The sequence below is a fragment of the Camellia sinensis genome, chromosome 13 (genome assembly GCF_055761805.1).
Source record: "Camellia sinensis isolate YWXY chromosome 13, ASM5576180v1, whole genome shotgun sequence".
NCBI lineage: Eukaryota > Viridiplantae > Streptophyta > Magnoliopsida > Ericales > Theaceae > Camellia > Camellia sinensis.
In genome coordinates, this window is record NC_138973.1 from 141,221,919 (window position 1) to 141,366,097 (window position 144,179).

The 144,179-nt window shown below is 42.2% G+C and overlaps 3 protein-coding genes and 1 pseudogene across 37 annotated transcripts; 1 reads left to right on the forward strand and 3 right to left on the reverse strand.

Annotated features, from left to right (window-relative positions):
• Nucleotides 1-10,480: 10,480 nt before the first annotated feature.
• LOC145805744 (uncharacterized) lies at nt 10,481-11,840 on the reverse strand. The gene is made up of 4 exons (XM_082900937.1): nt 11,599-11,840; nt 10,851-10,955; nt 10,702-10,768; nt 10,481-10,585 (listed from the first exon to the last, which is right to left on the reverse strand). Exons 1-4 carry the CDS (start codon nt 11,736-11,738, stop codon nt 10,481-10,483), a joined length of 417 nt encoding a protein of 138 aa, XP_082757063.1. The 5' UTR covers nt 11,739-11,840.
• Nucleotides 11,841-13,881: 2,041 nt separating this feature from the next.
• Nucleotides 13,882-17,271, reverse strand: LOC145805745 (uncharacterized; annotated as a pseudogene).
• Nucleotides 17,272-27,691: 10,420 nt separating this feature from the next.
• Nucleotides 27,692-77,309, forward strand: LOC114306956 (proteinaceous RNase P 1, chloroplastic/mitochondrial). 25 transcript variants are annotated; one of them, XM_082903655.1, is made up of 12 exons: nt 28,163-28,301; nt 29,375-29,466; nt 29,564-29,648; nt 30,328-30,406; nt 31,773-31,864; nt 71,317-71,453; nt 72,066-72,359; nt 72,680-72,722; nt 72,933-72,988; nt 73,088-73,269; nt 76,404-76,477; nt 77,096-77,309. In XM_082903655.1, the coding sequence occupies exons 6-11, from the start codon at nt 71,346-71,348 to the stop codon at nt 76,459-76,461; spliced, it is 741 nt and encodes a 246-aa protein (XP_082759781.1). In that variant the 5' UTR covers nt 28,163-28,301; nt 29,375-29,466; nt 29,564-29,648; nt 30,328-30,406; nt 31,773-31,864; nt 71,317-71,345; the 3' UTR covers nt 76,462-76,477; nt 77,096-77,309. The 25 variants fall into 25 exon arrangements, 24 of the variants coding, with proteins under 24 accessions (XP_082759777.1, XP_082759789.1, XP_082759795.1 ...); XR_014349719.1 differs by lacking the exon at nt 31,773-31,864 and having other exon boundaries at nt 76,368-76,477; XM_082903658.1 differs by lacking the exon at nt 71,317-71,453.
• Nucleotides 77,310-79,041: 1,732 nt separating this feature from the next.
• Nucleotides 79,042-143,195, reverse strand: LOC114296076 (MOB kinase activator-like 1A). 11 transcript variants are annotated; one of them, XM_082903678.1, is made up of 11 exons: nt 142,686-143,154; nt 140,750-140,828; nt 139,915-140,080; nt 135,852-135,955; nt 135,144-135,291; nt 85,446-85,494; nt 85,165-85,273; nt 84,030-84,123; nt 83,146-83,279; nt 82,883-83,049; nt 79,042-79,437 (listed from the first exon to the last, which is right to left on the reverse strand). In XM_082903678.1, the coding sequence occupies exons 8-11, from the start codon at nt 84,044-84,046 to the stop codon at nt 79,354-79,356; spliced, it is 402 nt and encodes a 133-aa protein (XP_082759804.1). In that variant the 5' UTR covers nt 84,047-84,123; nt 85,165-85,273; nt 85,446-85,494; nt 135,144-135,291; nt 135,852-135,955; nt 139,915-140,080; nt 140,750-140,828; nt 142,686-143,154; the 3' UTR covers nt 79,042-79,353. The 11 variants fall into 11 exon arrangements, with proteins under 11 accessions (XP_082759804.1, XP_082759808.1, XP_082759803.1 ...); XM_082903672.1 differs by lacking the exon at nt 79,042-79,437 and adding an exon at nt 80,899-81,196; XM_082903682.1 differs by lacking the exons at nt 135,852-135,955; nt 140,750-140,828 and adding an exon at nt 134,843-134,949.
• Between the last annotated feature and the right edge of the window lie 984 nt (nt 143,196-144,179).

Below are 144,179 nucleotides of genomic sequence, written 5' to 3' on the forward strand. Positions count from 1 at the left end.
ACTTTAAAGGGGCTAGAGGTCTTAGGCAAGGAGATCCTATGTATCCTTATCTATTTGTTTTGGCTATGGAGGGCCTTTCTAGGATCTTGGATGAAAAATCTAAGCATCCTCTCTTCAGATTTCACTGGAGATGTGAAAAAACTAGAATTGTTAATCTTTGTTTTGCCGATGATCTTATGATCTCAGTAAAGACGATGTTAACACTGTTCGGTTGATTATGGAAGGTTTGGATGAGTTCAGCTCACTATCTGGCCTCACTCCTAATCCTAGCAAGAGCAATATCTATTTCTCTGGGTGTAATAAGGTGTTGAGAGAGGGTATCCTTCAAATTGCCACTTTTACTGAGGGGACACTTCCTGTCAAATACCTTGGAGTGCCCCTTATCACTACCAAGTTGAAAGCCTTGGATTGTAATCAACTTGTTGACAAAATCACCAAGAGGATTGGTAGTTGGACCAACAAATTTCTCTCATATGCTGGTAGGGCACAACTTATCCAGACCATCTTGTTCTCCATGCAAGTGTATTGGTCTTCCTTGTTTATTCTGCCTAAGAAAGTTATTAAGGAGATTGAGTATCTTTTTAGAGCCTTTCTTTGGTCTGGCACGGATCTTAGGAAGCATAGTGCGAAGATTGCTTGGGATATAGTTTGCACTCATAAGAAAGAGGGTGGCCTTGGCTTTAAATCTATAGAGATTTGGAATAAGGCTGCCATTGCCAAACATGTTTGGTTCCTCTTTTTAGGAGGAGAAAAATCTATGTGGTGCCAATGGGTCAAATCCTATCTCATCAAGGGGAGGTGTTTTTGGAAGATCAAAATACCTAATGACCCTTCGTGGGTCTGGAGGAAAATCCTCTCGCTTAGGCCTATTATCTACCCTCTTATTAGACATAGGATTGGTGATGATCAGGATACATTTTTGTGGTATGACAACTAGCATCATCTGGGCCCTCTTTGGGATAGGTATGGTGACAGAATCATGTATGACTCTGGTTTAAATGGGAATTCCAAAGTTAGTCAAATTATTGTAGGGGGTTCCTGGAAATGGCCTTTTCCTAACTCTTGGGATCTTAGGGAATTAACCTTCCAAACCCCTAACAGTAGTTTTCCTAAACCTTTGGAGTTAGATAAAGCTATCTGGTCCTTAAACCCAGATGATGAATTCATTATCAAATCTTCTTGGGAGTTGTGGAGAAATAAGCAGGATACTGTTCCTTGGTACAATTTGGTTGGGGCCATTCTAGTATTCCCAAAGTCAGTTTTGTGGTTTGGATGGCTATCTATGGTAGGTTGAATACAAGTGATAGACTCCAACTGTTTGGTATATCTTGTAGACCAACTTGTCCATTCTGCCTTGATCATGATGAAAGTCATTCACATCTTTTCTTTGACTGCACTTTCACATACAGAATTTGGCTTGCAATGCAAGGTAAATGCAATGTTCAATGGAATAATGTGCCTTGGCCTGAAATTGTTACGATTGTCCATAGTGAGAGTAAAGGGATGTCTTTGAAATCTATCATTACTAGACTCTCATTTCTCTACACTGTGTACTATGTTTGGATTGAAAGGAATAACATAATTTTTAATAAAGAATGCAAGCCGGTTGAGGTTACTATTACCTCTATTGTGCTGATGGTGAGGAGTAGAATGTTGTCTATTAGCAATATTCCTATGGCAGCAGGTGATAATTAGTTCCTGATGCATTGGAATCTTCCTACTTCCATCCTGAAGCCCCATCTTTGCAGTGGTGGGAGCGCTGCTGAGTGATGTGAGTTCAGTATAGGGAGAGTCGAGTGATTGTGAGCATGATATTGAGTGTTAATCTAATTATCTGTTACATGTGTAGGTGTATTCTTATGGAGCTTGATTTTATATGTGGGTTGAGTGTGGTGAGACAAATAGTTATTATTTCCTCAAACTTCTATGGGTTGAGTGAAACTAGTCTCTATATGTTTTATAAGCTTACCATTATGTGCAGGTTAAGGAAGCTTTTCCGAGTGTGGTGAGGTCTTATATTGTGGGTTGAGTGTTGTGAGCCCACATAATGTGAATTTAGCAAACATTGTCTTGGGTCTTCTTTATCTCACTGATAATGTTTTCTATATATCTCTGCTGTCCTGGCAGGTCATTCTACATTGTCTAGGACAAACAATCCATCGTTGCTCAACTAAGGCCTGTCATCTCAAGTTGCAATTATAGTCTTTGAAGTTGGCTAGAGTGAGGAATGGGTCTATGGGAGTGGCTACTGCATGCGCCGTCCGAAAAACTCAGATTGTTTATAAGCTATCTGTTATTTTCTTTTTGTTTTATACCTACTATAGCTACATTCGTATTTTGTCTGCTCTAGTGGGATGTACTAGAGACGTTTTGTTACTTGTTACTAAGCTGCTGGATGCATGCATTAGTTGCTGGTTTCTTCTCCAGCTCCTTTTGGGATTCCTGTTACATCCCGTGGGGAGTTTGTTTCAAGGCTATGCTGGTTCAGGGTTGTGTGATACCTGGATGGGATATTTTGATTGCTACTGTTTTGATGATGTGGATGACTGGATCTTAGCTGTTATTTGCTTCTTTATTAGTTTTTGTTAGTTTCTTCGCTTTTGTTCAATTGTTATTTCTCTCAGATATAGTGCTTGAACATTTTGCGTCTGGTTTTTATTTATGTTTGCTTTTCTTGGTTTTGCTTTCTCTTGTATAGTGCGTGTAGGGCCTGGGGCATACCCCTTGTAAATCTTGTTCATTCTCATGTTTTATTTTATGACTTATTTACCCAAAAAAAAAAAAAATTTCACTTGTACTCAGGAATGTTTACCTCCTCGTGCCAAACAACTGCAGCAACATGATTATTGAAACTCCGCAGCATTAATGGATCAGTCGGTCCACCTAGAAAAGCATGAGTAAGGTTCTCTTCCTGGACAGTAGGAGAATCGGGTAAAGAGGCATCCTCCATAGCAATGTCAGGCATATCATAACCTTGAACTCGTCTTTGGCTTCGGCTCCGACTTTGACTGGCACTGGGGATATCATATTCTACCGAAACTGGATCACGACCTCGACCACGACCTTGACCTCGTCCTCGGCCACGCTCTCGTCCCCGTTCATGGTCAACATCTAATTCACGACGTCGTCTATTTGAAGCAATAGGTGGGTGTCACGCCCCACTTTTTATTACTCGAAGTATTACCAATTTCACTTACTTAATTCAATTTCAGAGATAACATGCGAAAATAAACTCGTATATTCAACTTGTAGAAGTGAATAACATTGCTCTCATTCGTATGCAAGTAAATATAACATGAGAACACTAAATAAATTGCCCTTGGGCTTACATCATTAAAAGTCAAGAAGAAGGGTATAACCCTTTTTCATAAATGGCATTCCGCCAACACAAAAGAGGCCCCGTGGCCAACAAATAAGAAGATCCAAAACCTTGTAGCACATCCTGGCTATCACTTGAAAAAGATTCAACAACGTGGGATGAACATATAGTCTAGTAGAGATCTCAACATGATCCTCAACAATAACAACTTACAGATAGCTATGATCATGAATGTTCAATCTCATACTAGAATAGTAATGTGGCGGTTTATACAAAATATACATAAGTATGAACTTTTCTCGAAAACAGCCATTTCATTCAACGCTATAAGCGGTTCACCCTCTTTCCTTTTAATTACCCATTTTTCCAAACTTTCATGACTATAACAGTTTTAGAAAAAAAACAATTTCACCAAGCCCATTACTCTTTCCCCATTTTCCGTACTTACAACAAAATGGCCTTTTTTGAGAACATGTTCACAAATACCCCATTTTCCTTCACACTTTCCAAAATCTCAAAATGGCATTTTGGTTTGTTCCTAATACATTCATATCAATACATGCATGCCTTAAATAAAAGGGAAATAACAAATCATCAACATGTATATAATCCACAAATGAGGCAGCTCAGCCTTTCAAAACTATAACCATCGCAACCCATAACATACTCAGATACAATGACGATAACAATTAAAACTCTGCTCTACCGGCTATATGCACAGTAGCTAAGGATATGCCAAAGCGATAAGCAAGATAATAACTCATTTTAAACATTTCATACCTCATAATAGACACACATTTTAGTCCTGTATCAATCTCAGACAAAAACACTTCCATACTTCACAAATGATACACATTTTGGTGTTGTATCAATATCAAACAAAAACACTTCTATACTTCACAAATGATATACATTGTAGTGCTGTATCAATGTCAATCAGTTTCTGGTTTAGAGGTCCATCCCCTATCTTCCCCTAAACCGTGGAGTACATCCCCTATCTCCTCCCACACAACACAATGTATATAAACAATTATCATATACAAATTCCTCAATACAACAAAGCATCAATAACAAGTGTAATACATACACATAAACTATTCAATATTGTTTAACCAACATAAGTGTAACGCATACATCACAATTCAACGCAACAATGTCATCCTCCACCGATGACCAAGGACAAAACCTCTAGATGCATGTATTCAGTAGACCTAATAAAAGAGACTCGACTCTCAAGCAAACCTTAAACCCAACAACGACACTAGTACGATAGGTAAGGATAAAACCCCCAAATGTGTGTATTCGACACTCATGATACAATAGTTCAATTCTCAAATTTATTTTCCGAGACTCACATAGAGTTAACATTTCATTTACAATTTTCAAGATCAACTTCATAATTTTCTTAAGTCAACATGTTCCATCACTTATTCCAAAAACACTTTTCCCTTTTCACAAAACCAATTACATTCTCTTCATTTTACAAAATCAATTCCATGGATAATAAGCCATAACCCAACTTGATTTAATACGTTCATTTCAAAATAACCCCAATACCATAATTAATCCCTTAACTGTTAACACCTTCTACACAACTCATATTAACAATAGAAATTTACCAACATTGTTCAACCGTAAATCCTTTTTATTTTACCAAATCAAAATATAATTTAGGGCTTTCTCTTCTTTCAACAATAACATGTTAATTTTACTCTCTAATTAGTCCAAACCACAGTCAGTGATAACAAAACCATTCTCAAACAACCAACCCTAGGTTCCCCTCATGATTTTCAAACAAATCCAACACGGATATGATTTTCATGCAATACAAAACTACCACATGTCTATCTATAGACGGAGTATTGAAAAGGAACAAAGAAATCCCTACCTCAAATGGAGAGACCAAATGGAGAAGATGAAGGCCAAAAACCAAAGTGCTCCAAATCGCCAAACTTTCAGATTAAAAATGAAGCCCTCAACCCACTCTACCTTTCTTACAAAGGACTTAGTATAGATTTACACTAGAGGGAGATGAAAACCTAGAGAGAAGGTGTGTAGGGAGAGAGAGAAGATGGGTTCTAGGGTTTTGAAATCAAAAGGAAGATGAACAAGTGACATTGAAAGGTTGTTATTAAAGCCCATTAATTGGAAAATGAAAGGACAAGTTAGAATTAAATGAACACTAACTAGCATTAAATGAACACTAACTAGAATTAAATGAACACTAGTTAGAAATATGAATGGACAAGTTTGTCATAAAATCCCACTAATGGAATATGAATGGATCACTAATTCGAATTGAATGAACCATTATGAAAATTTAATAGACACTAGTTGGAATTAAATGGACATCAACCCTTGGTTTCCAAACACAACAAACCTGTTTTAAACCTACCCAACACGACCAAAGACTCATATACAAAGAGTAAAGGATGGAAACAGGAAAAAGACAACAATACATCCACGGAACCGAGTCTGAAATACAATTAAACAATGAAGGGAAAACCGGGATCGCTATAGTGGGACACGTTGTTGACATTCAGAATCCATATTATCTGCAAAAAAGAATATGTTTAATGACTATACAATTGAAACAAGAATATACAAAAGAATGGGGGGGGGAAACTGTTCGGAAGTTGAAAACCGAAACTACATATTCTGTTCGGAAGTTGAGTGTTGTCCAAATTCAAAATATTTGGAAGTTGATTGTCGAAACAATGAAAAAATTTCAAAAATCTACTGTTGAAATTAATGATTATTTTCAGATTTCTACGTCCGAACAAATTGTTTACTTTCGGAAAACCAGTTCCGAACAACTTGTTCATTTTGAAAATGGTTTAATACAAAACTCTACATTACAAATTCAAATAGGAATGAGGATTGAAAAGTAAACTAACCTAACTACGAATGAGGATTGAAAATGTGTTGGAATTCAATGCTTCTTGATGGATGCAGCTTTGGGGATGAAAGCTGTGTGAAGCAGGGAGCTACGGGGAGAGATGGGTAATGTGTGAAAAAGAGTAATGTGAGAGATGCAGCACAGCTTGAATGGGTGTATTTGCACTGTTGGGAGAGCAATAGGAGAGATGCAGCTTTAATGGGTGCATTTGCACCGTTGGGAGAGCTGGGTTTGAGGGTTTGGGGGAGTGTGTGTGTGTGTGTGTAAGGGTAGATGTGGAATGATTAGGAATTAGTTTTTTTGGTGTGTGTAGTGAGAAAGATGTGCAAAGAGGGGATTTGGTGTGTGCAAATAGAAGCTCTCCCTACGAAACTACCACGTAAAAGAAACTAGATAAATACAAACTGTATCCCAATTAATTACTGCTTGTTTAAATAATAAAATTCATCATTTTTATTTTAATGGTAAAACCGAATAAGGCATGTGTCACTATAAATGTCATAGAATTACTCAAAGATCATTAAATAACTTCTCACCAAGTAAAGTTTCAACGTGAAGGAAAGTTTTTAAATGCTATGTTATATTTTTTAATGATTTGGACAATTCAGTTTATAGAATACTTTGTATTTGTCATTTATATATATATATATATATATAAAATAATAAATAAGTTAATCTAATATTCCTCATGTGTGTGTATAATTTTCGTCTTATCTATATAGCAAGGTTCTCAAGCTGAGGTACCACGTAGCAAAGTGTCGTTAGCCGAGATGTTGGGATGATCCACATCAGGGTCAAGATAAATGGTGAAGGACAAGAGTCTTGGCAGATGTTGACCCCTAGATTGGATAACATGAAACTGTTTTGAGAGGTTAATCTTAATTTAACTAGGGCAGAGGGAATCCTAGGTGATTTGTTATTCCTTAAGGGTATAAGAGTTTAACATGAGCATGATCACTATGAGAGATAGGACACTCTATATATCAGAGGCACCCCCATGGGTTTGTTTAAGTATTATAGTTACTTTGTTGAATTATCTTGAGAGATTTGTTTACTGACTTTATTATCGGAGAGTCCTCCCGGTTGATGAGCAATTGGATTAGTCATTCTACTCACTTTTTCATACTTGGATCTAGACTGAGTGCTCTACGGCTTTGTTCTCAAAATTCCCGTTTGACAAGCAAATGAGTTAGTTATTCTGCTCACTTTTTTCAAGCATGGATCTGGACTGTATGCTCTACGGCTTTGTTCCCATAATTCTAGGAGGAAGATCAGAATTTTGTTGTGGTAAGATTTTAGCACGCACACATCACTTATTCAATTTATTGCACTTGTTATAAACAAAAATAATAATAATTGATAATTTCGTTTTAAAAACACATTAATCATTCAATTTTTAGAAAACAAATGTAATAAATTGAATAAATTGCGATTGTTGGATTGACTATTTTTTATTTATTAATGATGATATATACGATGGTCTCGACAAAATAAAGGCCATGTTTGATTTGGTTTTCAAAATTTGTTTTAGAAATTTTTCTGAAAAAAATTAAAAATTAATTTGGTTAAATAAATCAAAATTAAAAAAACATTTGTCATTTTTACATTATTTTATATTTTCGAAGACTAGAAATAAATTGTTTCTTGATATTTACTTTCATGAAATTAATTTTTATTTTTTCATAAAAATTTCAAAAACCAAACAAGGCCAAACAATTTACATCATTAAAATAAGATCTGTAATGAACTCATGAACATGAATACCACTGCCCAATCCATGATATGTGCTCTACAAAAATTAGATCCTATAAATAATATCACATATTACTCTGAAAATACTAAATTATTACCAAACATGGAAAACAAACAGTTACCTTCTCATCCCAACACGATCCTGCACCGACATGTTTGCACAGGTGTCCCAACGTCCACCAAGGTTACCTCATGCGACTCCACGTGTCTAGTTTTGGTGCCACGTGGTAAGCCTGCACTAAATCATCTGGGTCTATTGAAAGTTGGTCCACCAATGTCTTTGCCATTGATCGAAAGTGTGGTGATTTTTAAGAATTAAGATTTGAAATTACAGAGAAAGAGAAAGAGAGACTGAAAATGCAGGCAACAAAGAATGCAGCAGCGTCCGCGAAGGAGACGGCGGCCAATAATGTTGTCACCTCTGCCAAGGCTGGCTTGGACAAGACCAAGGCCACCATGCAAGAAAAGGTTTTTTTTTCTTTTTTTTCCCTTTAAATGTGCTCATGGCATGCTTTTATTAAAATAAAAATAAATATTAAATGATCTATATGCCAAGCTACTACCATATCAAGTCCGATGTATTTTAGGTTTCGTTTATTTCACCAAAAATATTTTACAAAACCTTATTGTCAAATTGTCCTTTACATTCAAGTGACAAACTAAAATTTCTATAGATTATGGGTTAGTTTTCATGAGCGTCACAGATTAACCATGGTATGGGTGCGCATGCAATATGCTGTGGAGTGCACGTTTTATTGAATTAATTTGTGTAAGTTGAATGCATGATCAGTTTATGGTAACAATATATGGTGATTTCACCATATCTATTTAAAAAATTAGGATTGAATTTCAGAGAACTTGACAGATCCATAATATCTACTACGGATCTGTCAAGTTCTCTAAAATTCAACCTTAATTTTTTATATTACTGATCAAATCATATATTGTTCACCCCTCAAAAAAAAAAATTAATAATAAAATAAGATGATTTGATAATCATAATTTTTTATTTTCTTATGTTTTGTTAGTGAATATTGTATATATATTATTTTCACTATATATATATATATATACTAGCATATACCTGTGCTTGAAGACACTGTGTAAATAATGTTAGGATTATAATGTAATTGTAATCCCAATATTATTTAAATTTATTTTTTAATTATACAAATTCACAAATTTATTATAAAATTTTAGAGTCCTCACAAAGCTCCTCACAAAAATTCACTTTTACTTATATAATATATAGCTAGCACTATTACAAAAACAGATAAAGATCACACTTTTTTTGTGTGATGTTTGTTATTTAATCACACATTTTTAGTTTTATTAAAGTGTGATATTTGGGAGTGTGGGGTCATTTTTAATCACACCTTTTAAGTGTGATTCAAAACATTTAGATCACACCTTTTAAGTGTGATTAAAAATATTTAGATCACACCTTTTAAGTGTGATTGATAACATTTAGATCATACCTTTTAAGTGTGATTGATAACATTTAGATCACACCTTTTAAGTGTGATTCATAATATTTAGATCACACATTTTAAGTGTGATTAAAAATATTTAGATCACATCTTTTAAGTGTGATTAATAACATTTAGATCACATCTTTTAAGTGTGATTAATAACTAATAAAACCTGTGATAATAAACATTTATATCACAGATTTTAAGTGTGATTAATATCTAATAAAACACGTGATTAATAATCAGATAAAATCACATGTTACATGCATTTGAAGAATGTAATACACACTATATACTATATTTTGAATCACAATCATATATTGAATGGAATAACATCATATATTTCATAAATGAAAGTTAAATGTTCGAAAAGTGTATACAAAGGAATTAGAAAAAAGTTTTTAACTATGCTTACATATATTAAAAAATAAAAAAAACTTGAAAAAACTAAGTTGTTGAATTCTTTGACCATATTTTGCATTTCTCTAAAAAATTTCTGACCTGAAAAATAAAAACACAAATTAATTCAATATTTTTGTAGAGACTTACAAAAGACAAAATCGAACATTTTCTCATCACACTGACTCTTCATCTCCTGCATCAATAGAAAATGAATAACAACTTTGACTGTTACTAATATAAAATGTTTGGATTACCAAATATAAATATGACATATACATAGAATCAATAAATCCAAAATGAAAATCTTCAAGGTATGAGCAGATATTTTAAAGTCATAAAGCCAAATATACATAAAATCAACAAATCTAAAATGAAATATTAAAGTGATTATATATTCTTTACCAACTAAAGAAATTGTTGATTAGTAATTTAAAGAACGAAAGTTATATCATACTTACATTGGATTTCAACTCATATTCTTTAGTACGAAATTAATCCATTCAACTCGCACTTCATCAAGTTCGGTTTCCATGTAAGTCTTTTTTCCATTGAATTGCAAGAGCTTATTTACAAACAATTAGATAATGAAGAAGATGTACAAGTATCATGAATATAATAGTAATAAAAGTTTAGAATTTATCTCACATTTTGTTTTCTTAAGATGCTTTGATCTCTAATGAGGTCTTTCATATACCGCATTACATAAAACCCACATTCCACGTTTGTAGGTTGTTGCGGGGACTACATAAAAGCATTTTCATTATTATTAGAAACTATATATAAAGTGTTACGATCAAGCTGAACAATCATTAGCATAATATAAGTATAATAAAATTAGAGAAAATGATATTCATTACCTGAACTACTTTCCAAACTGGATTGGTCCTCCTCTTCTTTTGGGTAGTTTCATAAATTTTCAAAGCACTTTACAAAAGAAATTTCAAATGTCAAAATATTTTTAGAGTAACTCAAATTGCTTAAAAATGTACGAACTAGCCAAACTTACGTGTTTATTACAATTTCAAAGCTTGTGTTTATTTTAGAATTAATCGGATCAAGTAAGTACACAATCATCAATGTTAGATCAATGACTAACAATATCCAATGGTACCTACAATTAAACAAGTCACAAGTATAAGCTTAATAAGTTTATTATCATTTGAACACATAAAATAAATAGTTTTAGATAATTACCCAATATTGTAAGGAATTAAAACCGATTGTTCTAGCATAGCCTCCTCTAATCTTCTTGCAAGCAACACTGATTTTGATTTTTCCCCAGCCATAGTTTTTCCATTAACGACACAAGGGTTAACAAATACAAATTGTTTCCTCCAATTGGAAGCCTTCAACACTTGATGGAGATGACTAATAAAATAAACAAATTTTAATTAAATTCGTAATTCATAAAATCTGCAGAAATAACTATTGATGTAGCAAATTTTCCTTACCTTATGTATAACATGATACATGTAACAGATAATTCTTTTACATGACATATGTACTCCATGTCTACTCTTTGAAGTTGGATATTGATCTCCTCCCCAAATATGTCTTTCTCTAGTGGAATGTCTATGGCTTCATCGTACTTGATATGCTCAACTAATGAAACAAAAGATTGAATGGACTCTTGATATTTTCCACATTCAACATTAATTAAAGCTCCCTAAGTTTAAAATTTTCAAAATAAACAAATATAAGTCAACTTTAACTTTAATAAATTGTAATAAAGTTTCTAAGTTTGAATATTTTACCTCATCACCGACCAATACAAGATTTTTGGGCCAAGCAACAAAAAATCCCACTGCTTCTCCAACAATAAGCATCTCATCTGGGATAGGTATAGGAAGAGGGGCATCTTTTTGAATAACAATTTCAACAGACACACGTACATTGGATTCTCCTAATGGCACCGTATGAATGGCTTCATTGTGTTCAATTCTCTCATACACTGCACCATAAGCAACAATATTTTCAATGGAACCTATCGCGAGTTTACATGGTTTGCCCTACAACACAAAGTTAAAAATGTAACTTCTACTAATAGCACTAACGATATTAGAAATTATAACATCAATAGATAAAAACTACACACCTTTCTCTTATTTTGTTTAGAAACTTGAGGTGGAATGTCGTCCTTAGTTCTCACCATATTTTCTGCTAATAAAGAATCATGCTGAAAATTGCCTCTACCACCACTTTTCAATGTGCTTGAACATTTGCTCTATAACAAACACACAGATAACAACAAAAGCACTAATAAAATTACTAACAGTATTAGAAAATATAACAACTTTAGGTGTTCTAAATGCTACACACCTTTATAATCTTTTGGGTAAGAGCTTGGGGTGGAATGTCATCCTTAGTTCTCACTCTGTTTTCTGTTAAGAGAAAATCAGGCTGAAAATTTCCTTCATAACCACTTCCCAAGATGTTTGAACTAACATGTTTAGATTCTGGTGTATATGGTATTTGTTGTTCCACTGCACTAAGCCTAGCTTGCAATTTTACCACCACTGCCTCAAGATCATTACACTTTTTTTCCCAATGTGACTGATTCCCACGTCTAGGCAAGTGAAAGTAGGTGCTAGGTGTGACAGAATTTCCCACACCCCTTACTCGACTAGAAGATTCAGGAGGACCCAATGCCATAGTAAGAATGTCATTGCATCCTTCAATCTTTAAACTCCCATCACTTTTTTGTTTGGTCAACTCATCCTACAATATTACATTACTATATAAGAAAGATGAACAGTTAAGATAAATATAAAGTAAATGCAATCAGTACACACAAATATCTTACAATTCTCGCAGCTTGTTCCATAATTGTCTTGTCATCATATTCTCCATTTTTATTTTGACGAGCCTTTTTCCATAGAACGCTTCTATCCAAATCTTCAGTAGATCCGATCATACGTTTCTGTCAATTAAACATACATCAATTTTTCAAAATAATGATATCAAAATTGTTATTAAATAATAAAATTTATAACTACTTACATAGTCTTCTTGAAAGCGAGCATAGCCCTTTCGACTAATTCTATGGTTATACTTATTTTGACTTCGTCTCCATTTCTGAACCTGGCTCAAAATCTTTGAAAATGTAACACACAAAATTAATCCAAATGTATAGCATTTAATATTTTTTTTTTGGTGAATAAGTCATAAAATAAAACATAAAATTTACAAGATTACAAGGGGCATGCCACTGTTATTACAGAACTATACGAAGTTTGATGGGTCTAGCATTTAATACTGACATTTTAAATAACTAAAGTTTGATTATTTTTACCTTAAACTCTTCTGATAGTCGCCTTACAAGAAATGAGTCCCAATGTCTTTGTTCAATGAATCCATAAATTGCTGGTGGGTTTGATATGATCTTAGGATTGGACTTGTTTTCACATATGTACTTGGTAAGTTCTTTCTTGAATGTCCTCCATTTTGAACAAATTGAAGATAACACATTTTTCTTACTTCTTTCATCCACTTTGTATGTTAACTGAGTAGTTAAAAAATATAACGTTATAAAATTCTAATTTTGATTGCACTTAAATACATGTTTAAGTGTCTTACTTACCTCCACACAACTCCAAAATTTTTCTTTCAGTTCAGCTAGCACCTCAAACCAGTCTTTATAGCATATCAGAATCATTGTGCGAGCCAACACCCCAAGATAGCTTGAACATTTGATTGAATTGTTTCCAATCAATTGACCATTCTCGTTATAGTCAATGGCTTTTCGTACACCAAAACTCCTATCCTTTATGACATCCGGTAATGTTGTCGAACCTCTGTCTTTTCTTTTATTAGATGTTGGTTCTATTGCTGGTAACCATGCATCCTCTCCATCAGTAGGCAGGACATGAGAAGTATCCATCCTGTGAATAAAATAAAATAAAAATTTAAGGAAAAAATGTCAAATAGTTAGACAATTAAATATAAAGACATGAAGAAAATGAATATAAGTCAAACATTTTAACATGAAAATACAATACTTAGACATACATTCTTACAAAGACATTTTTTTTTTTTCATCATGGATTATCGAGCAAAGTTCCCTCACAATTTCCTCGCATGTAAGATGACATAGAATCATCAACCACATCTAATGATTCAACTTTTGGCAAAACTTTTGTAAAGCCATGATGCTCTATACAAAAATCATTGAACTCATCATCCTTTTCACAAGAATATTGTTTTTGAGGAGGTTCTAGCACAACTGACCATCTCGGATCAAGTTGATCTTGTATATAAAAAACTTGCTTAACTTGGGAAGCCAAAATGAAGGGATCGTCTTTATGGCCTATCCTCCCTAACTCAACTAATGTGAAACCCAACTCATCCACTCTAATTCCGTTTGTGTTGTCAACCCAATCATACTTAAATACCGAAATCTTGAACATATTGTAGTCAAGTTGCCATATCTCAATAATAACTCCATAGTAACTCATATCAGTAAACACTGGGTTCTTATCCTTGTAACTTGTCACATGCATTGTTGGTGCCACTAAACTAACTCCACTGTTTTGGCTAACTCGTGAGTTATCCTGATCTTTTGTGTGATAACGACAACCATTGATGATATAGCCAGGGAATTTTATAACATCCAATCGAGGTCCTTGTGCTATCCACTTCAGGTTATTTGAGATATTATTTTGGCCACTTAATTCCGTTGAGACCTGTATATGGTTGAATAGTTAGGTAACTTTTTCTTAATAATATTTGCTATTAGAAAAGGATATATGTTGAATTACCCCAATACCTTTTCACGAAGCCAATACATAAATGTTTTATTATGCTCAATTTGTAGCCATTTTTGACTTTGTGATTGACGATGATATTTTAGCTTCAACCAAGCCATATGCTCCCTATCAAATCATCAATAAAGCAATATATTATGAGATAAATCTCTAACTTGTGAGAATGCAATTATACAAAAATGTACATGAAATATTCTTACTCAATGTATGGTTGAATGTCACTTGTATTTTCTAACACATAGCGATGTGCTTGCTCCCATTCATTACGATCAACAGTAACAACATAACCACTTGATAAAGGCCTTCCAATTTCTATATCATCATCAAGTGTCATGTTCCTATTCGAAGGAATCCCGATTGCATCCACTCCAGATAAGTACCCTGCACAAAACTCAACAGCTTTTTCCACAATGTAACTTTCAGCAATGCAACCTTCAGGACAATTATGATTACGAACATAACCCTTTAAGATCTTCATGAACCTCTCAAATTGGTACATCCAGCTAAAGTGAACTGGTCCACAAAGTCGAACTTCTCTAACAAGATGCACTGTCAAATGCACCATGATATCAAAGAACGAAGGTGGCAAGTACTTTTCAAGCAAACACAATGTGACCACAAGCTCTTTTTGAATCTCATCTAATTTTCCCACATCCACCACTTTGCTACAAATAGCATTAAAAAAGAAACATAGCCTGATAATGGAATGTCTCACATGCTTAGGTAACACAGATCGTATTGCCACAGGTAGTAACTGTTGCATCAATACATGATAATCATGTGATTTTAGACCATAAAGTTTCAAATCTTGCATTGATACACGACTTCCCAAATTTGAAGAGTATCCTTCTGGAACCTTCAATTCCAATAATGTTGTACATACTCTTCTTTTCTCCTCCTTAGACAATGTGTAACATGCTGGAGACAAGTATGTTCGCTTCTCCCCAATTTGTGGTGCCAATTTTTCACGCAAACCCATTTCTACAAGATCAATGCGGGAATTAATTCCATCCTTTGTTTTTCCTGGAATATTAAGTAACATTCTTCTCAATATGCATAACATCCAAATTATGTCGAACATGTAAGTACTTCCAATATTCAAGATCAAAGAATAATGATTTCTTCTTCCAACATTTTGTACCACCAACATGTAATGCTTTTTTATTTTTCTTTCCCCATATGGTTACAAGCCCTTCAACCTTATTTAATATCTCCTCCCCAGTTAATGGTATTGGGGCTAATCCAAACCCTTGCTCACCATTAAAAGCCTTTTTTTGCCTCCGATATGGATGATAGCGTGGAAGAAATTTTATGTGGCCAACATATGTGTTCTTCTTACCATATTTTAATCTGTGAGAACATGTTCCTTCACTGCAAATTGGACATGCATAATATCCCTTTACAGTACAACCGCTTAAATTACCTAATGCTGGAAAGTCGTTAATTGTCCACAACAATATAGCCTTCAGCCTGAAGTGTTCTTATTTATAAGCGTCATAAGCTTCAACACCTACCTCCCACAACATTTTCAAATCATCAATTAGTGGTGCCAAGTAAACATCAATGTCATTACCAGGTTGTTGTGGACCTGATATTAACAATGATAACATCATAAATTTCCTCTTCATACATAACCACGGTGAAAGATTGTAGGTAATCATTATAACTGGCCAATAACTATACCTACTGCTAAGGGAACTGTGTGGATTTATTCCATCTGCAAAATAGCTAATCGAAGGTTTCTTGGCTCTGCAACGAAATCTGGCCACTTGTGGTCTACTAACTTCCATGATGGAGAATCCGCTGGGTGACACATTGTGTCATTATAATCTCTTTTGTGAGCATGCCATGTCAAATCCTTCGCTATTTTTGCTGATTGGAACATCCTTCGAAACCTTGGGATAGGTGGAAAATACCATAAAACTTTTGCAGGCACATCCTTTCTTATTTCAGTGGAATTCTTCTTCAACTTCCATCTGGATGTACCACATGTAGGACATGAAGTTGCATCTTTGTACTCCTTTCTATAGAGTATGCAATCATATGGACATGCATGTATTTTCTCATATCTCATTCCCAATGCAGCAAACATCTTCCCAGCCTCATACATAGATGATGGTATTTCATTGTTCAATGGCAGCATATCACCCAACAACGTCAGTAGGTCTGAAAACCCAATGTGAGATAGGCTATTCGTAGTTTTGAAGTTATACAGTTTAACCAATGCAAATAACTTGGTAAAGTTTGTGCAACCTGGATACAATGGTTTTCGGCATCTTCAAGTAATTTCTTAAACACTTCAGGATCAGCCGTGCAATGATCGTATGCATCTTGAACCATTTCTATTATTTCAGCTACAATGTCTGTGGGAGACAGGTCAAATTGTTGTTGGGAAAAATCTTGTTCATTTAAACATGGTAATGTCCCACTAGTGACTGCTTCTCCATGCCATATCCATGTGGTATAACTTTGGTCAACACCATTGAAAAAGAGATGATATCTAATCTCTCGAATAGGTTGGCTTCTCAAGTTTCCACAGACTCTACAAGGACAACGTATGGATTGAAGATCACTTGCACAGATCATAGCAAAATTAAGAAATTGTTCAACTCCATTCTCAGAGTCTTTTGATCTTCTATCCTTGAACATCCAAGATTTGTCCATTTTAAATGTATTTTTGAATACCTATACCAACAAAGAAATTAGAATATAAAATAATAAACTAGAGGCTACACAGTTGATAACATCAAAGGAATGTCATTGAGAAGGCTCAATTTCTTTGATAGAAAATTAAATGCCTCAAGTAAACTTGCAACAAATAAATAAATAAATAAAATACAAGATCTTATAACAAATAATTTATCTGATCTATGAATAATTGCAAAGTCAAAAAAAGAAAAAATAATAATTTCATAAAGTCTAAACAATGGTGGGATAGGGTGAAGCTCAAGATGAAGGAGAGAAAATTTTGGAATATGGTGCCACTAGTGATGCTGTTCAGTTCATGATTTTGTGATCAATTTGAATCAGGTGCTGCAGCTGCTGAGGTAAAGGGTGCTGCAACTGGTGTGGTTTGTTTACTGGGTGTAATTGCTGAGGTTAGAAGGTGTCTGGGTTAGTAGCTGCAGCATTTTTCTGGAGAGCAGCAGGAGCAGTGTGCTTGGTTCTGGAGAACAGCAGCAGCAGTGTGCTTGGTTCTGGACAGCAGTAGCAGCAACAACAGTGTGCTTGGTTCTGGACAACAGCAGCAACTACTGGCGGAACTTCTTACAATTCAAGTACTGGTATTTTTTATGTACGAAAATTTGGTGCTATGGGGGATGGAATAACAGATGACACAGAGGCATTCAAAACAGCGTGGGACATGGCCTGCTTATTTGAGTCAATGGTCCTCCTTGTTCCCTACAGTTATTCCCTCATGATTCAATCCACAATTTTCACTGGTCCTTGTCAAAGTGGTTTTGTGTTCCAAGTAATTAATGTTGTCATTCTATTCCTCTTGAAACTTTCTTCAAGACTCCAATGGTAAAAAAGACCTATGTCTTTTGGTACTTACATTCTTTTATAGGTTGATGGCACTCTTATGCCACCAGATGGACCTGATTTGTGGCCAGATAGTAACAGTAAGCACCAATGGCTTATCTTCTACAGAATCAATGAAATATCACTGCACGGAGGCGGTCTAATAGATAGGAGGGAAAAGAAATGGTAGGATCTTCCTTGCAAACCCCACAAGGTATTACTGTTCGGTTTATTAACGAATGATTTCGTTGTTAAAAGCACTTCACTAATCCGCTATATGTGCACACAGGGAGCTAACAGAACCACATTGTCAGGACCATGTTATAGTCCAATTGTAAATAAGTCACTTTGCTTAATATCTCTACCTGATTCTCATTCTAACCACTAAAAAAAATGCTCATAATGTGGAGAGCAAAAGGATTTTTTTCCCTACTTGGGGGTTATCATTTCTGATAGAATTATGGTTGAGTTTTTACAATGCACAACAATGCACAATGTATTAGGCTATGAGACATTATAGACCTTTAATAACAGGTCAAGGGAACTGGAGAAGAGAAACTAGTATATCAACAAGACAAACTATGCATGAGCAATAGGACAAAATATGCATTATTGGGCAAAATATGCATGAGCAACAGGTCAAACTAGTATATCAAGTAATAGGGACAACATTAACTATGAACTACAAGTAAAAATGACAACATGTTATTGACAGTCCAATTATTATTATTATTATTATTATTTTAAAGTTGAATCTGCTAGTAAGGCAAAACTACAGTGCAAAATGTTGAAATTTTTGGATTCTTACATTTGAAGAAATGCTCTCTTTCAAAGCCCTTTCAAATCTTTGATAAAGATGTGCTGAATAGTTAGAAGGATGATACTGAATATACATGAAATAAACACAGCTACACAGAGAGTGTAGGATGTACTTTCCATTGAAATCAATTGGCATCGAATATTCACATAGATTAACAGAAACAAGAGGGGGAAAATAAATATATATAATATAAAATAAAATAAAAAGAGCTAAGAACTAGATTCAATTCAATAAAAAATTCAAATTGATTAGAGTGTTTTATTGTTGTTCCTTTAAATCTTGTCATGGTCAGCTTGTTTTCTCTATTTAAATTGGGTGGGTTTCGTTAAGTTTCACCAACTTCATAATGCTCTTCTAATGCTCCTTTTATAACCATGTTTTGATCCTAATAATATATAAGTATTGTATTGTTCAATAACTATATACCAATTTTCTGTTAGATCAAAAATTATAATATTCTGGGTAGGGATTTAGCAAGATGAATAAAACAAGCTAATAGTGACGGACCCATTTGAATAGAGCATTAAGGCATTAATAAGATCAATCCTTTTTTTGATACAAGGATGGAAAATAGAAAGGAATGAAGGAGTTGAAAATGTAACTACAGGATAAGGACATAATATCTTCTTAGGCTGTTTTGTCAAGCCAGTTGCCATAAGAAAAGAAGTACAAGTGTGTTGCTTGATTTTAGGACAAGAAGCAAGGGGGTTTACTTACCATTGTACCTTATAGTTCCCTTACTAGCTTTTAGGAAAATTACAATTTATAGCCACATCAGTTGGTGAGGTTTTACTGAAATTTTACAAAACTAAAATTGCAAATTTTAGTCTAGTTCCCTGCTTAAAGATTGGAATCAAAACCTTCAAAAGTCCCCTTCAAACTTCCATAAATTTAAAACCAAAAAATATATATATATATATGACTAGTGAATTTAGGCACTCAACAGAACGGTGGATTTTAATTAGCTAAAAGATCCATAAAGCCTGCCTCTCCCCAGTCCACTGTTTTATATAGGAACTATAGTAGATTATGCAGAAACGAGCTGAAACAAAGACAGGAATTGCCAAAAAAGCTTACCTTTCATGTATTATATATTATCATAAGAACATAAAATTATATCTGGTTATCATCAACAAATTATTGTATGATAGTTCATACCCCTGTTTTTTTTTGCCTTTGATTTTGTTTCCTAATGATAATGCAAGTTTGGAATACATCTAGAACTTAGCCAATATGCTTACATAATGCAACAATATTTTCATGCCCGTTGAGTAATTCTAACTTTCATTAATTCTATTTGTATTAGTAGGTCCTTAGACTAAGAGCATCTTTAGTGCAGATGTTAAAATTGTTGTTTGAAGTGTACATCTAAGTGCAAGTGACATAAGAGAGAGCTTTTAAAACTGAATAATTATAGCACGTTACTAGGGAGAGACTTTAAACAACTAATTCCCAAGAACTTTCAAAATAAGGCATAACCTACCAAATAAGCAACACCTTGACAGCAAATCCAAAATTCAAGACACATCTATAAATCTAAATCCATATCCATGTCAACCAAAATAAAATGCATATATATATTAGTAAATAAAAGAGCAAAGAGAAACAAATCTGGAGAGTAAATAAGAGAGCAAAGAGAAAGAGAAACTTATCAGTTACCAAAAAGAAAAAGAAAAAATCAGTAAGAATAACCCAATCATGTAGACTCCTCCACCCTCTGTTAAACTTATCAAATACATATCCATACATATGCAGGATGAAGGGTACACACTGTATATATTATACTGAGAAATTCTGAAAATCAGTAAGAACTATTAACTATCACTAGTCACCTTTCTTTAATATTTTCATTGAAATGAGGTTCTGTGATCTTGTCTCAGCTCTCTAATATCATTTGTTTTACTGTTGAATGGCAGATTAAAAAGCTTGCGTTGATGATACAGAAGGTTAAGGACTTCTAAAATCTAAAACTAATTAATCACATTGTCTCTTACATCTTCAAAAACATCTCTTCTAGATTAATTATTATTTAACCGTTTTGAATTTCTTCTTCTGTACTTGTAGAGTAAGCACCTAGTAGTATTTACAGGTGCAGGAATATCAACATCTTATGGGATACCGGGGGGAAGACTGTAATACCCCTGTTCCGTAATATGTTAATTGGTCCTTAACATAATGTGATTATGTATTTTGATATGATTTGGTGTTCTACTATGTGAAAATATGTGGTTTGAAATTTTATCTGTTCATCGTAGGAATATCTGTTTGAGTAGTCTGCTTTGGAAAATCAATTGAGGGCCTTATCGGCCACGGAAACCGAAATTGATTACGCCATTGTGGTTGGCATAATTTTTAGAGCCTACGGTGAAATTTAATTGGAATTTGATTCTGGTCAATTTAAACTGATTAAATTGATAAATTAAGTACCCCATTATTTTATATTAAAATATTTGTTAGTGGGGCTTGTTGTGTATTTGTATTGCACTCTCCTTTAGCCCTCTTAAAACTCAAAATCTGAGTTAGACAATTGAGAGTGAGAGAGAGGCCGGCCATGGAGAGAAAAAGGGAGAGATTTGTGTAATTTGGGCTCAAGACTTGGGAATTTGAAGATCTAGCTCAAGATTTGGCTAGAGCTTGAGTGTTGAAGCTCTTAGGTAAGTGAATTCCTGGACTCTTACTTGTAATTTGTAAGTTCAAAGGTTATTTGTGATCAAGAACATGTAATGAGTTGATTTTTGTTGAGTTTGAAGTCTTAGAACTCATGCATGTAAGAAATTACTTTGAATTTGCATGTTTGAGCTTGAAGCACATGATTCATGTAGAGTTTTGGTTAAAGCTCACGTTGTAATCACCATTTGTACCATCTAAGTTGAGAATGATGAGCATCTCCCACATGCATGTACAAATCATGGGAGTATGAGTCTTGAATGTTTGAATTTGAGCATGTTGATGATGGGTTTGAGATATTTTGGGACATGCATGTAATCCATGTAATTGAGCTTTCCTAATGTTGTAATCTTGCATTAGTAGCATGTTAGCATGTGTAAATGTGTAATTTGAACCATTGCATGCAAGAAATGTGGATGGAAAACCGATTTGGAGCTCAAGAACACGATCTGGGAAACCCAGATTTTTGAGGTCCGCTCGAGCGGGGTAATGGCCGCTCGAGCGGGAAAATCGTGCTCCCAGCATTTTTGCAGAGTTGGATGTCCGCTCGAGCGGGGACACTCCACGCTCGAGCGTGGATTTTCGTAGACAGGCCTTCAGCTTGAGCGCTCTATCCCACGCTCGAGCTCATCTTTCATGCAACCAGTACCTCTGCAGGCCTTAAGGGTCCGCTCGAGCGGAGAAGTTTACGCTCGAGCGGGGACCCTGTTTCTTGGAATTTTGTTCATGCATTCTGTAATTCGTTTTCCGTTCCCTTTCACTTGTAAGCACTCTTAGGCATATGTTAAGCATTGTAAATGAGTTAATGAGATAAGAACAAAGCCTAAAGAGGTATATGTGAATTAAAGAACGGATTGAACTGTTAGTGACCCTTTTGTATTCATGAAATGTGTAGGGTCAAGCTCCAGGGCGCATCCACAAGCCGATCACTGTGAGTAATATCAATATTTGAAAACTTGTCAATGTCCAATTGTTATTCCCCTATAAATATTATGAGTTGTTAATCGGGATTGTGGACAAAAGTCTGACAAGAATAAATGAATGAATGGGCCAAAGGCCGTTTTGACATGAATGAATGGGCCGAAGGCCGTTTTGATAAGAATGAATGGGCCAAAGGCCGTTTTGACATGAATGAATGGGCCGAAGGCCGTTTTGATAAGAATGAATGGGCCAAAGGCCGTTTTGACATGAATGAATGGGCCAAAGGCCGCTTTGACATGAATGAATGGGCCAAAGGCCGTTTTGACATGAATGAATGGGCTGAAGGCCGTTTTGATAAGAATGAATGGGCCGAAGGCAGTTTTGATAAGAATGAATGGGCCGAAGGCCGTTTTGATAAGAATGAATGGGCCGAAGGCCGTTTCGACATGAATGAATGGGCCGAAGGCCGTTTTGACATGAATGGAAATCTGAATGGGCCAAAGGCCAGAATGTTTGGAACTACAGTTACTTGACTTGCATTTCGTATAGTTATATATATATATATATTTTGTTGTTAAACAGAAGTACGAATTGGGCCCAAGGCCGTTTGGAGCATGTTGTTCTACATATTGTTATGTAACTGTTATATTTGATATTATTCACTGGGCTATCGCTCACGCTCATTCATGTATTTGTAGGTGAGCCAAGGGAAGTCCAAACCCAGCCCCAGTGAAGTCTGCTAGAAACAACAGGAGTTTTGGGAGAGTCAGCCTTGTGCCTCGTGCATGAGACCATCCTTGCCCTTTTACTATGTACCTATGTTTTGTCTTGTTGGCAAGGACTTAGTGCATGTCTGTACATAGTCTATTATAGGTTGACTTGTTTTGGACGATCCTGTCTGTAATGAAATTTGTGGAACCGTACTTTTAATGTGAGTTATTAACGTATCTGAGTATGGTTTGTTTGATGTGCATATAAGCACGGCTCTATGGACAAAGTTTTTAATTTTGCTTCCGTTTGGCCCCCATTAACTCTGTTAAAATACGTTTAGAACAGTCTGAGGCCGTAGGTAATCTCATGATTACTGGCCGGTTACGTCCTTAACCCACGGGGGCGGGTTCGGGTCGTGACAACTAGCCCCTGAGGGGGAAGCCAGCAGTGTCCAGCCCCCATTGACCGACCATGGCGACAACATTCCCCTTTGGGACGCAGAACTCCGAGCCATGAAACTCCAACTACAAGGGGTCATGCAGAACATCCAGCACAAGCCCTCAGCCACCGCCAACTTGCCTTTTGTTGCCTCCATCCGCGACAAACTGTTGCCTGCCAAGTTCAAAATGTCTACCATTGACTCCTTCGATGGCACGACGGACCCAGTCGACCATCTGGAAACCTACCGCACCCTCATGATCCTCCATGCTTTCCCTGACGAGATCATGTGCCGAGCTTTTCCAGTGACACTAAAGGGATCAGCTCGATTGTGGTTTAGCCAGTTACTGGCGGACTCCGTCTCCACCTTCCAACACCTCAGTGACTCTTTCCTGAGCCACTTCATCGGGGCTCAGCATCAGAGACGCCCAGCCACCCAACTCCTAAACATTCGTCAGACCGATGGGGAGTCGCTCCGCAGCTTCGTCACCCGCTTCAACACCGAGGCCCTTCAAGTAGTGGAGAATGACGATAAGGTCATCCTCACCGCTTTCATGGCCGGCCTGCGGTCGTCGGATTTCCTTTTCTCCCTCTCCAAAAACCCTCCAACCACCATGGCAGCCCTACTATCCAAAGCCCAGAAATACATGAATGCTGAAGATTCCCTGGCCACTCGGCAAGAGCCCACCCCTAAAAATCCGATCCCTAGAGACAAGAGGAAAGACTCCGAACCCAGAGCCGCCCAGTATAATAGCCAAACACCCCACTATAATGACCGACCCCCTCGTGCCGACCGGTCGACTCCGACCCGATCGCCCGGTCAGTTTGAGCGATACACACCTCTCAACTCCCCCATGGAGCACGTCCTCAATCAGATCCAGCGGGACTACCCCCTCAAGTGGCCCCTACCTTCACGAAACCCTTCCACTAGAAAAGATCAGTCCAAATACTGCCGTTTCCACCAAGACCATGGTCATACCACCGACGAGTGTATTAACCTCAATGATCAGATCGAGACCTTCATACGCCAGGCCCGCCTCAGCCGATTCATAGACACCTGCTCTCCACAGAGGCAAAGAACCGACCTCACCAGGAACAATCGCCGACAAACACCACCCCGCAATCAAGCTCCACCTAACCAAGGCCACGATTGCCCACCACCACAGCCTCGGCCTCCTGGTAATCCCCCTCCACCAGTCGGAGAAATCCGAGTTATTTCAAGCGGCCTTGCTTGCGGGGGACCATCCCGCTCGGCTTAGAAGGTAGAACTCAAAAAAATCAGGCATGGCTCAGACAAAGCAGTGGTGACGGTGGACCGACCTCCCAAACAGTCAAAACAATGGATCGAACCCATCACCTTCACCGACACTGACTATGCAGGAGTCCGTTACCCACATGATGACCCTCTTGTCATTTCCGCCATCCTCTCCAACTACAAAGTCAGACGAGTCCTCATAGACAACGGCAGCTCTTCAGACATTATCTTCCTCAATTGCTTCCGCTAGCTCAAGATTGGGGAAGAAAGCTTGTCTCCTCTCCAAACCCCTCTGGTCGGCTTCACCGGCGACCGTGTGACCTCCATCGGCTCCATCGATCTACCTATCACCATTGGTGAGCACCCGCGGCAGACCACTAAGTTGCTCACCTTTCTTGTGGTTGACTGCCCCTCTACTTACAACATCACCCAAAATCGCCTTTTCAAAACCCCCCTCGTGACCTATCGTTTCATTTCTGCTCCAACGCTTCACTTCCCCCACGATATTACCACGTGTATGGCCACGATGCACTGCCCCCTCCCCTTCCCCTGTCCTTTCCATTTCAAATCATCACATGGCCTCACCCTACCCCCTCTCTTTTTGAGCCCCGCGCCGTCCTGGTCGGCACGCCTCTCGGTCGACCCCTCCTGCTCGGCCACCCTCGCGGTCGGTACGCCTCACGGTCGACTCCTCTCACTCGGCCACCCTCACGGTCAGCTTCTCCCGCTCAGTCACCCTTGCGATCGGCACGACTTCCAGTAGACCTCTCCACTCGGTTCGAACTTCCCTTCCTTATTACTATTCCCTTCGTTGGACTAAAGCTGCACTCGGAAACAGGGGACTACTGACATGGATAGGCCCACGAGGCATACGGCCCACAGCAAACCACCCCGAACCCATCGCTTAGGACCAATAGCATAACTCGGTTGGCAAAGCCCAGGACAGCTGGAGGCCATCTAGACATAGGGGGCCAATGGCATTCGGGCATATGGCAGGTGGAACACGGGCCACATCAGCAGACAAAGATCTGCAGAGTTATTACCACAACACATCACCATTAATGCATCCCATCACAGCATTTATTACGACAACACCTCCCCGTCGGAACAGAGCCCCCTCACCCTGAACAAGGTAAGTTACGGCACAGGCTTTCGGCGGAAGGGGGCACGTCACAAGGGACAGTGAAATGATTACCAAAGGATATAAGCAAGAATAGATAGACAAGAGGAAGGTTAAGCTTTTGATCTCTCCATCTCTCTCTCTACATTTCCTTCTTCCTCTACTAATTCTCACGTCGGAGGGTTCACTGGGGGACTTCCCCGTTCCCCTTTGGACTTGCATGCAGGTCATTTGATGGAATCATCACCCTAAACCGAAACTTGAAAAGCCTGGACCAGCCCGACCCATCCACCCGGGACAGACAGCATCATCAACTTTTCTCAAAGTCCACGATTGAGTAATTCTCCCTTATTTTATTGGGTTGTAGTCAGCATTGTTGCCAGCGAGTACAAATATGTGGGAGGCGCCTAATTGTCTATCAGGATCCTCTAGAGTGGGATTCTCTGAAGTGAGTGATCCAAAAGTTCAAAATAAAACTAACTAAAACGACGTCGTTTTGGTTAGTAATTTCAAAAAAAAAAAAAAAAAAAACAACAACAACAACAAATAGAAATCAACTTTCTAGGTTCGCTTTCACTAGTTCGTGAGAGAGTTTGAGAGAGAGAGAAGGGACCGGAGCAAGAGAAGGGACAGAGCTTTGATTTTGAGTTGAGACTCTACTTCATTTTAGAAATCTTTTGATTCAAGTGGATAGTGAGTGGTTCTTGTTCTTGATCTATACACTAGTGCTTCACAAATCAGCCCTCGGTGATGATGATGATGATGAACATCCCTTGTTCAAGTCAGCCATGGAAGACCTTCTGTCGCCGATTTCCTCCGCCGATCTCCATGTCCGTTGATCGGATCTGCTGATTTTGTTGTTCACTTTGATTTTGATGATGATGATGATGATGATACAGATCTGAATCAATCTTTGGTGCTCGGACTATGGGGTCTATAAATATACATATATGCATATAGAAATACATATTTGAATCAATCTTTTGATGATGATGATGATAAAGATCTGAATCAATTTTATTATCGAATCGATTTAATCTTCTTTGTAGGGTCTGTAAATATATATATATATATATGCATATAGAAATACATATCTAGATCAATCTTTTGATGATGATGATGATGATGATGATGATACAAATCTGAATCAATTTTATTATCAACAAATTGATTTAATCTTTTGAAGCCTCTTTCTCATTTTTTTCACTGGTTTTCTTCAATCTTTTGATGATGATGATGATACATATCTGAATCAATTTTATTGTTGAATCGATTTAATCTTATTTTTTATATATTTAGATTTCACAAATCAAAATTCATGATAATGATACAGTTTGAAACCTCTTTCTCATTCTGTTCACATTTCTTCTTCAATCTTTTTGATGATGATAATGATGATACAGATTTGAAACAATCTTATTATCGAATCGATTTAATCTTCTTTTTTATTTATTTAAATCTTACAGATCAAAATTCATGATGATGATACAGTTTGAAGCTTCTTTCTCATTTTATTCATATTTTTTCTTTTTTCTTCATTATTATTATTTTTTTTTATAGTTTTTCCTCACCAAAACGAATTAATTACAACCTTTCGTTCTATTAATGGGACACATGTCCGATCCATCTCATTCATTCTAGGGGATCTCTCTAACCCTAACGCCGCCCTAATTGTTATCGTTTTGTATCCTCCCAACAACGGCTATATTCACCACCGCCCCCGCCCCCCAACGGTACATTTCTCTCACAAAATTGTTTCAAGTGTTCCCGTTACATCTTTCTATCCTCCTCTCTCCTCATTACGATTAAGCTCTCACATCCGTTTTCTGCCTATCGCTCTCTGAAAAGTTCTGGTTAGGGTTTCTCTCTCTCTCTAGAATGAACAGTGGGAGCGAAGGCTTCATCAGATGAACTGCTAAGGAAATTTGCGGAAGTGGGTTCGGGATCCAAAGACAAGGCCACCGCGAAGAAAGAGCTTTCGCAGTTGGCAAAACCACGCCGCTACCACCGGGAAAAAATCACCGGAGAAAATGACGATGATGATGGGCAGTACTGTGAGAGCCCCTCCACCTCCTCCTTAAGCCGCCGGGCCAGTTTGGTTGAGAGGAAATCGCTTCTTCCTGCTGTGGCGGCATCCACCCCACCCTGCGCTGATTCAGCGGCTGGGGATTGGGATTGGGAGGTCACGGCTCAGGTCGAGGGATTTCAAGAACAAGTCCATTTACGCCACAATTGACAAGGTTAGTAATTTTACATACATAATATGTGCTATATATTTACATATATACATATTAATTGTGCCAAATTTAGTTGTTTGAATTCTCAACTTATATCTGTAGAATTTGATTCTCTTTGTGTTATATATTCATTTTTGTGTTCAATTTGGCTTCTAAATTAGACTATTCCAAGGATGAGAATGTTCGAGATGGGTTAGTCGGTCGAATGTGAATTCTTAAGTTTTTGCCCTGGAAATTGAATACACGTCCCGAGAGTGCCCTAATTTTCCCTTCCTCCCTTTTTATGCTCAATGATTTTCCTATCTCCTCTAACTTTGCCGAGTCAGAGAATTGGGCATCATTTTTTTCGAACTCTTCGGTCGCACTGTCCTGCCCCTGTTCTTGCTCTGTTTTGTCTCTGATACACTCTTCATCTGTACCGGAAAAAGTTCAACATAAGAAGATATATATTCCAAGGCTGCATAAAAAAAATCATCTACTTTGAATACTACCAAATTTTTTATTCTTCTGATAAAAATAATATTAACTTCCATCCAAAGAAGTTTGATTCTGATGCCATTGTTATTGTTGTTTTGCAAGGTATTAGTATAACTTACTTTCATAAGGCAATTACATCAAATTTGAAACTTATCGCATAAATAGATGCATGTATGTATGTGTGACAACATAATGTGATTGATCAAAATAATAATAAAAAATAAAAAATAAAAAAAACCCCACAAATTAATTAATTTGAAGTTCATTTTATTTTAATATTTGAAACACGGGAAATGGGCTATACTGCAGGAAATGGGCTATACGCGGGAAATGGACTATTTAATCTTGGATTAGAAAACTTAGGCTGTCATTGATTTACTAGTACTGGAGGGCCAGCATCAATCATTATATTCTCCTATGTGTTGGAGGGCTAACAAGAATTTGAATCAAATGGAAATTGATTGGATGGGATTTTGGTGTGCTGAGAAGTTGATGTACAAATGCCTAGGACTAGCTCTAACATCAAAATCACAATTGAAGAAATAATACTTATTGGGAGCAAATATTAATCATTTTATTCCTCATTTGCGTCTGCTTAGCAAAATCATAGAAGAAATAATAATACATATTGGGAGCAACTAGAATGGAAAGAACCCTCCTTGTGTGACTGCTTAGCAAATTGGGAGCAACTGTGAGTATCTTCCTTCTTATTGGTAATGCTTTTCTTGATATTGTTATGAACTGAAAAGTTTATTTAACCTCTAAAATGATGACATCTGTTTGGGTAGTTTGTCATAAGAGACAACAAATCAAGTTTGGGGAACCTGGAGCGGATGCTTGCCGGAATTGATTGGAACTTTAATAGCTATGGAGGTTAGGCTGTAGAATATGTATTTATAATTTCTACTATGTTAAATTATTTAATATTCCCTTAGAACTTTCTGAAAGTGCCACAGTTGGGTCTTTGGCAAGAACTAATGAATCGTATAACTTGTAACTACTCTTTTTTAGCAATCCATTTATTCAGCAATTTATCGAGTGTATGCAAACATGATTTAACCATTGCTTCCTTGCTGGAATATTGATAACTGATGCATATTTGTAAATAATGATGCTTTTGAACAATAATCAATTGTAAGATTCCAAAGCTTTTTCTTGTCCATTAGTTGGGTTACCCTTGCGCTGGAACCACAAAATACTGCTAATCATTGTCCTGATTAAGTGTTGCTTGATACTTGATATCATCGCCTATACTTTGGTGCAGTTACTAACAAATAGCATCAGTTTCCATCTATTATTGCTGTATAGTTTTTTGCTTTGAGAAAAGTAAAATTCTATTCTATTGATCTATCTAAATAAAAGTAATTGCACTTTGATTGGTTTGAAATTTCTAGGCATCAATTATTCATGCGGCAAGGAAGGTTAGAAAGTTGTTTGTTTCAATTTTTTACATGTTTTTTTTGTGTGCGCGCGCGCGCGTGTGTGCATGTGTGTGTGTGTGGAGAGTACACTCCTTTTTATATTCTCTCAAACTTTTTTCTTTAACTGTTAGATTTTGGAAGTCGAGAGAGTTCCTAGGTTTCCTCACTCTATGATTCTTGAAGGTGGAGCCATTCACGTAGATGGAGAAGGTATCGTGTTTTACATTACAAGGAAATTATACATGGCCATGTTTGGCCTTTTTTAATTGATACATTTATATTTGAAGAACATTTGGTTGTTTCTCTCGCCAATTCATTCATTCGTACATATATGATAACATGCACATGTATAGCTGGCGAAGAGATTGCTTAAATTTTTTATACTGGAGGCTAGTACAAAGTTGATCCCCCTTTCTTTATTCAAGATATTCAAGATGTTAAAAGTGCATAAAGTAGTTTTTAACAAATTCCATTTCTAACCACCTCAGCTGTAATTTGTTAAGTGTTCATAAGCCACTTTAAACAAAATGATACGTATACAGAGAAATAGAAGAAGATAATTACCTGCCTTTTGGTTGCTTAGAATTGCACCAGAATTGTGTAATATAGCTGCTCCTTTGTTTTAATAGGTCTTGGTCTTAAAATTCATTTCTTATGAATGAAAAGCTAAGAATCTGTTGTAGTAGCATTATTGGACAAACAATTGACGTTGGGCAGGGAGGGATGGAGCAGGAAGGGGTTACATTAGCCGAGTAATGTAGTGCCTTATTCCAGCTGCTTCTTAAAATCACTTTCATTTTCTATGAAGAAATGATATCTCTGTCACTACCGCCATGGGTGAATCTGATTTGGAAAAAACACCATGGATAGTTCTTGATACCCTTGGAATTCCCTCAATGTAAGTTGTACTGACACTTCGTGTTAGTACAGTCTAGATGTTGGGATTATAGGGCAACATTGAACTAAAAAAAGGGATTATTTGGTGATTCATAGATCAGGCTTGAACTTTTTTGGAAACCAATTTTGATTACAATTTTTCTCATTATATTTATGTGAAAAAATACATTTTATTTTTTTTTTAAAAAAAAGTTTAGGAATAAATACATTTTATGGATCACTTTAGATCATTAAATTTTATGTTTTGGAATGAAGTGTGACATATTTCAAAGCACATGTTCCCAATCTCCAAACCAAAATCTCTAGAATAGTAATATATTATAATCTAATAACACAAGGAATATAAAATCTATTAGGGTGATGCTTGATGATAGCTCACTATTTTTATTATTAAAGGGGCCATAGGAGTTCCTTTCCTTCTTCTCTTCCAATAATGAACCTTCATCAATCCTCTGCTTATTGTTCTTCTTTCTGTAATGATTCTTTAGGTCATATTCTATTTGTCTCATCAACTAATGCATCACTGTATAGTTTGTTTACACAAAACACATTTCAAAACTAGATTTCTAGCTATACTCTTATGGTTTCGAATATTGCATATTTCATATTTGTTCATAAATTGTTTCCTTCCTTCAAGGACTTGTCTTACTACCGAGGAGTGCCTCTTGAATAAAAACAGGAACCCTCATTTGACTAAAGAGCTAGTTGAGGATGAACTTAAAGCATATCTTGGAGTCAAGAAGATTATTTGGTTGCCTCATGGATTATTTGGTACCCATATTCACCTTGAATATTAAGCACACATGTATAAATATTTTGCACTAAAATTTGAGATGCCCTTCCTGTATATTTCATCCATATTTTTTGGTCCACCTGGCAATCTAGATATTTCTTTAATTTGGTTGGTCTATGTGGCTATTTTTCTCATCAGGATGATGATGAAGCATTCTCATTCTTAAAAATGATGCGTTGGTGTGCAATTATGCATACGAACATGAAATTAATGTTGTATAGAGAGTTTCTGCTGAAACTGTAGTTCTAGGATTTGAACTTCAAATAAGAGTTTAACTCTGCAATTTTTGCATTCTTTGGGTAGGTGTTGTGATGATCAGTAACTTGAATTGCAACCTAGTCCCTTCGAGCAATGGGCTCATGCCAAGTGCTTGACTTTTTGCATATCGAGAAAGATATAAATCATAGGGCTTTATTTTTTTGAAAATTTCAAGCCCAGGCTGCTGCTTATGTTATATGGTATGAAAAGTTGTGTGTTCTGATGTTGATACCTAGAACTTAGAAGGGATACAAAATTCTGAAGTTAAATATAGACAAACCTGATATTTTCGTTTCCCTTGTAAGTTGTCTAAACTTACGGAACTAGCACGGGACTCCTAGTTTGAAAACTAAGTCCAAAAATGCACTTTTTTCCCACTTAAGGTTGAATATAGGCCACCGGGGGCCAAAATCGTGTAACAGTCACGAGAAGGCCCGGGGAACAGCTCAGACACCTCGGGAGGGACCAATGTAAGTTGTGAAAACTTACGGAACTAGAACGGGACTACCGCTTTGAATACTAAGTCGAAAAAGACATTTTTTTCACAATTAAGCTCGAAAATAGGCCATCGGTTGCCAAAACTGTGTGTAACAGTCACGAGAAGGACCGTGGAATAGCTCAAACACCTTGGGAGGGACCAATCTAAGTTGTGGAAACTTCCGGAACAAGCACGGGACTCGCGGTTTGAAAACTAAGTAAAAAAATACACTTTTCTAGCACTTAAGCCTGAAAAGAGGCCATCGGGCACCAAAATCGTGTAACAGTCACGAGAAGACCCTAGGAAAACCTCAAACACCTCGGGCGGGACCAACGTGAGTTGCGAAAACTTACGGTACTAGCACAGGACTTCCGATTTGAAAACTAAGTCGAAAGAGACACTTTTTTTCACACTTAAGCTTAAAAATAGTCCATCGGGTGCCAAAATCGTGTAACAGTCACGAGAAGGATCGAGAATGCCTGAAACACCGCAGGAGTGGCCAATGTACGTTGTGCAAACTTTCAGAACTGGCACGGGACTCACGGTTTGAAAACTAACTGAAAAAATGCACTTTTTCACACTTAAGCTTGAAAATAGGCCTTCACGGACCAAAATCGTGTAACAGTCACGAGAAGGCCTGGGGAACGCCTCGAAACACCTCGGGAGGGACCAATGTAAGTTGTGGAAACTTACGGAAGTAGCACGGGACTCCTGGTTCGAAAACTAAGTCAAAAATTGCACTTTTTTTACACTTAAGCATGAAAATTAGCCATCGGGGTGCCAATGTCGTGTAACAGTCACGAGATGGCCGGGGGAACCCCTCAAACACCTTAGAAGGGACCAATTTAAGTTGCGAAAACTTACAGAATTATCAAGGGATTCCGAGTTTGAAAACTAAGTCCAAAAAGACACTTTTCTCACACTTAAGAATGGAAATAGGCCAAAATTGGGGGTGAAAATCGGGTAACTGTCTCGAGAAGGCCTGGGCAACACACATCAACCACCTCGGGAGGGTCCAATGTAAGTTGTCTAAACTTACGGAACTAGCACGGGACTCCTAGTTTGAAAACTAAGTCCAAAAATGCACTTTTTTCACACTTAAGGTTGAATATAGGCCACCGGGGGCCAAAATCGTGTAACAGTCACGAGAAGGCCCGGGGAACAGCTCAGACACCTCGGGAGGGACCAATGTAAGTTGTGAAAACTTACGGAACTAGAACGGGACTACCGCTTTGAATACTAAGTCGAAAAAGACATTTTTTTCACAATTAAGCTCGAAAATAGGCCATCGGTTGCCAAAACTGTGTGTAACAGTCACGAGAAGGACCGTGGAATAGCTCAAACACCTTGGGAGGGACCAATCTAAGTTGTGGAAACTTCCGGAACAAGCACGGGACTCGCGGTTTGAAAACTAAGTAAAAAAATACACTTTTCTAGCACTTAAGCCTGAAAAGAGGCCATCGGGCACCAAAATCGTGTAACAGTCACGAGAAGACCCTAGGAAAACCTCAAACACCTCGGGCGGGACCAACGTGAGTTGCGAAAACTTACGGTACTAGCACAGGACTTCCGATTTGAAAACTAAGTCGAAAGAGACACTTTTTTTCACACTTAAGCTTAAAAATAGTCCATCGGGTGCCAAAATCGTGTAACAGTCACGAGAAGGATCGGGAATGCCTGAAACACCGCAGGCGTGGCCAATGTACGTTGTGCAAACTTTCAGAACTGGCACGGGACTCACGGTTTGAAACCTAACTGAAAAAATGCACTTTTTCACACTTAAGCTTGAAAATAGGCCTTCACGGACCAAAATCGTGTAACAGTCACGAGAAGGCCTGGGGAACGCCTCGAAACACCTCGGGAGGGACCAATGTAAGTTGTGGAAACTTACGGAAGTAGCACGGGACTCCTGGTTCGAAAACTAAGTCAAAAATTGCACTTTTTTTTACACTTAAGCATGAAAATTAGCCATCGGGGTGCCAATGTCATGTAACAGTCACGAGATGGCCGGGGGAACCCCTCAAACACCTTAGAAGGGACCAATTTAAGTTGCGAAAACTTACAGAATTATCAAGGGATTCCTAGTTTGAAAACTAAGTCCAAAAAGACACTTTTCTCACACTTAAGAATGAAAATAGGCCAAAATTGGGGGTGAAAATCGGGTAACTGTCTCGAGAAGGCCTGGGCAACACACATCAACCACCTCGGGAGGGTCCAATGTAAGTTGTCTAAACTTACGGAACTAGCACGGGACTCCTAGTTTGAAAACTAAGTCCAAAAATGCACTTTTTTCCCACTTAAGGTTGAATATAGGCCACTGGGGGCCAAAATCGTGTAACAGTCACGAGAAGGCCCGGGGAACAGCTCAGACACCTCGGGAGGGACCAATGTAAGTTGTGAAAACTTACGGAACTAGAACGGGACTACCGCTTTGAATACTAAGTCGAAAAAGACATTTTTTTAACAATTAAGCTCGAAAATAGGCCATCGGTTGCCAAAACTGTGTGTAACAGTCACGAGAAGGACCGTGGAATAGCTCAAACACCTTGGGAGGGACCAATCTAAGTTGTGGAAACTTCCGGAACAAGCACGGGACTCGCGGTTTGAAAACTAAGTAAAAAAATACACTTTTCTAGCACTTAAGCCTGAAAAGAGGCCATCGGGCACCAAAATCGTGTAACAGTCACGAGAAGACCCTAGGAAAACCTCAAACACCTCGGGCGGGACCAACGTGAGTTGCGAAAACTTACGGTACTAGCACAGGACTTCCGATTTGAAAACTAAGTCGAAAGAGACACTTTTTTTCACACTTAAGCTTAAAAATAGTCCATCGGGTGCCAAAATCGTGTAACAGTCACGAGAAGGATCGGGAATGCCTGAAACACCGTAGGCGTGGCCAATGTACGTTGTGCAAACTTTCAGAACTGGCACGGGACTCACGGTTTGAAAACTAACTGAAAAAATGCACTTTTTCACACTTAAGCTTGAAAATAGGCCTTCACGGACCAAAATCGTGTAACAGTCACGAGAAGGCCTGGGGAACGCCTCGAAACACCTCGGGAGGGACCAATGTAAGTTGTGGAAACTTACGGAAGTAGCACGGGACTCCTGGTTCGAAAACTAAGTCAAAAATTGCACTTTTTTTACACTTAAGCATGAAAATTAGCCATCGGGGTGCCAATGTCGTGTAACAGTCACGAGATGGCCGGGGGAACCGCTCAAACACCTTAGAAGGGACCAATTTAAGTTGCGAAAACTTACAGAATTATCAATGGATTCCTAGTTTGAAAACTAAGTCCAAAAAGACACTTTTCTCACACTTAAGAATGAAAATAGGCCAAAATTGGGGGTGAAAATCGGGTAACTGTCTCGAGAAGGCCTGGGCAACACACATCAACCACCTCGGGAGGGTCCAATGGATTCCTAGTTTGAAAACTAAGTCCAAAAATGCACTTTTTTCACACTTAAGGTTGAATATAGGCCATCGGGGGCCAAAATCGTGTAACAGTCACGAGAAGGCCCGGGGAACAGCTCAGACACCTCGGGACGGACCAATGTAAGTTGTGAAAACTTACGGAACTAGAACGGGACTACCGCTTTGAATACTAAGTCGAAAAAGACATTTTTTTCACAATTAAGCTCGAAAATAGGCCATCGGTTGCCAAAACTGTGTGTAACAGTCACGAGAAGGACCGTGGAATAGCTCAAACACCTTGGGAGGGACCAATCTAAGTTGTGGAAACTTCCGGAACAAGCACGGGACTCGCGGTTTGAAAACTAAGTAAAAAAATACACTTTTCTAGCACTTAAGCCTGAAAAGAGGCCATCGGGCACCAAAATCGTGTAACAGTCACGAGAAGACCCTAGGAAAACCTCAAACACCTCGGGCGGGACCAACGTGAGTTGCGAAAACTTACGGTACTAGCACAGGACTTCCGATTTGAAAACTAAGTCGAAAGAGACACTTTTTTTCACACTTAAGCTTAAAAATAGTCCATCGGGTGCCAAAATCGTGTAACAGTCACGAGAAGGATCGGGAATGCCTGAAACACCGCAGGCGTGGCCAATGTACGTTGTGCAAACTTTCAGAACTGGCACGGGACTCACGGTTTGAAACCTAACTGAAAAAATGCACTTTTTCACACTTAAGCTTGAAAATAGGCCTTCACGGACCAAAATCGTGTAACAGTCACGAGAAGGCCTGGGGAACGCCTCGAAACACCTCGGGAGGGACCAATGTAAGTTGTGGAAACTTACGGAAGTAGCACGGGACTCCTGGTTCGAAAACTAAGTCAAAAATTGCACTTTTTTTTACACTTAAGCATGAAAATTAGCCATCGGGGTGCCAATGTCGTGTAACAGTCACGAGATGGCCGGGGGAACCCCTCAAACACATTAGAAGGGACCAATTTAAGTTCCGAAAACTTACAGAATTATCAAGGGATTCCTAGTTTGAAAACTAAGTCCAAAAAGACACTTTTCTCACACTTAAGAATGAAAATAGGCCAAAATTGGGGGTGAAAATCGGGTAACTGTCTCGAGAAGGCCTGGGCAACACACATCAACCACCTCGGGAGGGTCCAATGTAAGTTGTCTAAACTTACGGAACTAGCACGGGACTCCTAGTTTGAAAACTAAGTCCAAAAATGCACTTTTTTCCCACTTAAGGTTGAATATAGGCCACTGGGGGCCAAAATCGTGTAACAGTCACGAGAAGGCCCGGGGAACAGCTCAGACACCTCGGGAGGGACCAATGTAAGTTGTGAAAACTTACGGAACTAGAACGGGACTACCGCTTTGAATACTAAGTCGAAAAAGACATTTTTTTCACAATTAAGCTCGAAAATAGGCCATCGGTTGCCAAAACTGTGTGTAACAGTCACGAGAAGGACCGTGGAATAGCTCAAACACCTTGGGAGGGACCAATCTAAGTTGTGGAAACTTCCGGAACAAGCACGGGACTCGCGGTTTGAAAACTAAGTAAAAAAATACACTTTTCTAGCACTTAAGCCTGAAAAGAGGCCATCGGGCACCAAAATCGTGTAACAGTCACGAGAAGACCCTAGGAAAACCTCAAACACCTCGGGCGGGACCAACGTGAGTTGCGAAAACTTACGGTACTAGCACAGGACTTCCGATTTGAAAACTAAGTCGAAAGAGACACTTTTTTTCACACTTAAGCTTAAAAATAGTCCATCGGGTGCCAAAATCGTGTAACAGTCACGAGAAGGATCGGGAATGCCTGAAACACCGTAGGCGTGGCCAATGTACGTTGTGCAAACTTTCAGAACTGGCACGGGACTCACGGTTTGAAAACTAACTGAAAAAATGCACTTTTTCACACTTAAGCTTGAAAATAGGCCTTCACGGACCAAAATCGTGTAACAGTCACGAGAAGGCCTGGGGAACGCCTCGAAACACCTCGGGAGGGACCAATGTAAGTTGTGGAAACTTACGGAAGTAGCACGGGACTCCTGGTTCGAAAACTAAGTCAAAAATTGCACTTTTTTTACACTTAAGCATGAAAATTAGCCATCGGGGTGCCAATGTCGTGTAACAGTCACGAGATGGCCGGGGGAACCGCTCAAACACCTTAGAAGGGACCAATTTAAGTTGCGAAAACTTACAGAATTATCAATGGATTCCTAGTTTGAAAACTAAGTCCAAAAAGACACTTTTCTCACACTTAAGAATGAAAATAGGCCAAAATTGGGGGTGAAAATCGGGTAACTGTCTCGAGAAGGCCTGGGCAACACACATCAACCACCTCGGGAGGGTCCAATGGATTCCTAGTTTGAAAACTAAGTCCAAAAATGCACTTTTTTCACACTTAAGGTTGAATATAGGCCATCGGGGGCCAAAATCGTGTAACAGTCACGAGAAGGCCCGGGGAACAGCTCAGACACCTCGGGAGGGACCAATGTAAGTTGTGAAAACTTACGGAACTAGAACGGGACTACCGCTTTGAATACTAAGTCGAAAAAGACATTTTTTTCACAATTAAGCTCGAAAATAGGCCATCGGTTGCCAAAACTGTGTGTAACAGTCACGAGAAGGACCGTGGAATAGCTCAAACACCTTGGGAGGGACCAATCTAAGTTGTGGAAACTTCCGGAACAAGCACGGGACTCGCGGTTTGAAAACTAAGTAAAAAAATACACTTTTCTAGCACTTAAGCCTGAAAAGAGGCCATCGGGCACCAAAATCGTGTAACAGTCACGAGAAGACCCTAGGAAAACCTCAAACACCTCGGGCGGGACCAACGTGAGTTGCGAAAACTTACGGTACTAGCACAGGACTTCCGATTTGAAAACTAAGTCGAAAGAGACACTTTTTTTCACACTTAAGCTTAAAAATAGTCCATCGGGTGCCAAAATCGTGTAACAGTCACGAGAAGGATCGGGAATGCCTGAAACACCGCAGGCGTGGCCAATGTACGTTGTGCAAACTTTCAGAACTGGCACGGGACTCACGGTTTGAAACCTAACTGAAAAAATGCACTTTTTCACACTTAAGCTTGAAAATAGGCCTTCACGGACCAAAATCGTGTAACAGTCACGAGAAGGCCTGGGGAACGCCTCGAAACACCTCGGGAGGGACCAATGTAAGTTGTGGAAACTTACGGAAGTAGCACGGGACTCCTGGTTCGAAAACTAAGTCAAAAATTGCACTTTTTTTTACACTTAAGCATGAAAATTAGCCATCGGGGTGCCAATGTCGTGTAACAGTCACGAGATGGCCGGGGGAACCCCTCAAACACCTTAGAAGGGACCAATTTAAGTTGCGAAAACTTACAGAATTATCAAGGGATTCCTAGTTTGAAAACTAAGTCCAAAAAGACACTTTTCTCACACTTAAGAATGAAAATAGGCCAAAATTGGGGGTGAAAATCGGGTAACTGTCTCGAGAAGGCCTGGGCAACACACATCAACCACCTCGGGAGGGTCCAATGTAAGTTGTCTAAACTTACGGAACTAGCACGGGACTCCTAGTTTGAAAACTAAGTCCAAAAATGCACTTTTTTCCCACTTAAGGTTGAATATAGGCCACTGGGGGCCAAAATCGTGTAACAGTCACGAGAAGGCCCGGGGAACAGCTCAGACACCTCGGGAGGGACCAATGTAAGTTGTGAAAACTTACGGAACTAGAACGGGACTACCGCTTTGAATACTAAGTCGAAAAAGACATTTTTTTCACAATTAAGCTCGAAAATAGGCCATCGGTTGCCAAAACTGTGTGTAACAGTCACGAGAAGGACCGTGGAATAGCTCAAACACCTTGGGAGGGACCAATCTAAGTTGTGGAAACTTCCGGAACAAGCACGGGACTCGCGGTTTGAAAACTAAGTAAAAAAATACACTTTTCTAGCACTTAAGCCTGAAAAGAGGCCATCGGGCACCAAAATCGTGTAACAGTCACGAGAAGACCCTAGGAAAACCTCAAACACCTCGGGCGGGACCAACGTGAGTTGCGAAAACTTACGGTACTAGCACAGGACTTCCGATTTGAAAACTAAGTCGAAAGAGACACTTTTTTTCACACTTAAGCTTAAAAATAGTCCATCGGGTGCCAAAATCGTGTAACAGTCACGAGAAGGATCGGGAATGCCTGAAACACCGTAGGCGTGGCCAATGTACGTTGTGCAAACTTTCAGAACTGGCACGGGACTCACGGTTTGAAAACTAACTGAAAAAATGCACTTTTTCACACTTAAGCTTGAAAATAGGCCTTCACGGACCAAAATCGTGTAACAGTCACGAGAAGGCCTGGGGAACGCCTCGAAACACCTCGGGAGGGACCAATGTAAGTTGTGGAAACTTACGGAAGTAGCACGGGACTCCTGGTTCGAAAACTAAGTCAAAAATTGCACTTTTTTTACACTTAAGCATGAAAATTAGCCATCGGGGTGCCAATGTCGTGTAACAGTCACGAGATGGCCGGGGGAACCGCTCAAACACCTTAGAAGGGACCAATTTAAGTTGCGAAAACTTACAGAATTATCAATGGATTCCTAGTTTGAAAACTAAGTCCAAAAAGACACTTTTCTCACACTTAAGAATGAAAATAGGCCAAAATTGGGGGTGAAAATCGGGTAACTGTCTCGAGAAGGCCTGGGCAACACACATCAACCACCTCGGGAGGGTCCAATGGATTCCTAGTTTGAAAACTAAGTCCAAAAATGCACTTTTTTCACACTTAAGGTTGAATATAGGCCATCGGGGGCCAAAATCGTGTAACAGTCACGAGAAGGCCCGGGGAACAGCTCAGACACCTCGGGAGGGACCAATGTAAGTTGTGAAAACTTACGGAACTAGAACGGGACTACCGCTTTGAATACTAAGTCGAAAAAGACATTTTTTTCACAATTAAGCTCGAAAATAGGCCATCGGTTGCCAAAACTGTGTGTAACAGTCACGAGAAGGACCGTGGAATAGCTCAAACACCTTGGGAGGGACCAATCTAAGTTGTGGAAACTTCCGGAACAAGCACGGGACTCGCGGTTTGAAAACTAAGTAAAAAAATACACTTTTCTAGCACTTAAGCCTGAAAAGAGGCCATCGGGCACCAAAATCGTGTAACAGTCACGAGAAGACCCTAGGAAAACCTCAAACACCTCGGGCGGGACCAACGTGAGTTGCGAAAACTTACGGTACTAGCACAGGACTTCCGATTTGAAAACTAAGTCGAAAGAGACACTTTTTTTCACACTTAAGCTTAAAAATAGTCCATCGGGTGCCAAAATCGTGTAACAGTCACGAGAATGATCGAGAATGCCTGAAACACCGCAGGAGTGGCCAATGTACGTTGTGCAAACTTTCAGAACTGGCACGGGACTCACGGTTTGAAAACTAACTGAAAAAATGCACTTTTTCACACTTAAGCTTGAAAATAGGCCTTCACGGACCAAAATCGTGTAACAGTCACGAGAAGGCCTGGGGAACGCCTCGAAACACCTCGGGAGGGACCAATGTAAGTTGTGGAAACTTACGGAAGTAGCACGGGACTCCTGGTTCGAAAACTAAGTCAAAAATTGCACTTTTTTTACACTTAAGCATGAAAATTAGCCATCGGGGTGCCAATGTCGTGTAACAGTCACGAGATGGCCGGGGGAACCGCTCAAACACCTTAGAAGGGACCAATTTAAGTTGCGAAAACTTACAGAATTATCAAGGGATTCCGAGTTTGAAAACTAAGTCCAAAAAGACACTTTTCTCACACTTAAGAATGAAAATAGGCCAAAATTGGGGGTGAAAATCGGGTAACTGTCTCGAGAAGGCCTGGGCAACACACATCAACCACCTCGGGAGGGTCCAATGTAAGTTGTCTAAACTTACGGAACTAGCACGGGACTCCTAGTTTGAAAACTAAGTCCAAAAATGCACTTTTTTCACACTTAAGGTTGAATATAGGCCACCGGGGGCCAAAATCGTGTAACAGTCACGAGAAGGCCCGGGGAACAGCTCAGACACCTCGGGAGGGACCAATGTAAGTTGTGAAAACTTACGGAACTAGAACGGGACTACCGCTTTGAATACTAAGTCGAAAAAGACATTTTTTTCACAATTAAGCTCGAAAATAGGCCATCGGTTGCCAAAACTGTGTAATAGTCACGAGAAGGACCGTGGAATAGCTCAAACACCTTGGGAGGGACCAATCTAAGTTGTGGAAACTTCCGGAACAAGCACGGGACTCGCGGTTTGAAAACTAAGTAAAAAAATACACTTTTCTAGCACTTAAGCCTGAAAAGAGGCCATCGGGCACCAAAATCGTGTAACAGTCACGAGAAGACCCTAGGAAAACCTCAAACACCTCGGGCGGGACCAACGTGAGTTGCGAAAACTTACGGTACTAGCACAAGACTTCCGATTTGAAAACTAAGTCGAAAGAGACTTTTTTTCACACTTAAGCTTAAAAATAGTCCATCGGGTGCCAAAATCGTGTAACAGTCACGAGAAGGATCGGGAATGCCTGAAACACCGCAGGAGTGGCCAATGTACGTTGTGCAAACTTTCAGAACTGGCACGGGACTCACGGTTTGAAAACTAACTGAAAAAATGCACTTTTTCACACTTAAGCTTGAAAATAGGCCTTCGCGGACCAAAATCGTGTAACAGTCACGAGAAGGCCTGGGGAACGCCTCGAAACACCTCGGGAGGGACCAATGTAAGTTGTGGAAACTTACGGAAGTAGCACGGGACTCCTGGTTCGAAAACTAAGTCAAAAATTGCACTTTTTTTACACTTAAGCATGAAAATTAGCCATCGGGGTGCCAATGTCGTGTAACAGTCACGAGATGGCCGGGGGAACCGCTCAAACACCTTAGCAGGGACCAATTTAAGTTGCGAAAACTTACAGAATTATCAAGGGATTCCTAGTTTGAAAACTAAGTCCAAAAAGACACTTTTCTCACACTTAAGAATGAAAATAGGCCAAAATTGGGGGTGAAAATCGGGTAACTGTCTCGAGAAGGCCTGGGCAACACACATCAACCACCTCGGGAGGGTCCAATGTAAGTTGTCTAAACTTACGGAACTAGCACGGGACTCCTAGTTTGAAAACTAAGTCCAAAAATGCACTTTTTTCCCACTTAAGGTTGAATATAGGCCACCGGGGGCCAAAATCGTGTAACAGTCACGAGAAGGCCCGGGGAACAGCTCAGACACCTCGGGAGGGACCAATGTAAGTTGTGAAAACTTACGGAACTAGAACGGGACTACCGCTTTGAATACTAAGTCGAAAAAGACATTTTTTTCACAATTAAGCTCGAAAATAGGCCATCGGTTGCCAAAACTGTGTGTAACAGTCACGAGAAGGACCGTGGAATAGCTCAAACACCTTGGGAGGGACCAATCTAAGTTGTGGAAACTTCCGGAACAAGCACGGGACTCGCGGTTTGAAAACTAAGTAAAAAAATACACTTTTCTAGCACTTAAGCCTAAAAAGAGGCCATCGGGCACCAAAATCGTGTAACAGTCACGAGAAGACCCTAGGAAAACCTCAAACACCTCGGGCGGGACCAACGTGAGTTGCGAAAACTTACGGTACTAGCACAGGACTTCCGATTTGAAAACTAAGTCGAAAGAGACACTTTTTTTCACATTTAAGCTTAAAAATAGTCCATCGGGTGCCAAAATCGTGTAACAGTCACGAGAAGGATCGGGAATGCCTGAAACACCGCAGGCGTGGCCAATGTACGTTGTGCAAACTTTCAGAACTGGCACGGGACTCACGGTTTGAAAACTAACAGAAAAAATGCACTTTTTCACACTTAAGCTTGAAAATAGGCCTTCACGGACCAAAATCGTGTAACAGTCACGAGAAGGCCTGGGGAACGCCTCGAAACACCTCGGGAGGGACCAATGTAAGTTGTGGTAACTTACGGAAGTAGCACGGGACTCCTGGTTCGAAAACTAAGTCAAAAATTGCACTTTTTTTACACTTAAGCATGAAAATTAGCCATCGGGGTGCCAATGTGGTGTAACAGTCACGAGATGGCCGGGGGAACCCCTCAAACACCTTAGAAGGGACCAATTTAAGTTGCGAAACTTACAGAATTATCAAGGGATTCCTAGTTTGAAAACTAAGTCCAAAAAGACACTTTTCTCACACTTAAGAATGAAAATAGGCCAAAATTGGGGGTGAAAATCGGGTAACTGTCTCGAGAAGGCCTGGGCAACACACATCAACCACCTCGGGAGGGTCCAATGTAAGTTGTCTAAACTTACGGAACTAGCACGGGACTCCTAGTTTGAAAACTAAGTCCAAAAATGCACTTTTTTCCCACTTAAGGTTGAATATAGGCCACCGGGGGCCAAAATCGTGTAACAGTCACGAGAAGGCCCGGGGAACAGCTCAGACACCTCGGGAGGGACCAATGTAAGTTGTGAAAACTTACGGAACTAGAACGGGACTACCGCTTTGAATACTAAGTCGAAAAAGACATTTTTTTCACAATTAAGCTCGAAAATAGGCCATCGGTTGCCAAAACTGTGTGTAACAGTCACGAGAAGGACCGTGGAATAGCTCAAACACCTTGGGAGGGACCAATCTAAGTTGTGGAAACTTCCGGAACAAGCACGGGACTCGCGGTTTGAAAACTAAGTAAAAAAATACACTTTTCTAGCACTTAAGCCTGAAAAGAGGCCATCGGGCACCAAAATCGTGTAACAGTCACGAGAAGACCCTAGGAAAACCTCAAACACCTCGGGCGGGACCAACGTGAGTTGCGAAAACTTACGGTACTAGCACAGGACTTCCGATTTGAAAACTAAGTCGAAAGAGACACTTTTTTTCACACTTAAGCTTAAAAATAGTCCATCGGGTGCCAAAATCGTGTAACAGTCACGAGAAGGATCGGGAATGCCTGAAACACCGCAGGAGTGGCCAATGTACGTTGTGCAAACTTTCAGAACTGGCACGGGACTCACGGTTTGAAAACTAACTGAAAAAATGCACTTTTTCACACTTAAGCTTGAAAATAGGCCTTCACGGACCAAAATCGTGTAACAGTCACGAGAAGGCCTGGGGAACGCCTCGAAACACCTCGGGAGGGACCAATGTAAGTTGTGGAAACTTACGAAAGTAGCACGGGACTTCTGGTTCGAAAACTAAGTCAAAAATTGCACTTTTTTTACACTTAAGCATGAAAATTAGCCATCGGGGTGCCAATGTCGTGTAACAGTCACGAGATGGCCGGGGGAACCGCTGAAACACCTTAGAAGGGACCAATTTAAGTTGCGAAAACTTACAGAATTATCAAGGGATTCCGAGTTTGAAAACTAAGTCCAAAAAGACACTTTTCTCACACTTAAGAATGAAAATAGGCCAAAATTGGGGGTGAAAATCGGGTAACTGTCTCGAGAAGGCCTGGGCAACACACATCAACCACCTCGGGAGGGTCCAATGTAAGTTGTCTAAACTTACGGAACTAGCACGGGACTCCTAGTTTGAAAACTAAGTCCAAAAATGCACTTTTTTCACACTTAAGGTTGAATATAGGCCATCGGGGGCCAAAATCGTGTAACAGTCACGAGAAGGCCCGGGGAACAGCTCAGACACCTCGGGAGGGACCAATGTAAGTTGTGAAAACTTACGGAACTAGAACGGGACTACCGCTTTGAATACTAAGTCGAAAAAGACATTTTTTTCACAATTAAGCTCGAAAATAGGCCATCGGTTGCCAAAACTGTGTGTAACAGTCACGAGAAGGACCGTGGAATAGCTCAAACACCTTGGGAGGGACCAATCTAAGTTGTGGAAACTTCCGGAACAAGCACGGGACTCGCGGTTTGAAAACTAAGTAAAAAAAATACACTTTTCTAGCACTTAAGCCTGAAAAGAGGCCATCGGGCACCAAAATCGTGTAACAGTCACGAGAAGACCCTAGGAAAACCTCAAACACCTCGGGCGGGACCAACGTGAGTTGCGAAAACTTACGGTACTAGCACAGGACTTCCGATTTGAAAACTAAGTCGAAAGAGACACTTTTTTTCACACTTAAGCTTAAAAATAGTCCATCGGGTGCCAAAATCGTGTAACAGTCACGAGAATGATCGAGAATGCCTGAAACACCGCAGGAGTGGCCAATGTACGTTGTGCAAACTTTCAGAACTGGCACGGGACTCACGGTTTGAAAACTAACTGAAAAAATGCACTTTTTCACACTTAAGCTTGAAAATAGGCCTTCACGGACCAAAATCGTGTAACAGTCACGAGAAGGCCTGGGGAACGCCTCGAAACACCTCGGGAGGGACCAATGTAAGTTGTGGAAACTTACGGAAGTAGCACGGGACTCCTGGTTCGAAAACTAAGTCAAAAATTGCACTTTTTTTACACTTAAGCATGAAAATTAGCCATCGGGGTGCCAATGTCGTGTAACAGTCACGAGATGGCCGGGGGAACCGCTCAAACACCTTAGAAGGGACCAATTTAAGTTGCGAAAACTTACAGAATTATCAAGGGATTCCGAGTTTGAAAACTAAGTCCAAAAAGACACTTTTCTCACACTTAAGAATGAAAATAGGCCAAAATTGGGGGTGAAAATCGGGTAACTGTCTCGAGAAGGCCTGGGCAACACACATCAACCACCTCGGGAGGGTCCAATGTAAGTTGTCTAAACTTACGGAACTAGCACGGGACTCCTAGTTTGAAAACTAAGTCCAAAAATGCACTTTCTTCACACTTAAGCTTGAATATAGGCCACCGGGGGCCAAAATCGTGTAACAGTCACGAGAAGGCCCGGGGAACAGCTCAGACACCTCGGGAGGGACCAATGTAAGTTGTGAAAACTTACGGAACTAGAACGGGACTACCGCTTTGAATACTAAGTCGAAAAAGACATTTTTTTCACAATTAAGCTCGAAAATAGGCCATCGGTTGCCAAAACTGTGTAACAGTCACGAGAAGGACCGTGGAATAGCTCAAACACCTTGGGAGGGACCAATCTAAGTTGTGGAAACTTCCGGAACAAGCACGGGACTCGCGGTTTGAAAACTAAGTAAAAAAATACACTTTTCTAGCACTTAAGCCTGAAAAGAGGCCATCGGGCACCAAAATCGTGTAACAGTCACGAGAAGACCCTAGGAAAACCTCAAACACCTCGGGCGGGACCAACGTGAGTTGCGAAAACTTACGGTACTAGCACAGGACTTCCGATTTGAAAACTAAGTCGAAAGAGACACTTTTTTTCACACTTAAGCTTAAAAATAGTCCATCGGGTGCCAAAATCGTGTAACAGTCACGAGAAGGATCGGGAATGCCTGAAACACCGCAGGAGTGGCCAATGTACGTTGTGCAAACTTTCAGAACTGGCACGGGACTCACGGTTTGAAAACTTTGAAAATAGGCCTTCACGGACCAAAATCGTGTAACAGTCACGAGAAGGCCTGGGGAACGCCTCGAAACACCTCGGGAGGGACCAATGTAAGTTGTGGAAACTTACGGAAGTAGCACGGGACTCCTGGTTCGAAAACTAAGTCAAAAATTGCACTTTTTTTACACTTAAGCATGAAAATTAGCCATCGGGGTGCCAATGTCGTGTAACAGTCACGAGATGGCCGGGGGAACCCCTCAAACACCTTAGAAGGGACCAATTTAAGTTGCGAAAACTTACAGAATTATCAAGGGATTCCGAGTTTGAAAACTAAGTCCAAAAAGACACTTTTCTCACACTTAAGAATGGAAATAGGCCAAAATTGGGGGTGAAAATCGGGTAACTGTCTCGAGAAGGCCTGGGCAACACACATCAACCACCTCGGGAGGGTCCAATGTAAGTTGTCTAAACTTACGGAACTAGCACGGGACTCCTAGTTTGAAAACTAAGTCCAAAAATGCACTTTTTTCACACTTAAGGTTGAATATAGGCCACCGGGGGCCAAAATCGTGTAACAGTCACGAGAAGGCCCGGGGAACAGCTCAGACACCTCGGGAGGGACCAATGTAAGTTGTGAAAACTTACGGAACTAGAACGGGACTACCGCTTTGAATACTAAGTCGAAAAAGACATTTTTTTCACAATTAAGCTCGAAAATAGGCCATCGGTTGCCAAAACTGTGTGTAACAGTCACGAGAAGGACCGTGGAATAGCTCAAACACCTTGGGAGGGACCAATCTAAGTTGTGGAAACTTCCGGAACAAGCACGGGACTCGCGGTTTGAAAACTAAGTAAAAAAATACACTTTTCTAGCACTTAAGCCTGAAAAGAGGCCATCGGGCACCAAAATCGTGTAACAGTCACGAGAAGACCCTAGGAAAACCTCAAACACCTCGGGCGGGACCAACGTGAGTTGCGAAAACTTACGGTACTAGCACAGGACTTCCGATTTGAAAACTAAGTCGAAAGAGACACTTTTTTTCACACTTAAGCTTAAAAATAGTCCATCGGGTGCCAAAATCGTGTAACAGTCACGAGAAGGATCGGGAATGCCTGAAACACCGCAGGCGTGGCCAATGTACGTTGTGCAAACTTTCAGAACTGGCACGGGACTCACGGTTTGAAACCTAACTGAAAAAATGCACTTTTTCACACTTAAGCTTGAAAATAGGCCTTCACGGACCAAAATCGTGTAACAGTCACGAGAAGGCCTGGGGAACGCCTCGAAACACCTCGGGAGGGACCAATGTAAGTTGTGGAAACTTACGGAAGTAGCACGGGACTCCTGGTTCGAAAACTAAGTCAAAAATTGCACTTTTTTTTACACTTAAGCATGAAAATTAGCCATCGGGGTGCCAATGTCGTGTAACAGTCACGAGATGGCCGGGGGAACCCCTCAAACACCTTAGAAGGGACCAATTTAAGTTGCGAAAACTTACAGAATTATCAAGGGATTCCTAGTTTGAAAACTAAGTCCAAAAAGACACTTTTCTCACACTTAAGAATGAAAATAGGCCAAAATTGGGGGTGAAAATCGGGTAACTGTCTCGAGAAGGCCTGGGCAACACACATCAACCACCTCGGGAGGGTCCAATGTAAGTTGTCTAAACTTACGGAACTAGCACGGGACTCCTAGTTTGAAAACTAAGTCCAAAAATGCACTTTTTTCCCACTTAAGGTTGAATATAGGCCACTGGGGGCCAAAATCGTGTAACAGTCACGAGAAGGCCCGGGGAACAGCTCAGACACCTCGGGAGGGACCAATGTAAGTTGTGAAAACTTACGGAACTAGAACGGGACTACCGCTTTGAATACTAAGTCGAAAAAGACATTTTTTTCACAATTAAGCTCGAAAATAGGCCATCGGTTGCCAAAACTGTGTGTAACAGTCACGAGAAGGACCGTGGAATAGCTCAAACACCTTGGGAGGGACCAATCTAAGTTGTGGAAACTTCCGGAACAAGCACGGGACTCGCGGTTTGAAAACTAAGTAAAAAAATACACTTTTCTAGCACTTAAGCCTGAAAAGAGGCCATCGGGCACCAAAATCGTGTAACAGTCACGAGAAGACCCTAGGAAAACCTCAAACACCTCGGGCGGGACCAACGTGAGTTGCGAAAACTTACGGTACTAGCACAGGACTTCCGATTTGAAAACTAAGTCGAAAGAGACACTTTTTTTCACACTTAAGCTTAAAAATAGTCCATCGGGTGCCAAAATCGTGTAACAGTCACGAGAAGGATCGGGAATGCCTGAAACACCGTAGGCGTGGCCAATGTACGTTGTGCAAACTTTCAGAACTGGCACGGGACTCACGGTTTGAAAACTAACTGAAAAAATGCACTTTTTCACACTTAAGCTTGAAAATAGGCCTTCACGGACCAAAATCGTGTAACAGTCACGAGAAGGCCTGGGGAACGCCTCGAAACACCTCGGGAGGGACCAATGTAAGTTGTGGAAACTTACGGAAGTAGCACGGGACTCCTGGTTCGAAAACTAAGTCAAAAATTGCACTTTTTTTACACTTAAGCATGAAAATTAGCCATCGGGGTGCCAATGTCGTGTAACAGTCACGAGATGGCCGGGGGAACCGCTCAAACACCTTAGAAGGGACCAATTTAAGTTGCGAAAACTTACAGAATTATCAATGGATTCCTAGTTTGAAAACTAAGTCCAAAAAGACACTTTTCTCACACTCAAGAATGAAAATAGGCCAAAATTGGGGGTGAAAATCGGGTAACTGTCTCGAGAAGGCCTGGGCAACACACATCAACCACCTCGGGAGGGTCCAATGGATTCCTAGTTTGAAAACTAAGTCCAAAAATACACTTTTTTCACACTTAAGGTTGAATATAGGCCATCGGGGGCCAAAATCGTGTAACAGTCACGAGAAGGCCCGGGGAACAGCTCAGACACCTCGGGAGGGACCAATGTAAGTTGTGAAAACTTACGGAACTAGAACGGGACTACCGCTTTGAATACTAAGTCGAAAAAGACATTTTTTTCACAATTAAGCTCGAAAATAGGCCATCGGTTGCCAAAACTGTGTGTAACAGTCACGAGAAGGACCGTGGAATAGCTCAAACACCTTGGGAGGGACCAATCTAAGTTGTGGAAACTTCCGGAACAAGCACGGGACTCGCGGTTTGAAAACTAAGTAAAAAAATACACTTTTCTAGCACTTAAGCCTGAAAAGAGGCCATCGGGCACCAAAATCGTGTAACAGTCACGAGAAGACCCTAGGAAAACCTCAAACACCTCGGGCGGGACCAACGTGAGTTGCGAAAACTTACGGTACTAGCACAGGACTTCCGATTTGAAAACTAAGTCGAAAGAGACACTTTTTTTCACACTTAAGCTTAAAAATAGTCCATCGGGTGCCAAAATCGTGTAACAGTCACGAGAAGGATCGGCAATGCCTGAAACACCGCAGGCGTGGCCAATGTACGTTGTGCAAACTTTCAGAACTGGCACGGGACTCACGGTTTGAAAACTAACTGAAAAAGTGCACTTTTTCACACTTAAGCTTGAAAATAGGCCTTCACGGACCAAAATCGTGTAACAGTCACGAGAAGGCCTGGGGAACGCCTCGAAACACCTCGGGAGGGACCAATGTAAGTTGTGGAAACTTACGGAAGTAGCACGGGACTCCTGGTTCGAAAACTAAGTCAAAAATTGCACTTTTTTTACACTTAAGCATGAAAATTAGCCATCGGGGTGCCAATGTCGTGTAACAGTCACGAGATGGCCGGGGGAACCCCTCAAACACCTTAGAAGGGACCAATTTAAGTTGCGAAAACTTACAGAATTATCAAGGGATTCCTAGTTTGAAAACTAAGTCCAAAAAGACACTTTTCTCACACTTAAGAATGAAAATAGGCCAAAATTGGGGGTCAAAATCGGGTAACTGTCTCGAGAAGGCCTGGGCAACACACATCAACCACCTCGGGAGGGTCCAATGTAAGTTGTCTAAACTTACGGAACTAGCACGGGACTCCTAGTTTGAAAACTAAGTCCAAAAATGCACTTTTTTCCCACTTAAGGTTGAATATAGGCCACTGGGGGCCAAAATCGTGTAACAGTCACGAGAAGGCCCGGGGAACAGCTCAGACACCTCGGGAGGGACCAATGTAAGTTGTGAAAACTTACGGAACTAGAACGGGACTACCGCTTTGAATACTAAGTCGAAAAAGACATTTTTTTCACAATTAAGCTCGAAAATAGGCCATCGGTTGCCAAAACTTTGTGTAACAGTCACGAGAAGGACCGTGGAATAGCTCAAACACCTTGGGAGGGACCAATCTAAGTTGTGGAAACTTCCGGAACAAGCACGGGACTCGCGGTTTGAAAACTAAGTAAAAAAATACACTTTTCTAGCACTTAAGCCTGAAAAGAGGCCATCGGGCACCAAAATCGTGTAACAGTCACGAGAAGACCCTAGGAAAACCTCAAACACCTCGGGCGGGACCAACGTGAGTTGCGAAAACTTACGGTACTAGCACAGGACTTCCGATTTGAAAACTAAGTCGAAAGAGACACTTTTTTTCACACTTAAGCTTAAAAATAGTCCATCGGGTGCCAAAATCGTGTAACAGTCACGAGAAGGATCGGGAATGCCTGAAACACCGTAGGCGTGGCCAATGTACGTTGTGCAAACTTTCAGAACTGGCACGGGACTCACGGTTTGAAAACTAACTGAAAAAAATGCACTTTTTCACACTTAAGCTTGAAAATAGGCCTTCACGGACCAAAATCGTGTAACAGTCACGAGAAGGCCTGGGGAACGCCTCGAAACACCTCGGGAGGGACCATTGTAAGTTGTGGAAACTTACGGAAGTAGCACGGGACTCCTGGTTCGAAAACTAAGTCAAAAATTGCACTTTTTTTACACTTAAGCATGAAAATTAGCCATCGGGGTGCCAATGTCGTGTAACAGTCACGAGATGGCCGGGGGAACCGCTCAAACACCTTAGAAGGGACCAATTTAAGTTGCGAAAACTTACAGAATTATCAATGGATTCCTAGTTTGAAAACTAAGTCCAAAAAGACACTTTTCTCACACTTAAGAATGAAAATAGGCCAAAATTGGGGGTGAAAATCGGGTAACTGTCTCGAGAAGGCCTGGGCAACACACATCAACCACCTCGGGAGGGTCCAATGGATTCCTAGTTTGAAAACTAAGTCCAAAAATGCACTTTTTTCACACTTAAGGTTGAATATAGGCCATCGGGGGCCAAAATCGTGTAACAGTCACGAGAAGGCCCGGGGAACAGCTCAGACACCTCGGGAGGGACCAATGTAAGTTGTGAAAACTTACGGAACTAGAACGGGACTACCGCTTTGAATACTAAGTCGAAAAAGACATTTTTTTCACAATTAAGCTCGAAAATAGGCCATCGGTTGCCAAAACTGTGTGTAACAGTCACGAGAAGGACCGTGGAATAGCTCAAACACCTTGGGAGGGACCAATCTAAGTTGTGGAAACTTCCGGAACAAGCACGGGACTCGCGGTTTGAAAACTAAGTAAAAAAATACACTTTTCTAGCACTTAAGCCTGAAAAGAGGCCATCGGGCACCAAAATCGTGTAACAGTCACGAGAAGACCCTAGGAAAACCTCAAACACCTCGGGCGGGACCAACGTGAGTTGCGAAAACTTACGGTACTAGCACAGGACTTCCGATTTGAAAACTAAGTCGAAAGAGACACTTTTTTTCACACTTAAGCTTAAAAATAGTCCATCGGGTGCCAAAATCGTGTAACAGTCACGAGAATGATCGAGAATGCCTGAAACACCGCAGGAGTGGCCAATGTACGTTGTGCAAACTTTCAGAACTGGCACGGGACTCACGGTTTGAAAACTAACTGAAAAAATGCACTTTTTCACACTTAAGCTTGAAAATAGGCCTTCACGGACCAAAATCGTGTAACAGTCACGAGAAGGCCTGGGGAACGCCTCGAAACACCTCGGGAGGGACCAATGTAAGTTGTGGAAACTTACGGAAGTAGCACGGGACTCCTGGTTCGAAAACTAAGTCAAAAATTGCACTTTTTTTACACTTAAGCATGAAAATTAGCCATCGGGGTGCCAATGTCGTGTAACAGTCACGAGATGGCCGGGGGAACCGCTCAAACACCTTAGAAGGGACCAATTTAAGTTGCGAAAACTTACAGAATTATCAAGGGATTCCGAGTTTGAAAACTAAGTCCAAAAAGACACTTTTCTCACACTTAAGAATGAAAATAGGCCAAAATTGGGGGTGAAAATCGGGTAACTGTCTCGAGAAGGCCTGGGCAACACACATCAACCACCTCGGGAGGGTCCAATGTAAGTTGTCTAAACTTACGGAACTAGCACGGGACTCCTAGTTTGAAAACTAAGTCCAAAAATGCACTTTTTTCACACTTAAGGTTGAATATAGGCCACCGGGGGCCAAAATCGTGTAACAGTCACGAGAAGGCCCGGGGAACAGCTCAGACACCTCGGGAGGGACCAATGTAAGTTGTGAAAACTTACGGAACTAGAACGGGACTACCGCTTTGAATACTAAGTCGAAAAAGACATTTTTTTCACAATTAAGCTCGAAAATAGGCCATCGGTTGCCAAAACTGTGTAATAGTCACGAGAAGGACCGTGGAATAGCTCAAACACCTTGGGAGGGACCAATCTAAGTTGTGGAAACTTCCGGAACAAGCACGGGACTCGCGGTTTGAAAACTAAGTAAAAAAATACACTTTTCTAGCACTTAAGCCTGAAAAGAGGCCATCGGGCACCAAAATCGTGTAACAGTCACGAGAAGACCCTAGGAAAACCTCAAACACCTCGGGCGGGACCAACGTGAGTTGCGAAAACTTACGGTACTAGCACAGGACTTCCGATTTGAAAACTAAGTCGAAAGAGACACTTTTTTTCACACTTAAGCTTAAAAATAGTCCATCGGGTGCCAAAATCGTGTAACAGTCACGAGAAGGATCGGGAATGCCTGAAACACCGCAGGAGTGGCCAATGTACGTTGTGCAAACTTTCAGAACTGGCACGGGACTCACGGTTTGAAAACTAACTGAAAAAATGCACTTTTTCACACTTAAGCTTGAAAATAGGCCTTCACGGACCAAAATCGTGTAACAGTCACGAGAAGGCCTGGGGAACGCCTCGAAACACCTCGGGAGGGACCAATGTAAGTTGTGGAAACTTACGGAAGTAGCACGGGACTCCTGGTTCGAAAACTAAGTCAAAAATTGCACTTTTTTTACACTTAAGCATGAAAATTAGCCATCGGGGTGCCAATGTCGTGTAACAGTCACGAGATGGCCGGGGGAACCGCTCAAACACCTTAGCAGGGACCAATTTAAGTTGCGAAAACTTACAGAATTATCAAGGGATTCCTAGTTTGAAAACTAAGTCCAAAAAGACACTTTTCTCACACTTAAGAATGAAAATAGGCCAAAATTGGGGGTGAAAATCGGGTAACTGTCTCGAGAAGGCCTGGGCAACACACATCAACCACCTCGGGAGGGTCCAATGTAAGTTGTCTAAACTTACGGAACTAGCACGGGACTCCTAGTTTGAAAACTAAGTCCAAAAATGCACTTTTTTCCCACTTAAGGTTGAATATAGGCCACCGGGGGCCAAAATCGTGTAACAGTCACGAGAAGGCCCGGGGAACAGCTCAGACACCTCGGGAGGGACCAATGTAAGTTGTGAAAACTTACGGAACTAGAACGGGACTACCGCTTTGAATACTAAGTCGAAAAAGACATTTTTTTCACAATTAAGCTCGAAAATAGGCCATCGGTTGCCAAAACTGTGTGTAACAGTCACGAGAAGGACCGTGGAATAGCTCAAACACCTTGGGAGGGACCAATCTAAGTTGTGGAAACTTCCGGAACAAGCACGGGACTCGCGGTTTGAAAACTAAGTAAAAAAATACACTTTTCTAGCACTTAAGCCTAAAAAGAGGCCATCGGGCACCAAAATCGTGTAACAGTCACGAGAAGACCCTAGGAAAACCTCAAACACCTCGGGCGGGACCAACGTGAGTTGCGAAAACTTACGGTACTAGCACAGGACTTCCGATTTGAAAACTAAGTCGAAAGAGACACTTTTTTTCACATTTAAGCTTAAAAATAGTCCATCGGGTGCCAAAATCGTGTAACAGTCACGAGAAGGATCGGGAATGCCTGAAACACCGCAGGCGTGGCCAATGTACGTTGTGCAAACTTTCAGAACTGGCACGGGACTCACGGTTTGAAAACTAACAGAAAAAATGCACTTTTTCACACTTAAGCTTGAAAATAGGCCTTCACGGACCAAAATCGTGTAACAGTCACGAGAAGGCCTGGGGAACGCCTCGAAACACCTCGGGAGGGACCAATGTAAGTTGTGGTAACTTACGGAAGTAGCACGGGACTCCTGGTTCGAAAACTAAGTCAAAAATTGCACTTTTTTTACACTTAAGCATGAAAATTAGCCATCGGGGTGCCAATGTCGTGTAACAGTCACGAGATGGCCGGGGGAACCCCTCAAACACCTTAGAAGGGACCAATTTAAGTTGCGAAAACTTACAGAATTATCAAGGGATTCCTAGTTTGAAAACTAAGTCCAAAAAGACACTTTTCTCACACTTAAGAATGAAAATAGGCCAAAATTGGGGGTGAAAATCGGGTAACTGTCTCGAGAAGGCCTGGGCAACACACATCAACCACCTCGGGAGGGTCCAATGTAAGTTGTCTAAACTTACGGAACTAGCACGGGACTCCTAGTTTGAAAACTAAGTCCAAAAATGCACTTTTTTCCCACTTAAGGTTGAATATAGGCCACCGGGGGCCAAAATCGTGTAACAGTCACGAGAAGGCCCGGGGAACAGCTCAGACACCTCGGGAGGGACCAATGTAAGTTGTGAAAACTTACGGAACTAGAACGGGACTACCGCTTTGAATACTAAGTCGAAAAAGACATTTTTTTCACAATTAAGCTCGAAAATAGGCCATCGGTTGCCAAAACTGTGTGTAACAGTCACGAGAAGGACCGTGGAATACCTCAAACACCTTGGGAGGGACCAATCTAAGTTGTGGAAACTTCCGGAACAAGCACGGGACTCGCGGTTTGAAAACTAAGTAAAAAAATACACTTTTCTAGCACTTAAGCCTGAAAAGAGGCCATCGGGCACCAAAATCGTGTAACAGTCACGAGAAGACCCTAGGAAAACCTCAAACACCTCGGGCGGGACCAACGTGAGTTGCGAAAACTTACGGTACTAGCACAGGACTTCCGATTTGAAAACTAAGTCGAAAGAGACACTTTTTTTCACACTTAAGCTTAAAAATATTCCATCGGGTGCCAAAATCGTGTAACAGTCACGAGAAGGATCGGGAATGCCTGAAACACCGCAGGAGTGGCCAATGTACGTTGTGCAAACTTTCAGAACTGGCACGGGACTCACGGTTTGAAAACTAACTGAAAAAATGCACTTTTTCACACTTAAGCTTGAAAATAGGCCTTCACGGACCAAAATCGTGTAACAGTCACGAGAAGGCCTGGGGAACGCCTCGAAACACCTCGGGAGGGACCAATGTAAGTTGTGGAAACTTACGAAAGTAGCACGGGACTTCTGGTTCGAAAACTAAGTCAAAAATTGCACTTTTTTTACACTTAAGCATGAAAATTAGCCATCGGGGTGCCAATGTCGTGTAACAGTCACGAGATGGCCGGGGGAACCGCTGAAACACCTTAGAAGGGACCAATTTAAGTTGCGAAAACTTACAGAATTATCAAGGGATTCCGAGTTTGAAAACTAAGTCCAAAAAGACACTTTTCTCACACTTAAGAATGAAAATAGGCCAAAATTGGGGGTGAAAATCGGGTAACTGTCTCGAGAAGGCCTGGGCAACACACATCAACCACCTCGGGAGGGTCCAATGTAAGTTGTCTAAACTTACGGAACTAGCACGGGACTCCTAGTTTGAAAACTAAGTCCAAAAATGCACTTTTTTCACACTTAAGGTTGAATATAGGCCATCGGGGGCCAAAATCGTGTAACAGTCACGAGAAGGCCCGGGGAACAGCTCAGACACCTCGGGAGGGACCAATGTAAGTTGTGAAAACTTACGGAACTAGAACGGGACTACCGCTTTGAATACTAAGTCGAAAAAGACATTTTTTTCACAATTAAGCTCGAAAATAGGCCATCGGTTGCCAAAACTGTGTGTAACAGTCACGAGAAGGACCGTGGAATAGCTCAAACACCTTGGGAGGGACCAATCTAAGTTGTGGAAACTTCCGGAACAAGCACGGGACTCGCGGTTTGAAAACTAAGTAAAAAAATACACTTTTCTAGCACTTAAGCCTGAAAAGAGGCCATCGGGCACCAAAATCGTGTAACAGTCACGAGAAGACCCTAGGAAAACCTCAAACACCTCGGGCGGGACCAACGTGAGTTGCGAAAACTTACGGTACTAGCACAGGACTTCCGATTTGAAAACTAAGTCGAAAGAGACACTTTTTTTCACACTTAAGCTTAAAAATAGTCCATCGGGTGCCAAAATCGTGTAACAGTCACGAGAATGATCGAGAATGCCTGAAACACCGCAGGAGTGGCCAATGTACGTTGTGCAAACTTTCAGAACTGGCACGGGACTCACGGTTTGAAAACTAACTGAAAAAATGCACTTTTTCACACTTAAGCTTGAAAATAGGCCTTCACGGACCAAAATCGTGTAACAGTCACGAGAAGGCCTGGGGAACGCCTCGAAACACCTCGGGAGGGACCAATGTAAGTTGTGGAAACTTACGGAAGTAGCACGGGACTCCTGGTTCGAAAACTAAGTCAAAAATTGCACTTTTTTTACACTTAAGCATGAAAATTAGCCATCGGGGTGCCAATGTCGTGTAACAGTCACGAGATGGCCGGGGGAACCCCTCAAACACCTTAGAAGGGACCAATTTAAGTTGCGAAAACTTACAGAATTATCAAGGGATTCCGAGTTTGAAAACTAAGTCCAAAAAGACACTTTTCTCACACTTAAGAATGAAAATAGGCCAAAATTGGGGGTGAAAATCGGGTAACTGTCTCGAGAAGGCCTGGGCAACACACATCAACCACCTCGGGAGGGTCCAATGTAAGTTGTCTAAACTTACGGAACTAGCACGGGACTCCTAGTTTGAAAACTAAGTCCAAAAATGCACTTTTTTCACACTTAAGGTTGAATATAGGCCACCGGGGGCCAAAATCGTGTAACAGTCACGAGAAGGCCCGGGGAACAGCTCAGACACCTCGGGAGGGACCAATGTAAGTTGTGAAAACTTACGGAACTAGAACGGGACTACCGCTTTGAATACTAAGTCGAAAAAGACATTTTTTTCACAATTAAGCTCGAAAATAGGCCATCGGTTGCCAAAACTGTGTGTAACAGTCACGAGAAGGACCGTGGAATAGCTCAAACACCTTGGGAGGGACCAATCTAAGTTGTGGAAACTTCCGGAACAAGCACGGGACTCGCGGTTTGAAAACTAAGTAAAAAAATACACTTTTCTAGCACTTAAGCCTGAAAAGAGGCCATCGGGCACCAAAATCGTGTAACAGTCACGAGAAGACCCTAGGAAAACCTCAAACACCTCGGGCGGGACCAACGTGAGTTGCGAAAACTTACGGTACTAGCACAGGACTTCCGATTTGAAAACTAAGTCGAAAGAGACACTTTTTTTCACACTTAAGCTTAAAAATAGTCCATCGGGTGCCAAAATCGTGTAACAGTCACGAGAAGGATCGGGAATGCCTGAAACACCGCAGGCGTGGCCAATGTACGTTGTGCAAACTTTCAGAACTGGCACGGGACTCACGGTTTGAAAACTAACTGAAAAAATGCACTTTTTCACACTTAAGCTTGAAAATAGGCCTTCACGGACCAAAATCGTGTAACAGTCACGAGAAGGCCTGGGGAACGCCTCGAAACACCTCGGGAGGGACCAATGTAAGTTGTGGAAACTTACGGAAGTAGCACGGGACTCCTGGTTCGAAAACTAAGTCAAAAATTGCACTTTTTTTACACTTAAGCATGAAAATTAGCCATCGGGGTGCCAATGTCGTGTAACAGTCACGAGATGGCCGGGGGAACCGCTCAAACACCTTAGAAGGGACCAATTTAAGTTGCGAAAACTTACAGAATTATCAAGGGATTCCTAGTTTGAAAACTAAGTCCAAAAAGACACTTTTCTCACACTTAAGAATGAAAATAGGCCAAAATTGGGGGTGAAAATCGGGTAACTGTCTCGAGGAGGCCTGGGCAACACACATCAACCACCTCGGGACGGTCCAATGTAAGTTGTCTAAACTTACGGAACTAGCACGGGACTCCTAGTTTGAAAACTAAGTCCAAAAATGCACTTTTTTCACACTTAAGGTTGAATATAGGCCACCAGGGGCCAAAATCGTGTAACAGTCACGAGAAGGCCCGGGGAACAGCTCAGACACCTCGGGAGGGACCAATGTAAGTTGTGAAAACTTACGGAACTAGAACGGGACTACCGCTTTGAATACTAAGTCGAAAAAGACATTTTTTTCACAATTAAGCTCGAAAATAGGCCATCGGTTGCCAAAACTGTGTGTAACAGTCACGAGAAGGACCGTGGAATAGCTCAAACACCTTGGGAGGGACCAATCTAAGTTGTGGAAACTTCCGGAACAAGCACGGGACTCGCGGTTTGAAAACTAAGTAAAAAAATACACTTTTCTAGCACTTAAGCCTGAAAAGAGGCCATCGGGCACCAAAATCGTGTAACAGTCACGAGAAGACCCTAGGAAAACCTCAAACACCTCGGGCGGGACCAACGTGAGTTGCGAAAACTTACGGTACTAGCACAGGACTTCCGATTTGAAAACTAAGTCGAAAGAGACACTTTTTTTCACACTTAAGCTTAAAAATAGTCCATCGGGTGCCAAAATCGTGTAACAGTCACGAGAAGGATCGGGAATGCCTGAAACACCGCAGGCATGGCCAATGTACGTTGTGCAGACTTTCAGAACTGGCACAGGACTCACAGTTTGAAAACTAACAGAAAAAATGCACTTTTTCACACTTAAGCTTGAAAATAGGCCTTCACGGACCAAAATCGTGTAACAGTCACGAGAAGGCCTGGGGAACGCCTCGAAACACCTCGGGAGGGACCAATGTAAGTTGTGGAAACTTACGGAAGTAGCACGGGACTCCTGGTTCGAAAACTAAGTCAAAAATTGCACTTTTTTTACACTTAAGCATGAAAATTAGCCATCGGGGTGCCAATGTCGTGTAACAGTCACGAGATGGCCGGGGGAACCGCTCAAACACCTTAGAAGGGACCAATTTAAGTTGCGAAAACTTACAGAATTATCAAGGGATTCCTAGTTTGAAAACTAAGTCCAAAAAGACACTTTTCTCACACTTAAGAATGAAAATAGGCCAAAATTGGGGGTGAAAATCGGGTAACTGTCTCGAGAATCAACCACCTCGGGATGGTCCAATGTAAGTTGTCTAAACTTACGGAACTAGCACGGGACTCTTAGTTTGAAAACTAAGTCCAAAAATACACTTTTTTCACACTTAAGGTTGAATATAGGCCACCGGGGGCCAAAATCGTGTAACAGTCACGAGAAGGCCCGGGGAACAGCTCAGACACCTCTGGAGGGACCAATGTAAGTTGTGAAAACTTACGGAACTAGAACGGGACTACCGCTTTGAATACTAAGTCGAAAAAGACATTTTTTTCACAATTAAGCTCGAAAATAGGCCATCGGTTGCCAAAACTGTGTAACAGTCACGAGAAGGACCGTGGAATAGCTCAAACACCTTGGGAGGGACCAATCTAAGTTGTGGAAACTTCCGGAACAAGCACGGGACTCGCGGTTTGAAAACTAAGTAAAAAAATACACTTTTCTAGCACTTAAGCCTGAAAAGAGGCCATCGGGCACCAAAATCGTGTAACAGTCACGAGAAGACCCTAGGAAAACCTCAAACACCTCGGGCGGGACCAACGTGAGTTGCGAAAACTTACGGTACTAGCACAGGACTTCCGATTTGAAAACTAAGTCGAAAGAGACACTTTTTTTCACACTTAAGCTTAAAAATAGTCCATCGGGTGCCAAAATCGTGTAACAGTCACGAGAAGGATCGGGAATGCCTGAAACACCGCAGGAGTGGCCAATGTACGTTGTGCAAACTTTCAGAACTGGCACGGGACTCACGGTTTGAAAACTAACTGAAAAAATGCACTTTTTCACACTTAAGCTTGAAAATAGGCCTTCACGGACCAAAATCGTGTAACAGTCACGAGAAGGCCTGGGGAACGCCTCGAAACACCTCGGGAGGGACCAATGTAAGTTGTGGAAACTTACGGAAGTAGCACGGGACTCCTGGTTCGAAAACTAAGTCAAAAATTGCACTTTTTTTACACTTAAGCATGAAAATTAGCCATCGGGGTGCCAATGTCGTGTAACAGTCACGAGATGGCCGGGGGAACCCCTCAAACACCTTAGAAGGGACCAATTTAAGTTGCGAAAACTTACAGAATTATCAAGGGATTCCGAGTTTGAAAACTAAGTCCAAAAAGACACTTGTCTCACACTTAAGAATGGAAATAGGCCAAAATTGGGGGTGAAAATCGGGTAACTGTCTCGAGAAGGCCTGGGCAACACACATCAACCACCTCGGGAGGGTCCAATGTAAGTTGTCTAAACTTACGGAACTAGCACGGGACTCCTAGTTTGAAAACTAAGTCCAAAAATGCACTTTTTTCACACTTAAGGTTGAATATAGGCCACCGGGGGCCAAAATCGTGTAACAGTCACGAGAAGGCCCGGGGAACAGCTCAGACACCTCGGGAGGGACCAATGTAAGTTGTGAAAACTTACGGAACTAGAACGGGACTACCGCTTTGAATACTAAGTCGAAAAAGACATTTTTTTCACAATTAAGCTCGAAAATAGGCCATCGGTTGCCAAAACTGTGTGTAACAGTCACGAGAAGGACCGTGGAATAGCTCAAACACCTTGGGAGGGACCAATCTAAGTTGTGGAAACTTCCGGAACAAGCACGGGACTCGCGGTTTGAAAACTAAGTAAAAAAATACACTTTTCTAGCACTTAAGCCTGAAAAGAGGCCATCGGGCACCAAAATCGTGTAACAGTCACGAGAAGACCCTAGGAAAACCTCAAACACCTCGGGCGGGACCAACGTGAGTTGCGAAAACTTACGGTACTAGCACAGGACTTCCGATTTGAAAACTAAGTCGAAAGAGACACTTTTTTTCACACTTAAGCTTAAAAATAGTCCATCGGGTGCCAAAATCGTGTAACAGTCACGAGAAGGATCGGGAATGCCTGAAACACCGCAGGCGTGGCCAATGTACGTTGTGCAAACTTTCAGAACTGGCACGGGACTCACGGTTTGAAAACTAACTGAAAAAATGCACTTTTTCACACTTAAGCTTGAAAATAGGCCTTCACGGACCAAAATCGTGTAACAGTCACGAGAAGGCCTGGGGAACGCCTCGAAACACCTCGGGAGGGACCAATGTAAGTTGTGGAAACTTACGGAAGTAGCACGGGACTCCTGGTTCGAAAACTAAGTCAAAAATTGCACTTTTTTTACACTTAAGCATGAAAATTAGCCATCGGGGTGCCAATGTCGTGTAACAGTCACGAGATGGCCGGGGGAACCGCTCAAACACCTTAGAAGGGACCAATTTAAGTTGCGAAAACTTACAGAATTATCAAGGGATTCCTAGTTTGAAAACTAAGTCCAAAAAGACACTTTTCTCACACTTAAGAATGAAAATAGGCTTAATTGGGGGTGAAAATCGGGTAACTGTCTCGAGAAGGCCTGAGCAACACACATCAACCACCTCGGGAGGGTCCAATGTAAGTTGTCTAAACTTACGGAACTAGCACGGGACTCCTAGTTTGAAAACTAAGTCCAAAAATGCACTTTTTTCACACTTAAGGTTGAATATAGGCCATCGGGGGCCAAAATCGTGTAACAGTCACGAGAAGGCCCGGGGAACAGCTCAGACACCTCGGGAGGGACCAATGTAAGTTGTGAAAACTTACGGAACTAGAACGGGACTACCGCTTTGAATACTAAGTCGAAAAAGACATTTTTTTCACAATTAAGCTCGAAAATAGGCCATCGGTTGCCAAAACTGTGTGTAATAGTCACGAGAAGGACCGTGGAATAGCTCAAACACCTTGGGAGGGACCAATCTAAGTTGTGGAAACTTCCGGAACAAGCACGGGACTCGCGGTTTGAAAACTAAGTAAAAAAATACACTTTTCTAGCACTTAAGCCTGAAAAGAGGCCATCGGGCACCAAAATCGTGTAACAGTCACGAGAAGACCCTAGGAAAACCTCAAACACCTCGGGCGGGACCAACGTGAGTTGCGAAAACTTACGGTACTAGCACAGGACTTCCGATTTGAAAACTAAGTCGAAAGAGACACTTTTTTTCACACTTAAGCTTAAAAATAGTCCATCGGGTGCCAAAATCGTGTAACAGTCACGAGAAGGATCGGGAATGCTTGAAACACCGCAGGCGTGGCCAATGTACGTTGTGCAAACTTTCAGAACTGGCACGGGACTCACGGTTTGAAAACTAACTGAAAAAATGCACTTTTTCACACTTAAGCTTGAAAATAGGCCTTCACGGACCAAAATCGTGTAACAGTCACGAGAAGGCCTGGGGAACGCCTCGAAACACCTCGGGAGGGACCAATGTAAGTTGTGGAAACTTACGGAAGTAGCACGGGACTCCTGGTTCGAAAACTAAGTCAAAAATTGCACTTTTTTTACACTTAAGCATGAAAATTAGCTATCGGGGTGCCAATGTCGTGTAACAGTCACGAGATGGCCGGGGGAACCCCTCAAACACCTTAGAAGGGACCAATTTAAGTTGCGAAAACTTACAGAATTATCAAGGGATTCCTAGTTTGAAAACTAAGTCCAAAAAAACACTTTTCTCACACTTAAGAATGAAAATAGGCCAAAATTGGGGGTGAAAATCGGGTAACTGTCTCGAGAATCAACCACCTCGGGAGGGTCCAATGTAAGTTGTCTAAACTTACGGAACTAGCACGGGACTCCTAGTTTGAAAACTAAGTCCAAAAATACACTTTTTTCACACTTAAGGTTGAATATAGGCCACCGGGGGCCAAAATTGTGTAACAGTCACGAGAAGGCCCGGGGAACAGCTCAGACACCTCGGGAGGGACCAATGTAAGTTGTGAAAACTTACGGAACTAGAACGGGACTACCGCTTTGAATACTAAGTCGAAAAAGACATTTTTTTCACAATTAAGCTCGAAAATAGGCCATCGGTTGCCAAAACTGTGTAACAGTCACGAGAAGGACCGTGGAATAGCTCAAACACCTTGGGAGGGACCAATCTAAGTTGTGGAAACTTCCGGAACAAGCACGGGACTCGCGGTTTGAAAACTAAGTAAAAAAATACACTTTTCTAGCACTTAAGCCTGAAAAGAGGCCATCGGGCACCAAAATCGTGTAACAGTCACGAGAAGACCCTAGGAAAACCTCAAACACCTCGGGCGGGACCAACGTGAGTTGCGAAAACTTACGGTACTAGCACAGGACTTCCGATTTGAAAACTAAGTCGAAAGAGACACTTTTTTTCACACTTAAGCTTAAAAATAGTCCATCGGGTGCCAAAATCGTGTAACAGTCACGAGAAGGATCGGGAATGCCTGAAACACCGCAGGAGTGGCAAATGTACGTTGTGCAAACTTTCAGAACTGGCACGGGACTCACGGTTTGAAAACTAACTGAAAAAATGCACTTTTTCACACTTAAGCTTGAAAATAGGCCTTCACGGACCAAAATCGTGTAACAGTCACGAGAAGGCCTGGGGAACGCCTCGAAACACCTCGGGAGGGACCAATGTAAGTTGTGGAAACTTACGGAAGTAGCACGGGACTCCTGGTTCGAAAACTAAGTAAAAAATTGCACTTTTTTTACACTTAAGCATGAAAATTAGCCATCGGGGTGCCAATGTCGTGTAACAGTCACGAGATGGCCGGGGGAACCCCTCAAACACCTTAGAAGGGACCAATTTAAGTTGCGAAAACTTACAGAATTATCAAGGGATTCCTAGTTTGAAAACTAAGTCCAAAAAGACACTTTTCTCACACTTAAGAATGAAAATAGGCCAAAATTGGGGGTGAAAATCGGGTAACTGTCTCGAGAAGGCCTGGGCAACACACATCAACCACCTCGGGAGGGTCCAATGTAAGTTGTCTAAACTTACGGAACTAGCACGGGACTCCTAGTTTGAAAACTAAGTCAAAAAATGCACTTTTTTCACACTTAAGCTTCAATATAGGCCACCGGGGGCCAAAATCGTGTAACAGTCACGAGAAGGCCCGGGGAACAGCTCAGACACCTCGGGAGGGACCAATGTAAGTTGTGAAAACTTACGGAACTAGAACGGGACTACCGCTTTGAATACTAAGTCGAAAAAGACATTTTTTTCACAATTAAGCTCGAAAATAGGCCATCGGTTGCCAAAACTGTGTGTAACAGTCACGAGAAGGACCGTGGAATAGCTCAAACACCTTGGGAGGGACCAATCTAAGTTGTGGAAACTTCCGGAACAAGCACGGGACTCGCGGTTCGAAAACTAAGTAAACAAATACACTTTTCTAGCACTTAAGCCTGAAAAGAGGCCATCGGGCACCAAAATCGTGTAACAGTCACGAGAAGACCCTAGGAAAACCTCAAACACCTCGGGCGGGACCAACGTGAGTTGCGAAAACTTACGGTACTAGCACAGGACTTCCGATTTGAAAACTAAGTCGAAAGAGACACTTTTTTTCACACTTAAGCTTAAAAATAGTCCATCGGGTGCCAAAATCGTGTAACAGTCACGAGAAGGATCGGGAATGCCTGAAACACCGCAGGCGTGGCCAATGTACGTTGTGCAAACTTTCAGAACTGGCACGGGACTCACGGTTTGAAAACTAACTGAAAAAATGCACTTTTTCACACTTAAGCTTGAAAATAGGCCTTCACGGACCAAAATCGTGTAACAGTCACGAGAAGGCCTGGGGAACGCCTCGAAACACCTCGGGAGGGACCAATGTAAGTTGTGGAAACTTACGGAAGTAGCACGGGACTCCTGGTTCGAAAACTAAGTCAAAAATTGCACTTTTTTTACACTTAAGCATGAAAATTAGCCATCGGGGTGCCAATGTCGTGTAACAGTCACGAGATGGCCGGGGGAACCGCTCAAACACCTTAGAAGGGACCAATTTAAGTTGCGAAAACTTACAGAATTATCAAGGGATTCCTAGTTTGAAAACTAAGTCCAAAAAGACACTTTTCTCACACTTAAGAATGAAAATAGGCCAAAATTGGGGGTGAAAATCGGGTAACTGTCTCGAGAAGGCCTGGGCAACACACATCAACCACCTCGGGAGGGTCCAATGTAAGTTGTCTAAACTTACGGAACTAGCACGGGACTCCTAGTTTGAAAACTAAGTCCAAAAATGCACTTTTTTCACACTTAAGGTTGAATATAGGCCATCGGGGGCCAAAATCGTGTAACAGTCACGAGAAGGCCCGGGGAACAGCTCAGACACCTCGGGAGGGACCAATGTAAGTTGTGAAAACTTACGGAACTAGAACGGGACTACCGCTTTGAATACTAAGTCGAAAAAGACATTTTTTTCACAATTAAGCTCGAAAATAGGCCATCGGTTGCCAAAACTGTGTAACAGTCACGAGAAGGACCGTGGAATACCTCAAACACCTTGGGAGGGACCAATCTAAGTTGTGGAAACTTCCGGAACAAGCACGGGACTCGCGGTTTGAAAACTAAGTAAAAAAATACACTTTTCTAGCACTTCAGCCTGAAAAGAGGCCATCGGGCACCAAAATCGTGTAACAGTCACGAGAAGGCCTAGGAAAACCTCAAACACCTCGGGCGGGACCAACGTGAGTTGCGAAAACTTACGGTACTAGCACAGGACTTCCGATTTGAGAACTAAGTCGAAAGAGACACTTTTTTTCACACTTAAGCTTAAAAATAGTCCATCGGGTGCCAAAATCGTGTAACAGTCACGAGAAGGATCGGGAATGCCTGAAACACCGCAGGATTGGCCAATGTACGTTGTGCAAACTTTCAGAACTGGCACGGGACTCACGGTTTGAAAACTAACTGAAAAAATGCACTTTTTCACACTTAAGCTTGAAAATAGGCCTTCACGGACCAAAATCGTGTAACCGTCACGAGAAGGCCCGGGGAACGCCTCAAAACACCTCGGGAGGGACCAATGTAAGTTGTGGAAACTTACGGAAGTAGCACGGGACTCCTGGTTCGAAAACTAAGTCAAAAATTGCACTTTTTTTACACTTAAGCATGAAAATAAGCCATCGGGGTGCCAATGTCGTGTAACAGTCACGAGATGGCCGGGGGAACCCCTCAAACACCTTAGAAGGGACCAATTTAAGTTGCGAAAACTTACAGAATTATCAAGGGATTCCTAGTTTGAAAACTAAGTCCAAAAAGACACTTTTCTCACACTTAAGAATGAAAATAGGCCAAAATTGGGGGTGAAAATCGGGTAACTGTCTCGAGAAGGCCTGGGCAACACATCAACCACCACGGGAGGGTCCAATGTAAGTTGTCTAAACTTGTGGAACTAGCACGGGACTCCTAATTTGAAAACTAAGTCCAAAAATACACTTTTTTCACACTTAAGCTTGAATATAGGCCATCAGGGGCCAAAATCGTGTAACAGTCACGAGAAGGCCCGGGGAACAGCTCAGACACCTCGGGAGGGACCAATGTAAGTTGTGAAAACTTACGGAACTAGAACGGGACTTCCGCTTTAAATACTAAGTCGAAAAAGACATGTTTTTCACAATTAAGCTTGAAAATAGGCCATCGGTGGCCAAAACTGTGTAACAGTCACGAGAATAACCGTGGAATACCTCAAACACCTTGGGAGGGACTAATGTAAGTTGTGGAAACTTCCTCAACAAGCACGGGACTCGCGGTTTGAAAACTAAGTCCAAAAATCCAGTTTCTACCACTTGAGCTTGAAAAGAGGCCATGGGGCACCAAAATCGTGTAACAGTCACGAGAAAGCCCTGGGAACACCTCAAACACCTCGGGCGGGACCAACGTTAGTTGTGAAAACTTACGGTACTAGCACGGGACTTCCGGTTTAAAAACTAAGTCGAAAAAGCCACTTTTTTCACACTTAAGTTTAAAAATAGTCCATTGGCTGCGAAAATCGTGTAACAGTCACGAGAAGGATCGGGAATGCCTCAAACACCGCAAGAGTGGCCAATGTACGTTGTGCAAACTTTCAGAACTGACATGGGACTCATGGTTTGAAAACTAACTCAAAAAATGCACTTTTTCACACTTAAGCTTGAAAATAGGCCTTCACGGACCAAAATCGTGTAACAGTCACGAGAAGGCCCGGGGAACGCCTCAAACACCTTGGGAGGGACCAATGTAAGTTGTGAAAACTTACGGAAGTAGCACAGGACTCCTGATTCGAAAACTAAGTCAAAAATTGCACTTTTTTTACACTTAAGCATGAAAATTAGCCATCGGGTGCCAATGTCGTGTAACAGTCACGAGATGGCCGGGGGAACCCCTCAAACACCTTAGAAGGGACCAATTTAAATTGTGGAAACTTACAGAAGTATCACGGGATTCTTAGTTTGAAAACTAAGTCCGAAAAGATACTTTTCTCACACTTAAGAATGAAAATAGGCCAAAATTGGGGACCAAAATCGGGTAACTGTCACGAGAAGGCCTGGGCAGCACATCAACCACCACGGGAGGGTCCAATGTAAGTTGTCTAAACTTACGGAACTAGCACGGGAATCCTAGTTTGAAAACTTAGTCCAAAAATGCACTTTTTTCACACTTAAGCTTGAATATAGGCCATCGGGGGCCAAAATTGTGTAACAGTCACGAGAAGACCCGAGGAACAGCTCAGACATCTCGGGAGGGACCAATGTAAGTTGTGAAAACTTACGGAACTAGAACGGGACTTCCGCTTTGAATACTAAGTCGAAAAAGACATTTTTTTCACAATTAAGCTTGAAAATAGGCCATCCGTGGCCAAAACTGTGTAACAGTCACGAGAAGGACCGTGGAATACCTCAAACACCTTGGGAGAGACCAATGTAAGTTGTGGAAACTTCCGGAACAAGCACGGGACTCGCGGTTTGAAAACTAAGTTAAAAAATACACGAGAAGGCTCGGGGGAACACGTCAAACATCCCGGGAGGGACCAATGTAAGTTGTGAAAACTTACGGAACTAGCACGGGACTCCTGGTTTGAAAACTAGGTCCGAAACGGCACTTTTCTCGTACCTAAACTTGAAAATAGTCCATCGAGGGGCCAAAATCGTGTGACAGTCAAGAGAAGGTCGGGGGAACACCTCAAGCACCTAGGGAGGGACCAACGTGAGTCGTGGAAACTTACGGAACTCGCATGGGACTCTCGGTTTGAAAACTACGTCAAAAAATGCACTTCCTAAACACTTAAGTTTGAAAATAGGCCATCGGGGGCCCCCCAAAATCCTGTAACAGTCCCGAGAAACCAATGTAAGTTGTGGAAACTTACGGAACTAGCGTGGGACTTCTGGTTTGAAAACTAGGTTGGAAAATGTACTTTTTTCGCACTTAAGCTTGAGGATAGGCCTCGGCGGGCCGAACTCGTGTAACAATTACGAGAAGGCCCGGAACACCTCGAACATCTCAGGAGGGACCAATTTGAGTTGTGAAAACTTAACAACTAGGCACGGGACTCGCAATTTGAAAACTAGGTCGGAAAATACACTTTTTTAACACTTAAGCTTGGAAGTAGGCCATCGGGGGCCAAAATCATGTAATAGTCGCAAGAAGGGCTAGGAACACCTCAAACATCTCGGGAGTGACCAACGTGAGTTGTGAAAACTTACAGAAATAGCACGGGACTCCCAGTTTGAAAACTAAGTTGGAAAGAGACACTTTTTCCACACTTAGGCTTGGAAATAGGACACCGGGGGGGGGCCAAAACCGTGTAACAGTCACGAGAAGGACCGGGAAATGCCCCAAACACCTCGGGAGGGTCCAAGGTAAGTTTCGGAGGCTTACGGAACTAGCACGGGACTCTCGGTGTGAGAACTAAATCAAAAAATGCACTTTTTTGACACTTAAGCTTGAAAATAAGCCGTCAGGGGCCAAAATCGTGTAACAGTCACGAGAAGGCCCGGGGAACAGGTCAAACACCCTGGGAGGGACCAATGTAACTTTTGAAAACTTACGGAACTAGCACGGGACTCCCGATTTGAAAACTAAGTCCGAAACGGCACTTTTCTCGCACCTAAGCTTGAAAATAGTCCATCGGGGGGCCAAAATCGTATAACGGTCAAGAAAAGGTCCGGAGAACACCTCAAACACCTAGGGAGGGACCAACGTGAGTCGTGGAAACTTACGAAACTCGCATGGGACTCCCGGTTAGAAAACTAAGTCAAAAGTAAATCAATTTTTAATTAACTCAAATTTAATTATAATTTAAGTAAAAATAACTTTTCAAAAGTCATTTGCATTGAACTATTTTTTTAAATTTTTTATTCACTAAAAACGACATTGGTAAAGTCGTGTTCTTGAAAACGGCTTTGCTAAAGCCGTCTCACCGATAATGGGAATAAAGAAGAAAAAGACACCCTAGACTGCGACTAAAATTTTGAAAATGGCATAATCAGGGAAATTGGCCTAAATGCAGCCTTTCGCTCTCTCTCACTCTCTCTCTCGTTCTTTCATCTCTCTCTCTAGCAATCAGTGATCGGCCGGCGAGACAGCTGATGGTGATCGAATCAGGTTCGCCTTTGCAACACATTCGGTTGATCCAATTAATTCCAAATCGAGATCGTACGACCTCGCTCTCAAATTCGATCCGCCCAATTTCAAAGGTAATTTTAGGGGTTTTTTTTTTTCTTTTTTGGGTTTCATCTTGCAAAAGCTGGACCTTTATCAACAGAATATCGATCTTCATTAGCTGGAAAATAATTTATTTCCTTATCGTTTTGTTAATAGGGTTTGCGATTGTTTTTTAATCTGCATGTTGACATTGATTTTGTTTGAGAATGGGAACAATTTTCAATTTTTTTCGACATACTAAAATTATAAACAATTGGCTTTAAGAATTGTAACGAAATCTCTTTGTTGGGAATTTTTTTGGGGCGTTGACTCTTTTGCTGGGAATTTGCCTAAGTTATCTATATTGATATGAAATCTCTTATTGGTTAGCATGTGGGCCACAAACGGTGATTAACAAGGGTTTTGGGTGCTTTATGAGGGGTATCAATTTTTTTTGTTTTTTTGTTTTTTTGGTGATTGTATGGCGATCCAATGCAATGTGGCATCAAAGTGCTTGGACTTGAATTGTTAGTTTTATTAAACTATACATATTATTCCATCATCATGCATAGGCCAGTACTGAGTTAATTGTGTGCCAACCAGAGTTTTAAAAGGCTGATAGAGTTTATGAAATGTTGCACCGGTTGCGTGTCACGGTGAGGCAGGTCACGGAAGAGACTGCTGGGGTTGTGGAGCGTTGGTTTGAGTCTGAAAGGGATGCAGAGGTTTGGGGAGGTGAATTGGGATGTGGGAGGAGGGGGTGGCATGGACAAGGGTGGCTCGGAAATGGGAATTGGAGAGTTACGAGGATGCAAATGGATGAAATGGGTGTGTGCCTATCGTGTGGAGAGAAGCTTGTTAGCATTGATATTGATCCTAAAGAGACTGAAAACTTCACTGCTTCATTGACCAATTTGGTACGCCAAAGAGAGGTTGAGGCTGATTTTATGCAGTTTCAGGTATGACATTATCTTTATGCTTCATTGATTAATACCGCAATTCAACACATGGAGTTACTTGAGATGTATATTATTTTGGAATTGATTCCTATAGTTGATTCTTACACATTAGTGGACAATGCTGTCAATAATTTTTATCTTGTTTCTTTATGTTACTTCCAAATTTGGAATTTGAATAACTAGATTGTCATCTTGTTGTCCATAAATATCTTAATGATTTATGTCTAGTAGTGGACATGTTGGTAGACTGCATTACTCCATATCTCTGTTACTTTATCACATGAATATTTTATCAAATGTCGATATACTCTTTTTGGCAGGGGTGGGGTTTGAGACAGCAGTCTGCTACTAATGGCTGCCAAGGTACTGCTAGGCCTGAGAGACTTGTTTGAAAATGATCAATGTACTTGTAATTGTATTGTTGAAAATGTATTCAATGTCTTAGTCAAAGGCCCATATTTGCTGCTTGTGTATGGTTCAAGCGATTAATACGTAAAAAGAATGGCATTCTGACTAACTTAGAAGGTGCACTCATTCAGGAGTGGCTTCAGTGACATGATCCATTTGATGCAGTTATAGATGGTGCAAATGTGGGGCTTGTTAATAGGCATAATTTCAACTTTTCCCAGGTAAGAGGGTTGCTGATCATAAGCTTTAACAGTAATATATCTCTTCCTCAAAGTTAGAATCGCATGGATATGGTTCTTAATAATTTCTTTTGGTTGTAGCTTAATTCTATTGTAAATCAGTTACATCAAATGAGGCCGTCAAAGAGATTACTACTTCTTGTTTTGCATAAAAGTCATGTTACTGGTGGTCCAGCGCAGAGTCATAACAACAAGAAGCTGTTAGAGAATTGGAAAAGGTCTGGTGCACTTTATGCTACTCCTGCCGGTTCAAATGATGATTGGTAAGATCTCTTTCCTTACAATATTTTTGTTTTTGTATATGTAATGTTGATATATGAATGTAATGCTGATACCTATCTTTATGTTTCCCTTTCTGTGAGATGCATCATGCTTGCCTTGTTATCTGTGATACAGTGAACAAATACTATCACAAAACACTATTAGTTTCAGCAGTCATGTTTCCCAACATAATCATCTAAGATTGTCGTAATTCAGAACCATCTTAGAAAAAAATACTTCATTTCCCTTAATTTCATTGACTCATTGGATGTTCCTTTTCAAGTTTGGGATGCCAAGAGGCAAGTGCTTGTTCTCGCTTTAAAAGATTATCAATCTTCATTTTAATTGTCTTTATGAAGAAATGAAAATGCTTTTTTTTTATACAATTTTAGCAAGGTTCTACACTTTGTTTGGATGTTTGTGTTTCATGAGATAACTAAACTAGATCACTACTTGTATTTTAAAATATATTCCTCTGTTAAGAGGATGAGTTGGTTTATCATCTGCCTATTACATGTAAGATAGGAGGTTCTAAATTGAGGTTCAGTTGCACATCAGTATTTAATTTTAATATTGTTGGCATGCATTTTGTTGTTTAGAGCCTTCATTTTCTATGACAATTTATCCGAATCTAGGTTGTGAAAGTGCTGAGCCCTTGGGATTTTAGAAATCATTTTGGGCTAAGCAGCAAAAATAGTAGGTTGGAAATCATTGTTTAGTTCAAGGGTCCTCCATAATTAAATATTCTGAGATGGAGTGGGTCTAGGGCAAGATATCAAGGGCAATCAAAATTATATATCCTATATCGTATCAGCACTGGCTTGATTGAAATGAAGCTTGTTAAGTTGTTAAGATGAAGCAAAAAGATCATTTATGAAGTTGGTCTTAAAAGCTTTTGTATATTGAAGATAAACTGCCTTATAATTTGCTTTGAATGCCATTTTCTTTAAATGCCAATGGGGGAGGACCAATCTAATGTGGAAAGTAGTTCACGTAGTCAATATCATTTTCTTTAATTTTGTCATACTTATATTTATGGTAATGGTTGTTCAGCTTGATCATAACACTTTATATGTAGTTTCTAATAATAATGAAAATGCTTTTCATGTACTTTCCGCAACAACCCACAAATGTGGAATGTGGGTTTTATGTAATGAGATATATGAAAGACCTCATTAGAGATCAAAGCATCCAAAAAAACAAAATGTGAGATAAATTTCAACTTTTATTATTATATTTATATTCATGATACTTGTACATCATCTTCATTATCTAATTGTTTGTAAATAACCTCTTGCAATTCAATGAAAAAAGGACTTACACAGAAACCGAACTTGATGAAGTGCGAGTTGAATGGATTAATTTCGTCTTAAACAATATGAGTTGAAATCCAACATAGAAATATGATATAACTTTCGTTCTTTAAATTGCTAATAAACTATTTATTTAGTTGGTGACGAATACACAATTACTTCAAGATTTCATTTTGGATTTGTGGATTCCATGTATATTTGGTTTTGTGACTTTAAAATAGTTGACTTTTATTTGCTATATTTAAATAATAGTTGGCTTTTATTTTGGTTTTATGACTTTAAAATATTTGGCCATGCGCTGAAGATTTTCATTTTGGATTTGTTGATTCTATGTATATGTCATATCTATATGGTAATCCAAACATTTTATACTAGTAACAGTCAAAGTGGTTCTTCATTTTCTGTTGATGCAGGAGATGAAGAGTCGGTGTGATGAGAAAATGTCCGACTTTATCTTTTCTAAGACTAGAACAGTCTCTACAAATAGTAAATTTATTCATATGGTGCTAGCGGTCACTTAATTAATTTGTGTTTTCATTTTTCAAGTCAGAAATTGTTTGGAGAGATGCAAAATATGGTCAAAGAATTCAAGAACTTTGTTCTTCGGGTTTTTTTTTTTATTTTTTTTAATGCATGTAATCACAGTTAAAAACTTGTTATTAATTCCTTTGTATATACTTTTTGAACATTCAATTTTCATTTATGAAATATATGACGTTATTTCATTCAATATGTGGTTGTAATTCAAATGATATATGTACAGTGTGTATTATATTCTTCAAATGCGCGTACAAAAATAATATTTGATTATGTTGAACCCTTTTTTTTATCACACTCATTAACTGTGATGAGAAATGCATATAATATGTGATCTTATCTCACTATTAATCACAGGTTTTATTAGATATTAATCATACTTAAAATCTATGATCTGTTATTAGTCACACTTAAAAGATGTGATTTAAATATTTATTATTATCACAGGCAAAACGTGTGATGGAATCATCTTTTAAAGACATTCAAAACGTGTTACACTCTCAAAGATCACACTTTGACAAAACTTGAATTGTGTGATTAAAATACATCACACATAGAAAAGTGTGATGTATTTATAATTTGTAGTAGTTAAATGAGTTAAGTGGTTAATCTCATGATTTTAGAGTAATGTAATATTTGTGAATTGAGAAAGAAAGAAAATGTTTGCTGTAGAAGTGGCTCATGTTGTGAAGGTTGGTAGCGGAATTGGTAAATTGAATTATGAAATGCATGAGATAATAAGATTGTTGGTCTAATTCTAGGAAGTGTTGATTGTTGTAGAATGAGTTGTACGCGCGATGCTTTGTTGATTTAATTTTACAAATCGAAATGATTCCAAAGATCACACGTTGATAAAACTTGAAACGTGTGATTAAATAACATATATCACACATAAAAAAGTGTGATGTATTTATGATTTTGTAGTAGTTAAATGAGTTGAGTGGTTAATCTCATGATTTTAGAGTTATGTAATATTTGTGAATTGAGAAAGAAAGAAAATGTTTGTCGTAGAAGTGGCTCATGTTCTGAAGGTTGTTAGCGGAATTGGTAAATTGAATGAGATAATAAGATTGTTGGTCTAATTCTAGGAAATGTTGATTGTTGTAGAATGGGTTATACATGTGACATGCTGTTGATTTAATTTTACAAATCGAAATGATGATGTATATGATGAGTTGATGGATTAAAGTTTTAAAAAGACGGTCTGTTTCCTTCCAACTTGTGACCGGTAAAACGTAGTGTATTAACAGAGGTTTCTCTTTCCTTCCGATTTGTGCCCAATAAAGCGTGTGGATTGTTGGACTATATGGAGGTTTTGCTTTCCCTTCGGCTAGCCACTGGTAAAGTGTGGCACTTTGAGGTAAGTTCCAGATTTCCTTCCAAATTAGTGCTTGGTAAACTGTGTTGGAATGACAAAACGAAGCCGGTTGTTAATTGTGTTGTGTTCGTCACTTGGTTGCATGATTGTGTAGATATGTGTGCTATGGTGAAATTGTGTTGGAGATTGAAAGCGTGTAATTGAGATAATTTTGTAATGAATTGAATGCTATCGCTTGTCTATATGTTAGATGTTGGTATGTACAATTGGTGTTTTATTGATTGTAATAACAGTTGATTGTGAAATTATTGTTTTTGGGTTAAAGATTAGTATGAGTGTGTGATTGATTGGTTTAAAACTTCTTTCTAAAGTAAAGGAGATATTGAAGCATTTCATTTAAATTGCTAATGATAAGGTGAAAAGATAATAAATAAGTTTTTCCTTGAAATATCAAGTGGAATATTTTCTTCTTTTTATTTATTTTTAAATGAAAGTATATATTTATGTATGTTTTATTTTGGATATAAAAGAGCACGTTACTTATCTAAATATCACCTGATAGTATTCATGATCACATATATCTATAGATCTCATTATTTTGCATCATTGTAAATCCCTACTGGACCTTGTGCTCATCTCAATCGTTAAATCATTGTTTAGGTGTGGAGTTTGTTGTCTCGTTCAAGAATTCAAGGAGTTAGGTTACTAATGATTCGAGATTTGTTACTCACCGGTGAAAATGCCAATGTGTTATTACTCTCTTTATTATAATTATTGCATTTTTGAAATTCTCAATGTAAGCCTAAGGGCATATTTTGTAATGATCCGTACTAAACTTGTACCATTGTATTTATGCGAGAGGGAACCTTGAATATCCTATGTATTTTGTTTTGCTTCTGCATTTTATTATTTCATAAATGGACCTTAATATGAAAATTGATAATATTATCCGATTAATAAAAGTTGGAGCATTACAACTTGACAACAAAAATAAATCATTTCTTGGTCAGCTAATGCAGTAGACATAACTTGCCAACAAAAATAAGCAAATACTTGATATGCTTTTTCTTGTGAGTCAAGGAATTCGAAAAATTTATAATCCGAACTGGTTCGGGCTGGTCCAGTTCAGTTTAGTCCAATTCGATATGCTTTGACTAATTTTTTGAATTTGTGATTTGATTCTGGTTTGGAAAACTAGGGAATTGATCTTTGCAGATCAGTTTCAGATTTGAGTTCACAGTTCTAAATTAGAAATGAACCAAATCATATGTAACTTAAACCATATACATACCATACACCTTGTGCATACAATCCTACCATCTGATATACAAGAGGGCAAATTACATATACACCCCTCGAGGTTTGGCTAAATTACAGATGCCCCCCTGAGGTTTGAGAAATTACGAATTCCCCCCTGAATGCTATATTTGCATAAGAAATTAGGGGGTAATTTGTTATGAAATATAAACCTCAGGGGGCAAATTGTTATGAAAATACAAACCTCAGGGGGCGGGATGTAATTTCTGAAACCTCAGGGGGGTATCTGTAATTTAGCCAAACCTCGAGGGGTGTATATGTAATTTGCCCCCAAGACAAAATGCTTGTTTGATGGGAGTTTTATGTTTGCTACATGTTAAACAATATGTTTATTTACTAAATATTATGTTTGTTTAAGTTATGTTTCAAAAAATCATGGGCAGATTAATGTTAAACAATTTATGATAGGTTTAATTTTTTTGAATACGTTATATGATTTTTTTTGTGTGGATATGTTATGTAAAAACCGTTGTTCCAAACCAAGTCGAACTGTCTTTAAATGATTTGATTGGAATTGGTTCCATGATTTAAATACATTGGTTTGGTTCTAATTTTTATGGAACTGTAAATAACAGATTAGTCCTAGTTTTATCTCCCACCAAACTAATCCGAATTATGCTCACCAAAAAAAAAAAAAAAAAAGGCCAATTACTTGTACTATGAGAGAAAATGAGGGTGATTAATGAAACTGCATTTCCATTCAAACCGAGCAAAAACAAAGAAAACGTTTGGTTTACTTTTTAAAATTAATATTTGGATAAAAAAAAAATCAAAAAACATGTTTGGTTAATAAGATTTTAAAATTCTTTTCTCTCTCCTTTCTCTTCTTTTTTTATTTATTTATTAATAAATCGATCAATCATTTTATCTCTTCTATCTCATTCTCTCACATTTTACATTAAGGATGGAAGAAAAATTTAAAAAAAAAACGACCAAACCGGTTATACTTAATTTATTTTTTAACAAGAATTAGTTTGTGTGATTTTTAAATTTGATTTTTTTCAATTTTCGATTTGATTCAAGTACCTTGTACACCGAATTAGACCGAAATCAACCACTTCAACATATATTATATTTATATAATATATATATATATATATATATAATCTAATAATATAATAATATTAATAAGTATAATAAATTAATAACCTTAATTAATTAACTTTATCATCTTTATAACCTAAAATTGTAAATTCTTGTTATATACAATCTAAAACTAATATTCTTGACACCTTAGTATTTTTAATTTTATTTATTTATTTATTTTTTAATGTAGGAATTGAAAAGTATTTATTAAATGGATGAATTAGATATGTTTGAAATGGTGGACAAAAACTAATGGGGAACTTACCAATAAGTTCCATATACAAAGTTCAAAACCCATCTAATCCCAAAACAAAACATTTGCACTAATTAGTCCTATATATTTTTAATTATTACCAAAAAATCTTATTATTTTTTTATTTTTTAATTTACAGACGCTGTTCCATCCCACTACCGTCGAATTTTTGTCAGACGGTCATCGGAGACTCGTCGGAATGTTCAACATCACCGGAAAGTCGCCGAAGTATTGCCGGAAGTTCACCGGAGTGTTTTGAACGTCAATGAAAGTCGCCGGAATGTCCAGAACATTCGCTGGACGTTAAGAACATCATTGGAGACTCACTGGAATGTCCAAAATATTGCTGAAAAAGAAAAAAGAATAAATGAAGAAATTAGAGCGAAAAAACGTAAAAAAATGTGCTAAATATTGATAAACCAAAAAGGGAAAAAAAATGTAACAACAAAAAATAGCAACAATAGGAAAAAAAAAAACATATGTTATTTTTCAATTTTTGTAACGTTTAAGCAAATAATCTTCAATATTAATCAAATTGAAAAGCAAACTTTGAAACTATAAAATGTTCCAATTTCAAAGTAAAAATCTATTAGGCATTTATCCTTATTAACCAAATTGAAAAATATATTATGAACTGCAAAATTTTGCAGTTTTAAACCATAATTCATTCCAGTACCAAAACAAATTGAAACTATAAAATTTTATAATTTTCACCACCTGTAACTAAAACTCAAAAACAACTTGTTCAAAACTTGAATTTTTTCCCCATTAAAATAGAAAAATAGAAGTGTATAACAGATAAAATGTAAAAAAATTAAGAGATCGAATGAGAGTATAGTGAGAGGATTGTATTCCGATAACTATTTTTTTATTTAGATCTACTCAAATCTGATGTAGATCTACATCAGATCTAAGTAAATCTACTCATCTTCTTCGTCAAAAACATATCTTCTTCACTGTCGGTGACGGTGAAGTAAAAGAGTTGGTAGTCAATGGTTGTCGGTGAACCCCAATCGATGGTAATCGTCGGTGACTATATATCAGAAAGAGAAAGAGAAGAAGAAGATGTGGTTGCCCGTCAACAATTGCTAGAAATCACAAAGAACAAAAGAGGTAGAGAAGAAGAAAGGCAGAGAAGAAGAAAAACGTTACAGGACTTTTGAGTATAAACAAAAGATTATAGGACTAAATAGGCTACATGTTTTTCAAAGAAGACTTCTTGATAATTTGCCTAGAACTAATTTAATGTTTTTATATAGATCAGTAATTATATGTAAAAATGACTCAAGTTTAAAAGATCTTAGACCGATTAAACCACACTAAATCAAACTGAATCGCTTTAATCGGTTCAACTTAGTATGATTTGATGAAAGAAGTGATCTGTATTGGTGTTCAAAATAATAAAATCGACATTATTAGTTCGATAAATTTTTTTACATAAATACCAACTGTACTGAACCGATTATATCCCTATTCTATATATCAATCAATCAAATTGTCTCACACCCATCTATTCAACTACTAAAAAATAATAATAATAATAATAAAAATAAAAATATCCCAAAATCATTTTCAAAACTCTTTTTATCAACTTATCTTTCAAAATATAATTCAAAACTCAAAAATCGGTTCAATTCAGTACAGTTTGATAAAAGAAGTGATTTGTATTGATGTTCAAATAAAATCGAAATTATCAATTTGGTGAATTTTTTTACCTAAATACCAGCTGTACCGAATCGATTACATCCCTATTCTACCTATCAATCAATCAAATTGTCTCACACCCATATATTCAATTACAAAATAGAATAATAATAATAATAATAAAATCCCAAAATTATTTTCAAAACTCTTTACATCAACTTATCTTTCAAAATATAATTCAAAACTCAAAACTCTTTATACAAACTAAACCAAACGCAGGAGACTGCATCCATTACAAAAATATAAAAATAGAGAAGAATTTAAAAGGCTGCATGAGATGCGAAACAAAAGCTCACAATGCGTTTCCCCAATACAAAATAAATTTTAAAAAAGAACTGTAAGATAGACTCAATAAGCTCGTATAGGGGTGCAAGCTCCCCCTTATCAATCAACTGGAATTCCTGCACCACCCATCATCACACAGTCAATAAGACATAACTGGAGCAATAATGTAATAGAATAGGAACAAATCACACCCAAAGAAATAAAATAAACTCTAATTCTCAATATTAAAGAACTCTCAATTCAATTCATATTCCAAGCAAAATAACCCTTAATACATAGAAAACCTTGATTTAAAAGTTTCCAAAATAAAACAAGACATAATTAAATCCTATAATAAAATCCTAAATAATATTCTAATATTGCAATAATTCCTATACTTCTAAATTAAAAATAAAATAAAATAAAAGCAACCCTTCAAATCTTCCTCAACCAATACTTTTTATGTCCTTGTCAATGTGTGTTGTGTGTGTTTAATAGAGATAAAGAGTGCTAACAACAAACCTTGTCATTCAGCCAAGCCACTCTTTTAAGTTCACAATCTATTTTGTATCCAATTTTGTTAAATATTTTTCTTTCACTTTTTATGCATTGTGTAGATTGCAAAGTGTTGTATTATAAAACTCTTCTTCGTCACCTTCTTTTTTGATGAAATGCAAAACTTTTCCCCATCGAGTTTTCTATTGTATACTATTAGATTTACACTTTACATAATATTATATTTTTCACAATATCTACACTTCCTTTTAGTATAATTTAGGCTTATTTTGTGTAGACTTTTTAAGAAATGTTTATTTAAATTAAATTAATACGTAATTTTTCTTTTACGGTAGGATCTTACGATCTTCAATCTGATTTTAGGATCCAATCATGTGAACTCCTCCAACAATCTAATGTAGGATCCCGATATTAACAACCTTCCGGTAGGTATGGTGGTAGAGGTGAGGAAGGTTGGGTAGGGAGGTGAAGAGGGGTGGCAGGGGAGGTTGGGAAGTAAGGACGCTCTGCAAGGTCCAAAAAGAGGAAGGCGGTGGTGGGGAGGTTGCGGGTTCAAAGGTAGAAAATGAAGATAAGAGTAATTTGGTCTTAACAAATTAAAAATTGACTTCAACTAATATTTTTTTTTTCTTTTTTTCTTTTTTTCTCACTCTAAATAGGTGCATGCCACAATTTTCATCCATTTGACGGGAAATGTAATAGCAACATTGTAGTTCAAAACCATGAAGAAGGTATGTGGCTAATTTTAAAAGATAGGAGGTTAAATACTATTAGCCCATACCACAAGGGTGTATAAAAAAAAAAACAAAAAAGATTTGATTTTGCCATTGCAATCAACATCCTAGTAAAATATACCAAAACCAAGTGTGGGTAAAAAGAGGATATAGGCCTCGTTTGGGAACTTGGCTATTTTAGTTGGCTTTTAGCTCTTTTATAAGATGAAAAAAAGTTGTGTTTGGGATGATTTTTTGATTTTTTTTATAGTTGAATAGATGGTTGTGAGAAAAAAAGTGAATGATCGATGTGTAGGATGTGACATTTTACCTTATTGACTATTTTAGCCTTTTTTTTTTTTATTTTAGCCAAAATCCTTCATGCCAAACTCTCCCTTCCCACTATCTAACAATTTTTACCAAATCTAGAAATTAAATTACTCGATAGACAAACCAATTGTGGTACAAAATTATGTAAGCATATAAATGGAAGACAATGTAATGAATTTCGGCCATTTTACAATTATAATTGAATGTAGAAAAGGAACTGTGAGATTGAACAATCTAAAACTTGGATGAAGTTGGATAACTTACCCATGTAAAAAGAACAAAATGCTTGAAACAAGTATTAAGATGAGCTTCTTCCTTTAGTAGACTCACAATCTTCTCAAAATGTGTGTGATAGATGTGCGCATACACATGGAACAATCGCTTGAATATTGTCTTAACAACATCTTGAAAATTCGGTGGAAATGATGCCCCTGCAGGATATACAGAAGATTAAAAAAAAGTACGGCCTTTTTTGATTAAAACAAGAACAAACCATATGTTTACTGTATTAAGCAAACAACACGTACCCAACTTTTGAGGAAAAATTGATTTATCATCGAGCTGAGCCTCAATCCAGTCCATCAAATACTCTACATATTTAGAAGCAGACACCTCTATGGGTTTCTTTATACTAACTCCATCAGCCCATCTATACTCGCATCTGTGAGGAGGCAAAATTGAAGATTTGCAATTTGAATGCAACATAATTCAGACATAATCTAATTATAAACAAATGTACATGCTTAAAGCAGATCTGAAATTGTATCATCCTGACAATCAACTTAACTAGCATGTTTCAATAAGTAACAATTAACTAAACTTTGTTGATTAGCTCCACATAATGATCTCTGACTACTTTCTCGGCCTTTTCCTTGCCCTTTCTTGGCCCTTTCTTTTCCCTATCATGATATCTGATTCATTAGACATGTTGGCATGGTTTTAAACCTCATTAATTAAATTTGATTTGCACCGGCAGATACCTTCATATAAACTTGTACCAACTAATTCCATACCATCTTTGGTTACAATATCCTATATATTCCCATCCCTTAATACAAGTGACTTTCCAAAACATTTTTACCATTTAGACTTAATATCCCTCTAGTGGTAAATGCAGAATATTATATGCAATTCCAAATACAATAAAATATGTAATGTTACAATCAGAGCACTTGGAACTTTCAAAGAAACCAAAATTTCTATCCCAACAGTTTTAAAGTTATTTTCCATGTCTTTGTAGTCCAAGAGAGAGAGAGAGTCGCACTAATTAAAGAAAAGAGTGTCGCAAGAACATTTCTTTTTTTTTCCCACAAGTATATCACCCGTAGAGCTTAACATCAAGCAAAGCTACACCAAACATTCCGTCAATAAAACAAGAAAGACAATTCTTAGGAGGACTGAAGAAAGATACATTGGTCCTGCTGTCATTAATGGACAGCTTGATGCAGTGCAGAATTCTGTAAGAGTGCCATACAGAATGTTCACTTGATTGAAGAAGTCAACAGCTGCAGCCACAAAAAATCAAATTAAAAATATGCTAACAATAATTGCAATTGATAAAAAAATGTATGACCATGGATATGAGCGCACACCAATGTACAAAAATATGCATATATTGTATAAAAAAATTGTATTTCTGAAACAAATGGTTTACTTTCAAGAGAGTTAAAAAAGTTGAGGCAAATTAGGTATTAGATTCTTCATTCAATTAAATTCTAGGCAGTTTAGGCCTTTTTTTTTTTTTTTTCTGAGGGATAATAAACTAGGAGAATTTAACAATGAATGCAAGGGGGGGAATACAAGCAAGAAGGATTGAGTTATCCTTCTGAAGACAAACAAGAAAAAGAAAAAAGAATCTCAACAATGCAACTAGAGATAGAATCCAAAAGAACCATTCCCAACACTGACCAAGCATAATCGGAGGTCAGTATCAAACATAATTCTAAACCTTTAAGTCATCCTGAATTTTACTCAGAATCAATTAGACAACAATGGCTTTAAGTTGCAGTATGAAGTATCAAGCATGTTACAGAGTCCAAAAAAATATGCATAATGTAACAGGAAATGGGACTTTTTGAGTCATGATTTGTTGTTTAAATGTGTAAACCTAAATGACACCTACTAACGTTTGAAACAACTCTTCAGAGAAATTTATACGACTTATTATTAATAATGGTTCGTGAGTTTATGTTTTTTAAAGCTGTTTTGTGGAACTTCTAGTTAAGATTTAGCAAATGATGAACACAAAATAATATGTACACACAAGCACCAAATCAAGTTGTGCTAGCTATTACCCCATCAGTTCACCAACATCATATTATATTATTTTTTCTTTTAAGAAAATTTAATAAAAGACAGAAGCATTAGTAATTGATATTTAGTTAACAGTAATATGCAATGGAGACTTACATGCTGAAGTTCCAAAAAATATAACAGCAGATAGATGAGAAATCAGTACAAATTTAAAGACAGGACAGAATCTTAGACATGGCACTGCAGAAAATCATATAGTTATGGAAGTCATAGGTTTAAGTTAATTTTCTTACTATTTACAGCCAACCACTCATTAGGATGTTCACCAGGAGGCAGTCGAACAGCTTCCCTTAAGTTTCCACTACCTAAGGTAGCATCAATATGATTTTGAAGCTGTGCAGCCTGTGTGAGAATAAAACACAAATGGAGAAAAAGCATCAACAACAAAACGGCTAGCTCCAAAGAGCTGGGATTCATACTTTCTTGAGTTGAATCTCAGTAGCACAAAAATAAATAAATAGAAGGGCAAAGGAGACAACTTGAAAACCCATTGCCTTTAAGTTAGAACACCAACCTTACTTCCTGATGGAGCACTCTTCTTAGGCTGAAATGTCTTCTGGTTTCTGCACATTTCAAGGGTAGGAGATATAATTAGCAATGGAAAAATAACCAAGGAAAACAATAACCCATCTTCTAGGCTTGTATTTAATAGAAAAAATGAGCAATCAAAACCACTTTATATACCAAAAGAAAAAAGAAATCCTTTTTCCCAATTCCCAAGAAGACACTGATATCTTAATCCATAATTTTCATGTACTTCAATGAAAAAATAGAATAAAACATACTCTTAAGTCAAATTTAGGATTCTCGAGGATGCAGTAAGATGAACGAAACTATGAATTAATAATGGCATTAGAATAGAAAGAAAATACACACTTAAATTTTTTTGAATACACTGTCTATACAGTTAAAGAAGAAAACAAAAACAAAAAAACCACCTTTCATTTCCATAACAACTTACAAAATCCATATTTGACCAAAAAGTCATCCCAGATGACCGCAAAATAAAGCCATCGCACTCAATCTTCACAAAAAGTACAACTAAAGGCGGCTCACGCTTATTCGAGGCCCAAAGAAAAAAATGTAAATGGGGCCTCTTATAATTTCTCACACTGTAATTTTATTTTTTATATTATAATTTTTATTTAAAATTCATATCAATATCCCTAAACTTCACAATCAAAATAATTTTTTTAAAAAGACCTCAATTTTCTATCTTGACTAAAAGAATGAAAGACGTGTCATGTAAATGTAATGATGAGGCCCTTTTGTTATCTAATGTGTGACACCCTAGATTTTCAAAGGTTAATCAAGCGAAAACTAATTAATCTAAGCGTGAGGTTTTAGAAAGAAATCTCGTTCTTGTTCATTTAATTGTTGAAAATCCTCTTTTCTTAACAATATTCTTTACTTTTTCAAAATATAATATAATTGAAAGTGAAAGTGACAATACCAATGGGAACCACAAACCCACTCTCTGTATTTTACCTTCCTTACATGCTTTCCATAATATACATTATATAACACAAAAAAATTAAATACATGCCGCTTTTCAAATACAATGCCCCACGGACTTGCAACCATGAAATGGATATTGCCCATTTTTAAAGAAAAAGGCACTCAGCCAAATCAAAAAATACGGTTCAAAACTGAATAAAAGGAAATAAGAGCACTACAGGCTACAGCTCATCATCACATAATCCCTACATCTTGATACAACCAGTTGCTAATCCTCAAGTCTGAAAACATTTCCTGTACACATTTATAGGCAGGGGGTGAGCAAACAACTAGCTCACCAAGCAATCTCATATAATTACTTTACAATACATGCGGATACGGTGATAAAACATATATCCACAAAAATGACATGAAATGCCCAACTTTTAGATTTACTTGTTCAATCACTTTAAGACCCATTTATTTAACTAAGTCCCGCAAGTTAGCTTAAATAATTAATAATTTATCCAAAAGATAATAACCACATATACATCTTTTATCAATGGGATCACAAGTCCGATTATTTAAATAAGTCACTCTAGTTAACTTAAATAAATGAATAGATTCCAACACTTTAAATCAAAATAATTTAAGTAACTCACTCTTGTTAACTTAAATAAATAATCAACTTTAACACTTGCTAACCTAGCCTCAATTCCACTTTATTTAATTAACTCTATCTAACCTGGCCTCAATTCCACTTTATTTAATTAACTCTATCTAGTTAAATAAATAAATAGCTTTAAAATATAATAACCACCAACAAGGCGTACAATACTTGTCTTCAAGGCTATGACCCACCTCATCACCAATACCGTGTCCGAGCGGAAAATTAATAATAGGTCCTACATACCCACACTTAGGGCTCACCCTTAGGGCTCGGCGGGCCGAAATCGTGTAACAATCACTAGAAGGCCCGGGAAACACCTCGAACATCTCAGGAGGGACCAATTTGAGTTGTGAAAACTTAAAGAACAGGTGCGGGACGATCGGTTTGAAAACTAGGTCAGAAAATACCCTTTTCTAACGCTTAAGCTTGGAAGTAGGCCATCGGGGGGCCAAAATCATGTAACAGTCGCAAGCAGGGCCGGGAACACCTCAAACACCTCGGGTGTGACCAACGCGAACTGTGAAAACTTAAGGAACTAGCACGGGACTCCCGGTTTGAAAACTAAGTTGGAAAGAGACACATTTTCCAAACTTAAGCTTGGAAATAGGACATCGGGGCGGCTAAAACCGTGTAACAGTCACGAGAAGGACCGGGAAATGCCCCAAACATCTCGGGAGGGTCCGAGATAAGTTGCGGAGACTTACGGGACTAGCACGGGACTCTCGGTCTGAGAACTAAATCAAAAAATACACTTTTTTCAAACTTAAGCTCGAAAATAAGCCGTCGGGGGCCAAAATCGTGTAACAGTCACGACAAGGCCCGGAGAACATGTCAAACACCCCGAGAGGGACCAATGTAAGTTGTGAAAACTTACGGAACTAGCACGGGACTCCCGATTTGAAAACTAAGTCCGAAACGGCACTTTTCTCGTACATAAGCTTGAAAATAGTCCATCGGGAGGCAAAAATCGTGTGACAGTCAAGAGAAGGTCCGGGGAACACCTCGATCACCAAGGGAATGACCAACGTGACCTGTGGAAACTTACGGAACTCGCATGGCACTCCCGGTCTGAAAACTAAGTCAAGAGATGCACTTCCTAAACACTTAAGTTTGAAAACAGGCCACCGGGGGTCCCCCAAAATCCTATAACAGTCCCGAAAAGACCCGTGGAACACCTCCAACACCTCAGGAGACACCAATGCAAGTTGTGGAAACTTACGGAACTAGCGTGGGACTTCCGGTTTGAAAACTAGGTCGGAAAATACACTTTTCTAACGCTTAAGCTTGGAAGTCGACCATCGGGGGGCCCAAATCATGTAACAGTCGCAAGGAGGGCCGGGAACACCTCAAACACCTCGGGTGTGACCAACGCGAGCTGTGAAAACTTAAGGAACAAGCACGGGACTCCCGGTTTGAAAACTAAGTTGGAAAGAGACACTTTTTCCAAAACTTAAGCTTGGAAATTGGACATCGGGGCGGCTAAAACCGTGTAACAGTCACGAGAAGGACCGGGAAATGCCCCAAACACCTCGGGGAGGGTCCGAGGTAAGTTGCGGAGACTTACGGAACTAGCACGGGACTCTCGGTCTGAGAACTAAATCAAAAAATGCACTTCTTTCACACATAAGCTCGAAAATAAGCCGTCGGGGGCTAAAATCGGGTAATAGTCACGAGAAGGCCCGGGGAACACCTTAAACAACCCGGGAGGGACCAATGTAAGTTGTGAAAACTTACGGAACTAGCACGGGACTCCCGGTTTGAAAACTAAGTCCGAAACGGCACTTTTCTCGCACCTAAACTTGAAAATAGTCCATCGGGAGGCAAAAATCGTGTGACAGTCAAGAGAAGGTCCGGGGAACACCTCGAACACCTAGGGAATGACCAACGTGACCTGTGGAAACATACGGAACTCGCATGGGACTCCCGGTCTGAAAACTAAGTCAAGAGATGCACTTCCTAAACACTTAAGTTTGAAAACAGGCCATCGGAGGCCCCCCAAAATCCTGTAACAGTGCCGAGAAGGCCCGTGGAACACCTCCAACACCTCGGGAGACACCAATGCAAGTTGTGGAAACTTACGGAACTAGCGCGGGACTTCCGGTTTGAAAACTAGGTCGGAAAAGTTACTTTTTTCACACTTAAGCTTGAGAATAGGGCTCGGCGGGCCGAAATCGTGTAACAATCACGAGAAGGCCCGGGAAACACCTCGAACATTTCAGGAGGGACCAATTTGAGTTGTGAAAACTTAAAGAATAGGTACGGGACTCTCGATTTGAAAACTAGGTCAGAAAATACACTTTTCTAATGCTTAAGCTTCGAAGTAGGTCATCGGGGGGCCAAAATCATGTAACAGTCGCAAGGAGGGCCAGGAACACCTCAAACACCTCGGGTGTGACCAACGCGAGCTGTGAAAACTTAAGGAACTAGCACGGGACTCCTGGTTTGAAAACAAAGTTGGAAAGAGACACTTTTTCCAAACTTAAGCTTGGAAATAGGACACCGGGGCGGCTAAAACCGTGTAATAGTCACGAGAAGGACCGGGAAATGCCCCAAACATCTCGGGAGGTCTGAGATAAGTTGCGGAGACTTACGGGACTAGCACGGGACTCTCGGTCTGAGAACTAATTCAAAAAATGCACTTTTTTCAAACTTAAGCTCAAAAATAAGCCGTCGGGTGCCAAAATCGTATAACAGTCACGAGAAGGCCCGGGGAACACGTCAAACACCCCGGGAGGGACCAATGTAAGTTGTGAAAACTTACGGAACTAGCACGGGACTCCCGGTTTGAAAACTAAGTCCGAAACGGCACTTTTCTCGTACATAAGCTTGAAAATAGTCCATCGAGAGGCAAAAATCGTGTGACAGTCAAGAGAAGGTCCGGGGAACACCTCGAACACCTAGGGAATGACCAACAAAACCTGTGGAAACTTACGGAACTCGCATGGGACTCCCGGTCTGAAAACTAAGTCAAGAGATGCACTTCCTAAACACTTAAATTTGAAAACAGGCCATCGGGGGCCCCTCAAAATCCGGTAAAAGTCCCGAGAAGGCCCGTGGAACACCTCCAACACCTTGGGAGACACCAATGCAAGTTGTGGAAACTTACGGAACTAGCGTGGGACTTCCGGTTTGAAAACTAGGTCGGAAAAGGTACTTTTTTCACACTTAAGCTTGAGAATAGGGCTCGGCGGGCCGAAATCGTGTAACAGTCACTAGAAGGCCCGGGAAACACCTCGAACATCTCAGGAGGGACCAATTTGAGTTGTGAAAACTTAAAGAACAGGCGCGGGACTCTCGATTTGAAAACTAGGTCAGAAAATACACTTTTCTAACGCTTAAGCTTGGAAGTAGGCCACCGGGGGGCCAAATTCATGTAACAGTCGCAAGGAGGGCCGGGAACACCTCAAACACCTCAGAAGTGACCAACGCGAGCTTTGAAAACTTACGGAACTAGCACGGGACTCCCGGTTTGAAAATAAGTTGGAAAGAGACACTTTTTCCAAACTTAAGCTTGGAAATAGGACACCGGGGCGGCTAAAACCGTGTAACAGTCACAAGAAGAACCGGGAAATGCCCCAAACACCTCGGGGAGGGTCCGAGGTAAGTTGCGGAGAATTACGGAACTAGCACGGGACTCTCGGTCTGAGAACTAAATCAAAAAATGCACTTTTTTCAAACTTAAGCTCGAAAATAAGCCGTCGGGGGCCAAAATCGTGTAACAGTAACGAGAAGGCCCGGGGAACACGTCAAACACCCCGGGAGAGACCAATGTAAGTTGTGAAAACTTACGAAACTAGCACGGGACTCCCGGTTTGAAAACTAAGTCCGAAACGGAGCTTTTCTCGTACCTAAGCTTGAAAATAGTCCGTCGGGGGGCAAAAATCGTGTGATAGTCAAGAGAAGGTCCGGGGAACACCACGAACACCTAGGGAACGACCAACGTGAGCTGTGGAAACTTACGGAACTCGCATGGGACTCCCGGTCTGAAAACTAAGTCAAGAGATGCACTTCCTAAACACTTAAGTTTGAAAACAGGCCATCGGGGGCACCCAAAATCCTGTAACAGTCCTGATAGGGCCCGTGGAACACCTCCAACCCCTCGGGAGACACCAATGCAAGTTATGGAAACTTACGAAACTAGCGCGGGACTTCTAGTTTGAAAACTAGGTCGGAAAAGGTACTTTTTCCACACTTAAGCTTGAGAATAGGGCTCAGCGGGCCGAAATCGTGTAACAATCACTAGAAGGCCCGGGAAAAACCTCGAACATCTCAGGAGGGACCAATTTGAGTTGTGAAAACTTAAAGAACAGGCGCGGGACTCTCGATTTGAAAACTAGGTCAGAAAATACGCTTTTCTAACGCTTAAGCTTGGAAGTAAGCCATCGGGGGGCCAAAATCATGTAACAGTCGCAAGGAGTGCCGGGAACACCTCAAACACCTCGGGTGTGACCAACGCAAGCTGTGAAAACTTAAGGAACTAGCACGGGACTCCCGGTTTGAAAACTAAGTTGGAAAGAGACAGTTTTTCCAAACTTAAGCTTGGAAATAGGACACCGGGGCGGCTAAAACCGTGTAACAGTCACGAGAAGGACCGGGAAATGCCCCAAACACCTCGGGGAGGGTCCGAGGTAAGTTGCGGAGACTTACGGAACTAGCACGGGACTCTCGGTCTGAGAACTAAATCAAAAAATGCACTTTTTTCAAACTTAAGTTCGAAAATAAGCCGTCGGGTGCCAAAATTGTGTAAAAGTCACGAGAAGGTCCGGGGAACACGTCAAACACCCCGGGAGGGGCCAATGTAAGTTGTGAAAACTTACGGAACTAGCACGGGACTCCCGGTTTGAAAACTAGGTCCGAAACGGCACTTTTCTCGTACCTAAACTTGAAAATAGTCCATCGGGAGGCAAAAATCATATGACAGTCAAGAGATGGTCCGGTGAACACCTCAACCACCTAGGAAATGACCAACATGAGTTGTGAAATCTTACGGAACTCGCATGGGACTCTCGGTCTGAAAACTAAGTCAAGAGATGCACTTCCTAAACACTTAAGTTTGAAAACAGGCCATCGGGGGCCCACCAAAATCCTGTAACATTGCCGAGAAGGCCCGTGGAAAACCTCCAACTCCTCGGGAGACACCAATGCAAGTTGTGGAAACTTACGGAACTAGCGCGGGACTTCCGGTTTGAAAATTAGGTCGGAAAAGGTACTTTTTTCACACTTAAGCTTGAAAATAGGGCTCGGCGGGTCCAAATCATGTAACAATCACGAGAAGGCCCGGGAAACACCTCGAACATCTCAGGAGGGACCAATTTGAGTTGTGAAAACGTAAAGAACAGGTGCGGGACTCTCGATTTGAAAACTAGGTCAGAAAATACACTTTTCTAACGCTTAAGCTTGGAAGTAGGCCATCGGGTGGCCAAAATCATGTAACAGTCGCAAGGAGGGCCGAGAACACCTCAAACACCTCAGAAGTGACCAACGCGAGCTGTGAAAACTTACGAAACTAGCACGGGACTCCCGGTTTGAAAACTAAGTTGGAAAGAGACACTTTTTCCAAACTTAAGCTTGAAAATAGGACACCGGGGCGGCTAAAACCTTGTAACAATCATGAGAATGACCGGGAAATGCCCCAAACACCTCGGCGAGGGTCCGAGGTAAGTTGCGGAGACTTACGGAACTAGCACGGGACTCTCGATCTGAGAACTAAATCAAAAAATGCACTTTTTTCAAACTTAAGCTCGAAAATAAGCCGTCGGGGGCCAAAATCGTGTAACAGTCACGAGAAGGCTTGGGGAACACCTCAAACACACCGGGAGGGACCAATGTAAGTTGTGAAAACTTACGGAACTAGCACGGGACTCCCGGTTTGAAAACTAAGTCCGAAACGGCACTTTTCTCGTACCTAAACTTGAAAATAGTCCATCGGGAGGCAAAAATCGTGTGACAGTCAAGAGAAGGTCCGGGGAACACCTCAAACACCTAGGGAATGACCAACGTGAGTTGTGAAAACATACAGAACTCGCATGGGACTCCCGATCTGAAAACTAAGTCAAGAGATGCACTTCCTAAATACTTAAGTTTGAAAACAGGCCATCGGGGGCCACCAAAATCCTGTAACAGTCCCGAGAAGGCCCGTGGAACACCTCCAACACCTCGGGAGACACCAATGCAAGTTGTGGAAACTTACGGAACTAGCGCGGGACTTCTGGTTTGAAAACTAGGTCGGAAAAGGTACTTTTTTCACACTTAAGCTTGAGAATAGGGCTCGGCGGGCTGAAATCGTGTAACAATCACGAGAAGGCCCGGAAAACACCTTGAACATCTTAGGTGGGACCAATTTGAGTTGTGAAAACATGAAGAACAGGCGCGGGACTCTCGATTTGAAAACTAGGTCAGAAAATACACTTTTCTAACGCTTAAGCTTGGAAATAGGCCATCGGGGGGCCAAAATCATGTAACAGTCGCAAGGAGGGCCAGGAACACCTCAAACACCTTGGGTGTTACCAACACGAGCTGTGAAAACTTACGGAACTAGCACGGGACTCCCGGTTTGAAAACTAAGTTAGAAAGAGACACTTTTTCCAAACTTAAGCTTGGAAATAGGACATCGGGGCGGCTAAAACCGTGTAACAGTCACGAGAAGGACCGGGAAATGCCCCAAACCCCTCGGGGAGGGTCCGAGGTAAGTTGCGCAGACTTACGGAACTAGCACGGGACTCTCGGTCTGAGAACTAAATCAAAAAATGCACTTTTGTCAAACTTAAGCTCGAAAATAAGCCGTCGGGGGCCAAAATCGTGTAACAGTCACGAGAAGGCCCGCGGAACACGTCAAACACCCCGGGAGGGACCAATGTAAGTTGTGAAAACTTACGGAACTAGCACGGGACTCCCGGTTTGAAAACTAAGTCCGAAACGGCACTTTTCTCGTACCTAAGCTTGAAAATAGTCCATCGGGAGGCAAAAATCGTGTGACAGTCAAGAGAAGGTCCGGGGAACACCACGAACACCTAGGGAATGACCAACGTGAGCCGTGAAAACTTACGGAACTCGCATGGGACTCCCGGTCTGAAAACTAAGTCAAAATATTCACTTCCTAAACACTTAACTTTGAAAATAAGCCATCGGGGGCCCCCCAAAATCCTGTAACAGTCCCCCGAGAAGGCCCGTGGAACAATTCCAACACCTCGGGAGACACCAATGCAAGCTGTGGGAACTTACGAAACTAGAGCGGGACTTCCGGTTCGAAAACTAGGTCGGAAAAGGTACTTTTTTTCACACTTAAGCCTGAGAATAGTCCTCGGCGGGCCGAAATCGTGTAACAATCACGAGAAGGCCCGGGGAACACGTCAAACACCCCGGGAGGGACCAATGTAAGTTGTGAAGACTAACGGAACAAGCACGGGACTCCCAGTTTGAAAACTAAGTCCGAAACGACACTTTTCTCGCACCTTAGCTTGAAAATAGTCCATCGGGGGGCCAAAATCGTGTGACAGTCAAGAGAAGGTCTGGGGAACACCTCAAACACCTAGGGAATGACCAACGTAAGCTGTGGAAGCTTACGGAACTCGCATAGGACTCCCGGTTCGAAAACTAAGTCAAAATATTCACTTCCTAAACACTTAAGTTTGAAAATAGGCCATCGGGGGCCCACCAAAATCCTGTAACAGTCCCCCGAGAAGGCCCGTGGAACAATTCCAACACCTCGGGAGACACCAATGCAAGCTGTGGGAACTTACGGAACTAGCGCGGGACTTCCAGTTTGAAAACTAGGTCGGAAAAGGTACTTTTTTTCACACTTAAGCCTGAGAATAGTCCTCGGCGGGCCGAAATCGTGTAACAATCACGAGAAGGCCCAGGGAACACCTCGAACATCTCAGGAGGGACCAAATTGAGCTGTGAAAAGTTAACGAACAGGCGCGGGACTCCCAATTTGAAAACGAGGTCGGAAAATACACTGTTCTAACACTTAAGCTTGGAAGTAGGCCATCGGGGGGCCAATATCATGTAACAGTCGCAAGAAGGGCCGGGAACACCTCAAACACCTCAAGAGTGACCAACGCGAGCTGTGAAAACTTACGGAACTAGCACGGGACTCTCGGTTTCAAAACTAAGTTGGAAAGAGACACTTTTTCCACACTTAAGCTTGGAAATAGGACACCGGGGGGGCCGAAATCGTGTAACAGTCATGAGAAGGACCGCGAAATGCCCCAAATACCTTGGGGAGGAACCAAGGTAAGTTGCGGAGACTTACGGAACAAGCACGGGACTCTCGGTCTGAGAACTAAATCAAAAAATGCACTTTTTTTAAACTTAAGCTCGAAAATAAGCCGCCGGGTGCCAAAATTGTGTAACAGTCAAGAGAAGCCCCAGGGAACACGTCAAACACCCCGGGAGGGACCAATGTAAGTTGTGAAAGCTTACGGAACTAGCACGGGACTCCCGGTTTGAAAACTAAGTCCGAAACGGCACTTTTCTCGTACCTAAGCTTGAAAATAGTCCATCGGGGGGCAAAAATCGTGTGATAGTCAAGAGAAGGTCCGGGGAACACCTCAAACACCTAGGGAATGACCAACGTGAACTGTGGAAACTTACGGAACTCGCATGGGACTCCCAGTCTGAAAATTAAGTCAAGAGATGCACTTCCTAAATACTTAAGTTTGAAAACAGGCCATCGGGGGCCCCCAAAATCCTGTAACAGTCGCGGGACTCTCGATTGAAAACTTGGTCAGAAAATACACCTTTCTAACACTTAAGCTAGGAAGTAGGCCATTGGGGGTCCAAAATCATGTAACAGTCGCAAGGAGGGCCGAGAAAACCTCAAACACCTCGAGTGTGACCAACGCGAGCTGTGAAAACTTACGAAACTAGCACGGGACTCCCGGTTTGAAAACTCAGTTGGAAAGAGACACTTTTTCCACACTTAAGCTTGGAAATAGGACACCGTGGGGGCCAAAACCGTGGAACAGTCACGAGAAAGATCGGAAAATGCCCCAAATACCTCGGGAGGGTCCAAGGTAAGTTACGGAGACTTACGGAACTAGCACGGGACTCCCGGTTTGAGAACTAAGTCCGAAACGACACTTTTCTCGCACCTAAGCTTGAAAATAGTCCATTGGGGAGCCAAAATCGTGTGACAGTCAAGAGAAGGTCCAGGGAACACACCTAGGGAGGGACCAACGTGAGCTGTGAAAACTTACGGAACTCGCATAGGACTGCTGGTTTGAAAACAAAGTCAAAAGTGCACTTCCTAAACACTTAAGTTTGAAAACAGGCCATCGGGGGCCCCCAAAAATCCTGTAACAGTCCCGAGAAGGCCCGTGGAACACCTCCAACACCTCGGGAGACACCAATGCAAGTTATGGAAACTTACGGAACTAGCGCGGGACTTCCGGTTTGAAAACTGGGTCGAAAAAGTTACTTTTTTCACACTTAAGCTTGAGAATAGGGCTCGGCGGGCCGAAATCGTGTAACAATCACGAGAAGGCCCGGGAAACACCTCGAACATCTCAGGAGGGACCAATTTAAGTTGTGAAAACTTAAAGACCAGGTGCGGGACTCTCGATTTGAAAACTAGGTCAGAAAATACACTTTTCTAACGCTTAAGCTTGGAAGTAAGCCATCGGGGGGCCAAAATCATGTAACAGTCGCAAGGAGGGCCGGGAACACCTCAAACACCTCGGGTGTGACCAACGCAAGCTGTGAAAACTTAAGGAACTAGCACGGGACTCCCGGTTTGAAAACTAAGTTGGAAAGAGACACTTTTTCCAAACTTAAGCTTGGAAATAGGACACCGGGGTGGCTAAAACCGTGTAACAGTCACGAGAAGGACCGGGAAATGCCCCAAACATCTCGGGAGGGTCCGAGATGAGTTGCGGAGACTTACGGGACTAGCACGGGACTCTCGGTCTGAGAACTAAATCAAAAAATGCACTTTTTTCAAACTTAAGCTCGAAAATAGGCCGTCGGGGGCCAAAATCGTGTAACAGTCACGAGAAGGCCCGCGGAACACGTCAAACACCCCGGGAGGGACCAATGTAAGTTGTGAAAACTTACGGAACTAGCACGGGACTCCCGGTTTGAAAACTAAGTCCGAAACGGCACTTTTCTCGTACATAAGCTTGAAAATAGTCCATCGAGAGGCAAAAATCGTGTGACAGTCAAGAGAAGGTCCGGGGAACACCTCGAACACCTAGGGAATGACCAACAAAACCTGTGGAAACTTACGGAACTCGCATGGGACTCCCGGTCTGAAAACTAAGTCAAGAGATGCACTTCCTAAACACTTAAGTTTGAAAACTAGCCATCGGGGGCCCCCCAAAAACCTGTAACAGTCCCGAGAAGGCCCGTGGAACACCTCCAACACCTCGGGAGACACCAATGCAAGTTGTGGAAACTTACGGAACTAGCGCGGGACTCCCCGTTTGAAAACTAGGTCGGAAAAGGTACTTTTTTCACACTTAAGCTTGAGAATAGGGCTCGGCGGGCCCAAATCGTGTAACAGTCACGAGAAGGCCCGGGAAACACCTCGAACATCTCAGGAGGGACCAATTTGAGTTGTGAAAACTTAAAGAACAGGCGCGGGACTCTCGATTTGAAAACTAGGTCAGAAAATACACTTTTCTAACGCTTAAGCTTGGAAGTAAGCCATCGGGGGGCCAAAATCATGTAACAGTCGCAAGGAGGGCCGGGAACACCTCAAACACCTCGGGTGTGACCAACGCAAGCTGTGAAAACTTAAGGAACTAACACATGACTCCCGGTTTGAGAACTAAGTTGGAAAGAGACACTTTTTCCAAACTTAAGCTTGGACATAGGACACCGGGGCGGCTAAAACCGTGTAACAGTCACGAGAAGGACCGGGAAATGCCCCAAACACCTCGGGGAGGGTCCGAGGTAAGTTGCGCAGACTTACGGAACTAGCACGGGACTCTCGGTCTGAGAACTAAATCAAAAAATGCACTTTTTTCAAACTTAAGCTCGAAAATAAGCCGTCGGGGGCCAAAATCGTGTAACAGTAACGAGAAGACCCGGGGAACACGTCAAACACCTCGGGAGAGACCAATGTAAGTTGTGAAAACTTACGGAACTAGCACGGGTCACCCGGTTTGAAAACTAAGTCCGAAACGGAGCTTTTCTCGCACCTAAGCTTGAAAATAGTCCGTCGGGGGGCAAAAATCGTGCGACAGTCAAGAGAATGTCCGGCGAACACCACGAACACCTAGGGAATGACCAACGTGAGCTGTGGAAACTTACGGAACTCGCATGGGCCTCCCGATCTGAAAACTAAGTCAAGAGATGCACTTCCTAAATACTTAAGTTTGAAAACAGGCCATCGGGGGCCCCCAAAATCCTGTAACAGTCCCGGGAAGGCCCGTGGAACACCTCCAACCCCTCGGGAGACACCAATGCAAGTTATGGAAACTTACGGAACTAGCGCGGGACTTCTGGTTTGAAAACTAGGTCGGAAAAGGTACTTTTTTCACACTTAAGCTTGATAATAGGGCTCGGCGGGCCGAAATCGTGTAACAATCACGAGAAGGCCCGGGAAACACCTCGAACATCTCAGGAGGGACCAATTTGAGTTGTGAAAACTTAAAGACCAGGTGCGGGACTCTCGATTTGAAAACTAGGTCAGAAAATACACTTTTCTAACGCTTAAGCTTGGAAGTAAGCCATCGGGGGGCCAAAATCATGTAACAGTCGCAAGGAGGGCCGGGAACACCTCAAACACCTCGGGTGTGACCAACGCAAGCTGTGAAAACTTAAGGAACTAGCACGGGACTCCCGGTTTGAAAACTAAGTTGGAAAGAGACACTTTTTCCAAACTTAAGCTTGGAAATAGGACACCGGGGTGGCTAAAACCGTGTAACAGTCACGAGAAGGACCGGGAAATTGCCCAAACATCTCGGGAGGGTCCGAGATGAGTTGCGGAGACTTACGGGACTAGCACGGGACTCTCGGTCTGAGAACTAAATCAAAAAATGCACTTTTTTCAAACTTAAGCTCGAAAATAAGCCGTCGGGGGCCAAAATCGTGTAACAGTCACGAGAAGGCCCGCGGAACACGTCAAACACCCCGGGAGGGACCAATGTAAGCTGTGAAAACTTACGGAACTAGCACGGGACTCCCGGTTTGAAAACTAAGTCCGAAACGGCACTTTTCTCGTACATAAGCTTGAAAATAGTCCATCGAGAGGCAAAAATCGTGTGACAGTCAAGAGAAGGTCCGGGGAACACCTCGAACACCTAGGGAATGACCAACAAAACCTGTGGAAACTTACGGAACTCGCATGGGACTCCCGGTCTGAAAACTAAGTCAAGAGATGCACTTCCTAAACACTTAAGTTTGAAAACTAGCCATCGGGGGCCCCCCAAAAACCTGTAACAGTCCCGAGAAGGCCCGTGGAACACCTCCAACACCTCGGGAGACACCAATGCAAGTTGTGGAAACTTACGGAACTAGCGCGGGACTCCCCGTTTGAAAACTAGGTCGGAAAAGGTACTTTTTTCACACTTGAGCTTGAGAATAGGGCTCGGCGGGCCCAAATCGTGTAACAGTCACGAGAAGGCCCGGGAAACACCTCGAACATCTCAGGAGGGACCAATTTGAGTTGTGAAAACTTAAAGAACAGGCGCGGGACTCTCGATTTGAAAACTAGGTCAGAAAATACACTTTTCTAACGCTTAAGCTTGGAAGTAAGCCATCGGGGGGCCAAAATCATGTAACAGTCGCAAGGAGGGCCGGTAACACCTCAAACACCTCGGGTGTGACCAACGCAAGCTGTGAAAACTTAAGGAACTAGCACGGGACTACTGGTTTGAAAACTAAGTTGGAAAGAGACACTTTTTCCAAACTTAAGCTTGGAAATAGGACACCGGGGCGGCTAAAACCGTGTAACAGTCACGAGAAGGACCGGGAAATGCCCCAAACACCTCGGGGAGGGTCCGAGGTAAGTTGCGCAGACTTACGGAACTAGCACGGGACTCTCGGTCTGAGAACTAAATCAAAAAATGGACTTTTTTCAAACTTAAGCTCGAAAATAAGCCGTCGGGGGCAAAAATCGTGTAACAGTAACGAGAAGACCCGGGGAACACGTCAAACACCTCGGGAGAGACCAATGTAAGTTGTGAAAATTTACGGAACTAGCACGGGTCTCCCGGTTTGAAAACTAAGTCCGAAACGGAGCTTTTCTCGCACCTAAGCTTGAAAATTGTCCGTCGGGGGGCAAAAATTGTGCGACAGTCAAGAGAATGTCCGGCGAACACCACGAACACCTAGGGAATGACCAACGTGAGCTGTGGAAACTTACGGAACTCGCATGGGCCTCCCGATCTGAAAACTAAGTCAAGAGATGCACTTCCTAAATACTTAAGTTTGAAAACAGGCCATCGGGGGGCCCCAAAATCTTGTAACAGTCCCGAGAAGGCCCGTGGAACACCTCCAACCCCTCGGGAGACACCAATGCAAGTTATGGAAACTTACGGAACTAGCGCGGGACTTCTGGTTTGAAAACTAGGTCGGAAAAGGTACTTTTTTCACACTTAAGCTTGAGAATAGGGCTCGGCGGGCCGAAATCGTGTAACAATCACGAGAAGGCCCGGGAAACACCTCGAATATCTCAGGAGGGACCAATTTGAGTTGTGAAAACTTGAAGACCAGGTGCGGGACTCTCGATTTGAAAACTATGTCAGAAAATACACTTTTCTAACGCTTAAGCTTGGAAGTAAGCCATCGGGGGGCCAAAATCATGTAACAGTCGCAAGGAGGGCCGGGAACACCTCAAACACCTCGGGTGTGACCAACGCAAGCTGTGAAAACTTAAGGAACTAGCACGGGACTCCCGGTTTGAAAACTAAGTTGGAAAGAGACACTTTTTCCAAACTTAAGCTTGGAAATAGGACACCGGGGTGGCTAAAACCGTGTAACAGTCACGAGAAGGACCGGGAAATGCCCCAAACATCTCGGGAGGGTCCGAGATGAGTTGCGGAGACTTACGGGACTAGCACGGGACTCTCGGTCTGAGAACTAAATCAAAAAATGCACTTTTTTCAAACTTAAGCTCGAAAATAAGCCGTCGGGGGCCAAAATCGTGTAACAGTCACGAGAAGGCCCGCGGAACACGTCAAACACCCCGGGAGGGACCAATGTAAGTTGTGAAAACTTACAGAACTAGCACGGGACTCCCGGTTTGAAAACTAAGTCCGAAACGGCACTTTTCTCGTACATAAGCTTGAAAATAGTCCATCGAGAGGCAAAAATCGTGTGACAGTCAAGAGAAGGTCCGGGGAACACCTCGAACACCTAGGGAATGACCAACAAAACCTGTGGAAACTTACGGAACTCGCATGGGACTCCCGGTCTGAAAACTAAGTCAAGAGATGCACTTCCTAAACACTTAAGTTTGAAAACTAGCCATCGGGGGCCCCCCAAAAACCTGTAACAGTCCCGAGAAGGCCCGTGGAACACCTCCAACACCTCGGGAGACACCAATGCAAGTTGTGGAAACTTACGGAACTAGCGCGGGACTCCCCGTTTGAAAATTAGGACGGAAAATGTACTTTTTTCACACTTAAGCTTGAGAATAGGGCTCGGCGGGCCCAAATCGTGTAACAGTCACGAGAAGGCCCGGGAAACACCTCGAACATCTCAGGAGGGAGCAATTTGAGTTGTGAAAACTTAAAGAACAGGCGCGGGACTCTCGATTTGAAAACTAGGTCAGAAAATACACTTTTCTAACGCCTAAGCTTGGAAGTAAGCCATCGGGGGGTCAAAATCATGTAACAGTCGCAAGGAGGGCCGGGAACACCTCAAACACCTCGGGGGTGACCAACGCAAGCTGTGAAAACTTAAGGAACTAGCACGGGACTCCCGGTTTGAAAACTAAGTTGGAAAGAGACACTTTTTCCAAACTTAAGCTTGGAAATAGGACACCGGGGCGGCTAAAACCGTGTAACAGTCACGAGAAGGACCGGGAAATGCTCCAAACACCTCGGGGAGGGTCCGAGGTAAGTTGCGCAGACTTACGGAACTAGCACGGGACTCTCGGTCCGAGAACTAAATCAAAAAATGCACTTTTTTCAAACTTAGGCTCGAAAATAAGCCGTCGGGGGCCAAAATCGTGTAACAGTAACGAGAAGACCCGGGGAACACGTCAAACACCTCGGGAGAGACCAATGTAAGTTGTGAAAACTTACGGAACTAGCACGGGTCTCCCGGTTTGAAAACTAAGTCCGAAACGGAGCTTTTCTCGCACCTAAGCTTGAAAATAGTCCGTCGGGGGGCAAAAATCGTGCGACAGTCAAGAGAATGTCCGGCGAACACCACGAACACCTAGGGAATGACCAACGTGAGCTGTGGAAACTTACGGAACTCGCATGGGCCTCCCGATCTGAAAACTAAGTCAAGAGATGCACTTCCTAAATACTTAAGTTTGAAAACAGGCCATCGGGGGCCCCCAAAATCCTGTAACAGTCCCGGGAAGGCCCGTGGAACACCTCCAAACCCCCTCGGGAGACACCAATGCAAGTTATGGAAACTTACGGAACTAGCGCGGGACTTCTGGTTTGAAAACTAGGTCGGAAAAGGTACTTCTTTCACACTTAAGCTTGAGAATAGGGCTCGGCGGGCCGAAATCGTGTAACAATCACGAGAAGGCCCGGGAAACACCTCGAACATCTCAGGAGGGACCAATTTGAGTTGTGAAAACTTAAAGACCAGGTGCGGGACTCTCGATTTGAAAACTAGGTCAGAAAATACACTTTTCTAACGCTTAAGCTTGGAAGTAAGCCATCGGGGGGCCAAAATCATGTAACAGTCGCAAGGAGGGCCGGGAACACCTCAAACACCTCGGGTGTGACCAACGCAAGCTGTGAAAACTTAAGGAACTAGAACGGGACTCCCGGTTTGAAAACTAAGTTGGAAAGAGACACTTTTTCCAAACTTAAGCTTGGAAATAGGACACCGGGGTGGCTAAAACCGTGTAACAGTCACGAGAAGGACCGGGAAATGCCCCAAACATCTCGGGAGGGTCCGAGATGAGTTGCGGAGACTTACGGGACTAGCACGGGACTCTCGGTCTGAGAACTAAATCAAAAAATGCACTTTTTTCAAACTTAAGCTCGAAAATAAGCCGTCGGGGGCCAAAATCGTGTAACAGTCACGAGAAGGCCCGCGGAACACGTCAAACACCCCGGGAGGGACCAATGTAAGTTGTGAAAACTTACGGAACTAGCACGGGACTCCCGGTTTGAAAACTAAGTCCGAAACGGAACTTTTCTCGTACATAAGCTTGAAAATAGTCCATCGAGAGGCAAAAATCGTGTGACAGTCAAGAGAAGGTCCGGGGAACACCTCGAACACCTAGGGAATGACCAACAAAACCTGTGGAAACTTACGGAACTCGCATGGGACTCCCGGTCTGAAAACTAAGTCAAGAGATGCACTTCCTAAACACTTAAGTTTGAAAACTAGCCATCGGGGGCCCCCCAAAAACCTGTAACAGTCCCGAGAAGGCCCGTGGAACACCTCCAACACCTCGGGAGACACCAATGCAAGTTGTGGAAACTTACGGAACTAGCGCGGGACTCCCCGTTTGAAAACTAGGTCGGAAAAGGTACTTTTTTCACACTTAAGCTTGAGAATAGGGCTCGGCGGGCCCAAATCGTGTAACAGTCACGAGAAGGCCCGGGAAACACCTCGAACATCTCAGGAGGGACCAATTTGAGTTGTGAAAACTTAAAGAACAGGCGCGGGACTCTCGATTTGAAAACTAGGTCAGAAAATACACTTTTCTAACGCCTAAGCTTGGAAGTAAGCCATCGGGGGGCCAAAATCATGTAACAGTCGCAAGGAGGGCCGGTAACACCTCAAACACCTCGGGTGTGACCAACGCAAGCTGTGAAAACTTAAGGAACTAGCACGGGACTCCCGGTTTGAAAACTAAGTTGGAAAGAGACACTTTTTCCAAACTTAAGCTTGGAAATAGGACACCGGGGCGGCTAAAACCGTGTAACAGTCACGAGAAGGACCGGGAAATGCCCCAAACACCTCGGGGAGGGTCCGAGGTAAGTTGCGCAGACTTACGGAACTAGCACGGGACTCTCGGTCTGAGAACTAAATCAAAAAATGCACTTTTTTCAAACTTAAGCTCGAAAATAAGCCGTCGGGGGCCAAAATCGTGTAACAGTAACGAGAAGACCCGGGGAACACGCCAAACACCTCGGGAGAGACCAATGTAAGTTGTGAAAACTTACGGAACTAGCACGGGTCTCCCGGTTTGAAAACTAAGTCCGAAACGGAGCTTTTCTCGCACCTAAGCTTGAAAATAGTCCGTCGGGGGGCAAAAATCGTGCGACAGTCAAGAGAATGTCCGGCGAACACCACGAACACCTAGGGAATGACCAACGTGAGCTGTGGAAACTTACGGAACTCGCATGGGCCTCCCGATCTGAAAACTAAGTCAATAGATGCACTTCCTAAATACTTAAGTTTGAAAACAGGCCATCGGGGGCCCCCAAAATCCTGTAACAGTCCCAGGAAGGCCCGTGGAACACCTCGAAACCCCCTCGGGAGACACCAATGCAAGTTATGGAAACTTACGGAACTAGCGCGGGACTTCTGGTTTGAAAACTAGGTCGGAAAAGGTACTTCTTTCACACTTAAGCTTGAGAATAGGGCTCGGCGGGCCGAAATCGTGTAACAATCACGAGAAGGCCCGGGAAACACCTCGAACATCTCAGGAGGGACCAATTTGAGTTGTGAAAACTTAAAGACCAGGTGCGGGACTCTCGATTTGAAAACTAGGTCAGAAAATACACTTTTCTAACGCTTAAGCTTGGAAGTAAGCCATCGGGGGGCCAAAATCATGTAACAGTCGCAAGGAGGGCCGGGAACACCTCAAACACCTCGGGTGTGACCAACGCAAGCTGTGAAAACTTAAGGAACTAGCACGGGACTCCCGGTTTGAAAACTAAGTTGGAAAGAGACACTTTTTCCAAACTTAAGCTTGGAAATAGGACACCGGGATGGTTAAAACCGTGTAACAGTCACGAGAAGGACCGGGAAATGCCCCAAACATCTCGAGAGGGTCCGAGATGAGTTGCGGAGACTTACGGGACTAGCACGGGACTCTCGGTCTGAGAACTAAATCAAAAAATGCACTTTTTTCAAACTTAAGCTCGAAAATAGGCCGTCGGGGGCCAAAATCGTGTAACAGTCACGAGAAGGCCCGCGGAACACGTCAAACACCCCGGGAGGGACCAATGTAAGTTGTGAAAACTTACGGAACTAGCACGGGACTCCCGGTTTGAAAACTAAGTCCCAAACGGCACTTTTCTCGTACATAAGCTTGAAAATAGTCCATCGAGAGGCAAAAATCGTGTGACAGTCAAGAGAAGGTCCGGGGAACACCTCGAACACCTAGGGAATGACCAACAAAACCTGTGGAAACTTACGGAACTCGCATGGGACTCCCGGTCTGAAAACTAAGTCAAGAGATGCACTTCCTAAACACTTAAGTTTGAAAACTAGCCATCGGGGGCCCCCCAAAAACCTGTAACAGTCCCGAGAAGGCCCGTGGAACACCTCCAACACCTCGGGAGACACCAATGCAAGTTGTGGAAACTTACGGAACTAGCGCGGGACTCCCCGTTTGAAAACTAGGTCGGAAAAGGTACTTTTTTCACACTTAAGCTTGAGAATAGGGCTCGGCGGGCCCAAATCGTGTAACAGTCACGAGAAGGCCCGGGAAACACCTCGAACATCTCAGGAGGGACCAATTTGAGTTGTGAAAACTTAAAGAACAGGCGCGGGACTCTCGATTTGAAAACTAGGTCAGAAAATACACTTTTCTAACGCCTAAGCTTGGAAGTAAGCCATCGGGGGGCCAAAATCATGTAACAGTCGCAAGGAGGGCCGGGAACACCTCAAACACCTCGGGGGTGACCAACGCAAGCTGTGAAAACTTAAGGAACTAGCACGGGACTCCCGGTTTGAAAACTAAGTTGGAAAGAGACACTTTTTCCAAACTTAAGCTTGGAAATAGGACACCGGGGCGGCTAAAACCGTGTAACAGTCACGAGAAGGACCGGGAAATGCCCCAAACACCTCGGGGAGGGTCCGAGGTAAGTTGCGCAGACTTACGGAACTAGCACGGGACTCTCGGTCCGAGAACTAAATCAAAAAATGCACTTTTTTCAAACTTAAGCTCGAAAATAAGCCGTCGGGGGCCAAAATCGTGTAACAGTAACGAGAAGACCCGGGGAACACGTCAAACACCTCGGGAGAGACCAATGTAAGTTGTGAAAACTTACGGAACTAGCACGGGTCTCCCGGTTTGAAAACTAAGTCCGAAACGGAGCTTTTCTCGCACCTAAGCTTGAAAATAGTCCGTCGGGGGGGAAAAATCGTGCGACAGTCAAGAGAATGTCCGGCGAACACCACGAACACCTAGGGAATGACCAACGTGAGCTATGGAAACTTACGGAACTCGCATGGGCCTCCCGATCTGAAAACTAAGTCAAGAGATGCACTTCCTAAATACTTAAGTTTGAAAACAGGCCATCGGGGGCCCCCAAAATCCTGTAACAGTCCCGGGAAGGCCCGTGGAACACCTCCAACCCCTCGGGAGACACCAATGCAAGTTATGGAAACTTACGGAACTAGCGCGGGACTTCTGGTTTGAAAACTAGGTCGGAAAAGGTACTTCTTTCACACTTAAGCTTGAGAATAGGGCTCGGCGGGCCGAAATCGTGTAACAATCACGAGAAGGCCCGGGAAACACCTCGAACATCTCAGGAGGGACCAATTTGAGTTGTGAAAACTTAAAGACCACGTGCGGGACTCTCGATTTGAAAACTAGGTCAGAAAATACACTTTTCTAACGCTTAAGCTTGGAAGTAAGCCATCGGGGGGCCAAAATCATGTAACAGTCGCAAGGAGGGCCGGGAACACCTCAAACACCTCGGGTGTGACCAACGCAAGCTGTGAAAACTTAAGGAACTAGCACGGGACTCCCGGTTTGAAAACTAAGTTGGAAAGAGACACTTTTTCCAAACTTAAGCTTGGAAATAGGACACCGGGGTGGCTAAAACCGTGTAACAGTCACGAGAAGGACCGGGAAATTCGCCAAACATCTCGGGAGGGTCCGAGATGAGTTGCGGAGACTTACGGGACTAGCACGGGACTCTCGGTCTGAGAACTAAATCAAAAAATGCACTTTTTTCAAACTTAAGCTCGAAAATAAGCCGTCGGGGGCCAAAATCGTGTAACAGTCACGAGAAGGCCCGCGGAACACGTCAAACACCCCGGGAGGGACCAATGTAAGTTGTGAAAACTTACGGAACTAGCACGGGACTCCCGGTTTGAAAACTAAGTCCGAAACGGCACTTTTCTCGTACATAAGCTTGAAAATAGTCCATCGAGAGGCAAAAATCGTGTGACAGTCAAGAGAAGGTCCGGGGAACACCTCGAACACCTAGGGAATGACCAACAAAACCTGTGGAAACTTACGGAACTCGCATGGGACTCCCGGTCTGAAAACTAAGTCAAGAGATGCACTTCCTAAACACTTAAGTTTGAAAACTAGCCATCGGGGGCCCCCCAAAAACCTGTAACAGTCCCGAGAAGGCCCGTGGAACACCTCCAACACCTCGGGAGACACCAATGCAAGTTGTGGAAACTTACGGAACTAGCGCGGGACTCCCCGTTTGAAAACTAGGTTGGGAAAGGTACTTTTTTCACACTTGAGCTTGAGAATAGGGCTCGGCGGGCCCAAATCGTGTAACAGTCACGAGAAGGCCCGGGAAACACCTTGAACATCTTAGGAGGGACCAATTTGAGTTGTGAAAACTTAAAGAACAGGCGCGGGACTCTCGATTTGAAAACTAGGTCAGAAAATACACTTTTCTAACGCCTAAGCTTGGAAGTAAGCCATCGGGGGGCCAAAATCATGTAACAGTCGCAAGGAGGGCCGGGAACACCTCAAACACCTCGGGGGTGACCAACGCAAGCTGTGAAAACTTAAGGAACTAGCACGGGACTCCCGGTTTGAAAACTAAGTTGGAAAGAGACACTTTTTCCAAACTTAAGCTTGGAAATAGGACACCGGGGCGGCTAAAACCGTGTAACAGTCACGAGAAGGACCGGGAAATGGCCCAAACACCTCGGGGAGGGTCCGAGGTAAGTTGCGCAGACTTACGGAACTAGCACGGGACTCTCGGTCCGAGAACTAAATCAAAAAATGCACTTTTTTCAAACTTAGGCTCGAAAATAAGCCGTCGGGGGCCAAAATCGTGTAACAGTAACGAGAAGACCCGGGGAACACGTCAAACACCTCGGGAGAGACCAATGTAAGTTGTGAAAACTTACGGAACTAGCACGGGTCTCCCGGTTTGAAAACTAAGTCCGAAACGGAGCTTTTCTCGCACCTAAGCTTGAAAATAGTCCGTCGGGGGGCAAAAATCGTGCGACAGTCAAGAGAATGTCCGGCGAACACCACGAACACCTAGGGAATGACCAACGTGAGCTGTGGAAACTTACGGAACTCGCATGGGCCTCCCGATCTGAAAACTAAGTCAAGAGATGCACTTCCTAAATACTTAAGTTTGAAAACAGGCCATCGGGGGCCCCCAAAATCCTGTAACAGTCCCGGGAAGGCCCGTGGAACACCTCCAAACCCCCTCGGGAGACACCAATGCAAGTTATGGAAACTTACGGAACTAGCGCGGGACTTCTGGTTTGAAAACTAGGTCGGAAAAGGTACTTCTTTCACACTTAAGCTTGAGAATAGGGCTCGGCGGGCCGAAATCGTGTAACAATCACGAGAAGGCCCGGGAAACACCTCGAACATCTCAGGAGGGACCAATTTGAGTTGTGAAAACTTAAAGACCAGGTGCGGGACTCTCGATTTGAAAACTAGGTCAGAAAATACACTTTTCTAACGCTTAAGCTTGGAAGTAAGCCATCGGGGGGCCAAAATCATGTAACAGTCGCAAGGAGGGCCGGGAACACCTCAAACACCTCGGGTGTGACCAACGCAAGCTGTGAAAACTTAAGGAACTAGCACGGGACTCCCGGTTTGAAAACTAAGTTGGAAAGAGACACTTTTTCCAAACTTAAGCTTGGAAATAGGACACCGGGGTGGCTAAAACCGTGTAACAGTCACGAGAAGGACCGGGAAATGCCCCAAACATCTCGGGAGGGTCCGAGATGAGTTGCGGAGACTTACGGGACTAGCACGGGACTCTCGGTCTGAGAACTAAATCAAAAAATGCACTTTTTTCAAACTTAAGCTCGAAAATAAGCCGTCGGGGGCCAAAATCGTGTAACAGTCACGAGAAGGCCCGCGGAACACGTCAAACACCCCGGGAGGGACCAATGTAAGTTGTGAAAACTTACGGAACTAGCACGGGACTCCCGGTTTGAAAACTAAGTCCCAAACGGCACTTTTCTCGTACATAAGCTTGAAAATAGTCCATCGAGAGGCAAAAATCGTGTGACAGTCAAGAGAAGGTCCGGGGAACACCTCGAACACCTAGGGAATGACCAACAAAACCTGTGGAAACTTACGGAACTCGCATGGGACTCCCGGTCTGAAAACTAAGTCAAGAGATGCACTTCCTAAACACTTAAGTTTGAAAACTAGCCATCGGGGGCCCCCCAAAAACCTGTAACAGTCCCGAGAAGGCCCGTGGAACACCTCCAACACCTCGGGAGACACCAATGCAAGTTGTGGAAACTTACGGAACTAGCGCGGGACTGCCCGTTTGAAAACTAGGTCGGAAAAGGTACTTTTTTCACACTTAAGCTTGAGAATAGGGCTCGGCGGGCCCAAATCGTGTAACAGTCACGAGAAGGCCCGGGAAACACCTCGAACATCTCAGGAGGGACCAATTTGAGTTGTGAAAACTTAAAGAACAGGCGCGGGACTCTCGATTTGAAAACTAGGTCAGAAAATACACTTTTCTAACGCCTAAGCTTGGAAGTAAGCCATCGGGGGGCCAAAATCATGTAACAGTCGCAAGGAGGGCCGGGAACACCTCAAACACCTCGGGGGTGACCAACGCAAGCTGTGAAAACTTAAGGAACTAGCACGGGACTCCCGGTTTGAAAACTAAGTTGGAAAGAGACACTTTTTCCAAACTTAAGCTTGGAAATAGGACACCGGGGCGGCTAAAACCGTGTAACAGTCACGAGAAGGACCGGGAAATGCCCCAAACACCTCGGGGAGGGTCCGAGGTAAGTTGCGCAGACTTACGGAACTAGCACGGGACTCTCGATCCGAGAACTAAATCAAAAAATGCACTTTTTTCAAACTTAGGCTCGAAAATAAGCCGTCGGGGGCCAAAATCGTGTAACAGTAACGAGAAGACCCGGGGAACACGTCAAACACCTCGGGAGAGACCAATGTAAGTTGTGAAAACTTACGGAACTAGCACGGGTCTCCCGGTTTGAAAACTAAGTCCGAAACGGAGCTTTTCTCGCACCTAAGCTTGAAAATAGTCCGTCGGGGGGCAAAAATCGTGCGACAGTCAAGAGAATGTCCGGCGAACACCACGAACACCTAGGGAATGACCAACGTGAGCTGTGGAAACTTACGGAACTCGCATGGGCCTCCCGATCTGAAAACTAAGTCAAGAGATGCACTTCCTAAATACTTAAGTTTGAAAACAGGCCATCGGGGGCCCCCAAAATCCTGTAACAGTCCCGGGAAGGCCCGTGGAACACCTCCAAACCCTTTCGGGAGACACCAATGCAAGTTATGGAAACTTACGGAACTAGCGCGGGACTTCTGGTTTGAAAACTAGGTCGGAAAAGGTACTTCTTTCACACTTAAGCTTGAGAATAGGGCTCGGCGGGCCGAAATCGTGTAACAATCACGAGAAGGCCCGGGAAACACCTCGAACATCTCAGGAGGGACCAATTTGAGTTGTGAAAACTTAAAGACCAGGTGCGGGACTCTCGATTTGAAAACTAGGTCAGAAAATACACTTTTCTAACGCTTAAGCTTGGAAGTAAGCCATCGGGGGGCCAAAATCATGTAACAGTCGCAAGGAGGGCCGGGAACACCTCAAACACCTCGGGTGTGACCAACGCAAACTGTGAAAACTTAAGGAACTAGCACGGGACTCCCGGTTTGAAAACTAAGTTGGAAAGAGACACTTTTTCCAAACTTAAGCTTGGAAATAGGACACCGGGGTGGCTAAAACCGTGTAACAGTCACGAGAAGGACCGGGAAATGCCCCAAACATCTCGGGAGGGTCCGAGATGAGTTGCGGAGACTTACGGGACTAGCACGGGACTCTCGGTCTGAGAACTAAATCAAAAAATGCACTTTTTTCAAACTTAAGCTCGAAAATAGGCCGTCGGGGGCCAAAATCGTGTAACAGTCACGAGAAGGCCCGCGGAACACGTCAAACACCCCGGGAGGGACCAATGTAAGTTGTGAAAACTTACGGAACTAGCACGGGACTCCCGGTTTGAAAACTAAGTCCCAAACGGCACTTTTCTCGTACATAAGCTTGAAAATAGTCCATCGAGAGGCAAAAATCGTGTGACAGTCAAGAGAAGGTCCGGGGAACACCTCGAACACCTAGGGAATGACCAACAAAACCTGTGGAAACTTACGGAACTCGCATGGGACTCCCGGTCTGAAAACTAAGTCAAGAGATGCACTTCCTAAACACTTAAGTTTGAAAACTAGCCATCGGGGGCCCCCCAAAAACCTGTAACAGTCCCGAGAAGGCCCGTGGAACACCTCCAACACCTCGGGAGACACCAATGCAAGTTGTGGAAACTTACGGAACTAGCGCGGGACTGCCCGTTTGAAAACTAGGTCGGAAAAGGTACTTTTTTCACACTTAAGCTTGAGAATAGGGCTCGGCGGGCCCAAATCGTGTAACAGTCACGAGAAGGCCCGGGAAACACCTCGAACATCTCAGGAGGGACCAATTTGAGTTGTGAAAACTTAAAGAACAGGCGCGGGACTCTCGATTTGAAAACTAGGTCAGAAAATACACTTTTCTAACGCCTAAGCTTGGAAGTAAGCCATCGGGGGGCCAAAATCATGTAACAGTCGCAAGGAGGGCCGGGAACACCTCAAACACCTCGGGGGTGACCAACGCAAGCTGTGAAAACTTAAGGAACTAGCACGGGACTCCCGGTTTGAAAACTAAGTTGGAAAGAGACACTTTTTCCAAACTTAAGCTTGGAAATAGGACACCGGGGCGGCTAAAACCGTGTAACAGTCACGAGAAGGACCGGGAAATGCCCCAAACACCTCGGGGAGGGTCCGAGGTAAGTTGCGCAGACTTACGGAACTAGCACGGGACTCTCGATCCGAGAACTAAATCAAAAAATGCACTTTTTTCAAACTTAGGCTCGAAAATAAGCCGTCGGGGGCCAAAATCGTGTAACAGTAACGAGAAGACCCGGGGAACACGTCAAACACCTCGGGAGAGACCAATGTAAGTTGTGAAAACTTACGGAACTAGCACGGGTCTCCCGGTTTGAAAACTAAGTCCGAAACGGAGCTTTTCTCGCACCTAAGCTTGAAAATAGTCCGTCGGGGGGCAAAAATCGTGCGACAGTCAAGAGAATGTCCGGCGAACACCACGAACACCTAGGGAATGACCAACGTGAGCTGTGGAAACTTACGGAACTCGCATGGGCCTCCCGATCTGAAAACTAAGTCAAGAGATGCACTTCCTAAATACTTAAGTTTGAAAACAGGCCATCGGGGGCCCCCAAAATCCTGTAACAGTCCCGGGAAGGCCCGTGGAACACCTCCAAACCCCTTCGGGAGACACCAATGCAAGTTATGGAAACTTACGGAACTAGCGCGGGACTTCTGGTTTGAAAACTAGGTCGGAAAAGGTACTTCTTTCACACTTAAGCTTGAGAATAGGGCTCGGCGGGCCGAAATCGTGTAACAATCACGAGAAGGCCCGGGAAACACCTCGAACATCTCAGGAGGGACCAATTTGAGTTGTGAAAACTTAAAGACCAGGTGCGGGACTCTCGATTTGAAAACTAGGTCAGAAAATACACTTTTCTAACGCTTAAGCTTGGAAGTAAGCCATCGGGGGGCCAAAATCATGTAACAGTCGCAAGGAGGGCCGGGAACACCTCAAACACCTCGGGTGTGACCAACGCAAACTGTGAAAACTTAAGGAACTAGCACGGGACTCCCGGTTTGAAAACTAAGTTGGAAAGAGACACTTTTTCCAAACTTAAGCTTGGAAATAGGACACCGGGGTGGCTAAAACCGTGTAACAGTCACGAGAAGGACCGGGAAATGCCCCAAACATCTCGGGAGGGTCCGAGATGAGTTGCGGAGACTTACGGGACTAGCACGGGACTCTCGGTCTGAGAACTAAATCAAAAAATGCACTTTTTTCAAACTTAAGCTCGAAAATAGGCCGTCGGGGGCCAAAATCGTGTAACAGTCACGAGAAGGCCCGCGGAACACGTCAAACACCCCGGGAGGGACCAATGTAAGTTGTGAAAACTTACGGAACTAGCACGGGACTCCCGGTTTGAAAACTAAGTCCCAAACGGCACTTTTCTCGTACATAAGCTTGAAAATAGTCCATCGAGAGGCAAAAATCGTGTGACAGTCAAGAGAAGGTCCGGGGAACACCTCGAACACCTAGGGAATGACCAAAAAAACCTGTGGAAACTTACGGAACTCGCATGGGACTCCCGGTCTGAAAACTAAGTCAAGAGATGCACTTCCTAAACACTTAAGTTTGAAAACTAGCCATCGGGGGCCCCCCAAAAACCTGTAACAGTCCCGAGAAGGCCCGTGGAACACCTCCAACACCTCGGGAGACACCAATGCAAGTTGTGGAAACTTACGGAACTAGCGCGGGACTCCCCGTTTGAAAACTAGGTCGGAAAAGGTACTTTTTTCACACTTAAGCTTGAGAATAGGGCTCGGCGGGCCCAAATCGTGTAACAGTCACGAGAAGGCCCGGGAAACACCTCGAACATCTCAGGAGGGACCAATTTGAGTTGTGAAAACTTAAAGAACAGGCGCGGGACTCTCGATTTGAAAACTAGGTCAGAAAATACACTTTTCTAACGCCTAAGCTTGGAAGTAAGCCATCGGGGGGCCAAAATCATGTAACAGTCGCAAGGAGGGCCGGGAACACCTCAAACACCTCGGGGGTGACCAACGCAAGCTGTGAAAACTTAAGGAACTAGCACGGGACTCCCGGTTTGAAAACTAAGTTGGAAAGAGACACTTTTTCCAAACTTAAGCTTGGAAATAGGACACCGGGGCGGCTAAAACCGTGTAACAGTCACGAGAAGGACCGGGAAATGCCCCAAACACCTCGGGGAGGGTCCGAGGTAAGTTGCGCAGACTTACGGAACTAGCACGGGACTCTCGATCCGAGAACTAAATCAAAAAATGCACTTTTTTCAAACTTAGGCTCGAAAATAAGCCGTCGGGGGCCAAAATCGTGTAACAGTAACGAGAAGACCCGGGGAACACGTCAAACACCTCGGGAGAGACCAATGTAAGTTGTGAAAACTTACGGAACTAGCACGGGTCTCCCGGTTTGAAAACTAAGTCCGAAACGGAGCTTTTCTCGCACCTAAGCTTGAAAATAGTCCGTCGGGGGGCAAAAATCGTGCGACAGTCAAGAGAATGTCCGGCGAACACCACGAACACCTAGGGAATGACCAACGTGAGCTGTGGAAACTTACGGAACTCGCATGGGCCTCCCGATCTGAAAACTAAGTCAAGAGATGCACTTCCTAAATACTTAAGTTTGAAAACAGGCCATCGGGGGCCCCCGAAATCCTGTAACAGTCCCGGGAAGGCCCGTGGAACACCTCCAAACCCCTTCGGGAGACACCAATGCAAGTTATGGAAACTTACGGAACTAGCGCGGGACTTCTGGTTTGAAAACTAGGTCGGAAAAGGTACTTCTTTCACACTTAAGCTTGAGAATAGGGCTCGGCGGGCCGAAATCGTGTAACAATCACGAGAAGGCCCGGGAAACACCTCGAACATCTCAGGAGGGACCAATTTGAGTTGTGAAAACTTAAAGACCAGGTGCGGGACTCTCGATTTGAAAACTAGGTCAGAAAATACACTTTTCTAACGCTTAAGCTTGGAAGTAAGCCATCGGGGGGCCAAAATCATGTAACAGTCGCAAGGAGGGCCGGGAACACCTCAAACACCTCGGGTGTGACCAACGCAAACTGTGAAAACTTAAGGAACTAGCACGGGACTCCCGGTTTGAAAACTAAGTTGGAAAGAGACACTTTTTCCAAACTTAAGCTTGGAAATAGGACACCGGGGTGGCTAAAACCGTGTAACAGTCACGAGAAGGACCGGGAAATGCCCCAAACATCTCGGGAGGGTCCGAGATGAGTTGCGGAGACTTACGGGACTAGCACGGGACTCTCGGTCTGAGAACTAAATCAAAAAATGCACTTTTTTCAAACTTAAGCTCGAAAATAGGCCGTCGGGGGCCAAAATCGTGTAACAGTCACGAGAAGGCCCGCGGAACACGTCAAACACCCCGGGAGGGACCAATGTAAGTTGTGAAAACTTACGGAACTAGCACGGGACTCCCGGTTTGAAAACTAAGTCCCAAACGGCACTTTTCTCGTACATAAGCTTGAAAATAGTCCATCGAGAGGCAAAAATCGTGTGACAGTCAAGAGAAGGTCCGGGGAACACCTCGAACACCTAGGGAATGACCAAAAAAACCTGTGGAAACTTACGGAACTCGCATGGGACTCCCGGTCTGAAAACTAAGTCAAGAGATGCACTTCCTAAACACTTAAGTTTGAAAACTAGCCATCGGGGGCCCCCCAAAAACCTGTAACAGTCCCGAGAAGGCCCGTGGAACACCTCCAACACCTCGGGAGACACCAATGCAAGTTGTGGAAACTTACGGAACTAGCGCGGGACTCCCCGTTTGAAAACTAGGTCGGAAAAGGTACTTTTTTCACACTTGAGCTTGAGAATAGGGCTCGGCGGGCCCAAATCGTGTAACAGTCACGAGAAGGCCCGGGAAACACCTCGAACATCTCAGGAGGGAGCAATTTGAGTTGTGAAAACTTAAAGAACAGGCGCGGGACTCTCGATTTGAAAACTAGGTCAGAAAATACACTTTTCTAACGCCTAAGCTTGGAAGTAAGCCATCGGGGGGCCAAAATCATGTAACAGTCGCAAGGAGGGCCGGGAACACCTCAAACACCTCGGGGGTGACCAACGCAAGCTGTGAAAACTTAAGGAACTAGCACGGGACTCCCGGTTTGAAAACTAAGTTGGAAAGAGACACTTTTTCCAAACTTAAGCTTGGAAATAGGACACCGGGGCGGCTAAAACCGTGTAACAGTCACGAGAAGGACCGGGAAATGCCCCAAACACCTCGGGGAGGGTCCGAGGTAAGTTGCGCAGACTTACGGAACTAGCACGGGACTCTCGGTCCGAGAACTAAATCAAAAAATGCACTTTTTTCAAACTTAGGCTCGAAAATAAGCCGTCGGGGGCCAAAATCGTGTAACAGTAACGAGAAGACCCGGGGAACACGTCAAACACCTCGGGAGAGACCAATGTAAGTTGTGAAAACTTACGGAACTAGCACGGGTCTCCCGGTTTGAAAACTAAGTCCGAAACGGAGCTTTTCTCGCACCTAAGCTTGAAAATAGTCCGTCGGGGGGCAAAAATCGTGCGACAGTCAAGAGAATGTCCGGCGAACACCACGAACACCTAGGGAATGACCAACGTGAGCTGTGGAAACTTACGGAACTCGCATGGGCCTCCCGATCTGAAAACTAAGTCAAGAGATGCACTTCCTAAATACTTAAGTTTGAAAACAGGCCATCGGGGGCCCCCAAAATCCTGTAACAGTCCCGGGAAGGCCCGTGGAACACCTCCAAACCCCCTCGGGAGACACCAATGCAAGTTATGGAAACTTACGGAACTAGCGCGGGACTTCTGGTTTGAAAACTAGGTCGGAAAAGGTACTTCTTTCACACTTAAGCTTGAGAATAGGGCTCGGCGGGCCGAAATCGTGTAACAATCACGAGAAGGCCCGGGAAACACCTCGAACATCTCAGGAGGGACCAATTTGAGTTGTGAAAACTTAAAGACCAGGTGCGGGACTCTCGATTTGAAAACTAGGTCAGAAAATACACTTTTCTAACGCTTAAGCTTGGAAGTAAGCCATCGGGGGGCCAAAATCATGTAACAGTCGCAAGGAGGGCCGGGAACACCTCAAACACCTCGGGTGTGACCAACGCAAGCTGTGAAAACTTAAGGAACTAGCACGGGACTCCCGGTTTGAAAACTAAGTTGGAAAGAGACACTTTTTCCAAACTTAAGCTTGGAAATAGGACACCGGGGTGGCTAAAACCGTGTAACAGTCACGAGAAGGACCGGGAAATGCCCCAAACATCTCGGGAGGGTCCGAGATGAGTTGCGGAGACTTACGGGACTAGCACGGGACTCTCGGTCTGAGAACTAAATCAAAAAATGCACTTTTTTCAAACTTAAGCTCGAAAATAAGCCGTCGGGGGCCAAAATCGTGTAACAGTCACGAGAAGGCCCGCGGAACACGTCAAACACCCCGGGAGGGACCAATGTAAGTTGTGAAAACTTACGGAACTAGCACGGGACTCCCGGTTTGAAAACTAAGTCCCAAACGGCACTTTTCTCGTACATAAGCTTGAAAATAGTCCATCGAGAGGCAAAAATCGTGTGACAGTCAAGAGAAGGTCCGGGGAACACCACGAACACCTAGGGAATGACCAACAAAACCTGTGGAAACTTACGGAACTCGCATGGGACTCCCGGTCTGAAAACTAAGTCAAGAGATGCACTTCCTAAACACTTAAGTTTGAAAACTAGCCATCGGGGGCCCCCCAAAAACCTGTAACAGTCCCGAGAAGGCCCGTGGAACACCTCCAACACCTCGGGAGACACCAATGCAAGTTGTGGAAACTTACGGAACTAGCGCGGGACTCCCCGTTTGAAAACTAGGTCGGAAAAGGTACTTTTTTCACACTTAAGCTTGAGAATAGGGCTCGGCGGGCCCAAATCGTGTAACAGTCACGAGAAGGCCCGGGAAACACCTCGAACATCTCAGGAGGGACCAATTTGAGTTGTGAAAACTTAAAGAACAGGCGCGGGACTCTCGATTTGAAAACTAGGTCAGAAAATACACTTTTCTAACGCCTAAGCTTGGAAGTAAGCCATCGGGGGGCCAAAATCATGTAACAGTCGCAAGGAGGGCCGGGAACACCTCAAACACCTCGGGGGTGACCAACGCAAGCTGTGAAAACTTAAGGAACTAGCACGGGACTCCCGGTTTGAAAACTAAGTTGGAAAGAGACACTTTTTCCAAACTTAAGCTTGGAAATAGGACACCCGGGCGGCTAAAACCGTGTAACAGTCACGAGAAGGACCGGGAAATGGCCCAAACACCTCGGGGAGGGTCCGAGGTAAGTTGCGCAGACTTACGGAACTAGCACGGGACTCTCGGTCCGAGAACTAAATCAAAAAATGCACTTTTTTCAAACTTAGGCTCGAAAATAAGCCGTCGGGGGCCAAAATCGTGTAACAGTAACGAGAAGACCCGGGGAACACGTCAAACACCTCGGGAGAGACCAATGTAAGTTGTGAAAACTTACGGAACTAGCACGGGTCTCCCGGTTTGAAAACTAAGTCCGAAACGGAGCTTTTCTCGCACCTAAGCTTGAAAATAGTCCGTCGGGGGGCAAAAATCGTGCGACAGTCAAGAGAATGTCCGGCGAACACCACGAACACCTAGGGAATGACCAACGTGAGCTGTGGAAACTTACGGAACTCGCATGGGCCTCCCGATCTGAAAACTAAGTCAAGAGATGCACTTCCTAAATACTTAAGTTTGAAAACAGGCCATCGGGGGCCCCCAAAATCCTGTAACAGTCCCGGGAAGGCCCGTGGAACACCTCCAAACCCCCTCGGGAGACACCAATGCAAGTTATGGAAACTTACGGAACTAGCGCGGGACTTCTGGTTTGAAAACTAGGTCGGAAAAGGTACTTCTTTCACACTTAAGCTTGAGAATAGGGCTCGGCGGGCCGAAATCGTGTAACAATCACGAGAAGGCCCGGGAAACACCTCGAACATCTCAGGAGGGACCAATTTGAGTTGTGAAAACTTAAAGACCAGGTGCGGGACTCTCGATTTGAAAACTAGGTCAGAAAATACACTTTTCTAACGCTTAAGCTTGGAAGTAAGCCATCGGGGGGCCAAAATCATGTAACAGTCGCAAGGAGGGCCGGGAACACCTCAAACACCTCGGGTGTGACCAACGCAAGCTGTGAAAACTTAAGGAACTAGCACGGGACTCCCGGTTTGAAAACTAAGTTGGAAAGAGACACTTTTTCCAAACTTAAGCTTGGAAATAGGACACCGGGGTGGCTAAAACCGTGTAACAGTCACGAGAAGGACCGGGAAATCCCCCAAACATCTCGGGAGGGTCCGAGATGAGTTGCGGAGACTTACGAGACTAGCACGGGACTCTCGGTCTGAGAACTAAATCAAAAAATGCACTTTTTTCAAACTTAAGCTCGAAAATAGGCCGTCGGGGGCCAAAATCGTGTAACAGTCACGAGAAGGCCCGCGGAACACGTCAAACACCCCGGGAGGGACCAATGTAAGTTGTGAAAACTTACGGAACTAGCACGGGACTCCCGGTTTGAAAACTAAGTCCCAAACGGCACTTTTCTCGTACATAAGCTTGAAAATAGTCCATCGAGAGGCAAAAATCGTGTGACAGTCAAGAGAAGGTCCGGGGAACACCTCGAACACCTAGGGAATGACCAACAAAACCTGTGGAAACTTACGGAACTCGCATGGGACTCCCGGTCTGAAAACTAAGTCAAGAGATGCACTTCCTAAACACTTAAGTTTGAAAACTAGCCATCGGGGGCCCCCCAAAAACCTGTAACAGTCCCGAGAAGGCCCGTGGAACACCTCCAACACCTCGGGAGACACCAATGCAAGTTGTGGAAACTTACGGAACTAGCGCGGGACTCCCCGTTTGAAAACTAGGTCGGAAAAGGTACTTTTTTCACACTTAAGCTTGAGAATAGGGCTCGGCGGGCCCAAATCGTGTAACAGTCACGAGAAGGCCCGGGAAACACCTCGAACATCTCAGGAGGGACCAATTTGAGTTGTGAAAACTTAAAGAACAGGCGCGGGACTCTCGATTTGAAAACTAGGTCAGAAAATACACTTTTCTAACGCCTAAGCTTGGAAGTAAGCCATCGGGGGGCCAAAATCATGTAACAGTCGCAAGGAGGGCCGGGAACACCTCAAACACCTCGGGGGTGACCAACGCAAGCTGTGAAAACTTAAGGAACTAGCACGGGACTCCCGGTTTGAAAACTAAGTTGGAAAGAGACACTTTTTCCAAACTTAAGCTTGGAAATAGGACACCCGGGCGGCTAAAACCGTGTAACAGTCACGAGAAGGACCGGGAAATGCCCCAAACACCTCGGGGAGGGTCCGAGGTAAGTTGCGCAGACTTACGGAACTAGCACGGGACTCTCGGTCCGAGAACTAAATCAAAAAATGCACTTTTTTCAAACTTAGGCTCGAAAATAAGCCGTCGGGGGCCAAAATCGTGTAACAGTAACGAGAAGACCCGGGGAACACGTCAAACACCTCGGGAGAGACCAATGTAAGTTGTGAAAACTTACGGAACTAGCACGGGTCTCCCGGTTTGAAAACTAAGTCCGAAACGGAGCTTTTCTCGCACCTAAGCTTGAAAATAGTCCGTCGGGGGGCAAAAATCGTGCGACAGTCAAGAGAATGTCCGGCGAACACCACGAACACCTAGGGAATGACCAACGTGAGCTGTGGAAACTTACGGAACTCGCATGGGCCTCCCGATCTGAAAACTAAGTCAAGAGATGCACTTCCTAAATACTTAAGTTTGAAAACAGGCCATCGGGGGCCCCCAAAATCCTGTAACAGTCCCGGGAAGGCCCGTGGAACACCTCCAAACCCCCTCGGGAGACACCAATGCAAGTTATGGAAACTTACGGAACTAGCGCGGGACTTCTGGTTTGAAAACTAGGTCGGAAAAGGTACTTCTTTCACACCTAAGCTTGAGAATAGGGCTCGGCGGGCCGAAATCGTGTAACAATCACGAGAAGGCCCGGGAAACACCTCGAACATCTCAGGAGGGACCAATTTGAGTTGTGAAAACTTAAAGACCAGGTGCGGGACTCTCGATTTGAAAACTAGGTCAGAAAATACACTTTTCTAACGCTTAAGCTTGGAAGTAAGCCATCGGGGGGCCAAAATCATGTAACAGTCGCAAGGAGGGCCGGGAACACCTCAAACACCTCGGGTGTGACCAACGCAAGCTGTGAAAACTTAAGGAACTAGCACGGGACTCCCGGTTTGAAAACTAAGTTGGAAAGAGACACTTTTTCCAAACTTAAGCTTGGAAATAGGACACCGGGGTGGCTAAAACCGTGTAACAGTCACGAGAAGGACCGGGAAATGCCCCAAACATCTCGGGAGGGTCCGAGATGAGTTGCGGAGACTTACGGGACTAGCACTGGACTCTCGGTCTGAGAACTAAATCAAAAAATGCACTTTTTTCAAACTTAAGCTCGAAAATAGGCCGTCGGGGGCCAAAATCGTGTAACAGTCACGAGAAGGCCCGCGGAACACGTCAAACACCCCGGGAGGGACCAATGTAAGTTGTGAAAACTTACGGAACTAGCACGGGACTTCCGGTTTGAAAACTAAGTCCCAAACGGCACTTTTCTCGTACATAAGCTTGAAAATAGTCCATCGAGAGGCAAAAATCGTGTGACAGTCAAGAGAAGGTCCGGGGAACACCTCGAACACCTAGGGAATGACCAACAAAACCTGTGGAAACTTACGGAACTCGCATGGGACTCCCGGTCTGAAAACTAAGTCAAGAGATGCACTTCCTAAACACTTAAGTTTGAAAACTAGCCATCGGGGGCCCCCAAAAAACCTGTAACAGTCCCGAGAAGGCCCGTGGAACACCTCCAACACCTCGGGAGACACCAATGCAAGTTGTGGAAACTTACGGAACTAGCGCGGGACTCCCCGTTTGAAAACTAGGTCGGAAAAGGTACTTTTTTCACACTTAAGCTTGAGAATAGGGCTCGGCGGGCCCAAATCGTGTAACAGTCACGAGAAGGCCCGGGAAACACCTCGAACATCTCAGGAGGGACCAATTTGAGTTGTGAAAACTTAAAGAACAGGCGCGGGACTCTCGATTTGAAAACTAGGTCAGAAAATACACTTTTCTAACGCCTAAGCTTGGAAGTAAGCCATCGGGGGGCCAAAATCATGTAACAGTCGCAAGGAGGGCCGGGAACACCTCAAACACCTCGGGGGTGACCAACGCAAGCTGTGAAAACTTAAGGAACTAGCACGGGACTCCCGGTTTGAAAACTAAGTTGGAAAGAGACACTTTTTCCAAACTTAAGCTTGGAAATAGGACACCGGGGCGGCTAAAACCGTGTAACAGTCACGAGAAGGACCGGGAAATGCCCCAAACACCTCGGGGAGGGTCCGAGGTAAGTTGCGCAGACTTACGGAACTAGCACGGGACTCTCGGTCCGAGAACTAAATCAAAAAATGCACTTTTTTCAAACTTAGGCTCGAAAATAAGCCGTCGGGGGCCAAAATCGTGTAACAGTAACGAGAAGACCCGGGGAACACGTCAAACACCTCGGGAGAGACCAATGTAAGTTGTGAAAACTTACGGAACTAGCACGGGTCTCCCGGTTTGAAAACGAAGTCCGAAACGGAGCTTTTCTCGCACCTAAGCTTGAAAATAGTCCGTCGGGGGGCAAAAATCGTGCGACAGTCAAGAGAATGTCCGGCGAACACCACGAACACCTAGGGAATGACCAACGTGAGCTGTGGAAACTTACGGAACTCGCATGGGCCTCCCGATCTGAAAACTAAGTCAAGAGATGCACTTCCTAAATACTTAAGTTTGAAAACAGGCCATCGGGGGCCCCCAAAATCCTGTAACAGTCCCGGGAAGGCCCGTGGAACACCTCCAAACCCCTTCGGGAGACACCAATGCAAGTTATGGAAACTTACGGAACTAGCGCGAGACTTCTGGTTTGAAAACTAGGTCGGAAAAGGTACTTCTTTCACACTTAAGCTTGAGAATAGGGCTCGGCGGGCCCAAATCGTGTAACAGTCACGAGAAGGCCCGGGAAACACCTCGAACATCTCAGGAGGGACCAATTTGAGTTGTGAAAACTTAAAGAACAGGCGCGGGACTCTCGATTTGAAAACTAGGTCAGAAAATACACTTTTCTAACGCCTAAGCTTGGAAGTAAGCCATCGGGGGGCCAAAATCATGTAACAGTCGCAAGGAGGGCCGGGAACACCTCAAACACCTCGGGGGTGACCAACGCAAGCTGTGAAAACTTAAGGAACTAGCACGGGACTCCCGGTTTGAAAACTAAGTTGGAAAGAGACACTTTTTCCAAACTTAAGCTTGGAAATAGGACACCGGGGCGGCTAAAACCGTGTAACAGTCACGAGAAGGACCGGGAAATGCCCCAAACACCTCGGGGAGGGTCCGAGGTAAGTTGCGCAGACTTACGGAACTAGCACGGGACTCTCGGTCCGAGAACTAAATCAAAAAATGCACTTTTTTCAAACTTAAGCTCGAAAATAAGCCGTCGAGGGCCAAAATCGTGTAACAGTAACGAGAAGACCCGGGGAACACGCCAAACACCTCGGGAGAGACCAATGTAAGTTGTGAAAACTTACGGAACTAGCACGGGTCTCTCGGTTTGAAAACTAAGTCCGAAACGGAGCTTTTCTCGCACCTAAGCTTGAAAATAGTCCGTCGGGGGGCAAAAATCGTGCGACAGTCAAGAGAATGTCCGGCGAACACCACGAACACCTAGGGAATGACCAACGTGAGCTGTGGAAACTTACGGAACTCGCATGGGCCTCCCGATCTGAAAACTAAGTCAATAGATGCACTTCCTAAATACTTAAGTTTGAAAACAGGCCATCGGGGGCCCCCAAAATCCTATAACAGTCCCGGGAAGGCCCGTGGAACACCTCCAAACCCCCTCGGGAGACACCAATGCAAGTTATGGAAACTTACGGAACTAGCGCGGGACTTCTGGTTTGAAAACTAGGTCGGAAAAGGTACTTCTTTCACACTTAAGCTTGAGAATAGGGCTCGGCGGGCCGAAATCGTGTAACAATCACGAGAAGGCCCGGGAAACACCTCGAACATCTCAGGAGGGACCAATTTGAGTTGTGAAAACTTAAAGACCAGGTGCGGGACTCTCGATTTGAAAACTAGGTCAGAAAATACACTTTTCTAACGCTTAAGCTTGGAAGTAAGCCATCGGGGGGCCAAAATCATGTAACAGTCGCAAGGAGGGCCGGGAACACCTCAAACACCTCGGGTGTGACCAACGCAAGCTGTGAAAACTTAAGGAACTAGCACGGGACTCCCGGTTTGAAAACTAAGTTGGAAAGAGACACTTTTTCCAAACTTAAGCTTGGAAATAGGACACCGGGGTGGCTAAAACCGTGTAACAGTCACGAGAAGGACCGGGAAATGCCCCAAACATCTCGAGAGGGTCCGAGATGAGTTGCGGAGACTTACGGGACTAGCACGGGACTCTCGGTCTGAGAACTAAATCAAAAAATGCACTTTTTTCAAACTTAAGCTCGAAAATAGGCCGTCGGGGGCCAAAATCGTGTAACAGTCACGAGAAGGCCCGCGGAACACGTCAAACACCCCGGGAGGGACCAATGTAAGTTGTGAAAACTTACGGAACTAGCACGGGACTCCCGGTTTGAAAACTAAGTCCGAAACGGCACTTTTCTCGTACATAAGCTTGAAAATAGTCCATCGAGAGGCAAAAATCGTGTGACAGTCAAGAGAAGGTCCGGGGAACACCTCGAACACCTAGGGAATGACCAACAAAACCTGTGGAAACTTACGGAACTCGCATGGGACTCCCGGTCTGAAAACTAAGTCAAGAGATGCACTTCCTAAACACTTAAGTTTGAAAACTAGCCATCGGGGGCCCCCCAAAAACCTGTAACAGTCCCGAGAAGGCCCGTGGAACACCTCCAACACCTCGGGAGACACAAATGCAAGTTGTGGAAACTTACGGAACTAGCGCGGGACTCCCCGTTTGAAAACTAGGTCGGAAAAGGTACTTTTTTCACACTTAAGCTTGAGAATAGGGCTCGGCGGGCCCAAATCGTGTAACAGTCACGAGAAGGCCCGGGAAACACCTCGAACATCTCAGGAGGGACCAATTTGAGTTGTGAAAACTTAAAGAACAGGCGCGGGACTCTCGATTTGAAAACTAGGTCAGAAAATACACTTTTCTAACGCTTAAGCTTGGAAGTAAGCCATCGGGGGGCCAAAATCATGTAACAGTCGCAAGGAGGGCCGGGAACACCTCAAACACCTCGGGTGTGACCAACGCAAGCTGTGAAAACTTAAGGAACTAGCACATGACTCCCGGTTTGAAAACTAAGTTGGAAAGAGACACTTTTTCCAAACTTAAGCTTGGACATAGGACACCGGGGCGGCTAAAACCGTGTAACAGTCACGAGAAGGACCGGGAAATGCCCCAAACACCTCGGGGAGGGTCCGAGGTAAGTTGCGCAGACTTACGGAACTAGCACGGGACTCTCGGTCTGAGAACTAAATCAAAAAATGCACTTTTTTCAAACTTAAGCTCGAAAATAAGCCGTCGGGGGCCAAAATCGTGTAACAGTAACGAGAAGACCCGGGGAACACGTCAAACACCTCGGGAGAGACCAATGTAAGTTGTGAAAACTTACGGAACTAGCACGGGTCTCCCGGTTTGAAAACTAAGTCCGAAACGGAGCTTTTCTCGCACCTAAGCTTGAAAATAGTCCGTCGGGGGGCAAAAATCGTGCGACAGTCAAGAGAATGTCCGGCGAACACCACGAACACCTAGGGAATGACCAACGTGAGCTGTGGAAACTTACGGAACTCGCATGGGCCTCCCGATCTGAAAACTAAGTCAAGAGATGCACTTCCTAAATACTTAAGTTTGAAAACAGGCCATCGGGGGCCCCCAAAATCCTGTAACAGTCCCGGGAAGGCCCGTGGAACACCTCCAACCCCTCGGGAGACACCAATGCAAGTTATGGAAACTTACGGAACTAGCGCGGGACTTCTGGTTTGAAAACTAGGTCGGAGAAGGTACTTTTTTCACACTTAAGCTTGAGAATAGGGCTCGGCGGGCCGAAATCGTGTAACAATCACGAGAAGGCCCGGGAAACACCTCGAACATCTCAGGAGGGACCAATTTGAGTTGTGAAAACTTAAAGACCAGGTGCGGGACTCTCGATTTGAAAACTAGGTCAGAAAATACACTTTTCTAACGCTTAAGCTTGGAAGTAAGCCATCGGGGGGCCAAAATCATGTAACAGTCGCAAGGAGGGCCGGGAACACCTCAAACACCTCGGGTGTGACCAACGCAAGCTGTGAAAACTTAAGGAACTAGCACGGGACTCCCGGTTTGAAAACTAAGTTGGAAAGAGACACTTTTTCCAAACTTAAGCTTGGAAATAGGACACCGGGGTGGCTAAAACCGTGTAACAGTCACGAGAAGGACCGGGAAATGCCCCAAACATCTCGGGGGGGTCCGAGATGAGTTGCGGAGACTTACGGGACTAGCACGGGACTCTCGGTCTGAGAACTAAATCAAAAAATGCACTTTTTTCAAACTTAAGCTCGAAAATAAGCCGTCGGGGGCCAAAATCGTGTAACAGTCACGAGAAGGCCCGCGGAACACGTCAAACACCCCGGGAGGGACCAATGTAAGTTGTGAAAACTTACGGAACTAGCACGGGACTCCCGGTTTGAAAACTAAGTCCGAAACGGCACTTTTCTCGTACATAAGCTTGAAAATAGTCCATCGAGAGGCAAAAATCGTGTGACAGTCAAGAGAAGGTCCGGGGAACACCTCGAACACCTAGGGAATGACCAACAAAACCTGTGGAAACTTACGGAACTCGCATGGGACTCCCGGTCTGAAAACTAAGTCAAGAGATGCACTTCCTAAACACTTAAGTTTGAAAACTAGCCATCGGGGGCCCCCCAAAAACCTGTAACAGTCCCGAGAAGGCCCGTGGAACACCTCCAACACCTCGGGAGACACCAATGCAAGTTGTGGAAACTTACGGAACTAGCGCGGGACTCCCCGTTTGAAAACTAGGTCGGAAAAGGTACTTTTTTCACACTTAAGCTTGAGAATAGGGCTCGGCGGGCCCAAATCGTGTAACAGTCACGAGAAGGCCCGGGAAACACCTCGAACATCTCAGGAGGGACCAATTTGAGTTGTGAAAACTTAAAGAACAGGCGCGGGACTCTCGATTTGAAAACTAGGTCAGAAAATACACTTTTCTAACGCCTAAGCTTGGAAGTAAGCCATCGGGGGGCCAAAATCATGTAACAGTCGCAAGGAGGGCCGGTAACACCTCAAACACCTCGGGTGTGACCAACGCAAGCTGTGAAAACTTAAGGAACTAGCACGGGACTCCCGGTTTGAAAACTAAGTTGGAAAGAGACACTTTTTCCAAACTTAAGCTTGGAAATAGGACACCGGGGCGGCTAAAACCGTGTAACAGTCACGAGAAGGACCGGGAAATGCCCCAAACACCTCGGGGAGGGTCCGAGGTAAGTTGCGCAGACTTACGGAACTAGCACGGGACTCTCGGTCTGAGAACTAAATCAAAAAATGCACTTTTTTCAAACTTAAGCTCGAAAATAAGCCGTCGGGGGCCAAAATCGTGTAACAGTAACGAGAAGACCCGGGGAACACGTCAAACACCTCGGGAGAGACCAATGTAAGTTGTGAAAATTTACGGAACTAGCACGGGTCTCCCGGTTTGAAAACTAAGTCCGAAACGGAGCTTTTCTCGCACCTAAGCTTGAAAATTGTCCGTCGGGGGGCAAAAATCGTGCGACAGTCAAGAGAATGTCCGGCGAACACCACGAACACCTAGGGAATGACCAACGTGAGCTGTGGAAACTTACGGAACTCGCATGGGCCTCCCGATCTGAAAACTAAGTCAAGAGATGCACTTCCTAAATACTTAAGTTTGAAAACAGGCCATCGGGGGCCCCCAAAATCCTGTAACAGTCCCGGGAAGGCCCGTGGAACACCTCCAACCCCTCGGGAGACACCAATGCAAGTTATGGAAACTTACGGAACTAGCGCGGGACTTCTGGTTTGAAAACTAGGTCGGAAAAGGTACTTCTTTCACACTTAAGCTTGAGAATAGGGCTCGGCGGGCCGAAATCGTGTAACAATCACGAGAAGGCCCGGGAAACACCTCGAACATCTCAGGAGGGACCAATTTGAGTTGTGAAAACTTGAAGACCAGGTGCGGGACTCTCGATTTGAAAACTAGGTCAGAAAATACACTTTTCTAACGCTTAAGCTTGGAAGTAAGCCATCGGGGGGCCAAAATCATGTAACAGTCGCAAGGAGGGCCGGGAACACCTCAAACACCTCGGGTGTGACCAACGCAAGCTGTGAAAACTTAAGGAACTAGCACGGGACTCCCGGTTTGAAAACTAAGTTGGAAAGAGACACTTTTTCCAAACTTAAGCTTGGAAATAGGACACCGGGGTGGCTAAAACCGTGTAACAGTCACGAGAAGGACCGGGAAATGCCCCAAACATCTCGGGAGGGTCCGAGATGAGTTGCGGAGACTTACGGGACTAGCACGGGACTCTCGGTCTGAGAACTAAATCAAAAAATGCACTTTTTTCAAACTTAAGCTCGAAAATAGGCCGTCGGGGGCCAAAATCGTGTAACAGTCACGAGAAGGCCCGCGGAACACGTCAAACACCCCGGGAGGGACCAATGTAAGTTGTGAAAACTTACGGAACTAGCACGGGACTCCCGGTTTGAAAACTAAGTCCGAAACGGCACTTTTCTCGTACATAAGCTTGAAAATAGTCCATCGAGAGGCAAAAATCGTGTGACAGTCAAGAGAAGGTCCGGGGAACACCTCGAACACCTAGGGAATGACCAACAAAACCTGTGGAAACTTACGGAACTCGCATGGGACTCCCGGTCTGAAAACTAAGTCAAGAGATGCACTTCCTAAACACTTAAGTTTGAAAACTAGCCATCGGGGGCCCCCCAAAAACCTGTAACAGTCCCGAGAAGGCCCGTGGAACACCTCCAACACCTCGGGAGACACCAATGCAAGTTGTGGAAACTTATGGAACTAGCGCGGGACTCCCCGTTTGAAAACTAGGTCGGAAAAGGTACTTTTTTCACACTTAAGCTTGAGAATAGGGCTCGGCGGGCCCAAATCGTGTAACAGTCACGAGAAGGCCCGGGAAACACCTCGAACATCTCAGGAGGGACCAATTTGAGTTGTGAAAACTTAAAGAACAGGCGCGGGACTCTCGATTTGAAAACTAGGTCAGAAAATACACTTTTCTAACGCCTAAGCTTGGAAGTAAGCCATCGGGGGGCCAAAATCATGTAACAGTCGCAAGGAGGGCCGGGAACACCTCAAACACCTCGGGGGTGACCAACGCAAGCTGTGAAAACTTAAGGAACTAGCACGGGACTCCCGGTTTGAAAACTAAGTTGGAAAGAGACACTTTTTCCAAACTTAAGCTTGGAAATAGGACACCGGGGCGGCTAAAACCGTGTAACAGTCACGAGAAGGACCGGGAAATGCCCCAAACACCTCGGGGAGGGTCCGAGGTAAGTTGCGCAGACTTACGGAACTAGCACGGGACTCTCGGTCCGAGAACTAAATCAAAAAATGCACTTTTTTCAAACTTAAGCTCGAAAATAAGCCGTCGGGGGCCAAAATCGTGTAACAGTAACGAGAAGACCCGGGGAACACGTCAAACACCTCGGGAGAGACCAATGTAAGTTGTGAAAACTTACGGAACTAGCACGGGTCTCCCGGTTTGAAAACTAAGTCCGAAACGGAGCTTTTCTCGCACCTAAGCTTGAAAATAGTCCGTCGGGGGGGAAAAATCGTGCGACAGTCAAGAGAATGTCCGGCGAACACCACGAACACCTAGGGAATGACCAACGTGAGCTATGGAAACTTACGGAACTCGCATGGGCCTCCCGATCTGAAAACTAAGTCAAGAGATGCACTTCCTAAATACTTAAGTTTGAAAACAGGCCATCGGGGGCCCCCAAAATCCTGTAACAGTCCCGGGAAGGCCCGTGGAACACCTCCAACCCCTCGGGAGACACCAATGCAAGTTATGGAAACTTACGGAACTAGCGCGGGACTTCTGGTTTGAAAACTAGGTCGGAAAAGGTACTTCTTTCACACTTAAGCTTGAGAATAGGGCTCGGCGGGCCGAAATCGTGTAACAATCACGAGAAGGCTCGGGAAACACCTCGAACATCTCAGGAGGGACCAATTTGAGTTGTGAAAACTTAAAGACCAGGTGCGGGACTCTCGATTTGAAAACTAGGTCAGAAAATACACTTTTCTAACGCTTAAGGTTGGAAGTAAGCCATCGGGGGGCCAAAATCATGTAACAGTCGCAAGGAGGGCCGGAAACACCTCAAACACCTCGGGTGTGACCAACGCAAGCTGTGAAAACTTAAGGAACTAGCACGGGACTCCCGGTTTGAAAACTAAGTTGGAAAGAGACACTTTTTCCAAACTTAAGCTTGGAAATAGGACACCGGGGTGGCTAAAACCGTGTAACAGTCACGAGAAGGACCGGGAAATGCCCCAAACATCTCGGGAGGGTCCGAGATGAGTTGCGGAGACTTACGGGACTAGCACGGGACTCTCGGTCTGAGAACTAAATCAAAAAATGCACTTTTTTCAAACTTATGCTCGAAAATAGGCCGTCGTGGGCCAAAATCGTGTAACAGTCACGAGAAGGCCCGCGGAACACGTCAAACACCCCGGGAGGGACCAATGTAAGTTGTGAAAACTTACGGAACTAGCACGGGACTCCCGGTTTGAAAACTAAGTCCGAAACGGCACTTTTCTCGTACATAAGCTTGAAAATAGTCCATCGAGAGGCAAAAATCGTGTGACAGTCAAGAGAAGGTCCGGGGAACACCTCGAACACCTAGGGAATGACCAACAAAACCTGTGGAAACTTACGGAACTCGCATGGGACTCCCGGTCTGAAAACTAAGTCAAGAGATGCACTTCCTAAACACTTAAGTTTGAAAACTAGCCATCGGGGGCCGCCAAAAACCTGTAGCAGTCCCGAGAAGGCCCGTGGAACACCTCCAACACCTCAGGAGACACCAATGCAAGTTGTGGAAACTTACGGAACTAGCGTGGGACTCCCCGTTTGAAAACTAGGTCGGAAAAGGTACTTTTTTCACACTTAAGCTTGAGAATAGGGCTCGGCGGGCCCAAATCGTGTAACAGTCACGAGAAGGCCCGGGAAACACCTCGAACATCTCAGGAGGGACCAATTTGAGTTGTGAAAACTTAAAGAACAGGCGCGGGACTCTCGATTTGAAAACTAGGTCAGAAAATACACTTTTCTAACGCTTAAGCTTTGAAGTAAGCCATCGGGGAGCCAAAATCATGTAACAGTCGCAAGGAGGGCCGGGAACACCTCAAACACCTCGGGTGTGACCAACGCAAGCTGTGAAAACTTAAGGAACTAGCACGGGACTCCCGGTTTGAAAACTAAGTTGGAAAGAGACACTTTTTCCAAACTTAAGCTTGGAAATAGGACACCGAGGCGGCTAAAACCGTGTAACAGTCACGAGAAGGACCGGGAAATGCCCTAAACACCTCGGGGAGGTTCCGAGGTAAGTTGCGGAGACTTACGGAACTAGCACGGGACTCTCAGTCTGAGAACTAAATCAAAAAATGCACTTTTTTCAAACTTAAGTTCGAAAATAAGCCGTCGGGTGCCAAAATTGTGTAAAAGTCACGAGAAGGTCCGGGGAACACGTCAAACACCCCGGGAGGGGCCAATGTAAGTTGTGAAAACTTACGGAACTAGCACGGGACTCCCGGTTTGAAAACTAGGTCCGAAACGGCACTTTTCTCGTACCTAAACTTGAAAATAGTCCATCGGGAGGCAAAAATCATATGACAGTCAAGAGATGGTCCGGTGAACACCTCAACCACCTAGGAAATGACCAACATGAGTTGTGAAATCTTACGGAACTCGCATGGGACTCTCGGTCTGAAAACTAAGTCAAGAGATGCACTTCCTAAACACTTAAGTTTGAAAACCGGCCATCGGGGGCCCCCCAAAATCCTGTAACAGTCCCGAGAAGGCCCGTGGAACACCTTCAACACCTCGGGAGACACCAATGCAAGTTGTGGAAACTTACGGAACTAGCGCGGGACTTCCGGTTTAAAAATTGGGTCGGAAAAGGTACTTTTTTCACACTTAAGCTTGAGAATAGGCCTCGGCGGCCGAAATCGTGTAACAATCACGAGAAGGCGCGGGAAACACCTCGAACATCTCAGGAGGGACCAATTTGAGTTGTGAAAACTTAAAGACCAGGCGCGGGACTCTCGATTTGAAAACTAGGTCAGAAAATACACTTTCTAACACTTAAACTTGGAAGTAGGCCATCGGGGGGCTAAAAACATGTAACAGTCGCAAGGAGGGGCGGGAACACCTCAAACACCTCGGGTGTGACCAACGCGAGCTGTGAAAACTTACAGAACTAGCACGGGACTCCCGATTTGAAAACTAAGTTGGAAAGAGACACTTTTTCCACACTTAAGCTTGGAAATAGGACACCGGGTGGGGGTAAAACCGTGTAACAGTCACGAGAAGGACCGGGAAATGCCCCAAACACCTCGGGAGGGTCCAAGGTAAGTTGCGGAAACTTACGGAACTAGCACGGGACTCTCGGTCTAAGAACTAAATCAAAAAATGCACTTTTTTCAAACTTAAGCTCGAAAATAAGCCGTTTGGTGCAAAAAACGTGTAACAGTCACGAGAAGGCCCGGGAAACACGTCAAAAACCCCGGGAGGGACCAATGTAAGTTGTGAAAACTTACGGAACCAGCACGGGACTCCCAGTTTGAAAACTAAGTCTGAAACGGCACTTTTCTCGCACCTTAGCTTGAAAATAGTCCATCGGGGGGCCAAAATCGTGTTACAGTCAAGAGAAGGTCCGGAGAACACCTCAAACACCTAGGAAATGACCAACGTGTGCTGTGGAAACTTACGGAACTCGCATAGGACTCCCGGTTTGAAAACTAAGTCAAAAGATTCACTTCCTAAACACTTAAGTTTGAAAAAAGGCCATCGGGGGCCCCCAAAATCTTGTAACAGTCCCGAGAAGGCCCGTGGAACAATTCCAACACCTCGGGAGACACCAATGCAAGTTGTGGGACCTTACGGAACTAGCGCGGGACTTCCGGTTTGAAAACTAGGTCGGAAAAGGTACTTTTTTCACACTTAAGCCTGAGAATAGGCCTCGGCGGGCCGAAATCGTGTAACAATCACAAGAAGGCCCGGAGAACACCTCGAACATCTCAGGAGGGACCAAATTGAGCTGTGAAAACTTAACGAACAGGCACGGGACTCCCAATTTCAAAACTAGGCCGGAAAATACACTTTTTCTAACACTTAAGGTTGGAAGTAAGCCATCGGGGGGCCAAAATCATGTAACAGTCGCAAGAAGGGCCGGGAACACCTCAAACACCTCGGGAGTGACCAACGCGAGTTGTGAAAACTTACGGAACTAGCGCGGGACTTCCGGTTTGAAAACTAAGTTGGAAAGAGACACTTTTTCCGCACTTAAGCTTGGAAATAGGACACCGGGGGGGCCAAAACCGTGTAACAGTCACGAGAAGGACCGGGAAATGTCCCAAACACCTCGGGAGGGTCCAAGGCAAGTTGCGGAGACTTACGGAGCTAGCACGGGACTCGTTTCAAGTTTAAGTGATTGAAAAGTGCATTTTTTGACATAGTTTTCAAACCGAAAGTCCCGAGCTAGTTCCGTAAGTTTTCACAACTTACATTGGTCCCCCTGAAGTGTTTGAGGTGTTCCCCGGAACTTCTCATGACCGTTACACGATTTTGGCCCCCGATGGACTATTTTAAAGCTTAAGTGTGAAAAAAGTACATTTTTCGACTTCAGTTCATGAATTCGAAATTAAACACATACCTAAAGTCTTCAAGAACACTAATTCTAGCAATTTCTTAAGTTGTCTTCCTCAATTCTTCAAGTCTCAAGCAAAATTCCAAGCTTCCAAGCTCTTCTCTCTAAAATTGAGTTTCCTCTCTCTCTAAACTTAATTGTCAGCAGATTTTGTGTCGAAATGAGATTAATTAACATTTCTCATAGATTAGTTTAGGGCCTTAATTAGGGATCAAATTAGTTAAATAGAGCTTAAGACTAATTAATCAAGGCTTAATTTCATTGATTTAATCTGAATCAAATTTTAATCAAACTTCTGACGTCATTAAGGCCTTCAATTTCATATTATAACCGAAATCACAACAGATATTCCTATGGTTAACAGATATGAACCTAAAAATCATATTAAACACATAATAAGCATTCAAATTCACACAAAGTACTTAAATAACATTCAAAACCAATAATTAACAGGGTTGTCACAAGATCAATATTGCTTACCAACAACAAAATGTTTACTGGATTTTATAATTCAGAATGGGAAAAGTGGATAATCAAATTAAAGTCACACACAGCTCCATAAAAGACAACTTTGAGGGCAGAACTTAATTTATATGACACAAAATACAACAATTATTTCGTTGTGGTGATACAAATACCTATACAAGAATAGTAAATATAAGTTGGATGCTAGAAGCGCACAAGGAGCAAGCTTTCCTTCCACCACACGCCAGGTCAAATAAAAATTTCCACAGCAAAATGTTTACTGGATTTTATAAATCATAATGGGAAAATTGGATTACCAATTTAAATCACACAACTCCATAAAAGACAACTTTGAGGGCAAAAAAGTTAATTTGTATGACACAAAATATAACAATTATTTTGCTGTGGTGATAAAATACATATACAAGAATAAGTAAATATAAGTTAGACGCTAGTAGTGCACAAGGGCCAAACCTTCCTTCCCAACAACACCCCAGGTCTGATAAAAATTTCTAGTGTGAAATAGCATGGTCTAAGCAATATCATTTGTCAAGCGCTTGTGCCAATTGTAATGCATCTCCAAGAAGACCTTTGAAGCCCTGTCAACTGTTTTACGCCATGTCTACATGAAAAGAAAAAATCAAAAAAAAAAACTAATAATAGTAATCAATAAAATGAAGAAATAAATAGAGGCAATTCACAGTTAAACATTAAGTTGACATTGAACTGCTATAGTTCACAATAATTTAATGAATCTCAAGGTGTAAATAGAAACTATTCCAATAGTTGATGAAATCATGATGGTGATGGAGTGGCGGCAGTGATGGCGTACCACAGCCAATCCTGCTATCTAATGTAATGACAGTCACATGCTGGTGCAATCATCATGACAACGATAATGATACAAATCAAAAGAAAACCTGTACTTTCAAAATTTCAATCTCTTTTAACTATAAGTAAAATGAATTTTACCTAACCAAAAAAGTAAAATGAATTTTCTTTCTGATTTCTAATCTCACCCTTCCCAAAGCACTTGATGTAGTAGGAATGTGCTTTAGGTCTTATCAATTTTGATACTTTAGGATTAAAGTCTTGTGATATACAGCCTTCCGTTTGCATGCTGACCAACACCTAGGTTTAGTTTTTCCTAAAGGAAGTCTTTATTATTAACTCCATTCTTACATTGTGCTAATCTAACATGTATCGCCCTTAATACCAGCCATGCTTCGCCGTGGAAAAAATCATCGCAGCCACTCTTTGGGAACATTTACTCTGGTGAAAGTTTCCTGCAGTTGAAATGCAAAATGTCATGCTTTTTGGTAACTATACAGTGCCATTCCTAGGGAACAAAATCTACGTATATCCCATGATCTACGTATATCCCAAATTTTAGTTGACTTGTATAAATCTTTTTAGCCAGGCTTAAAATATAACCCTAATAAGCTCTTATCTATAAACAGGGTTTTATTTCACATCTTTTGGTCAAACGACTATTGCAGTAACATTTCAAATAAAAAATTAATTTGACAATGCTAAAGATCTAGTGATTCAGATAAAGTGCTAATGCTTCACACTTAAAATGTTGTTTGGCACTTGAATAAGGTCTAGAGGAGATTTAACCCTCAAAATGGAAAAGAATTTGCTTAGGATTGATAACATAACATGACAGAGATTATGAATTGTTCATTTTATTCAATTAAACCAGTACAAATTTGCTTTATGCCAATCAATTCTGCAATCAATATAATAATCAATTAGACACACAAAAGGATTCCCTTTTTTTTTTTTTTTCCTTCTTCCTCTTGAAAATCAAAACGGACAAAAACCACAGGATCCCGTAGCCAACCAATTCACAATGTAAGGGGAAAAAAAAATAGAAACCACCCCCAACCCTAACCCAGTTCATGTGCCTTAGGTGTTGAATCCTAAAACTTGTTAGCGTGTTTCTTATACCACTGGAAATCGGTGATGTTTGTTCCTGAATGGTTGGTAGAGTATCAAGCATCCATGATACTCTATGAATTCACCACAAATTAAACGCGATCCACCATTGACTAGGAAATCACCAAAACAAACTTGAAATGTATTAAAGTGATGTAAAACGCATATTAATCAATTGATAGTGCAAGCGAATATGGATGCTTCTCTTATTTGACAAATTTATTTTGGTTACAACTAGTTTAATTCTCCTCCCGTACGAAATTGCTGGTCCATTTTAACTATTCCAAACATCCCAAAAAAATAATCTATGTTTTTTTATTTATTCTTTCTTTCAATTTGTAGGGAAAAAAATACATTATTTATTGACCCTACTAAAAGGCATGAATGCTGACAATTGACAAACAGTTGGGGATGGAACGAGTATTTATAAATGACATGACTTGAAGACCAATCCCATCCAAAATCCAAGTTAAAACCACCTTAGACTTTGCAAAATCGTTGGCCACTGCTCGAGCCATGAAAATCCCTAGAGATTGGGTGTCTGCTTCCACTTGAGATCTCAGTTTTTTAACAAATGGAAACAAAGTTGATTGAAAACTCACAATTTTCATACAATGGAAGATTTTTTCTTTCAATTTAGCTATCCTTCAAGTCAAAAGTTATCCTATAAAAAATTGGATATGTTGTGGCTAAGATTTTTCTTTATACTTTGTTTGGATTTGACTTGCTTTCATATGTATTTTTTCTTCTATGATTTTGCTAAGCAGTCAGTCAAGTCACACAAGGAGGGTTCTTTCCATTCTAGTTGCTCCCAATATGTATTATTATTTCTTCTATGATTTTGCTAAGCAGACACAAAGGAGGAATAAAATGATTGATATTTGCTCCCAATAGGTATTGTTTCTTCAATTGTGATTTTGAAGGTTGGAGCTAGTCCTCCTAGGCATTTGTACATCAACTTCTCAGCACACCAAAATCCCATCCAATCAATTTCCATTTGATTCAAATTCTTGTTAGCCAATATACTGATTGGTGTTGGCCCTCCAGTACTACTAAATCAATGACAACCTTAGTTTTCTAATCCAAGATTAAATAGTCTGAGAATTCAACATGACCAGCCTTAAGACAACCAACTTTATTTTGTTCATGTTGTATCTCAAGGGGGAATAATGAAGGAGAATTTTCCTCTTCCTTGTAGATAAAATCCAGAACGAGACATAAGGAGAAATCCCGGGCAAAAATTACATAAGAGGGAAAAAGGCCAAACTATATATCAACCCATAAGCTAAATTCTTCCGGCAAATCAATCAAGAAACAAAAGAAAGAGATTCCGAATAGTATTTATCAAAAGAGAGAGAGAGAGATAGAGAGAGAGAGAGAGAGATTCCTAATAGTAATCCCAAAAAGGGCTCAATATCAAATGTTTCGACTCCAAAATAAAAACTACACCTCCATTAAGGATTCTCCTGTTGTGCTCCTAGATGCATCACCCAAAATAAATCACTGCAGACTCCAGCCCATTTCTTTCTTCCTCTTTCTTCTTCTCTTTTTTTTTTTTGACAAGTAAATGTATTAGAAAGGTGCCAAAAAAAGGAGCACAGTCACCACTTTACACTGGCTATGTTTGATTTCGGTTTGGATTAGGCAAATAAATACCCCCGAATGTGTAAGCCAGGCAAAGGCATTTTAGTCATTCACATGCAAAAGAGTTATCCCTCATATGTAGGTGGTAAAGGGGTCACGTGGGATTAGCTATTCTGAGCAACTTTTGCAATGCCAAATGTGGGATTATTTACGAAACAACACAAGGATGAGGAGTCACAAGTCACTACATCTTAGTTGCCAACTTCATATGCAAATGGAAATACAGCATAAGTTACATCAGACAAATCAGTAACAAAGGCACATGCAGTCCACCATTAACAGTTGGCCTCTGAAAACTCCCACTAATAAAAGCCAACATAACTTGATCATTCATTTAAGAATGGAAGTCAATGGCTTTCATGGATGAAATAAATAGACTTCGTTATCAAAAAGAGGACAAAGCATGTTGTTCTTCTCATGCAATATATATCTCGAGCTTTTTTTCTCTTGCTAAAAAAATAAAAGAACAGAATTCGATGTACATCATGTACTAAACAAGCTCTTAAATACTTAACACTGATAATTAAACAGCCAAGACATAGATAAAAGATATTTGCAAACTGCCTTCAAACACAAAGAAAGAAAAAATTACTTTTCACACAAATTCTACAGATACAAGTTGAGAATTCAACAAATCGTAAAGGGCTTGTTTGGTTTGTATCTCAAGATACAATTTTTGAGAAAAAATTTCAAAATTTTGTTTGTCACTCTCCTACACATCAATCAATCACTTTTTCTCTCTCCTCTCTCCTTAATCACTTTTTTCTCTCACACACATCTACTCAACTACAACAAAATATCAAATCATCCCAAACTCTATAACTATTTTCAAAATACACAACCAAACAAGCCAAAAAAAATTCTAAACTCTCTCCCCAAATTTTTTTTGAAAATTTATCACAAAACACAAACCAAACACACCCAAAACTTCTCACAAACCATCAATAAGAAAAATGCTTTGAAAATTCTCGTAAGTGAAACTTGCCTGCAGTTAAAATGAAAGCAATGCAAACTATAGTTTCATAGAATATGTTGAAGCATAAGTTCACTTTCAAAAGCAATCATAAGGTAAATAATCTTTTTGTACCTGCCTAAACAAACAAAAATATTTCTACTTTAACACATGCATCATAAACTGTGCTAAAAAACTGGTGCCGAGGATGAGTATGATATAAATGCTTCACTGGCAATCCCCTATATATTTAAATTAACCAGGGACTTCTATTATCTTATCACCAATCTGAATTAAAATAGCAGTACCCCTATTACTGATAATGGTAATTAAGGATAGTGGAGATTAAAGAGCCATAAAATTATGTAATTATGAACCATATTGATGAAAATCAAATAAGAACAAGAAGCCTTTCAGGCTGACAAAGTTTGTACACAGAAACCTAAACCCTAATATTGTGTTAAACATAAATTACATTCCCTTCCCGCGAAGTATGTTATTTTATAACACTTTTTTTCCCCCATATCGCAGCAATAGCATTTGTAAAATAAAATAGAATTGACATAAATAAAGGAGTGGAATTATTGGTATAAAATGAGTAATTATTGAAACAAAAACCAAATCAGATAATAAACAAATCTAAAACTGGTAAATCAAAACCCTTTTATTTCACAGTTGTAAATGACATAGTGAAATCAGTAACCATACCTGCACATCCTTCATCAAATAGAGACGTGAAAGATTCAGTGCAATCACAAGCAGCTACAGAAAACTCATCCCCTCTATTTAAAGCTTTATGAAATGCGTCTTTGAATCTATCCAGAGTTCCCGACCTTATGTGTCCTAACATGGATTGGTAGGCCGGATGAACAAGCTGAAAAATCAGGAGACAAGCAATGAGGAAAGGGAATATAAATTGATAAATAACAGCTTCCATGTATCAAAATATTATACAAGGAAACAATCAGAATTTACCAGTGACCTTGTGACCTGGTAGTATCAAGAGCCTCTACAGATGAGAAGCTCAAGTAATCAAGTCCTCTCCCTCTATGAGCTTAATAGGAGAGGGAGTCTTAAATTAAATTACCAAAAACAATATTTTCAAAAAGAAATGTTGTATAGGAACGGCATCGAGCATGGGCCACGAGGACAAACAACAGCCTCTTTTTGTAAAATCCCTATCTAATCAGACCACTTAAGGTGCAGTTTTTCTTCTTTATGCACTGTTCAAAAATCTGGGTGTCATGTTATGAGACGGTGTCTCTACACAAACAAGTGATGATAAATGTTGTACATATAAATGTTTTATTTAAGTTAATGTCAAAAAGTGGTAGGCCAATTCCAACAGTGAACTCAGATACCAAGATTACAAATCTCAATCAGATCATTCATTAACCTCAGTTTTCTATATCCTCTAAATGCATATTGGACACAGATTCCAGCCATCTTCCAGCTATGCATGATTGTGATACTTCCCTCATCGTTAGAACAATAAATGGTATAAAAATTCAAAATTTTACACACAGCCATAAGGAGGCATTACTTGCAGCAATTTCTCTTCCAACTACTTTCGTTTTGCTGATCTAACACCTTCATCAAAATACGTAGCCTCCATATCATGCCTAAAAAAATAAAAGAATTTCAATAACTCAACTTTGTGATAGACATCTCAACATTATTCTTGAAGAGATATAGCAAACATCTCTAGACTGTCAAAACAAAATTTCAAATGATTATACATCAGATTACAACAAACTCCAAAATAAATGTAAAGGTGGCTCATACTATCTCATAAACAAAGAAAACTACAAGGTCAAATTGAAATGAACCAAACATTACTGAAAAGACAAGGACGAAAAACGTGAGATATATTGATAGATATATAGAGAAATATAGAGAAATACAAAGCTGAACTAAACCATTCAAATTTACACAGAGAAAATCAACTATTCCTCCCACCAGCATCAACTCTACACCACCATAGGCCATCAATACTCCTCTCATTTTACAAATGACAAAAAATCAGAAGATATTCCAGAGGTGCCAGTACGTCATATCAGCAACTGCTTAAGGTGCTTAACAAAAAGCCAATTTAATGTTTCTTCCCCAATTCTTCGTCTCCCTGAATTCTTCAAAATTTGTTCTCTCTAAGTAAATCCCAACCATATAACAATAAAACAAACCACTCTTCAATTGAAGTTTCCATTTCATTCTAATGGGGTCTTTTACAAATAAGAATGCTACAAGTATTGGAGAGCTAAAATACTGCTCTTTTGTCCCCTCACATTTATTAACCACATTCATACAGTTTCGCGCATCGGGCATTGATGGAGAGTACAAGAAGCTCAAGAAAGAATAAATTTAAAGCAGAGGCGATAAAACCATGCTTCTATCCATGCCAATTTAAAGAATAAATTGGCATGTTTTCAAAGATAAACCGATAAAAACCAATTACCTGAAAAATTAAACCATGCTTCTATACAAATTACTTGAAAAGGATACTTTCACACAAATTCTACACATACAAGTTGAGAATTCAAACAACTAAATTTGGCACAATTAATATGTATATATGTAATTGAAAAAACAAATGGAGATTCTCATGGAGGTTAAAAGTGCACTGAAGAAACAGCATGGGAAAGTCTCTTCCTCCTTGGACTCAAAGGAGGATGACTCCATTTCAGGCACCATTTCCTGCGGTATAGCCCATTTCCCGCGTTTCAAATATTAAAATAAAATGAACTTCAAATTAATTAATTTTTGGGTTTTTTTTATTTATTTTTATTTTTTATTATTATTTTGATCAATCACATTATGTTGTCACACATACATACATGCATCTATTTAGGCAATAAGTTTCAAATTTGATGTAATTGCCTAATGAAAGTAAGTTATACTAATACCTTGCAAAACAACAATAACAATGGCATCAGAATCAATCTTCTTTAGATGGAAGTTAATATTATTTTTATCAGAAGAATAAAAAATTTGGTAGTATTCAAAGTAGATGATTTTTTTTATGCATCCTTGGAATATATATCTTCTTCTGTTGAACTTTTTCAGGTGCAGATGAAGAGTGCATCAGAGACAAAACAGAGCAAGAACAGGGGCAGGACAGTGCGACCGAAGAGTTCGAAAAAAATGATGCCCAATTCTCTGACTCGGCAAAGTTAGAGGAGATAGGAAAATCATTGGGCATGAAAAGGGAGGAAGGGAAAATTAGGGCACTCTCGGGACGTGTATTAAATTTCCAAGGCAAAAACTTAAGAATTCACATTCCTCTGACTAACCCATCTCCAACATTCTCATCCTTGGAATAGTCTAATTTAGAAGCCAAATTGAACACAAAAATGAATATATAACACAGAGAGAATCAAATTCTACAGATATAAGTTGAGAATTCAAACAACTAAATTTGGCACAATTCATATGTATATATGTAAATATATAGCACGTATGATGTATGTAAAATTACTAACCTTGTCAATTGTGGCGAAAATGGACATGTTCTTGAAATCCCTCGACCTAAGCCGTGACCTCCCAATCCCAATCCCCAGCCGCTGAATCAGCGCAGACGACATCTGGGTGGGGTGGATGCCGCCACAGCAGGAAGAAGCGATTTCCTCTCAACCAAACTGGCCCGGCGGCTTAAGGAGGAGGTGGAGGGGCTCTCACAGTACCGCTCATTCTAGAGAGAGAGAAAGAGAGAGAAACCCTAACCAAAACTTTTCAGAGAGCGATAGGAAATCGTAATGAGGAGAGAGGAGAGAGGAGAATAGAAAGATGTAAGAGGAACTTTGTCTCCGTTGCAATTTTGTGAGAGAAATGTACCGTTGGACGGGGGCGGGGGCGGTGGTGAATGTAGCCGTTGTTGGGTTGGGAGGATACAAAACAATAACAATTTAGGGCGTCAGGGTTAGGGGCGTTGCGTTAGGGTTAGGTTCCTCCAGAGTGATCCCTAGAGTGAATGAGATAGATGGATCTGATACGTGAGATGGATCTGATAGAATGAAAGGTTGAGATTAATTCTTGTCGTTTTGATGGGAGAAAATTATAAAAAAATAAGAATAATGAAGAAAAAAGAAAAAAGAAAAAACATGAACGAAATGAGAAATATGTTTCAAACTGTATCATCATCATGGATTTTAATTTATGAGATCTAAATAAATAAAAAAGAAGATTAAATCAATTCAATAATAAGATTGTTTCAGATCTGTATCATCATCATCAAAAGATTGAAGAAAAAATGTGAATGGAATGAGAAAGAGGTTTCAAACTGTATCATTATCATGGATTTTGATTTGTGAAATCTAAATAAATAAAAAATAAGATTAAATTGATTCAATAATAAAATTGATTCAGATATGTATCATCATCATCATCAAAAGACTGAAGAAAACCCGTGAAAAAAATAAGAAAGAGGCTTCAAAAGATTAAATCGATTCATCGATAATAAGATTGATTCAGATTTGTATCATCATCATCAAAAGATTGATCTAGATATGTATTTCTATATGCATATATATATCTATATATATATATTTACAGACCCTGCGAAGAAGATTAAATCGATTCGATAATAAAATTGATTCAGATCTTTATCATCATCATCAAAAGATTGATTTAGATATGTGTTTCTATATGCATATATGTATATTTACAGATCCCATAGTGCGAGCACCAAAGATTGATTCAGATCTGTATCATCATCATCATCAAAATCAAAGTGAGCAACAAAATTAGCAGATCCGATCAACGGACATGGGGATCGGCGGAGGAAATCAGTGACAGAAGGTCTTCCATGGCTGACTTGAACAAGGAATGTTCATCATCATCATCAAGGGCTGATTTGTGAAGCACTACTGTATAGATGAAGAACAATAACCACTCATTATCCACTTGAATCAAAAGATTTCTAAAATGAAGTAGAGTCTCAACTCAAAATCAAAGCTCTGTCCCTTCTCTTGCTCCAG

Coding starts and splice junctions, on each gene's coding strand:
- LOC145805744 (XM_082900937.1), bottom strand. CDS start 11,738: ATGTACGTGTGTCTGTTGAAATTGTTATTCAAAAAGATGCCCCTCTTC. Junction 10,769..10,850: donor TTTGAAATTGTAATAAACAC/GTAAGTTTGGCT, acceptor TCTTTTGTAAAG/TGCTTTGAAAATTTATGAAA. Junction 10,586..10,701: donor CAGTTTGGAAAGTAGTTCAG/GTAATGAATATC, acceptor GCTTTTATGTAG/TCCCCGCAACAACCTACAAA.
- LOC114306956 (XM_082903646.1), top strand. Junction 30,407..71,316: donor CATTCACGTAGATGGAGAAG/GTATCGTGTTTT, acceptor CTCTCTCTCTAG/CAATCAGTGATCGGCCGGCG. Junction 71,454..72,065: donor CGATCCGCCCAATTTCAAAG/GTAATTTTAGGG, acceptor ACGGTGAGGCAG/GTCACGGAAGAGACTGCTGG.
- LOC114296076 (XM_082903673.1), bottom strand. Junction 83,050..83,145: donor AATTTTTCCTCAAAAGTTGG/GTACGTGTTGTT, acceptor TATATCCTGCAG/GGGCATCATTTCCACCGAAT. Junction 81,197..82,882: donor ATTTTGTTCTTTTTACATGG/GTAAGTTATCCA, acceptor TGGGTGGTGCAG/GAATTCCAGTTGATTGATAA.